Source organism: Denticeps clupeoides, chromosome 12 (assembly GCF_900700375.1).
Source record: "Denticeps clupeoides chromosome 12, fDenClu1.1, whole genome shotgun sequence".
Classification (NCBI taxonomy): domain Eukaryota; kingdom Metazoa; phylum Chordata; class Actinopteri; order Clupeiformes; family Denticipitidae; genus Denticeps; species Denticeps clupeoides.
Window position 1 is genome coordinate 9,737,490 of NC_041718.1, and position 109,327 is coordinate 9,846,816.

At 43.3% G+C, this 109,327-nt stretch overlaps 11 protein-coding genes and 1 non-coding gene across 20 annotated transcripts; 4 read left to right on the forward strand and 8 right to left on the reverse strand.

Annotated features, from left to right (window-relative positions):
* Window positions 1-307: 307 nt before the first annotated feature.
* Window positions 308-21,310, forward strand: inavab (innate immunity activator b). 3 transcript variants are annotated; one of them, XM_028999576.1, is made up of 10 exons: window positions 308-416; window positions 13,186-13,302; window positions 14,139-14,272; window positions 15,589-15,711; window positions 17,164-17,392; window positions 17,487-17,540; window positions 17,627-17,915; window positions 18,350-18,508; window positions 18,591-19,317; window positions 20,862-21,310. In XM_028999576.1, the coding sequence occupies exons 2-10, from the start codon at window positions 13,248-13,250 to the stop codon at window positions 20,952-20,954; spliced, it is 1,863 nt and encodes a 620-aa protein (XP_028855409.1). In that variant the 5' UTR covers window positions 308-416; window positions 13,186-13,247; the 3' UTR covers window positions 20,955-21,310. The 3 variants fall into 3 exon arrangements, with proteins under 3 accessions (XP_028855409.1, XP_028855408.1, XP_028855406.1); XM_028999575.1 differs by lacking the exon at window positions 308-416 and adding an exon at window positions 11,166-11,584 and having other exon boundaries at window positions 18,353-18,508; XM_028999573.1 differs by lacking the exon at window positions 308-416 and adding an exon at window positions 11,177-11,584.
* Window positions 21,311-22,205: 895 nt separating this feature from the next.
* otud5b (OTU deubiquitinase 5b) lies at window positions 22,206-26,486 on the reverse strand. The gene is made up of 9 exons (XM_028997979.1): window positions 25,724-26,486; window positions 25,389-25,482; window positions 25,233-25,297; window positions 24,997-25,153; window positions 24,513-24,661; window positions 23,898-24,083; window positions 23,171-23,378; window positions 22,770-22,874; window positions 22,206-22,645 (listed from the first exon to the last, which is right to left on the reverse strand). Exons 1-9 carry the CDS (start codon window positions 26,240-26,242, stop codon window positions 22,524-22,526), a joined length of 1,605 nt encoding a protein of 534 aa, XP_028853812.1. The 5' UTR covers window positions 26,243-26,486; the 3' UTR covers window positions 22,206-22,523.
* A 133-nt stretch (window positions 26,487-26,619) lies between these two features.
* Window positions 26,620-42,247, reverse strand: grm6b (glutamate receptor, metabotropic 6b). Its single transcript, XM_028997978.1, has 12 exons — window positions 41,753-42,247; window positions 40,152-40,759; window positions 35,618-35,834; window positions 35,265-35,400; window positions 34,895-35,049; window positions 34,666-34,806; window positions 34,384-34,584; window positions 33,302-33,441; window positions 32,036-32,659; window positions 30,403-30,714; window positions 28,168-28,403; window positions 26,620-28,062 (listed from the first exon to the last, which is right to left on the reverse strand). The coding sequence occupies exons 2-12, from the start codon at window positions 40,689-40,691 to the stop codon at window positions 28,059-28,061; spliced, it is 2,706 nt and encodes a 901-aa protein (XP_028853811.1). The 5' UTR covers window positions 40,692-40,759; window positions 41,753-42,247; the 3' UTR covers window positions 26,620-28,058.
* Window positions 42,248-44,436: 2,189 nt separating this feature from the next.
* On the reverse strand, window positions 44,437-49,772 carry comtb (catechol-O-methyltransferase b). Its single transcript, XM_028997862.1, has 6 exons — window positions 49,505-49,772; window positions 47,423-47,597; window positions 47,206-47,323; window positions 46,310-46,503; window positions 44,959-45,090; window positions 44,437-44,856 (listed from the first exon to the last, which is right to left on the reverse strand). The coding sequence occupies exons 2-6, from the start codon at window positions 47,594-47,596 to the stop codon at window positions 44,677-44,679; spliced, it is 798 nt and encodes a 265-aa protein (XP_028853695.1). The 5' UTR covers window position 47,597; window positions 49,505-49,772; the 3' UTR covers window positions 44,437-44,676.
* A 1,586-nt stretch (window positions 49,773-51,358) lies between these two features.
* On the reverse strand, window positions 51,359-58,603 carry LOC114800461 (SRSF protein kinase 2-like). Its single transcript, XM_028997861.1, has 17 exons — window positions 58,454-58,603; window positions 57,772-57,834; window positions 57,553-57,641; window positions 57,319-57,427; window positions 56,764-56,851; window positions 56,588-56,675; window positions 56,209-56,315; window positions 55,911-56,076; window positions 55,791-55,810; window positions 55,542-55,598; window positions 55,094-55,280; window positions 54,810-55,010; window positions 54,521-54,618; window positions 54,140-54,247; window positions 51,928-51,997; window positions 51,746-51,838; window positions 51,359-51,664 (listed from the first exon to the last, which is right to left on the reverse strand). The coding sequence occupies exons 1-17, from the start codon at window positions 58,462-58,464 to the stop codon at window positions 51,480-51,482; spliced, it is 1,740 nt and encodes a 579-aa protein (XP_028853694.1). The 5' UTR covers window positions 58,465-58,603; the 3' UTR covers window positions 51,359-51,479.
* On the reverse strand, window positions 53,857-54,020 carry LOC114801482 (U1 spliceosomal RNA). Its single transcript, XR_003751533.1, has one exon. It is a non-coding gene; the product is annotated as a U1 spliceosomal RNA (small nuclear RNA).
* Window positions 58,604-58,731: 128 nt separating the features above from the next.
* On the reverse strand, window positions 58,732-75,771 carry ccdc120b (coiled-coil domain containing 120b). 3 transcript variants are annotated; one of them, XM_028997857.1, is made up of 11 exons: window positions 75,374-75,771; window positions 67,400-67,480; window positions 67,065-67,167; window positions 66,849-66,982; window positions 64,631-64,747; window positions 64,325-64,445; window positions 63,438-63,494; window positions 63,185-63,341; window positions 62,931-63,032; window positions 60,776-61,837; window positions 58,732-60,699 (listed from the first exon to the last, which is right to left on the reverse strand). In XM_028997857.1, exons 3-11 carry the CDS (start codon window positions 67,111-67,113, stop codon window positions 60,594-60,596), a joined length of 1,905 nt encoding a protein of 634 aa, XP_028853690.1. In that variant the 5' UTR covers window positions 67,114-67,167; window positions 67,400-67,480; window positions 75,374-75,771; the 3' UTR covers window positions 58,732-60,593. The 3 variants fall into 3 exon arrangements, with proteins under 3 accessions (XP_028853690.1, XP_028853691.1, XP_028853692.1); XM_028997858.1 differs by lacking the exon at window positions 75,374-75,771 and adding an exon at window positions 70,036-70,222; XM_028997859.1 differs by lacking the exons at window positions 66,849-66,982; window positions 67,065-67,167; window positions 67,400-67,480; window positions 75,374-75,771 and adding an exon at window positions 65,483-66,692.
* A 1,190-nt stretch (window positions 75,772-76,961) lies between these two features.
* mbd1b (methyl-CpG binding domain protein 1b) lies at window positions 76,962-89,021 on the reverse strand. Of its 3 annotated transcripts, none has more exons than XM_028999521.1 (15): window positions 87,798-89,021; window positions 87,576-87,710; window positions 87,082-87,214; window positions 85,314-85,666; window positions 85,146-85,219; window positions 85,013-85,050; window positions 84,792-84,926; window positions 84,398-84,442; window positions 83,967-84,017; window positions 83,432-83,539; window positions 80,418-80,582; window positions 79,920-80,138; window positions 78,971-79,057; window positions 78,555-78,692; window positions 76,962-78,446 (listed from the first exon to the last, which is right to left on the reverse strand). In XM_028999521.1, the coding sequence occupies exons 1-15, from the start codon at window positions 88,262-88,264 to the stop codon at window positions 77,970-77,972; spliced, it is 2,625 nt and encodes an 874-aa protein (XP_028855354.1). In that variant the 5' UTR covers window positions 88,265-89,021; the 3' UTR covers window positions 76,962-77,969. The 3 variants fall into 3 exon arrangements, with proteins under 3 accessions (XP_028855354.1, XP_028855355.1, XP_028855353.1); XM_028999522.1 differs by having other exon boundaries at window positions 79,920-80,117; window positions 83,432-83,557; XM_028999520.1 differs by having other exon boundaries at window positions 83,432-83,557.
* Window positions 89,022-90,575: 1,554 nt separating this feature from the next.
* Window positions 90,576-96,414, forward strand: stx16 (syntaxin 16). 3 transcript variants are annotated; one of them, XM_028998328.1, is made up of 9 exons: window positions 90,576-91,074; window positions 92,742-92,753; window positions 92,883-92,990; window positions 93,118-93,258; window positions 93,376-93,538; window positions 93,823-93,911; window positions 94,049-94,192; window positions 94,578-94,658; window positions 95,020-96,414. In XM_028998328.1, the coding sequence occupies exons 1-9, from the start codon at window positions 90,943-90,945 to the stop codon at window positions 95,122-95,124; spliced, it is 975 nt and encodes a 324-aa protein (XP_028854161.1). In that variant the 5' UTR covers window positions 90,576-90,942; the 3' UTR covers window positions 95,125-96,414. The 3 variants fall into 3 exon arrangements, with proteins under 3 accessions (XP_028854161.1, XP_028854162.1, XP_028854163.1); XM_028998329.1 differs by having other exon boundaries at window positions 90,576-91,023; XM_028998330.1 differs by lacking the exon at window positions 92,742-92,753 and having other exon boundaries at window positions 90,576-91,023.
* A 150-nt stretch (window positions 96,415-96,564) lies between these two features.
* On the forward strand, window positions 96,565-101,607 carry npepl1 (aminopeptidase like 1). Its single transcript, XM_028998536.1, has 12 exons — window positions 96,565-96,749; window positions 97,403-97,588; window positions 97,739-97,909; window positions 98,200-98,289; window positions 98,410-98,491; window positions 98,577-98,719; window positions 98,831-98,908; window positions 99,048-99,148; window positions 99,365-99,488; window positions 100,074-100,250; window positions 100,636-100,746; window positions 100,827-101,607. The coding sequence occupies exons 1-12, from the start codon at window positions 96,600-96,602 to the stop codon at window positions 100,986-100,988; spliced, it is 1,575 nt and encodes a 524-aa protein (XP_028854369.1). The 5' UTR covers window positions 96,565-96,599; the 3' UTR covers window positions 100,989-101,607.
* Window positions 101,608-101,701: 94 nt separating this feature from the next.
* Window positions 101,702-104,550, forward strand: ctsz (cathepsin Z). The gene is made up of 6 exons (XM_028998537.1): window positions 101,702-101,956; window positions 102,673-102,836; window positions 103,068-103,247; window positions 103,408-103,558; window positions 103,677-103,842; window positions 103,922-104,550. Exons 1-6 carry the CDS (start codon window positions 101,823-101,825, stop codon window positions 104,045-104,047), a joined length of 921 nt encoding a protein of 306 aa, XP_028854370.1. The 5' UTR covers window positions 101,702-101,822; the 3' UTR covers window positions 104,048-104,550.
* Window positions 104,551-104,715: 165 nt separating this feature from the next.
* nelfcd (negative elongation factor complex member C/D) lies at window positions 104,716-109,026 on the reverse strand. Its single transcript, XM_028998534.1, has 15 exons — window positions 108,842-109,026; window positions 108,441-108,553; window positions 108,259-108,368; window positions 108,061-108,170; window positions 107,874-107,981; window positions 107,625-107,777; window positions 107,370-107,500; window positions 107,058-107,223; window positions 106,797-106,931; window positions 106,458-106,597; window positions 105,998-106,112; window positions 105,814-105,909; window positions 105,480-105,620; window positions 105,259-105,388; window positions 104,716-105,139 (listed from the first exon to the last, which is right to left on the reverse strand). The coding sequence occupies exons 1-15, from the start codon at window positions 108,896-108,898 to the stop codon at window positions 105,105-105,107; spliced, it is 1,740 nt and encodes a 579-aa protein (XP_028854367.1). The 5' UTR covers window positions 108,899-109,026; the 3' UTR covers window positions 104,716-105,104.
* Window positions 109,027-109,327: the final 301 nt, after the last annotated feature.

Here is a 109,327-nt window from a genome sequence, read left to right on the forward strand (position 1 = left end):
TTCCTTGGTCCTGCTCGAGGATGAGAAGAAATTCGGCGCATGTTTTTTCCTCACAGTGGGGGACAGGGCGAGACCTTCAGATTCTTAATCCGGGGTGCGCATCCTTATCACTATTGACGCTTGATGTGTTTATATGTTGTTGTTTTTTTCTACATTTTCATATGAAAGGGTTTAAATTAATTTGTAAAGTATCAATCATATATTACATCGAGACTGGGCCGGAATTTTACACGCACACGATTTCGCTTTGTACCCCCCCCCTTTCCAACGCGGCCAGATGGTCTCAACCTCGAGCCAGGCTGCTTTCGACAATTTGGAATATGGTGGCGAAGAAAACGTGGATAAAGTTGGAGGATGTGGCTTGGCCAAAGTTTTGCATACCCTGTTCGCCTTTTCACGTTTAACCACATAAACAGGTGAGGCGACGACGTTTACTTTATTTTGCACATTTACTAATGGGGTGTGTTAGTGTTCGGAATCTGAAAAGTGGCAAATGTTGAACTCGGTTAAGTACCCTGTACGCTAAAGAAAACTTTTACAGTTTAAAATGCTTTAAAATAATAACTGCCAATCAGTAACGAATAGTTTGAATATGATTAACTTGATATGTTTTATGCAATGTTAGAACATCTGTGTTACAGTTGTTGGATACAATGTATATCTGAAGTGTTTAGGCACAATATTTTCAATAAGTTTCATATGCACAATAAGTTTCATATGCATGTAAGGTAAATGCAAGGTAAATCTGCCTTGAAACGACTTAACTCTCCAACGAGGGCAGTGATCCAGTAAGGAATGCAGAGGCAGGGTATTAAATTAAATCTCCACCAACTGCTGGAGTCATGGGGTCGAGCGCAGGGCTGTGGCCCCTAACACACAATGGCTGGTGTTTTACCTGCCGACTGGAGGTGTGGGTTTACAGAATGCACTTTTTCTCCAGACCTCGTACTCCTTCTCTTCCACCCTGGCACTTTGAACACACACTTTTTACACACATGTCGCTGTTCTGCTCAGTCCTCAGCATGGGGTCCTTTTATTGTGTTTATTTGCATAAATAATGAACATAAAAGAAAAACAAGTATGTAGTTTCACTCATCTCAGAAGACACTAATGGTTTAACACCCTTGGTAAAATCTAGTGCCACCCCATGACCATGAAGGAACTGATTCCTGTGATGGCAGTATTGGGATTTAGTGGGCATTGAGGGATTCCCCAACACAATACATGCAGTTGGCAGCGGTGGGATGGCTCTTGTCAGCAGGTGTCCCATAGAAGTGCAGCAGCAAGTGAATGTGAATGGTGCTGGAATTTGTGGCCTGGGTCATGCTGAAGAGAAGCCAAGCTGTGTGAGTGTATTGAGAGCTGCTGACAGGTCTGCTGAAGTTCCTCATTATCGTCCGCAGCTATGGGACACACAATGGCAGCATCTGCAGTGAAGGTTCAGTGGCATGCAAATGTTTAGTGCAGAAGTGTAAGGAAAGATTTTTTAAAACAGGAAAGAAAATTGGTTATTTATAATATTTAACGTGAATGTGATAATAAATACATAAGGAATTAGATATTACACTGCACAGTGAAAAAAAATATATACATAAATATGGTATTGTACAGTTACAATAATATGTTTAGAGATTTTTGGTGCAGATGAAAAATCAGTTCTTATTAGTATTGTCGCCATACTGGAAATTCAAACTCCATACATATTCTAAGGATGATACTTGATACTACAGGGGGAGAAAAAACAAGGAACTTTTTAATACCTTTTAAAATAGGGCTGCACGATTTGGGGAAAAAGATATATTGCAATTATTGAGATCAATATTGCGATATACGATTGCGATATGATAAAGGGCACTTGCTTGTATATCAATGAAAAGTCTAATAGTGAAAGGTTTAATTTCAAAGTGAAACATACAAACTACTTATAACAACCTGAAATGCCCAGTGCTTTCAAAATACAATATTCTACAAAATTAAATAATCACAAAAAAGTCTTTACTTTAAAAAACATTACTGTCGAACAACAAACCCTGGTAAGGCTAAACAACTGTTTTGATTATATTTGGCCATTATAAAATCCCGTATTATAGTTCTTACGTTTAACAAAAAAGTTGTTTAGAGGCACAGGGATGTATAGCTTTGCTAGCTTAGCTTGTTAAACTGAGGTGAATTTCCTTAGGAAACCTTCAAAGTTTGAAAAAAATTAACTAAACAGCTAAGAACAGTCTAAATAATGCCTATGTTTAGCCAAACGTTGTTTGGAGGCTGACTTGAACACAGGAATGCATAGCTTCGCTAGCTTAGCCTAGCTTAGCTAAGGTTAAGACTTATAAAACGGGATTTTATAATGACCAAATATATTCAAAACAATTGTCCAGCCTTACCTATGAAATATAATCCCCCGGGATCTGGTTTGGAGCGTATTTTTGTGCACGTCTCTTCATAGACATGTATATGCTTCACTGCACAACACAGCCTATCGCAATATGGCGGCGACGTTGACGTACGTGTACCCATATGTCTATGTGAGTCACGAATCTGAGGTCTCCATTGAACCGAATCGAAAGTCATGTGACCAAACACATCACATTTAAATCGCAGCTTTTTGCGTTCATGTAATCGTACAGACTGACATCGCGATTACGATTGCGATTAGATTAATCGCGCAGCACTATTTTAAAAATAAAGAAAGAAGATTTATAATAAAGTCAGAACATCACCAAACAATACATTGAATAAAACAACATATTAAACAGACAAAGACCGTTAATATTCTAAAACAAATAAAATATCTTAAGGCTCTATTAGCTTGTGCAAATATTAAGTTATTTAATTTACGACATTTATCAGAAGGCCTCATCCCGAGCGACTTACAATCAGTAGTTACAGGGACTTTCCCCCTCTGTCTTGCTCACGGACACAATGGTAGTAAGTGGGGTTTGAACCTGGTTCTTCTGTTTCATAGGCGAGTGTGTTACCCACTGGGCTACTACCAGCATACCCTCTGAGTATGCACCAGCAACAGTCTACTGTAAGTTTAAAATATTGCAGTAGCAATGACGTATAATTTTGAAAGATGGTCTTTGAAATGCAATGCTAAATTTGTCAACCTTAAAGCAATTCTTGCAAATGGGCTTGTCCACATCTTTTAGTTTTCCCCGTTCATCTTATTGATATTTTTTTTTTTAAATTAGCATGCTTGGTGCTGCAGAATTAATACTGGAGCTGCTTTTGCTGCTGCGATCCTTAAAATGTGTCTAACGTTGTCACGTCTACGGACTTATGGGGGAAGGAGGCGCAGAGGTCTGACATACTGGGAAGGGGTTTTTATTATTAAATAAACAATAAACACAAATAAAGACTGGCGCGGTGGCCGAAAACGAATTTAACTTAAATAAAGAACATAAACAAACCCGTAGGCGTGTGGCGATTGCCAGAACTCAAAACACATAAAACTAAACAAGGTCAAGTTCGTGCATAGAGTTCACGAAAATGCCAGCGACCCCGAACGGGCGGAAACTTCCGGCATTTATGGGGCATCAGGATTGGGTTCCGGTGTGGAGCCCAGCTGCAGGCAATCCTGACAGAGCCCCCCCTCCAAGGGCTACGTCCTCGGAGCCCCAACAGTACCATCAGTGGAGGCGGCGGGGCGGACGGCGGCAACCACAGGGCTCCTGCCCTGCTGTATCCTCCCCTTGGAGGACCCGGTCCCTCGGGCTGGCTCCCCGGCGTGGTCAGGCGTGGCGGCCCCGGTCCCTCGGGCTGGCTCCCCGGCGTGGTCAGGCGTGGCGGCCCCGGTCCCTCGGGCTGGCTCCCCGGCGTGGTCAGGCGTGGCGGCCCCGGTCCCTCGGGCTGGCTCCCCGGCGTGGTCAGGCGTGGCGGCCCCGGTCCCTCGGGCTGGCTCCCCGGCGTGGTCAGGCGTGGCGGCCCCGGACCCTCGGCCTGGCTCCCCGGCGTGGTCCCGCTTGGCGGCCCCGGACCCTCGGCCTGGCTCCCCGGCGTGGTCCCGCTTGGCGGCCCCGGACCCTCGGCCTGGCTCCCCGGCGTGGTCCCGCTTGGCGGCCCCGGACCCTCGGCCTGGCTCCCCGGCGTGGTCCCGCTTGGCGGCCCCGGACCCTCGGCCTGGCTCGCCGGCGTGGTCCCGCATGGCGGCCCCGGACCCTCGGCCTGGCTCCCCGGCGTGGTCCCGCATGGCGGCCCCGGACCCTCGGCCTGGCTCCCCGGCGTGGTCCCGCATGGCGGCCCCGGACTCCCGTACCTGCACACAATAATCAGGGCCGATCCATCTGGGTACGTGTGGGCCCTGTCTCCACATGTCCCCTCTGACACGTCTTGTGTCACCCCCTGCACCGCGCAGGGAGATTGTCCCAGAGCCTCCGGCGACTGTTCCAGGCACCCCAGGCTGGTGCCTTCTGGGACTATGCAGCCCCTCTCGCTGCACGGCCCTGGTGCCAAGGGGGGGGCATTGCCAGACCATCCGGCTAGCCCCTTCTGCGTCCGTTGGGACAAGCAGGCCCTCTTCCTGCCTGTCCCAGCTGGGTCCTCATGCCTACCCGGGGGCTCTATGGCGCTCCACCCCTCTGGAGGCAGACGCAGGCCCGTGCCTGGCCCGCCCTCCTCACTGGCTACCGGAGGACCCAACTCCATCGCTTCCCCACCTCCCCTCCCCTCAGGAGGAGTCCCCAACCCGAACTGCACCCCCCCAAAAAATTCTTTGGGGGAGCACCCCCCCCGGCTGGACTTAGGGGTACCTTGGGGCTTGTCCACCTCGCCTTGGACCAGCACATTCGGGTCAGGAACCTCCTCCCTGGGGTTCGGCTCCGCGGCTGCTTTGTGGTGGACACAAAGAGGGGAAGTGGGGGCGACATACGGACACATATGCCACACAGACACACACAGACAGAGACAAACAGAAGAGAGGGTCGTCTGGCTCCCTCTCTGGGCTCTCCGGGACCTCCTCAGGGGGCACAGCCAGGATCTCGGGAGGAGCGACCTTCTCGTCGCCCACCAGTGCTGGGTCTTCTTGCCCCGGATCCTGACTGGCACTGGATGTGGTGGAGGGGCAGAGTTCGATCCCTGGCTCAGGCCGATCAAACTCCGCCCTCAGTCTCTGTTGGAAGTCCCGAAAACTCCTGTCTGTCTCTCCCTGCTGCCAGAGGGTTGTGCTCCAGCCCCATGCTGATCCAGTCAGACACGTGAGGATGGTAGTGATCTCGTCTGTGTCTGCTGCCCCACTGAAGGGTCCCGGGACAATTGGGCTGTCCCACACGGGGCTGGGCACGTCGCTGGAGAGGGTGGTAGGTGTGTGGTGTGGAGGGGGGTGGACGTCTTCTCCAGCAGGTGTGGACGCTGGTGCTGCGCTGCCATTTCGCTGGGGAACGTCCGGGCAGAGGGAAGGCGGGTCGGCGACTGGAGCAGGAATGGAGGATTCCCTGCGAGGCAGTCCCGGCAGCGCAGTTGCTGGCTGGCGACCTCCCGTCGCCCTCTTCCACCAGCTTTCCTCACACTGCTGGGAGGGACGTGGGTTTCCACGGACCTCGTGACGATCCTGGATGGGCGCGATGGGCGGAGCCATCCCGGCACCGACTGCCCAAACGGCGTCATCCTGGTCGTCGTCCGTGTCAACCTCGTACCCCCGGAAGTCACATGGGACGGACGCCGCGATGATCTCGGACGCGCACGCTGGGCGGAGCCATCCCGGCACCGACCGCCCACCGAAAATCCACGTCATCATCGCTTTCGTCATCCGTGTCCTCCCACCGGTGACTCCAAGGGTCGTCCACCCTGCGGACATCCTGGACCCATGGCGCGATAAGCTCCCATGGGCAGTACTCTGGCCATTCGGGCTGGAGGCTGCCCACCTCCTCGCTGGAGGAACGCCGCCGTTGTTGCCGCTTCTCACCCCCCTGGAAGTGACGTGGGTCCCCACGGACCTTGCGACGATCGCAGACTGGCGCGATGGGCGGAGCCCAACTCTCGTCTCCCGTGCTCTCGTCGTCGTCCGTGTCGTCCCAGTCCACGGGGAGCCTGGCCAGCAGAGCGCAGAGTTCTTGGCTCGACATGGCGAAGATCGTGGGGGTCGCATCTTCTGCGCTCGCTGCCCACGTTACTTCCTCGCTGCTGCCGACGCCAACGTCCTCGCTCCGCCCACTCACCCGCCGACGTTGTCGCTTCCGGGTTTCGCGGAGTTTCCCGGGGGTGACGTCATCACACGGCGCCGCGTACCACGGCTTCTCGGGGAGAAAACGCTCCACCAGAACGGGCGGCGCATCTCTCCCCTGGTGTCCGCGTTCGCCGCGCCGCGCTGCGTCCTTCGCGGCGTTTCTTCTCCACTGTTTTTTACCTCTGCGCTTTTGGGGGGGTCGCTGGCATTCTGTCACGTCTACGGACTTACGGGGGAAGGAGGCGCAGAGGTCTGACATACTGGGAAGGGGTTTTTATTATTAAATAAACAATAAACACAAATAAAGACTGGCGCGGTGGCCGAAAACGAATTTAACTTAAATAAAGAACATAAACAAACCCGTAGGCGTGTGGCGATTGCCAGAACTCAAAACACATAAAACTAAACAAGGTCAAGTTCGTGCATAGAGTTCACGAAAATGCCAGCGACCCCGAACGGGCGGAAACTTCCGGCATTTATGGGGCGTCAGGATTGGGTTCCGGTGTGGAGCCCAGCTGCAGGCAATCCTGACAAACGTAAACTTTGGGTCAGGGGAGGGGCTTCCCACTACAATGCCTGATGAAAATTGTCTACCGGCAGATGCGAAACTGGAATTTAAGTATGATACCAGTTACAAGTATCTGAGAATTAATATGATAACATTAGTTCTTGTACCACAACATACATTTATTTACAAAATCTAAAAATCATTTGTTAAAAGGTGCTGGATATTGTAGCTAATTCTGTACATGAAAATATCAAACTATCAAAAATATCTTTATGTAAAATATATCAAGAAAAGCATAGCCTAATATTTCATTCATTTTCATATGAATAAAGTTCTACGAGTGGGCCTGTAACTTTTCCACGGTGACGTCTAAAAAAATCCAGATTTATCAGACACCCTTATCCAGAGTTACTTAGTATCTGTAGTTACAGGGACAGTCCCCCTGGGGACCCTCAGGGTAGTAAGTGGGGTTTGAACCTGTGACTTTTGTGTTACCCACTAGGCCATTACCACCGATCATGCTTATGTGAATAGGAACTGTTCAAAATCCATCCTTCTCTGTTTTGAAAGGAACTGTGGACTTCCTGTCTGATCACCAAATAAAGGTGGAAAAAAGCTTTATCATCTTCATTAACAGGCATGGAAGTGAAATGAATCATTTCATGCCAAGGCCACATAGTGGTTCCTCAAAAGTAAAGTGTGTTCAGCTAAACAGCCTGTTTATATTTAAACTAAGACCATTGGGGAGGAAATGGTTAACCACAAGGTTTGGGTTAATTGTCTTTCTCACTTTCAGCATGTGAAAGGTTCTGAGTCAGGCTTACCGGATTACTTTGGTCTCTGCTCTATTGCAACATATTCTTTTGCTCTAAATATGGCCTGTGCAAAATGGGAAGGAGAGAGCTTCTACAAGGGGGATTTGTTTCATGAGTTCCAGCTTTACTGTTGAGGCTTTTGGACTGCGGTAATGAATATGGAACAGGGCAGCATTCCAGGGAATTGCAGAGCCAAGGAGACGGTGTGGTGTGGTGTGGGTGGAGATGTTGGTTCAGCTTGGTCCACATCTGAGACGCTGCGTCTGCGGCACGACTCATTTGAAATACGTTTCCGCCGTAGGTCTTCGTGTCTTTAAAAAGAAGCTCCAGGGCGATGCGGATACAAACCAGAGGGTGGAGTTTTTCGCAAGTCTGGGAAAGAGGCGTTTTAGCGCTTTGATTTATATGTGCTTCCCAACCCAGTAATTATTCTGTGCCTTTTAGCATAGAATAATCTATAGTAATTACAAATGACTAATTACTGAGCATGGATTTAGTAACTTTTAAACCTTGTTAAGGACCTTGCTACCTTTCCGTTCCCTATATTCCCTTTTCCGGGGGGGGGGGGTGGCTTGGAATATTAAGCCAGTTGTTGCTCCACTCGATTCCGAGCCTCTGCTGTGAGGGGGCTGAGGGTGACCCCCGTTTCAATCCCGTCTCCCGTGTGAACTCTGGATGACAGGCTGAGTGTGGCGCCGGAGCCTGCCTGTCTCCACCACCCCACAACTGGTGCGCAGGAGCTCGTTTTTCAGGGCTCCGTCATGCGCTCGCACCCGTTAGCCTGCGAAGCGGAGTTATTTTCGCGCCTGCAGTACATTCTTTTGGTGTTTGCCACCGTTGTACGTACATGTGTATTAATACATGATTTAAATGTTAGTAACTGTCAGGTCTGAATGTTTTGCTTGTGGTTTGTAGGAAAGGCACACATTGTTGCTGAATCAAACGATTTATGCGCCGACAGCGGCAGAAAAATAGCCGCTGACCAATGAATTTGTTTGGTTATGTTTACTTTTAGAAACACAGGAAATGTGCATTTGCGACTCCAGTACAGAGCGCCTTAAGGAACGGTGGTGAGAATAGGCCCGGAAAGAGAGCGGTCACGCTTCACCCACAGCATCATTGTGCACGAGTTCCCCCTCTGAATGGGCCGGGCCGCGGAGCCCGGCGGAATACACCGCCACGGAGCGTCCTGTGTGTACAGAGCCCCTGCCTGGTGCAGCCTCAGGAAGAGCGCCCCGATACAGATCTGCAGGTCGCCACAGAATGTGCGGATAACCCCCGCCATTAAAATCATCTCGGCTTTATCCTTTACAAATCCTATGGATACACAGCTAAATAAATATCCTGTGCATGTCTGCGTGTCTGTCGGCGGTGTCCCCTGTGTCCCTCGGCTTCGGCTGGAAGGAGATTTGGTCTGGATGGATTTGCTGTCTTTTGTCTGGATGACCGGATGTTGGTATTCTGTGTCTTAATGTGGATTGTGCTTAGCTGGCATATGGTACAAAAAAAAAAAAACACACTGAACTTTATTCTAATGTTGGCCTTTTGCAAAGATATTTGTGGTAAGTTATTTTTTAAATTCAGTGTTTGTGAAGACGTCCCTACTGCTTGGGCAGTGGTGGCCTAGCGGTTAAGTAAGCGGCCCCGTAATCAGAAGGTTGCCGGTTCGAATCCAGAATCGCCAAGGTGCCACTGAGGTGCCACTGAGCAAAGCACCGTCCCCACACACTGCTCCCCGGGCGCCTGTCATGGCTGCCCACTGCTCACTCAGGGTGATGGGTTAAATGCAGAGGACAAATTTCGCTGTGTGCATCGTGTGCTGTGCTGCAGTGTATCACATGTGGCAATCACTTCACTTTCTCTTCTCTTTTCCACTGAAGTGAAGTGAAGTGATTGTCATTGTGATACACAGCAGCACAGCACATGGTTCACACAGTGAAATGTGTCCTCTGCATTTAACCTCAGGCCACCACTGCCCCGTGAGGCCACCACTGCCCCGTGCCCACTGCTTGGACTGATTTGTGTCACATTATTTCAGCTCTTCCGTGGTATGGGATTCTGAGCTTCAGTCCTCAGCTGCACATTCATAACATGCTTGAGAGTCTTCACGTTTTTCCCACCGCTGTCACACCCAAGTCAGGCTGAAGACATCTACCAGAGCAAACTTCTTTTCCTTAAAATGCTGCAAGTTCACTGATCTAGACTCATGTCAAACATTCTGTCTTCATATTTTAAGTTGTTTTATGGCATGTTAAATGCATGTCCTGCAAGTGGAATCTGACAAATGACGGAGGCATCTGGAACCTTCCTTAATGCATTTAAGTGGTGTAGAGAGGATCAGCAGGGGTCCCAGCCTCTATCTGCAGACTTCAGGGCTATCAGACCCCCATTTGTGTGTGTGTGTGTGTGTGTGTGTGTGTGTGTGTGTGTGTGTGTGTGTGTGGAGGGGGGGGGTTAATGGGTGGGCTTTAAGGTCCTCCTCTATCTTGTGTACACTTGATTTTTTGCATTCTTCCCCCGTTCTCCATTCACAGCAATGACAGGGTGTGAGTATTACTGGATACAATTATAGACCTGGGAAGGCCAGCCTTTTTTTAGCCACAATATCTTGATTGAGGCATATGGAGCATTTGATACTGCTGTGCTCTGTCTACACCGATGTAAAAGAAGAGCCACTTCAAAATTCAATTTCTTTTTGTAACTGTAACAGATCAAATTTACTTAACAAATGTGGCATCTGATTTGTTTTCTTACTTATTTAAACCAGTCCTAAATGTTGAATAGTTGACAAATGTTGAATGTTGAAATGTTGACACATGTACTCTACTTGCTAGATGAAAAAGTTTTGTTATTACTATTCTTTTCATTTTTAATGGTGCAACACAAACATAACACAGGACTGCATAAGTGCTGACGGGTCTACACTGAGTACAAAAGATACAAGTGTGAAGATTTACAACAGTACGAGACGGGATCACATACAATCCAGGAAATTAGGAAAGGGTCCTAAAAATAATATGAGTACTATAAAAGTATTATGAAAGTAATATTTATATAATTACAAACAAAAAATATATAATTTAGATGATGGACTGTTTGTACGTTCAGATCAGTTCTGATTTAAGAGTCATTATGTGTCTCTTAATACCCGTATTATCCTACCTGGGGCCAAATATATATTTTATATAACTGTTACATATTATTATCATGTTATTAATCTGATATTCTGTACTCTTAAGTCACTTGTATAATTGTACCAAGGAACATCATGACGGACATTCGGACACAGTATCAATATTTAAATCCAGACTAAAATCCTACTCCTACATTCTCTTTGTTCAGTTACTGTTATTTATTGCTAACTATTTATTAATCATGACATCCACTATCTTAATCATCTTTTGGGGAGTTTCCTGGTTTATTTATATTTGCAGCATTTATCCGACGCCCTTATCCATAGCGACTTACAATCATTAGTCACAGGGACAGTCCCCCTGGGTTAAGTGTCTTGCTCAGGGACACAAAGGTAGTAAGTGGGATTTGAACACGGGTCCTCTGGTTCATAGGTGAGCGTCTAACCCACTGGCCTACGACCACTCCTGGCTCGGAGTGATCATGTGACATGCCCAACCACCATGGACTGTCGCACTTGACCCCATCTGACAGTCACCTACTGGGACTCTAACACACTACCTGGATGCTACTTCATTATAAACACAAGTGAACTGCAATGACCTTCATATGCCTTCATTTTTTGGTGTATTTAATTGTAATCCAGTGCTGACCAGAGGAGAATGGGTTCCCCCTTGGTTCGCCGTATAAATAAAGATCGATTGATTTATCTGCTTGTTGCAGAATCCCGGTGCTGGGGCGGGAGTAGCGCGCGCAGGTGTCCTGCGTCGTGGCCACGCCCCCCCTACGCCCCGCCCTCTCTCCCTCCCACACCCACCCACTCCGTGTGGCTGCGCTGTGGGTTTAAAAAAAAAAAAAAAAAACTCACTGAGAGCGCAGCTGAGATTTTTCTCTGGTTGCGGCCAGAAGGACGTGGACCCCGAGACGTTTCTCCTCCAAGCTTAGGGACTCTTATTCCGAGTAAATGTAAGTGCGTTACATTTTTGTTTCTCTACCCACGCGGTGTTTTGACTCGGTAGCGTTTAAGTAGGTAAGTGGCGTGACAGTCTAGTGTTCCCGTTTCCTGATCGGTGTTTACTGCTCGGTGGAGTAAAGTTTGCGTTGTTGTGGCGAGCCGGTCGGCGGCCGTGGTGTTAACAGGCAGTTCCCGCTGCTTTCCCGCAAACTGCCCATCGTCCCGGTTTGTCCCACCCTTCACCTCCCCGCATCATTTCCATCTTGGTCTCACGACTCGTCACGATGCCATCATCGGTTTTCTGTTAGTTGTTGCTTTTTTTTTTTTTAATGGCGCGCTTGTTCGCATAATCGCGCAGGCTTATCGGCCGCTGTTAAAAAGCTACTTTGTCGAGCATCGACCTTTATCGGTTTCGGGGTAATAACGTCTTATCGCTGACGCCCGAGGCTCGGCGATGCATCATTACGGTGACATACTCTCCGTCGGGTTAATCATTGTCTGCGTGGGAAGCCGCTGGGGCGATCTCAGACGCGTGTCGCGGGCCGGTGTGGGAACGCGGTGACGTCACGGCGTCGAGTTCCGCTTGTTACCACCTCGAGTGGAACCCCGACTCGGCTGATGGTAAGACCTCGTTGCACCTTGTTGTGGATGAGTAGGTTTGTGGAACTGTTGACGTCACTTTTTTTGCGGACCTTGTGTGCTTCACATCAGCATATGTTGTGTCGGGTGAAGTTACTAGTGTGCGGTCCCGAATGCAGATGTTTTACTCATTCATAAGTGGGATGAATAGTTGAATCTGTCTGGTCTTGGCAAGGCACACGGGGAGGGGGCAGCTGTGGCCGCACTTCATATTTAGGCCGTTAGAACAAGACCCGGACAATTATTCACTAAAACCCATTTCCCCCCGGATAATGTCCTGCAGTTAATGTAATAATAAAATCTTTATTCTTTTAACAAGCTGAATGGCTGATTTGAAGAATTCCGATGGTTAATTGTACCCTAAACACTCCCAACCTTTAATAATAATGTTATTTCTTGAATCAAACTCTAAATGAATGTTTAAATGAAATCCTTTTAATCCTGTTACCACTACAAATATCTGGGTGGATAGATTTATACTTTACGCATGTGACATGATTCACACTGTGTTTTTTAGGACATTGATAAATAAACTATTTACAGAATAATCCAATGGTTTTTTTCATCTGGAACATACAATTGTGATAATTGAAATATTTGATCTTTTGATGACTAATATTTTATTATTCGACATCTGATATCCTGGTGGGTTGGGTGGTTGATAAAAGACCTGGATTCCATTTAAGTGCCATGTAGGTTTGGGGACGACTGACAGAACATGACTGGAGGGGGGACAGGAAGAATGGAGTTTTTTTTTTTTAGAGACCCCTGCTAAGGCATTGTTCACCATGGAAGGCTTTTTGGAATCTGCCCTGACCCCCCTGTGGCCTTGGGTCAGGAGACCTTTGTTATGGTTGATAGGTTAAGTGGTTCCACAAGACGACAGCATTTCCACCCCATTCCACACCATAGATTTCGCAAGTCAATCCTCAATAAGTTTACCAGGTGACGTTTTCATTCTTTCTCTTCGAAGGGAATTGTAAAAGTTACAAATTCTTGTCACTTGCCACGAAGAACGTCACTTTGCCCAGCAGCATGGAGGTAAAAGAGGAGATCAGCGACACGGACAGCGGCATCATTCTGCATTCAGGTACTGTGCTAACATTTTATTTGATTTTGTCAAATGTCAGACATACACTTGATATTTATCATTTTTTCACACTACTTGAACCTGTTATCAGCAGAACATCAGGCACAAGTGTTTTTTTTATTTTTAAACAGTATTTAATCTGAGTATAATTTTATGATGTCTCTGGTTACTCAAAATATTGTGAGACCGTGGCCATGTACACAGGGCTCAGTCTAATCACCTTGGTGAGAACGGGTTAAATAAAAAAAATTAGAAACATTCAACAAACGAGGTTATTAACAAGCTGTGCTTTGTTGTAGAATAACAAGTTGCACTACTAACCCACATCTAGTGAAAAGATGGCGAGAAGATCAGAATAAGCAGTGTAAGATGATGTTAGGGGCAGGTTCTTTGCCGCCACATAGCTCGGGTGCCCGTATTTACGGAGAGGTTGCTTTGTGCGGTGCGTCACCTCGGAAGGCAGGATGCTGTCGCTCTATACAGGGATTCTCTAGATAATCTCTGTCGGCATTTAGCGTACAATGAGATTTTCCTGTTGACACTAGTGGCCTTCAGAATGAATTCTTGCTCTGCCGCTCAGCAGTACTGTGGTTGCCAGGGATTACTCGAGGTCATGAAGGTCATCGCCACAATTATCAGTGTATATTTCAAATGAGCAGTTCATTTGTGTAAGATCGCTTAGTAACTAATCTATGTTGGTTTTAGAATCCAGTTATTTAAGAATTGCCTTTAATGCCTTCATATTAAGAATATTTGTTTTTTGCGTTTGAGGAAGTAGTACTTTTTAAACCTGTATTTGCACCTCTCTCTGCATCTCTGGTCCCTGTGGATGTCAGGCCCCGATAGCCCCGGCACGGTCATAAAGGACGTCAGCACCCACACCCGGGCCGTCAAGCTAAAGCTGCAGTCTCTGGAGGACCGTCTGGAACTCTGCCTGCTCGAGCTGAAGAAACTCTGCATCCGAGAGGCTGTGAGTCACCTCAGCCACACCCGCTCTCCAGCACAGCACAGCACTCTGTCCTTGTCCTAATGGAACACATGCTGCCTTCGAATAGCATTTGCCTGTGTGTGTTTTTAAGTTTGTACTGGTTTGACACGTTGATAGAAGATGTTAAACGAGTTGCATTCAGCCGTTTTGGAGATTGTGAGGTTTCTTTTGTCTGATGGTTGCATTATTGGAAGTGGAACATGAGAACCATGTAGAGTAGATCTGGACCATGGGGACATACGTGTTTGTGAAAAACGTTTGCACAGACTAATTTAATTTCACATATGTGCAGTCATGTAAAATATCACATTAAATAGTAAATTTTTTATGATTGGCTATTAAATGGCATATTTTTCCCCCCACTTCTGTTTGTCCATCAGGGTCAGGAGGTTAACAGTTCAGCTATATTATCTGCTCTGTTTAGAAGTAGAGTGGAAGATATTGAACTTACCGATTCATTGTGGTTCATGAGACTTCACTGAAAACGAGGTCACCTCCCACTTGGACGAGTACTTGTTAATGAACAACTGGAATTAAACAAGTGTTAAAACATTAGTAAAATTAGTCTGTCTCTTGGTTTGCTGGCAATGGCTGGTGTTTTTGTATCGACTCTATTAGCAGATATTCATATGGAAATATTAGGTCATGGAGCTTTGGGAAAGTTTCGAGTTGACACAGGCAGGTTTTGCTTGCCAAGACTTGTCATTGTTCTGGAGAGACATGCTGATGGGACCTCTCCTGTCTGACGGGACACTTAGATCATGACCAACGAGTTTGTGTTGTTGGCGTCTGAAGGGATAGACCTCCATTATGTTATTTAACACAACTCAAGGTGTGTTTTAGAAAGAAAGGACTAGACCGTCAATTTTGGCTTAACCTCTCTTACAACCAATCAGGAATGGGGACGAATGCCAGTACTGGCTACACGGGTAATGATTCTCTAGGACTTGTTGTTGGGAAAGAGAGATATCATAGAGAAGGAACATTGCGTAAGTGTTGTCGTTGTGAGCAATAGCCGCGTCAGGACAAGTTGAAACGTGGAGTTTTACCCTGGAATGACGGGTAAAATTATGAAATAAAGGGTAACTGCTGTGCATTATACTTATTGGGTTTTACCCTTCTACCTTTTAAGGAAACAATGAATAATAATCCAGTTTCCAGGACTGGGATTAAGACTAGTTCTGGGTGTGTGGATTCCCAAATTAAGGCTCATCAAGTCTTATAGCATTATGAAATATTTAGTTTTGTGCAACGTATAACATGATCGATAAGGTTTTTGTTTATTTCTTCAAAAACAGGAACTCACTGGACACCTGTCCAATGACTACCCCCTGCTGCCAGGAGAGAAGCGTCCTCACGTCCGCAGGCGCATTGGAGCCGCTTTCAAACTAGATGAGCAGAGTCTCCTGCAGAAAACAGAGGTACTCCGTCACATAGAGAGTCGAGGCCACCATTCTCTGCAACTATGATGAATACTGATGAAGACACCAGATCTTGATGTACAGGAGTACAGTGTGGAAATGAATCGTGTGATCGATGCGAAGCGATGCAGAACAGAACATGATCGATCACATCGTAATGACGTCGCCTGGCGATTTTCTGTATAAAAAAGTATAAAAGTATAAAAAAGTAGTGCCGGTAGTGACTGTGGCGGCCTGATCTACAGAGTGCAGCGCCGCTCCGGGTCCGTCGGCCGTGAGGTATTTTCGCGCGACAGACAGAATCCAAGCGGCCGGGTTTTCCTTGTACCGCTCCGAAACACACACGAAGCGAGAATGGAGGAAAAGCCTTTATCTGAATGTCCAGAGATCTACAACACAACACGACACTATCGTCCTATGACTTCCGCGATGCGGAAAACGCGGACGGAATCGCGGAATCCAACAAATAACACGGAATCCGCTTTTAAAACATAACTCCACATGTGTTCATTCATAGTTCTGATGCCTTCAGTGAGAATCTACCAACGTAAATGTTCATGAGAATAAATAAAACACATTGAATGAGAAGGTGTGTCCAAACTTTTGGCCTGTACTGTATGTGACGACCACTTAGTAAAGTATCAGAAACAGAAAAGAAGCAAACTAGCCTGAGCCAGTCATGCAACGAATCAGCTGATTCAAAACGTGGTTTTATTATCATGGTGTCAGTTCATTATGCAAGTGGGCACAACTTTTTTTTTTTGTATTCCAGATCTCCACAATGTTTATTTATTTTATACGTTTATATGTTAAGGTCAAATGTGAAGCTAAAGGAATTTTGAAATAGTTCTTTGCATGAAATGCACATATTATTTACATGTAAATGGTTTAAATAAACAAACAGTAAATGCCCAAGCACTTTGTCGAACAGTGATTTAGGAAAAAATTATCTGCGAGCACTGTGCGTTCAGTCTGAAAGCGGCTTTTGATTTTCTCCAACAAGCAGAAAAATGGTCTGTGTTCAGTCCGCCTTCACCTGACGCAACAGACGTCGGAACCAGGTGTTTGTGGCATCAGGGGAGAGCCAACTGAGCACAGAACGTTTTTTTGCTCATTAAACCTTAACTCTTGTATTTGAAAACGTCATGTGACCATGTAGACCATGTATTCATGGCATGCATCAGTATTGAGCCATTGTTAATTGTAATCAAGTTGAATTGTGATACCAGTCAATGTTCACACCTCTAATGTACAGTATATGTAGAGATATTTTCTCAGCTTTTCTATGAAATTTGAAATGATCTGAAATGGGCTCATTTCCATGATATAATAGTCCAGGGTTGTATTTGATAAAAACAAATTGGTATTAAGGCCTGTAACTTCATAGAGTCTTATTGCAGAGGTGGCAAAGCTTTATGTTCAGTGTTGAATTTTTATTTTTGTGTTTTGCAGGACCCTGAGCTGAGATCTCTGGAGGCCGAGCTGGCCCTGCAGCAGCAGATCCATGTTGCAGCACGCCGGCTATGTCAGGAGGAGCACCTATGCAAGGCAGTGAGGAGAAGTCGGCAGCAGCAGTGCACCCGTGACGAAAAGAAACTGAAGGCCCTGCAGGAAGCTGTATTCCAGCTCCGGCTACAGCATGGACGCTCTTCACCACACCCTGCCATTATTGTGCAAAGAGGTACTTAAACCATATCAGTCAGGTAGATCTTCAAAAATGTGGACTTCAGAAAGCCCTTACACGTTCCTGATTGTTTTACCCTCCCGTTCTTTAGAACAGGGTACGTCTGATGACAGTTCTTTGTCAGATTCAGCTGTTCTGGAAGAAGGTGAGCCTCTTCGACTTGCCCATTGGTTGGATTGTTTCAAGTATCTTGCCAGTTTCTAAGACCTCTCCCTTGGAACCACTTTACAGAGGAGATGGCTAGTCAGTCATCTCAGCCATCGCAGGAGCCCCCTCCCCCTGTTTCCAACCCCCCACCACAGTCTCCCTGCCAAGCTGCTGAGCGTCGCCTCCCCCCACAGTCCCTAGAGGGGCTCCAGCCCAGCTTCAACTCAAGTTTCAACAGCAGCTTCAGCAGTACTTTAAGCATCACTCCGGAGTATGAACGCACTCCCATCCAGAACTCACCCTGGTCTGAATCCAGCCTCGACCAGCCTTATGAGAAACCCAAAAAGTCCCGCTCCAGCAGCACTAAATCCAGGTATGTGTGAGCCTCCAGTCAGCCTCCTAAACAATGGGGAGTTGATCAGATTGTGGGCACATGTAATTACATTCCCGAAACCTTACCAGCCGTTTTATTCACATCTAAACCACAACAGGCCAGCCACATGCTTTTGCAGAATGAGCTATTGCATGCTAGATATCTTAAGCTCTCCTAAATGCTCCCTTGAAGTGGCATTCTTTTAAAGTATCATTAAGGCGCACACAGTAATTTTTGGGGTGGGTGCTGCTAAGGTTCTCCCTTTGAATGCTAGACTCATTAGACTGTTTGAGATGATTTATAACCCACTAAATTACAAACCATCATTTAAAATAATGTCTTAAATTCTAATGTTATTGCATTGTGTTGTGAGTGTGTGCTTTGGAGGATTAAGTCTGTGAACTTTAACTTTCCTTTATTCTTTCATTCTTCAGCAGTCCAGCAGTAACTCCCACTTTGCTTCCACTGGAAGCTTGTCTGGGCAATGCTGGGATGTCCCTGCAGATACCTTCACAATTAGCACTACGCCACACCCAATCCAGCAGCGCCCCCTCCACCCCTGAAATGCACCTACGCCGTGGCCTTTCCCTCAGGTCTGCACTTTTGTGCTTTTCAGCATCAATATATGATGTATATTCTTTTCACTGTTGTTAATGGGCATCTACTCTTCAACAGAATTCCTAGCAGTGAACCTCAGTATGAACAGGATCTGGAACGTGGTCCTTCCCGTTTACCCCAGAGACGATTGACTGAGTTAACGGTACCCCCAGAATACTCAGTCCTGAGGCTGAACCTGGGTAATCCTCTCTGTCACTCCAGCTCAGAAGATAGCAACTCTGAACACTCGGCCTCGTCCTATGCCAGCTCCCCGTGTCGGGAGGTGCCAGTCGAACTGCCGAGGCATTGCCACTCGCCATGCACACATCAGTACCCTCCCCACAATGACCTCCAAACACCACAAACCTACAGCAACTTCTACAAGAACCCACAGCACTCGACCTCCCCCCATTTCTACAAAGGGTGCTCAGATAACAGCAGGGGTTACCCGTTAGACGCAGATTGTGGAAGACTGTACATCAGCCAGGCTCCACCCCCTTCTCCTGTTTCTCGTCATGAGTACTGGTACGACGAAATACCACCATATCATTTTCGCGTGCCCAAGCCTTTGCCTGTTCATGTTCGGCTCTCCCGGGCTCCCTCGCTGCGGGAGTACCCCCACCATCCCAGTAGGGGCCTTCCTCGCCATGTGGTTTCAGAGGAGCTGAAGTCATGGCACCAGCGGAACCAGTTTCAGAGCCCCCGACCACGCTCTCTGGACCGGCAGAGGCAGGGTATCGTGCGGGTGAGGTCCGTGGCCAACAGGGATTCCCCGCTTTCCCAACAGTACTGGCACCAGGAGGAGGTAAAGAGCCTAAGAAACCCCATTTCCCAGCTGGTGGGAGATGAATATTAGCTCTTTATGGGCATAAGCAATTTATGGGTTTTTTCCCCTTTCAACAGAGAAATGTGGTCTCAGCTTACATTCATGTTAAAATCTGTTGGTTCATAAAGGTATGTACAGTGCCTAGACCTGCCTATGAAGGTTCTTCGAAGTTGAAAAGAAACTGATTCTCAATTTATTCTGAAAAATAATAAAACATAATAAACATGTTATTACATAGCAAATTACTATACATACATTTTTTTTATTCAATTTATCACAGTGCACACCACAGAACCAAGGAGTCTTGGTGTGCCCTTAGTTGCTGAAGGACTGCCTACAATGGCTGGCATTGACTGAATGAAACTGATCATATCTCTTCACATTACCTTGCTACTGTAGGTGCCTAAGAGCCCAGATAAGTTTCTTTGGCCGGAGTTTCACTGCACTCCCTGCACTGCCTTTCACCCGAAGCTGCATTTTTCCTAAGGCTACCATTTCACCCTGCTCTAGTATAGGCAGAGGTTTTTCACAAAACCCTTCTGTGAAATATAACCCATAGGAAACGACTGAACTGCATATAGGCCCCTTGGGTTAAGTTCTAACAATGTTTGTGTAACTATATATTGTCTGTTTACAAGGAGGGGCATTTTCTTTGTATTCTTAAAGTTTTTTGTTAGTATAAAGTTAGATACTGCCCCATTGCAGTGTACATGTGAGAAACGTGTTCCATTGTTCATTGTTTTTTTCTTTATTATTTTGACCCTAATTTCTCTGCAAAGTGTATTTGGATTTGTTAAATCATATCACAATCAGTTTATCAGACGTTTCATGCACTCCTGATTAAAGTAAGAGTGGCTGGTGGGAGTTCACGTGGGGCAGGATGTGGGAACAAGTCATGCTGAGTGTACGTGCGATACGCATTTGCTGCATTCCTGTATCAAGTTTCAGCTCTTGCTAATGATTTACACAGTCATGTGTTACAACAAGAGCAGCAGCTGTGCGGACCTGAAGGTGTTATCTTCACTTTATCCGGGCGGGAGAAATGCACATAATTTGGATGCCTTACTCTGTTCCGTCTGACTCTTTTGATGGCAGTCTGTACGCTTGAAAGACAAGCATGAATGTGGCTGATTGGCTGTTGGGCACACTTGGTGAGGAGGAGAAATCATACGATAACTCCTACAGATCACACAGGACGCACCCTAAACCCTGAGCCTGAACTGTGTTTAGTCAGTGTATGAGTGTGTGTGTGTGTGTGTGTGTGTGTGTGTGTGTGTGTGTGTGTGTGTGTGTGTGAAACAAATGAAAGAAATGGCCTCTCCCACTGTGCTTCAAACACTTCCTCCCAGCTCAACCCACCTGCTGGTTGCACCAAATTGTTCTCTCTCATAATGAGCTCAGCTATGTCTTGAGATGAGTCAAATGTGCTTCATTTGTTACCAGTTGAAACCCAGAGAAACCCAACTTGTTTTGACTGCTCTCTCTCTCTCTCTCTCTCTCTCTCTCTCTCTCTCACCTACCAGGCTTCCCATGGCCGGGTCATTCAGGTGGCAGTGGATGGGAAGCCAGTGAAGTGGTTGACAGAGGAGGACTCTGAGATTGTTAGTCAAGTCTAGCCGCAGGGATTTGTCTGGAATGAATGGGATCTTCTGGCAACCCTATTTATTTAATTTATTGAGCCACTGGAGTCCCCAGAGCTTAGCAGGGTAAACTATGGACATGTCCTTAGGGAACAAAGACACAGGGTCTGGAACCCTTAGGTTATCTCACTCACGTTTTCTGAAAAGTGACCATTTCCTGCAAGTGTCAAATTTTGTATGTGTACTGTGAATAACAAAGTTTTGGGGGAATTTTAATATTAGTATAGATTTTCTATAGAATGAAATATTTTGTATGCTGTTAAAAAATAACTTTTTTACTAAAACAGTTGCTTTGTTACAATAGAAGTAAATAAAGATATGATTATAAACAACTTTCTTCTTTTGTGTCCACCTGTTGAAGCTGTTTGTGTGTTTTTACTTCAAGTCTTGTTAGACTGTGAGTTTGGGCTGTTGTATGTGTGTTTATAATGTATAGGTGTTGGTGTTGCCCTTGACACTATTGTAGTTCAAGGACTGTGAGGTAAGGTGTTGAGCAGCGCCACCTTGTGTTTGTATGTGTCACATTCACCTCAAAAGTGAATGTGACACGTGTGGTGCAGGACCAATGAAGTCAGATTAACTTTTGGTTGGCATTTATAGATCCTGCTCACCTACAGATAACTAATTAAGTTTTGAGGGTGCATGGCCTAGTGGCTAAGGAAGCGGAACGTTATTGGAAGGTTGCTGGTTTGAATCCCGAACCGCCAAGGTGCCACTGAACAAAGCACCGTCCCCACACACTGCTCCCTGGGCACCTGTCATGACTGCCCACTGTTCACCAAGGGTGATTGTTAAAAGCAGAGGACACATTTCATTGTGTCTCCGTGTGCTGTGTATCACAATGACTTCATCTGAAATGTTGTCAGCTTTTGGTCTTTCCCCATCAGGGTTCACCACAGTGGATCAACCGCTCTGGTTTTCCGTACAAGCAAAGGATTTATGCCAGAAGCCCTTCTTGTCGCAGCCCTTCCCATTTACCCAGACTTGGGACCAGCACCAAGAACATGTCATACATATTTTTCCACTGGTAATGCTGTTCTGATGCGGCTGTAACTTATGATCCAAGATGACTAGTTTATGAGCTAAAAATACAAAAATGTTGTAAGTTAAATAATTCATGTTCAGTGTGAAGGGTTCAGACTGGGCAAGTCTGACACGGTAAAACCACTTTGGGGATATTACATAAATGAGATGCTGGGGAGAAATGTTTTATTCCAAGAAATATTCAGTCTTCCCAACAAGAAAAATTTAATACAACATGATCAATAATTAAGGATGAGTATAATGTTAATTTTTTTTCTATATTTATTAGAACATGCACCTAAATAAGGTCCATGAATGTCAACAGGAAGGGAGGGGGCTTGTGACAAAAAATAATGACATCACAGTATGCCTTATAAAGAGAAATCAACTTATGGAGGAGAAAATGAAAGAAAAAAATGAACAGCATCAAAATAAGTGTACAAAGCTTGGCAACAGACTCTTCCTTTTTTCTTTTTTGTTAACATGTTAGTGCTACTGTTGCCACCTCCTCGCTCCTATACATCAACTGCTGTCTGGGGAGGTCTCTCTGTGCATTGCATTTTTCTTCATGCTGTCGAGGTATTCCTGTTGTGAAACTGCCAGTACAGAGGCCAAGATTTCATCATCCTCCCAGTCTGACACACCTGAAGAAAAGAAGAAAAAAAATACAACAACAAAGCTTAACATCTGGATTATGATAATATTGTTCCATAACATTATATGATGCATCACAGAGTCATCTTTTTTCCTGCTGGCTTGGAGGCTTACCAAAGGCAGTGGGTGACATTTCCTGCATGATGGCACGGTAGTCCAGCGTCCAGCGCGAGGAAGAAGCAGGCCGATCCTGGCCCATGTAAGACTGGCTACTGGGGCCTGCCACACAGCAAGATGACTAAACTCCAAATTACTGTATATAAAACAGTACACCAAATACAACCATCCAGTACTACAAAAGTAATAACCATGTAATCTGCTTTCATGTCATTTAATTAAGATATCCTTTTCATCGACAGGCACCCATCATATACCCAATGCCATACGAAAAGGTATTTCTTCCTGTCTAACAATTTGCTCGGTGGTGATGTACTGTTACCATGGTCACTAAGCTGTTTTTGTCCTAGTGACAAAATATTTGCCTCATATTTCCTGTCCTGGTTCGAGATGCTGACCTGGAGCACATGGTGAGGGAGGTTTGGGGATTGTTAGTGTGGCTCCGGCTGGAGAGGCGGGTTTGGAGGGGGCTTCGGAGTGTGCTGGGCCTGGATGCTCTGGAGACGGCGCTGAGCTGCGCTGGCGGGGAGAGCGGCAGCTCCAATCCTCAAAGCAGCTGGAAGATGCTGCAGTGGCAGAGCTGCAGGTAGCAGTGGCTTTACGTGGCTGTGGGTCAGGAAAAAAAAAAAAAAAAAAAGGAGAACTACAATTTTACAGGTAATCCATTTAATAAAGTACATTATACTACCTCGCCATACTTTCTTCTAACTAGGCAAACGCAGGTTTTGATCACTTAATTGGCATGTAATTCATATGTATAACTAACGAGAAGTTAACCTTGAACACTGATGTAAATATTAGACATTCAATGACTGTATTTCATCTGCCTGAATCTGATGCACCTCTAAATAAACGAGGACAACAAGCAGACCTGATCTTACATAACATGCTTCCATAAATTTGGCAGAGATCCTACCCCTCTATTCATATTAATTCTACCTATCTGCATCCTACTGTAGGTCAATTAAAATATTTATAAAACTGGCACTTGCCACACTTTGGTTCCTATTTAAATAAGTTGTTTATGAAAAAAAATCTTATTTTCCCTGCCTAAGATTAGTAAATAATAAATGGATACTATACAACACCACAAAAAAAGGTATACAGCAAAAATAGATAAAATACCTGTCGCCCTTGTTTCTCCTGGTCCTGGAGCCACTGAAGGTAGGACTCCCGGGCCACCTGCTCCTCTATGGCCTCATTAGTGGCTTCCCAGTCCGTCGCCCTTTTCTTATCCTCCAGCATCTGCTGCTCAATCCATGACTCTTCAGAGGTTTTGATGGCATGCTTCATCAGAGACTGATCAGCATACTGTTTAAAAGGAGAGAGTAATCCTCATTATTCCAACAATAACCATAACTACATCTAGTTAGGCTAGCAGATCTGATCACATTCCAGTCAGACTGCTATATGGTGTGTGAGACTTGGCTAGTGCCTCATTAAATAGAATTAAAATGTACATTTCACAACCTGTATAAAAGTGTAAAGATTTTTGGTGTATATTAATGACGTAACTAAACTCATCAACCAAATATGAAGGAATAACATGTATAAATGCTAACCAGTAATCAGGCTCTGTAATAGAGTGCATCACTGCAGTTCCATCTTACACATCGCATTCCCAGGGGACAAACTGAGCAACAATTTCCTGAGTTCAACTAAAAGCTTGTGTGATACCAGTACATCAATCAGATTAGAATCATATTTGAAAAAAACAAGAAATCAAATTGTTGCACTCACTCCTGGCTTGAAAGAGGGAAGACCAAGGCCCACGCCAATGGTGGCTTTGTTGGGATTCACCACAGAGTTGTAGTGGATGTTGCGGTGGTAGCTAACTCTGATTGGTTCATCGTTGTTCTGATGAATTCCATGGAACGTGTTGATTGGCTCTGAAATGTTGATGGAAAATATTATAACAGGGATTAATGTAATTAGGCTATTAAGGGAATAACTTTATATGATAATAGTGTTCTATAAAAATTAACATACTGTTTGATTACAAATATGTTTCTAGTTATGATGTGTGCAATTTTGTTCTTTACAGAAAAATCCCACCATTGTTCAAAGCAAGATTTATGAATATTTTAACCATCAATATGATGACAGTTAGATCCTTTGTTTGGCAATAACTTTTATCCATGCATCATAACTCATTATAGATAAATATATGTCTGCTGGAAAATACTGCATATCATATAAAAATAAATAGCTAATGAAGCATTACCTGTGCTATACTGGTAGACCTCAACTGGTCTGTTGTACATTTCTGCCATGGCCTGCATTTCAATGTGGTTCCCGTGGCAATTATTCTTCCTCTTTCTATTGATGTACGTGGTGAAGTCTTCAGTCACATAACTGGAAAAGTAATCCGCATTTTTTACCTGAAATTGAAGCAGATTGTGAATTCACGTATACTGTCTATCCACTGCATAGTTAATCATCTTTTAGTGGCAGACCTACCAAGTAATCCATACAGTGCTTTCGTACCACATCGTGCATGTCTTGGTCCCCATACACTTGGTCAGCTTAAAAGAGCACCACAATATTCAGGTGATTAAAATGTCCGTGTGTGCGATTTCAACTTCAGCCTGGGTGGCGGGCAACTTGTAGTCTTACCAACAGCTCTGAAGAGGCAAGCTCCATCCTCTTTCATCTTCTTGATGACAAATCCTTTCTTCTCCCCCAGAGCTTTCTCAAACCACTCCTCCTGCTGCAGTAAACAGAGCAGCTCATCATTTGATTTACTGTGTCATGTTCGACCAATTAACACCTAACCTCAGTCTAGATTATACAAGGAACCCTACATACAATAACCTATTTCCTCATTTTATGTCACGTGAAAAGACTGAGAGGACTACAAAATACTGTCGGACAATACGAGAAGCCCAGTAGGTCCCAGTGGGTGTGGATCTTTCCCACATGCATTCTGATCAACAGGACCAGGACGTTACCTGCTCGACCGTGGCCGGGTCATCGATCAGCTGTCGTGCCGCGTTCTCGTACTCGTCCTCGCTGTTGTTGCCGCCCGCCCCTTCTTCGGTCTCGGCGACAGGGACCCCTCCGCCGCCACCTGCCATGCCGCTGCAGCACACCGTCTGTCGCCGCCGCTTGCTGAGGCCCGGCCCCGGGCAGCAGCTCCCGACGCCGGCTCCGCATGGCAGCTCCCCGCGGTTGCCCACCACGCAGGACACGGCGGCGTTCGCGCTGCCCTCGCACGGACCCGCCGGCGAACCCGCGACCACGGGCTGCGGGGAGGCCTGCTGCGAGCGGGAGGTCGCCTCGATTCGCCGATCGTCCCTGGACGTGTGCGGCGCGGCCTGGTAAGGCCAGGGCGGCGGGGACGCCCGTGTTCTAGACCCTGTTCTCCCACCGAGCTGGTGAGGATCGGAGCTGCTCCTCCGGTCAGGGTCGTCAGGATGATCCGTTATCCCGACGGCGGAACTCGGCTTCTTCTTCGGAAGAATAGTCATAGCGCGCTAGCTGTGGTTAGCAGGCTAGTTCATAGACGGACGCGAGAAAAAAAAACACAACCCGCGAATAGCTTTCTAAAAATACCACGCCCGGCGAGGCACATGTAGTTCTAACCCCGAAAAGCGCACGTTTCCTCGCTACCGGCTGACAGCAGGAAAGACGCATCGAACGAACGGCGCCCGTTCACGCTCGGCTCTCCCCTCACAGAACGTCCGAGAGTTTGACACAAACATCAACAAACCACTCGCGACGCTTTATGCGTCACTTCCGTCAGAAAATTCTCCCCTTTTCTTCATTGACCTCTGGAGCCGGACTGACCTTTTACTGACCCCTGCCGGACGGGATGCGCACGCCAGTAACATATTAAAACACGGAATAATAAATATTATTTATTCCATACATGCAAGACCTTGATACATTTTGTTCACACTTATCTCAAGGGGGAAAGAAGATCGCAGTGGTGAATACTTGACAACACACACACACACACACACATGTATATATGTATATATATATATTACCCCCCCATTTACACATAATACACTTGACACCTGAGTTTTCCTTCATTTCACTGGAACTTCAGCCAAAGCAGAATATCCATTCTATAAATATGCAACCTTTCAGTATGACCTTTCAAACTTAATGGAGAAAAAAGCTGCCTTCAACGAAATAGTTCCATCAAAAACAAACTATGTACACTACCATACAAAGGTTGAATCATTTAGATATGTCCTTGTTTTTATATAAAAAAGGAAATTACTTTTAATGGAAAAAAAGTTACACAAACAAAAAAAAGTCTTTGACACGGTTTGAAACAGTGATGTAGTTGAACCCACATCTGCTGATGCGCTAGATACTGCACTAGCGTGAAGGACAGTTTTATTGCTTCTTTAATCAGTGCAAATGATTAATAATTGAAAAGGGTTTTCTAATAATCAATGAAGCTTTTAAAGTGACAGTACAAAGGGTTAACAAACACAGCATTCGACAGGAACTTTAGACTAATGCTTGCTGACTAATAGTTCCTCTGTACATGTAGGGAGATAATCCATCAATAGCAGCTATTTCCAGCAACCAGAGTCACTTACATGTTGAACATCTGGACTGGTTTTGACCCATTGGATGTCTGTTTAATGGTCCAAATAATTTGTTTCTCATGCAAAAAAAGACCTTTCTAAAAGACCCTAAACGTTTAATGGTAGTGTACATGCTTAATGGCGACAGTCTGGTTAATTTAATTATAAATTACCATGTATGTTGAGACATTGAGACATTCTGACATTGGTACTGTTCAAATATGTCTCCAAAACAGTGGCAGTGGCGCTTACGTACAGTGGCTGGAACAATTTAATAAATCTTCATCTCATACCATCTCATTCAATTAGTCAAATACTGTCAACACAAACACATAAACCATGCCGAAGGCTTTTATGTTCTTGGGTCAAGGGTAAAATCAGCTATCTCATTGGGTGTACAGTATCAAAGGGGACACATTCAAGTTCATGATCAGTCTGTGAAAATTAAACAGTTTCAAGGTCTGGACAAATCCAGATATTTCCTAAGTTTAAATGTCTACACAATCCTCGGGTCAGTGATGATCTTTCGATTGTCCCACACACTGATTCCCAGGTGTTTAGAACCATTCCAGTATAAAGTATATCAGTCTTTATATTATGAAAGATATTTCCATCCAGTTTTCCTTCGGTTTTGTCCATTTGTCAGTCTCCATGAGGACGGAATGCCAGTCTCCACATCTGTCCTTTCACACGTGCTTTATTATGCATACACTGGCATTCGTTGTGAATCCCTGGCTCCTTACCTAACAAATGAAGAAAAATTAAAACAGAATTCACTCCACCATGTCATGACCTGACAGCCATCTGTACATAAAGGGGGGAAATAAAACACTATTTGCAAAACTTACTGGCTCCGGTCAGGCTCTATTTTAGTCTCTCCATTTTGCTTATCGTTGGACTTCTGGGAGAGATGAGAGGACGCAGTGGCGGCCTGTGCCACAGATTTGAAGCTGCGCTTGCGTTTCTGCACGTTCTGCTCAGGGTGGAAGATGATGACGTACACTTTAGGAATGTACAACATCCCCAACGACACTGTAGCACTGAGGCTCATGGACACCGTCAGAGTGGTGGTCTGGATGAACATCTGGCACAGACAACGGTGGGTTAGATCAGCATGCACGGTTACACATAGGCATAGAAACATAGATACTGATGCAATTCAATACTTCTGTACATAATTATCTTAAGAACAGAATATCATCTCTTCAGTAATCCCTGCCAAAATAGAACACATTTCTAATGATTTCCAAGCATACGTTTTTTTTTTGTTTTTTATTATTTTGATGGGTTTCAGTTTATGTGCTATTTACTTCTGGAAAAACAAATCTTTGCTGAGGATAACAATTCTTCTACAGCAGAAATCATATAAATATTCACAGGCTTTCATACTTTATGAGGATTTAAAGGAGCCGACTGTACCCTCTTCCTTGTGAATGATTTATTGCCAGTTGAATGTGACCAGTGGGGAGCGCACGCCTATTTGTGGACCAACTCCTGTATCCCCGTCTTGCTGATCCTGTCATTTTCTGTTGATATATGTAATGAGGACACTGGTTGTCCAAATCCAGCATACTAATAATTTCTAAAAATATACATTTCAACAATTGCCCCGCGGACAAATCCGGCATGTGCCGATTTTTCATCACTCTTATTACTCATCTCTTTTGATTCATTCAATCCCTAAATCTATGCTGCAGTGCAAAACAGATGCAAGGCTGACCAGGTCACCCAAGTTTTCACTGACGCTGACCTTCAGAGGTAGGGGTGAGGTTGTAGCCTGTAACAGATTATAGCTTTATCGTGAGCCCAAGGCAAAAATCCTGCCAGGGCGTTTTTGGAACGTATGCATCAAGTGAATCAGCCTGTGAGTCATCCCTCCGTGGCAAAATATTGGATGCACACATGCACGCTGCACATATCTTCTATGCAACCTACATACAAAGATGTAAGCAGTAGGTGGGAGTATAAGAACCTGGGTAAATCCTTCAATTTGCAAATATGTTTTTCCTTAAAAAGGCCAATAGATGGTAGAACATGGTGAACTTAACATCTGCTCATGCCGATTGTATTAAATTTATGATATTTTGCTAAACAATGCACATCTCTCACTTATTCAGCTCTTTTCTACTGTACACAGTAGTGATTGGTTGATGTTTCCATTTTTAGCATTTTACAAATAAAAGAGTCCTTGGACATATCTGACCTCTTTTTTCAGGGCGTTTCTTTTAGGCCGTCATTGGCTTGTGGAAAGACTAAAAGCACCAGAGGGGTAGATATTCTTCAGCTCACTGGCTACAAATGCTACTCTCCATTACGCACTCTCGACATTCTCATTTCATGTTCCCTCCATAATTCTGGTGCCCTGCAAGTCTAAAAATGAGCCATGGGCAAAACTGACCTGTCAATCTGAGGAGCCATAGAACACAATTCTGAGAGAAACTAACTACAGCACTGGTTTAATTCAAAGCTAATTATTTGTGGCTAGTCAACAAGGAATCCCATACAAGGAAATACAAAAAAAGAAGGTTGCGGGTTCAAATCCTGAACCGCCAAGGTTCCCTTGAGCAAAATACTGCCCCCACACACTGATCCCTGAGCGCATGTCATCGCTGCCCACTGCTCACAAGGTGATGGGTTAAATGCAGAGGGCACATTTCGTTGTGTCACTGTGTGTTGCGCTGTGTGTATCACAATGACAAAAACAATCACTTTCACTTAAATGGATTACGCAGCTATGGAGTGAGTATGAGTATAATTAATATCAAAACAAAATATGATAATCCATTAATGTGGTAGGATTAAAGCAGAACCAGTACTGAAGAAAACACTTTACCGGAACAAAAATAACCAGAAAAAATTGTGTTCACATAAAACTTGCATTTGATTAGACAAAAAGAATCACAGGAGTGACAACATCTCCTGCCTCATGCATAGCTGGTGTTGCAATGCCATTCAGGAAGCAGATGTTCATATTTGGTGGAGACAATCAATATAGTAAGGCAGAAAAGCATTTGACCACAAACCTGGTGAAGCTCATAGCAATGCAGTGGAGTCTCAGGAGGATATTTAACATAGAAATTTACCTTTTGAGCAGATTGTGCAGTTCCAAAGAAAATGGGAACAAATGCCAGCCAAATGATGCAGGTGGTGTACATGGTGAAACCGATCGGTTTGGCCTCATTGAAGGTCTCTGGCACACCTCGGCTCTTGATGGCGTAGACAGTACAGGTGACCATGAGGAACATGCTGTAGCTCAGGCAACTGATGAGAGACAGGTCAGACATGTCACACTTCAGAATCCCCCGTGCATCCTCTGGGTTGGGAGGCCGCAGCTCCTCGTAGTCGATGTACGAATGAGGGGGAACAACCCCAAACCAGATGAAAATGGCTAAGAGCTGAAAAAGAAAAATACATCAGTTATCAAAAACACATTGAATACATGTGAGGTTCTTGCAGACTGATTTTAAATTATATATATTATTATATATGATATTATATGGTTTTCCATATAAATGTATAGCATTTGGCAGACACCCTTATCCAGAGCAACTTCTATCAGTGAATACATTCTGCTGAAGGTCTGCTATGAATGTCATTATTCTAAAAACTCAGTTGGACAGGTAAGGTAAGCCCTATGGGTGGATCAGCTCCCCAGAGAAGGACCAAAGCTCCCTTCAAAGCCTCCCTGAGATGATTGGTTTTGTCTTTTATATTTAATTTTCCATGCATTCATACAGATGGAAAAATTACTATTACAATGTTGTGTTACATTCAATTTTCCAAACATTCAGTAATTAACTAATTTCTTGTCTGCCTTGATTTGTTTGTTGAACTGTATGATTGTTGTTGTGCCTATGTGAAATGTTACTGAGCAGATTTTCCATCTTGCTCTGATATGCCTCCCCTCATTGTGTGCACATGCTTGTATTTGTGATATTAATATAAAATACACATACACACAAGGCTACTGTACTGTGTTTTGTCTCTGTAAAGCAACTACTACACTCTTTCTACACATTTGCCCATGCAAAACATGAAACCAGACAGCTGGAGTTGAGCATTATTATTCCACACTGATAGGTAACCCCTGGGTCATGCTATAGCTGAAAAGCTGCTTTTAAGTATGCCAGCCAGTGCTTTGACAGAATGCACACTCTACCGTGTGTTTATTCAGGGCTACCTTGATTAAAAATTGAAGGACTAAAAAAATCTTGGTTAGAAAGTCTGTGAGTAGGGTATGCAGCTAAAAAATTCACAGTAAAAAAACACTGCTGCAGCCAGACACTCTCAAGAAATCCCAAAGGCCAGTTCCTCGTTCAGCAGACCAAAAACCAGATGCAGATGTGTCCGTGCATGGAGAGTGGAAATCAGGGTCAAGCAGATGAAAATATTTAAAAACACACAGAATTACGTGACACAATTCACAGCTTTTTTTAATCAGTCCTTGGGTTTCTTTCCATTTTAGTTACTGTCAGAGTCTACAACTGACCAGATCATCTCCCCATCACTCCCCACTGAGCCTCTTTCCCAATCTTGCCTGATGATGGGTTAAATGCATAGGATACATTTTGTTGTGTGCACTGTGAGCAGTGTTTGCTGTCTATCACAATGACAATCACTTCAGTTTCACTTTCACTATATTTTTGGGCACCAAAGTGTCTCAACAAGGATTGCAGTTTTTCTGAACCCTGTGGGATCACGCTTGTAGAAACTAACCTGGACAGAGATGAGGATGAATGTAATGATGAGCTGAGAGGTGGGACTGATAAATTTGGGTGGCGTCACAGACTTCTTGCCCTGCTCAAAGATGCGGTAGATGCGGTTGGTCTTGGTGAGCATGGCCGAGTAGCTGATGCACATGCCCAGGCCAAGCAGGAGCCGCCGGAAGGCACACACCACCGTGCCGGGCTCGGCGATCATGAGAAAGGTGATGAGGTAGATGAGAAAAATGCCTGTCAGCAGCACGTAGCTCAGCTCTCGGCCCGATGCCCGCACAATGGGCGTGTCATTGAAGCGGATAAAAGTGACAATGACTCCGGTGGTGGCCAAGATGCCCAGAACGGCGATGAAAACAGGGATAATGGCCCAGGGTGAGCTCCACTCCAGCTTGATGATGGGCGTCGGCCGGCAGTCTGTGCGGTTTTTATTGGGGCGCATGTTGTACGGGCAAATGTCGCAGTTGAACTCGTCGGCCAGATACTGGTACCCGTCACAGAGCTCGCAATGCCAGCAGCAGGGCACTCCCTTCACCATCCTCTTCCTCTCTCCTGATTCACATGGGAAGCTGCAGACGGAGTCAGGGACCTGATGTTCACCTCCAGGCCACAGCATGTCTTCCATCTAAAAAGGGAGTGATTGAAAAATATATGCAATAAGACACAAGATGTTCTGTCACAATTAAAAGGGATTAATAGCATTGTCTTATATGCCTGATATAGCTTTTATTTTAATGAAGCATCTTTGAAGTATGATTAGATTAAAAATGAACAAATATTAAACTCAAAATGATGCATTGATTAACTCTAAATGTATAATTAAATGAAACCAAATGATTTAGTTCATTAAGAGGCTACAGTTGCCTAGTAGCAAGTCATGACATGCAACATAAAAGCATCACTTGGGGCATTTCATGTATAATTTAAATTATATGTAGTCATAGGTGTGAGCTTACTGAGTATTTTATGTAACTTTGAATCTTTTAGAATGTGAATAAATAATTTTAGAATTAATTCTATGATAGGACCTTCAGATTAGAAAACAAAACTGTTCTATCATTCTATCATCATTTACAACACTATTTCAATTCTATCATCAATATTTACATAAATCCGGAAGACACCTGATTTTACACTTGCAAACAAGACCAATGCTTAGTGCCGTCATATTCATGGAATAGTTTCAGAAATATCAACTATATTTATTGTGTTTGTAATGTTATTAAAATGTTTCTGAAATACAAATATAAAAAAGAACCATATTTACATTGAGTCGCAAGTGGTTGTTCCATTGTCCAATGAGTTTGTAACCTGGGTTCGTTGTGTTTGACAGCTGGTACTGGAAGATATCATAGCGACCCGGTGCATCTCCATTCTCATTAAACATCACGCCGGTCCCTGCGCTGCCTGAGGCATAAAGGACATGCATAAGGACAGACTTCCACACAGAAGCAGCGGTCATAAAAAAACGACCTGTATTAACATCTGGGAACACCTGTTCAATCTGCCCAGTAAAGTCAAGAGCAGTGAGTCTCGAAACCTGTCCCCATACTCGATGTCACCATGTTAAATCCAGCCCTGAAAGTAAGCGGTGACAGAAGGGACTCTCCATCTATAAGGGTCGCACCCCAATGTTTATAGGACTGTCGCCTCGATGTGATTGCTTGCTAAGCCAGGTCCCTTTAGGCACACATCAGAGAGGGTATGAGAAAGTGAGGGAATGAAAGAGGGGAGAACAAGAGTGAGACAGAGATAGGGAGGGAGGGAGGGAGGGAGGGAGGGAGAGGGGTTCACGCAGCCATGCCTTTTCATAGAAAGCTGCTTGGGATCAGGCCAAACAGCAGAGAGAAAGGGGTTCTGAATGATGGACGCAGCTGAAAAGAGAGACGTCTTGTGTTTGCGGAGCAGCTGCCCTCGGGAGGTGGCAGGTCTGAAAGGACGTCTCTCCTATGCTGTACATTAACAGGTACCTCCAGGCGGAGAGTTGAGTGCTATACTTTGCAGACCTCCTTACTGCATTGTCAACACAGGATCCTAACAACAGCTAAGAAAAGAGTAGTTGTTGTCAAATTTTATCTTGCATCCAAGACATTATTTTTCATCTCACTTATAGACCTACCAAACTAGGGAAAATAATAAATTATATTTCTCATATTCAACCAGGAAAAAAGTTGCTAAAAAATAAATGGAATTGATCACTTCAAAGAAAGAACAAAGAAAAAATTATTCAAACCCCACTCTAGGTTTCAAATACTGCAAATCTCCTGTGGACCGTTCAATAAATAATCCCCACTCACATTTATTCAGCACTAATCTGACGGTGGTGAAATGAGCCGCCGGCCAACTCACCATTAAAGTTCACAGCACGGATGTATCTGAGCAGCATGGCCCCTTCCACCGGGTCCATTTTGTCACACACCCCCATGAAGCCAGGGCACAGGTCAATATGCATGGTGTGTAAGGCATGGGCCATGGCGTACACCGCATCGATCACAAACTGCACCTTCCCCTCCTGTTCATATGCCGAGTCCCGGCCAATGCGCTCCTCACCTGCCGCAGGAAGGAAATGTTCCCGGTTCACTATGAACTAAAGTGATAAGCAGGCATCACAGCAACAACCAACGCCTTTACCTGTACATTTCCTCAGTCCGTTCTCCACCTTTATGCCAGTCCTTGTAATTCTACACTTAAAATCATCCTCCCAGAATTCAGCAAACCAGAGGTTTCTGCGATTGTTCTCCAAGGATCTAGTGGTGAAGTACTGGTCGAATCCTACAAAATTTCATTAGTAATGAGCCTTGAATTATATATTGCTTTGAAGTCAATCTGTAATTAAGAATCTATACTTATTGTGAAATACCTTCAACAGAAGCTCTTTTTGGCAAAATGGTAACAGCACCTTCAGCCACATCCTCTTGGTTTAAGATGGGTGAACTCTTAGCACCCCAACTGTCAGATCCCACAAATAGGAAATGGCCAGTGAGGTTTGCCCTCTTCGCAGCTTCCAGCACACGTCTGAGAGACAAAACGCACACATTGGCAGTGTGAACTTCCTCAGCCAAATAGGAAAATTAAGCACCATGGGATAGTGTCTGTGACTCAGTAATAATAAGAATTTCACCCAGTGCCATCATACTTAGACTTATGCTTACACAGTTATAAATTGTGTTCGGGAGGGGAAGGTATTTTCTCTGAAAGGACAAATGAAAAGTTTCAGAGAAAAGGCTTACTTGATGTCATCCTCATTAGCAAAGATGATAACCCCTCGGGCATTGGAGGTCTCCATTAGTCTTTTAATGATCTTGTCAAACTCCCCTTTCCTGGGCTCTCTAGGAATCCTAATGGACTGGGCAATACACAGCCCCCCTAAATGGAAAAAAACACACACACTTTGTTTGGCTGGAATTTATCCATATGGACCAAACACGGAAAATAGATGTGGCCTTATGGTCAGAAATGATTAATATATATATATATTAAAAATTATACTACAATTATTTTATATGGTCAAATAATATCTATCAAAGCTAGGGTCACACGAAAGGTGGAAACTTAAAACACAATAAAAAACACAAGTAGAGACCTGCTTCCCTGGAGATCTGCATGAACGCATCAACTCCACTTTCTCCATAGTTGCCCTCTGATGCCAGTGTAGAAACATAGTTCCAACCCATGGCCTTCACTATGTCTACCATGGCTTGGGCCTGCATGGAGTCTGGGGGTACCACTCTGGAGAAGAAGTTGTAGCGGTTGCTGTCACTCAGCTCTGGTGCAGTGGAGGCATAGCTGATCTGAGGGATCTGAGGAACACACAAACAATCCACTCATTCTTGAATTACAGCAAATCCTCTCTAAATGTACATGCTGAAAGAAAGTTTGTTTTTTTGTTAATGTTTCATGAGTACACTACAGCATGGTGGTAGTAGCCTAGTGCAAATGAACCAGAAGACCAGAAGTCACAGGTTCAAACCCCACTCATTACGATTGTAGTAGACATTTAACCCTGAGTGTCCCCAGGGGGACTATCCCTGTAACTACTGATTGAATCTGATTAATGATGTAAATGTACATATAATAATATACTGAAGTTAATTGATACCAACCACAATTCACTTTCAACTAGTTCATCTACAGTTGCATGCAAAAGGCATAGAGTTAAAGGTGACACATTTTGCCAGATTACTTATTAAAAAATATTTTTACAAGGAACAAAATAAAAAAAATAAAAATAGAGAAAAATGTATATCTGACATTTGCCAAAAGAGGTGTTAATAAGTACTTCCCATTTCATAGCTTGTGAACATTTTTGTAGGATTTTCCTCCATTTTCTCCTATTCTGTCCTTATTCTGAATCCTGCAATTCTTGCCTGCAATGCTTTTTTTGTATCCACAGATTTCCAACAATGTTCAGGTCAAGGGACTGTAAGGAACATTTTTCCACAATGCATCAGACTTGATTAGATGTTTATTTGCAAACTTCAGACAATTCATATTTATTCACTATCATACCATAGTCTGCGAAATATTCCTGAAGGCCAGGGTATGTGGAGAAATAGATTAAAAACTATAACATTTAAAAGTATAAGAAAATGTATTTTGCCTAATACTGGTGCTGTCATGATCCGGTCCGGAAGGGGTTACTCCGGACCGAAGTTTCACGGTAGTCCTGTGTAATGTTTCCTAATCGTGTTCACCTGTGTCTAGATGTATAAAGGTTTCCTTGTTTGTGTCTGTTCACTGTCGGGTCTTTGTTATGTAACATGTTCACCTGTTACCGGATGTCTCCCCTGTCCTGTTTATCACAAGTTTAAACTCCTGTATCGTGACGTCGTGCGAATGCATCCTTCTTCTTTGTCTAGTTTTGTTATCATCTCAGTTCACCTGCCTGAACATTCCAAGCGGCCATGATAGGTGCCAATCACGCACAATTTTTTTTTTTTTTTACTCAAATACATTCAATATATAAGTCATATATTAAAATAAGTGATGTGTGGCATTGGGACTGGATTTATGCTTGGAATAATGATATGTCACAATACTCTCACTCTTCCAATAATAACTTCATTTTGCTTTAGGTGACAAGCCTTCAAAAATGGCTTTTTGAAGTGGCTACCTTCAAAAACTGCCAAAAGCTAAGCAACCATAATAACAAGTTGGAAAAAAGAGAGAACAGAATCTTTCATAACAGAAACTAAATCCAAGGCTGTTGTCACAACATTCATTACCTAGTCATTTCCCATGAGGGAAATGAGAAATTATGTGTTCTTTTTATGTTTTTTTAGAATAAATATATATAAGAATCTTTCTATTCGTTGTTGCTGCAGAATGTTGTGGTTTTTCATTTTAGTACCCAACCTTAATTAGGCTCAGATTTTAGCTAATGGAGCCATAATGGAGCAATAAATAACATGTCAGGCTGTAAACAGCGTGGTTCAGGAAAAAAAACTTTCCATCTCACACCTGTAGCCGTTTGAGGAACGGCTGGCGGAGCTCAGAAGGTGGACTCCTGTACGTGATTGTCACTTTGGATGTGAGGAAGCAGTGACATCAAAAAATAACTGTCACCCTGAGCCCAAACGAGTGAACGAGTGAACATTCATTGTCTCCTGCAGCTCGTACCACTCTCTGTGTGCAGCGGTAGCTGAAACTGTGGCGAAGTACAGATGGCATAAGCTTCAGGGGCTAAAGCATTTGTTTGGGGGGAAAAATAGATGAGAAGATTAATTTACTGCAGTGCTAGTTTCTTAATGACCCAGTTGATGTCAGTGGCACTGGCTTTATGCCGACTAATGTCTGCTGGCCAGACGCTTAATGAGCAGTTCTTCAAAGAAAGGAGGGAGACAGACAGAAAGATGAGGGGGGTGAGCAAGGGAGAGAGCGTGATGGAGGGACAAAGTTAGACAAACACCAAGAGATGTGTTAGGGAGAAGGAGAGAAAAGGGAGAAAAAGCATTTCACAGATTATCTGGAAGGATTAGAGGGGTTTTAGTCAAATTACGTTAAGTACAGTGGGAGAGAGACAGATATAACGAGACAAGGTTGCCCTTTCTCAGCTGTAAGCTATACAACAATATATTTAATTCTGCACGTGCTGCAGATGGTTTAACCCATCCTGTACCCCCTTTCAGTGTTTAGAAAAAAAAAAAAAAAGAGCATGAAATTTTATGACATTTGTTGTGGCATCAGGATCTTCTTAGGCAGAGTGCTTAGTCATGTGAGCACTTGTAATACCTTCACCATGCGTCTGTTGGAAATATGTAATTCTTCTCTACAATACAGTATGTTCATATGTTATTGTAATGCTGCTTCATTTTTCATTTTATATAATAGAAGAATAGCAAATACTATAGTGTTGACTGCTCCTATTTAAATCAGTACAAATACATATGTGTATACAACATCAATGATCATGCAATATTCCATGTCTGTATAGGACCATTAATCTAGATTCAAAGCCTACCCAAGGGATCAATAAAAGATTTACTAATGATACAAGAGAACACCAATGTAATGGTCACTATGGTTTCAGTTCTATATTTAAATATATTTGTTTGAGTGTTTCATCCTTTTTATGGTTGATCATGGCTGTTCACATCAGGTTCGCTCATACATGTTCACATAATGCCAGCCAAGGCAAGTCATATGTGGCGGATATTTCTGAACCCATGGCGTCTCTGATGCTCCACTTTCAGACTGGAGTCTGAGCTGCTGAGAGGAGCTTAATGGAACTGGCGCTGCATAATTCTGTAGTTAACATCTGCGCCTGGTGCAAACGCCTGACTCCTTATTTTCCATTTAGGAGCCGTCTGCAAAGAAGGTATCTGTTGACCAGGGGCCTAGTGCACTATGAGCGTCCATCTGAGCAAACCTAATGCAATACTGGGCAATCATAAATGCTTGCTAGCCTCATTTTTGCACTACACCTAGGACTCAAATGTGTTCAGTGCTAAGTCACTGAACACATTTGATAGCCTCACCCAATTATGGGATTTGAAGGGGGTATAATTCTGTTAGCCATCTCAGCATTACAGTAAGCCCAATGATCAATCATGCATTCAGGTTGCCGTACAGAAACATTAACTAATTAAATCATGATGCTGCTTGCAAACCTACTAGACTTTTGTTGTTTTTTTCATTTGCTTTTTTTTGCAGAAGATGATGACTGGCAGCACTACTCATATTACAGTTTAACTACAGCGCTGACGTGAGCAATGCTTTTTTGGCTTGGTTTTAATCAGAGTAATTGCAGATGACGGTCACAGATGGAGTTCCATCGTTCTCTAGTTCGCTTTGTGAAGCGACAGGGACACAAAGGAATCTGTTTGTGAATTTGGGGCATAGAAATAGCAAGGGGAGGTGGAAAGAGGGGGGCTGCCAGGAAAAATAGAGGGGAAAAAAACACAAATCATTTAAATAAAACCCAAAACGAATGGGATTCAATATGTATTTGTAGATTGGAATACTGTAAACAAATGAATTGAAGATGAAAGGGAACACAGTCATTGTCAAGATGCAGTCTCCATGCAAAGCAACATACAAATACGTGCACATTTTAAATCACTATATCACTATATATATGCCACATTTGTCATCTCTAATTGTTGCTTCTGTTTTTCTTGTGTGTGTGTGTGTGTGTGTGTGTGTGTGTGTGGTGAAAAGCCTTCAGTGCTTCTCGTTGGCAGCTCGAACGAACCCAGCCACAGCCGGCAGCTGAAACACTACCCCCCAGCCCTTTTAACAGCTCAGGAGAGAATTAGTTCCACTTCCCACCAACCTCTGATATCTGCCGCGCCGCAGACGCATTTTATCAGGTGCCCCTACAACTAAATCAGGCTGCAGCAGCCCGCAGCAAATCAAATCGCTGTCTTCAGCGCAGCGCCCTGGAAAAACGTCCTTGGCTTAGCGTGCGTTCGTGCGTACATGAACACGGGCATGTTTCTGGAAGCGCAAAGTCCACCTGACAGGCTGAAATGGGCTTCATTTGCATGGCTCGTTTAGGGGCCGATTCCATGCAGCGCCACTTCCGTTCGCTAATAAAGCGCAGGGTTAAGCGTCCTGCGTCTACTGTCACCGCCCACTACAGGGGGACCACTGTAATAATGAGAAGAAGGACTCACGTCAAAGAGCCTCAGGACGTTGGCCACCATGATGGACACAGAACTGGCAGATGCGCCGATCACGCCCACCACCTGCTCAGGCTTGGGGATGATGGGTGGCTCGCCATTGGAGCAGCGCACGTCCGAGTTGTCCCTCTGAATCAGGGCCTGGACGAAGCTGAGCGACTGTTCCAGGGCGTATGTGTCTCTGGAGCACGTGTCCAGTATCCTGGCCCCCAGCGTGATGTTGGGGAGTAGGTCTGGGTCGCTGTTTATCTGGTCCAGGGCGTAGAGCATGGCCTCCATGCGGTGGATGCCTTTCTCCTTTTTGATCTCCCCACACACCACCCCAGCGGGTCCTTTGGAGTGAACCGGGAACAGGCCTCCCAGTGTGATGTCCCCCTCGATTTTGATGGAGTGTGAGACGGTGCGCTGGTGGGCTGACGAGTGCGGGCTGAAGCCCAGCAGAAGCATCCATAGGAGCGGTGACCAGGTACTGGAGTGTGAGAGGGCTATGCACGATGGTCCACAGTGGCGTGGCAGCTGAGATGCCATGGTCATGGCTGGCAGGGCTGCTGGGTCCCGGATCCTCTACTACACCACAAGGACGCTTCTTCTACCTGCAATTCCTGTAAATCAAAGATAAAAAAAATGCATAAAGCCCATTCAACACAGAAATATGAGGCTCACAGTGAAATCCCATATCCATCACAAAATCACTCCACTACACCCTGCGTGACCCCAAACACACACTCCCCTCTCATGCTTGAAACTACCTGTACTTAACTAAATTACATCCAACTCTTACATCAGCCAGGGCAATTATGTTGCATAATAATTCATGAAAAAAAATGATATTGAAACAATCTGGGACAAAATGTCTCTAAATGCACATTTTATGTGGATGTTAACATCAGTGTCTTATATGTCCAGAAAGTGCTACTGACCTCTGGCCTCCAAGGAAAATCCAGAATTTTCAGCTGGGATTCATCGCAAGGTGTTCGCAGAAAATTAGTACTAAAATATCCGCTTTATGCATTTTTCGATATGACTTGATAAAATGTGATGGGATTAGGTGAGATTACGCAAGATTACGACGAGTTTTCCGCAAATATGAATGTAGCCCAATGGAAAAACACTGTATAGCATACGCAAATTATTTTGTGGCATGAAATTCATATTCCAGTATTCATACTGCAGCTAAAGTCATTTTGTGCTGCTCAGTTTTCTACTACTCTGTAATGTAAGTATGAATAAACTCTTCTGATGGACAGAAGAAGGAAGATGGATATTCAGCAAGAGGTGCATCATAAAAACCACCTCAATTTATAGCTCTTAATTGGGAAACGGGTCACGTGACTCACGAGAGACGCCCTTTCTGCGGTCATGTTGGGAATCTCGGGAAGAATACAGGGTCCCTGTTCCTGGGGGTCCCTCTAGACAGAAGGTCTTCGTTCCAAACCCCTGGACCTCCAAACCTGCTACAGGCTTCATTAAGCTTTTAATGAGCTCATCAACCTAATTACGGGAGGGCTGAGGATGAGGGAGCTGGAAGTAATAAGTGGCAAGTCTCTGGCTCGCTTGGTAACACGCACAACTCCGCGCAGAGTGGGAGAACTTGCCTGAGATCCCATCCCGGTCCCGTGGAGAAGTCGTCGTCCTGCGCCGGACGGGGCGCGTCGTGGAGGCGGACGGACCGCGCTTCTCGTCGTGGTCGCGGAAAGGCATCCTTCACCTTAAATAATCCATGCCGCTCCCGCAGGCGCGCCGACGGGGAACGCGTCCGACTTTCAGGGGACGGGGCGAAGACGGTGGCTTTCGAGGCTTCGGGTCGGCGTCATGGTGGGACGTGGGGAAAAGTGATAAAAGCACGACATTCCACAACTGTGATTCCACAAATCACCACGAAATCCCTTAAAAGCTCCCCCCCCCTCTCTCTCTCTCTCCCTCTCGCTCTCCCACTCCGCGCCCCTCGCGCGCGCACTAATGGACGCAGATTGGGATTAGAGCGCGTGTGCGCGCATCTGAGAAGATCCCGTTCCGGGGGACCGCTATGTATTTTTAATGTGGACTCCACTCCGTCTCCATCCCTTTACTCATCTCCCGCCGGTGGTCTTCGTGGGATGCGGCCGTATTATTATTTATGGTGTGGTTGTTTCTGGTGTGCAGGTGGTGTTAGTAGGTGTATTGCCTTTCTCATATATATATATATATATATATATGTGTGTGTGTGTGTGTGTGTGTGTGTGTGTGTGTGTGTGTGTGTATATATATATATATATATATATATATATATATATATATGAGAAAGGCAATACACCTACTAACACCACCTGCACACCAGAAACAACCACACCATAAATCCACACACACACACACACACACACACACACACACACACACACACACATATATATATATATATATATATATATATATATATATATATATGAGAAAGGCAATACATCTCACAGCAGATAATGCAGCTCGTCACGGCAAGATGCGTTTTTTTTTACAGCCATTAAACCCACTCAGACGGCATGAACAACCATCAAACTGTAGATGCAGAAAAAACATCGACAATCTTGCACACTGTATTCTTCTTTCATTTATTTTTACGGGAGCTTCGTACAGGATGTTCGTGTGTGTATATATATGTACAGTACAGGCCAAAAGTTTGTACACACCTCACATCAATGTGTTTTCTTTATTTTCATGACCATTGGTAGATTCTATGAATGAACACATGTGGAGTTATGTACTTAACAAAAAGTGGAGACCTCAACAGTCACTGGACCTGAACCCAATCGAGATGGTTTGGGGTTGAGCTGGACCGCAGAGTGAAGGCAAAGGGGCCAACAAGTGCTAAACACCTCTGGGAACTCCTTCAAGACTGTTGGAAAAGCATTTCAGGTGACGACCTCTTGAAGCTCATTGAGAGAATGCCAAGAGTGTGCAAAGCAGTAATCAGAGCGAAGAAACTAGAATATAAAACATGTTTTCAGTTATTTCACCTTTTTTTGTTAAGTACATAACTCCACATGTGTTCATTCAGTTTTGATGCCTTCAGTGAAAATCTACCAAAGTAAATGGTCATGAAAATAAAAAACACATTGAATGAGAAGGTGTGTCCAAACTTTTGGCCTGTACTGTGTGTGTGTGTGTGTGTATATATTTACACACACACAAAATGATTTTTGCTGAATAAATATTTCATATTCATTAAAATATATTTGTGTGTGTGTGTATATATAGAGCCAAATCCAGACATTTTACCATTTATGCCAAATATAAATAAAGGATTAAATTAATATATAGATCTTCATGATGTGATCTCTGATCCCTCAGATGTCATGGTCTTAAAACCAGTGATGATATCAGACCACAGCGCTGCATGGATTCAGCCACAGTGAACAGTAACATGTTTTCAACGTTTGATGGATTTTTTACTATATGCCACAGTTCTCGGAGTTGTTATCATCGTCAGGCCCAAAGACTGTATAGGTTATGGAATGGGGGTTTGTTAGTGACTATGGCATTGGATGCCATTAAAACTAGTTTTCTAGTGTCTTATTATGCCTTAAAGACACCAGGATAGTACCAACTAGGTAAAAGGTAAAAAGGAAGGTAAAAGGAAGACATTCATCTAGACTCTTCTCCGTCTTGGCCCCTCGGTAGTTGACTGATATCTCCTGCATTACCTTTGTAAACATTTTTATTTAAAGTTTTTTTTTTAATTGGTTGAAATTGGTTGAAAGTTAATTCAGTCATTGTAAGGTCCTGTCATAGTAAACATCTGAAACATATGAAAAATGTGAAGATAACATTATTAACTGAGAGACTAAATTTGTCTGTTGCAATGTGCTGCCAGTGCGCCCTCTAGTGAACATTTGCATAAATTACAACAGAAATGCCAAGAAAATTACAATTTAATCTAAATATTCTTTAAAGAGGAAGGTCTTGAGCTGTCGTTTGAAGGTGCTCAGTGACTGAGCTGTTCTGACCTCGAGGGGAAGTTCATTCCACCACAGAGGGGCCAAGACGGAGAAGAGTCTAGATGAATGTCTTCCTTTTACCTTCAGAGATGGAGGGACCAGGCGAGCAGTACTGGAGGCTCGGAGTATACGAGGTGCAGTGCGAGGTGTAATAAGGGCTGTGAGGTAGGATGGTGCTACTCCATGTTTGGCTTTGTAGGCCAGTGGAGGGAACGTAGCAGAGGGGTGGTGTGGGACAATTTGGGAAGGTTGAAGATTAGTCGTGCTGCTGCATTTTGTATTAGTTGTAGAGGTCAGATGGTACATAGTGGTAGACCAGCTAGAAGGTAGTTGCAGTAATCCAGTCGTGAGATTACTAAGGACTGAACCAGTAGTTGGGTTGACAGATAAGGGCGGATTCATCTGATATTGTAGAGAAGGAATCTACATGAGCGGGAATGTTTTGGTCCTCAATCTTTAAAAATCCGCTCTGACATTGTCTTTAGGTGCCGTAATAGTGAATAAGATGTTTGAATGAACGGGACAACCCACATTTAACTGAAATACGAACTCTATCCCACATACACAGATTTCTCCAGCCCATCCTCTGCCTTGGTGTACTCCAGGTGGGATCTGAAGTAGTTGCTCTCATAGGATGGACTGTTGCGAATGTATTCCAGGTAATCTGGGGTTCCAGGACAAATTACATTGTCTGCCAGTACTACTGTCCCCTTACGCAGCAGTCCACACTCCTTTAGGGTAAAAAAAGAGAGTTAAACAAAGTTAAAAAAGATAAGCACAGCCAGAACACAGATTAAAACCTTGGAATGTATAACATGCAAAAGTGTTCAAACCTCCAGTAATTTAATATCTGGTAGGTAGCGATCCTTCCAGTGATCCAGGAAAATAAAATCAAATGTTTTGACTCCAAAATGCTCCTTCATCCGTGGGATCCAGTCTCCTGAGGCTCCTTCAACCAGCTGGACCTGTGCAGTATAATAACAGCCTTCTGTGAGTAAATCTCCTGAATCTTCAACAATGTGCAATGGATTTGGTCCCCAGATTTCCTAAACTGTCTTCATTACAGCTAGGTATATTTTGTTTTAAGGGCCTTTGTCGGGTGCCAGTTTCTGACCACATTGGATGTCAACATCCAAACACTTGAGAATTATCCATACAGTAGGCATAAAAAACAAATTCCTAATAGGGAATCAAACACACAAACCCATTCCTCCAGAATACAGTAGGACAACCAGAGTTGAAAATGAAGACTCACAACTGGGGTGGTAATAGCCTAGTGGACTAGAAGACCACAAAGTCAAACCCCACTCACTATCATTGTGTCTCTGAGCAAGACAATTAACCCTGAGTGTCTCCAGGGGGACTGTCCCTGTCACTACTGGTTGTAAGTCGCTCTGAATAAGGGCGTCTGATAAATGATCTGGATTAAAATATAACCCATCAATACTACATATAACACAAAAGGCCACCAGGGGACGCCATGGGACAGGCAGCAAAATGTACCAAAAGTACTAGCTGCTTTTCGGGCTGCCTCCTGATAATTCAGTATGAAAACGTCTTTATAAGACAACCAGGAGTGTAGCACAAAACTGTATATAAGCAATCTCTGGGAGACCCGTACATTTCTTTCCAAGTTTTATTTTAGGCTTTGAGGGCCCAGTTGGGACCTGGGTAACCATTCCTCATTATCCCCCAAATATGACACCCAGTACTGTGAATATGCCGTAAAGTTTTGAGAGAGCATGTGTAAGCAGATACACACAATCAACATGTTAAACATGATGGTACTTATGGAAGGCCTGTTCAGGCAAAAATAAGATCGTGTAAAACATCTGCAAGAATTACCCACTGCACACAATAAAAAGAGAATAGGGTCTCGTTTCCTGACTCAGTTTTCAAAAGGTAATTGATTTTTGTGAGAACGGAGCGACCTGATATCCTGTCCAGTGTCTCAAAATGAAAACTGGATGTTCTACATGACCATTCCATATGTCTGAACAGGCACATTCTAAGAGAAATGTGTATGTAGAGAAATGTGTATGAAAACCCTCTTATTCAAAAGGTATTTCAGACATATATATATATATATATATATTGGTGTCTTCCTCCTGTAAGTCGCTTTGGATAAAAGCGTCTGCAAAATAAAGTAACGTAAAGTAAAGTAAAGTATTTATGATCCTGTACCATGTCCTCCAGGCCTGCCCATTCAATGACCTGGCGTGCGATGGCTGCATAGTCCCCATTAAATTCCAGAGTAACAAGACGAGCACCCGGGGGCAGCAGGCGGGCGATGCGCACAGTGGAGTATCCACAATAGGTACCCAACTCCAGAGCCATCGCTGGGTTTACTTCACTGACCACAGAGTCCAGAATTGTACCTGAATTCACATGCATGCAAATACAGAAGAAATGCAAGACACTTAATTTTACATATACTTTCTATTATTTCTGTGTTACCTATTGTTGTACAATTTGTGAGGAGTTATTGTGAGGAGTCCAGTGGATTTAATAATATGGAGCTTTTTGCCTTCAACTAGATGGAACAACCTCATGATGAAAGGATTGTAAACCGTTCAGAGACTACTAACGCGTGACCACTTTTCTCAGCAGGGAGAGTTACACAGTAAGGTAGAGGTACATGTTGATTTAGTGGGGCAGTGGTGGCCTAGCGGTTAAGGAAGTGGCACAGCACCGTGCCCACACACTGCTCCCCGGGCGCCTGTCATGTCTGCTCACTGCTCACCAAGGGACATTTTATTGTGTCACCGTGTGCTGAAAAAAACACGAGCGACCCCAACCATCCCAGGCATAGACTGTTCGGGCTGCTTCCATCAGGCAGGCAGTGCAGCAGTATTCTGTCGCAGACCAGCAGACGGGACAGTTTTTTCCACCAGTGAATTCCAAACGTGACCACTGACCAGCAACCTTTGCACATTTTCATTTAAACTAAAACTGTGAGATCAAGATAACAAAACAAAAAAACAACAACCTGAAATTGCATTTTCTCTGCAGAATTCCGTACGTTAGCATTAATGAAAGTGGTTTTATTTAGACCCCTCCACCGTATGTCATTCTCATACCTTTCTCATCTCCAACATTCATGGCCCATTCACTGTGCCTACAGAAGCGGTCGATGGCTGAGATGACGCTCAGGGGGTCTCCTCGCGTTGCATTCTTCTGTACGGCTTTCAGCATCCTCTGAGCACCAGAAAACAGACAGTAAGTAACCAGCGGTATCCCAGATGCAGGCAGGTGAATGAGAGTTCACGGAGACATGCGTTTATTGACTGGGGTCACCTGGGGTCGCGTCGATCGGGTGAACGTGTCCAGCATTCTCTCTACAAACACATCATGCCACAGTAGGGCGACTGTGCCATTGTACTGCACCAGTGCAGGGATGATCCAGCAGTAGAGGGCATAGAGAACCGCAGCTAAAGCAGCACAGCCGCCGCAGAGCACAGGCAGAAGCATACTGTAGAGCATCAGGAGAGAAAACATTGTCAATCACTCCATGGTTATAGGAAATGCCTTAAATGTACGATGACAACGTAATTCATCTAATGTTGTCGATCAGAACTGTAACGACAAAGACGCTGCAAGAGCTTCTTCCCACAAGCAGTCAGAGCTCTCAATGCACTGCCATCACCAGAACACTGTTAAACTCAACAACAATACACTTCCAGCCTTATGCACCTGATTTTTGCACATCTCAACTCATTTTGCGAACCTCTGCTCTTTTTGCACATTCCTGCACATTTTGCACATGTTTGTCTTGTCTTGTGTCCTGTTTGAAATATCCAACATGTCCACTTACAAGCATCCTACATGATGTCCTCTTCGACCTGTTCATTGTACAGAAATGTTCTACTTTTCTCCTATAAAGATAACCTGTACAGTATTTAAGCTTTAGTTTTAGTTAGTATAGTTTAGATTAGTGTGTATATACATATTTATTTTTCTTTTATGATCGCACTATGTGTGAAACATTATTTCAGTACACAGTATACTGTGTATATTGTTGTACTGACAATACACCAATCTTGTTGTGTGTTGTGTGGTTCAACCAAGCTTAGAGAGAAATATGACCAGCTGTTACATTCATGGTAGGTATAGTAATGACATTCATAATTATGGAAATGTATGCTCACAGCTAGGTACTCCTTTCTCTGGTCCTCTCACAAACCCTTTGTTGAGATTTAATGAAATGGGTATTTACTATTCACCAAAAAAAGTCCCTCTATTAACATTAGCGCTTATGTCACCATGGCCATTTCTGATCTGAATACTATATATCATATTTAGTTATGTATTCAAAAAGTGCATTAAATGTGCCGGTCATAAATATACAAAATGTCAGGAAGAAAGGGAAATACAGAGTATTACACTGAGTCTTTGTAAGAAATGGTGAATATGGCTCAGAGAATCTGAGGTAGCAGCTCTTGAGTCAGGTTTAGAGTTGCATGGCAACAAGCCCAGGGTTAAGAGCAGTAAGAAAAAGGCTCAGAACCCCAGGAAAAGGTCCGCGACTGGCCTTTTCTCAGAAGCTGGGCTGCTAATTCAGGCGGAATGCAGCGCTTCAACAGGCCGCCATTGTGGGGGCGTAAAAAAATCAGCAGGAGTGAGCGTGTTTATTCTCTGATGCTCATCACAGGATTACAATCATGTGACCACTGGCAGGAAAACCTGTGTCAGAAACTTCCTGATACTTGCACTTTAGTTATCTTCAAATGGCACCAGTAATTAGATACAGAAGGTTTTTCCAAATCATTTTCAAAAACACAAAATACATGTGAAGTAATGACAGTAAGCACACAGTAGTGTAGAACACTGCTGATCTTCTTCAAAATATGATCATGTGACTGCAGGCCATATTAAAGATGCTATCGTTAATAAAAAAGAATGACAGATGGAGGGGTGAACACATGCAGGATATTAAAACCATGTGGTCATTGCATTGCAAAAACAATGCAGATGTGCATCCAAAATTAGATAACCATAACACATACTGCACATATTTTCGTAACCAGGTTTTCAAATCAGATTTGGTCTGTTTGAAGCAACTGCTCTGTAGCCTTGTGACAATTTAATCACCGGAATTAGAGCAATGAAAACGAAAAGCCAGGCAATCACAAGGAAAAAAGAAACGGTTTGTATGGTTATGCACCGTCAAGGTCTGGGTTATGCAATGTCTCTTTGAAGCCGTTTACATTTTACTGCTGACATCAACGTAACATAAAATAAATATGAAATATTATACGAAAACACACAGTAGAATAACAAACTATGCTAATGAAAAGAGTGCAAATGCAAATTTCTAGCTGTGGCAGAAAGTTCCTTTACATTTGTGGGGTGAACTCAGTGTGCACAGCATGTACTTACTTGGTTCGGAAGGCTGTCCACGTCTTCAGGTAGTTACACAATGGCCCCTGTTTTCCTTTGCCCCTGATGTTCCCTCCTTTTCTCTCTGCCGGCTAAAAATTAAACTCGGTGCTCCTGCCTGCTGCACACCAGCTCCAGGTTTGCTACGAGCTGGGAGGAATGTAGCCCTGTATGACCAACAGGAGGACTACCCGCACCCTCAGGCACTGACACACACACACACACACACACACACTACAACAAGCAGAGCTGAAGAGAGAGCACGAGGGAAGGAGAGGGACTGAGGAGAGGGAGGGGTAAGTGGGAAGGGTCTAAAAATGAGCGCCGCCTGACTCCAGATGTAATATTAATCTGTCTTCAGCCAATTGTATAATAAGCCTCCTCTCATGGAGCCCCTCCCCCTGGCATTCCACACTGCCGCCTCTGTTCTTACAAGAGAAGGAGAGGATTCAGACCATCAGTTAACACTGCAGAACTATAGTGACATGGACACCGCCGGCCACACACTCACTCTGTGCAAGGCCATCCTTACTGGTGGATGAAGTGACCCTAAAATCGAGAGGAATTACACTAAATTGAATTTCAATGTAACATACATCATCTTGTGAACAGTAAATGATTTGTGCAGGGGTTAATATATTGGAAACTAAATACAATTTCAGTGAAAACAATCTAGAGCACACATTATCTGCAGATAACAGATGGGAGACTTGAGGCTGACCTGATCAACTTTAACAGGATTACCATGACCTATTATCAGGTTTTACAATAATGTAAGCAAAGCTGGGAGAATCTATCTCACCTGTTATGTCTTATCAGGCTCATGGGCTAAGGTCCGTCCCAGTAGCTGAAATTGCTTCACATTTGCACAGCTGCAGGGACAGATCCCAGACCCCGACGGATAACGGGGAGATAGACAGAGAGCGGAATGACACGCATGCAGACTAGCAGCTTCAAACCGGGGACATTTGATTAGTAAACCAGCGGTGTCCTTGAAAGCGTGTCTGGCAGTTTCCTGTGTTCAACCAAGTATTTCGATGAGGTAATATAATCCAAGCATATATACAACTAGAACCTGCAAATTCATTATTTACAATTATAAACACTTAAATACCGCTATCCATCCAAAACACATGATGTAAAGGTGGGATATGAACATGAATGAAGAGACGTTTCATTCTGCATCCACAGAACTTTGTCAATCTGAGGGAAGTTATGGGGGGGGCGGGGGTGGATGTGACAGCCCCGCCCTGGGGCTTAATGGGGGCAGGAGGAGCTGCCAGGGCGGGGCTGTCACATCCACCCCCTGCCTTTGTTTCACTTAATGAGCCTATTCAAGGTGGGAGTGTAGTAAAACCAACCCGGAGGATAAATTTGTCGTTGAGTAAAACATTGTTATTGAGTAAAATATAAAAATAGGAACAAGTTTAGCTAGAATGTGGATCAAATGCTGCCCTTAAAAATTATGACTTTAGAACGGACCAAAATGTGACCAGAGAAATTAAGGCAGACTAAACAGCATCACACACTGGCATAAACGGAATGCCTGAATGTGCAAATAAATATTAGTGAAAGTGAAATGATTGTCATTGTGAAACACTGCAGCACAGCACACAGTGCACACAACGAAACGTGCCCTCTGAATTTAACCATCATCCTTGGAGAGCAGTGGGCAGCCATGACAGGCACCCAGCGAGCAGTGTGTGGGGACGGTGCTTTGCTCAGCGGTGCTTTTGCTTCTGATTACTAGTACATTTTCTTACCCACTATGCCCCCACTGCCCCGTGGCAACATTTTAACCAGTTTTAGATAAAAAAAACAGCAATGTGTAATATAAAATATAAAGCAGGACAATAAATGAAAAAAAGCGTTTATTGCACTTTTACAGCTATTTAAATCGTTCATGACTGCATGATATTTTATTACATGTGACGCATTAAAACATGTCCAGCTGGACGCAGTGTACGTTGCGAGCCTACGAGTTGATCCAGCGGTGGTGCAGGCACTGGGCAGCAGTCGCCCTGTCCTCTGGGTTCAGCTCCAGCATGGACTGCAGGAACTCGCTGAACTGTGCAGCCTGCTCAGTTGGCCAGCCGTACTTGTCCTGCAGCACCTCAAACAAGCCCCATGGCCTGAGCTTGGAGATGTGCCTGAGATTTCCTGCATGGAGAGAAGCAGATAAGGAGCTAAATGAGGGAGCTTAATTTAAGGAGCTTAATAGGTTATGGAACTAAAACACACCTTTCCGGTTGAAGTACTTCCGTGACAACCTCCCTGACCATGCAAACTCTAGTGGAATGGGTCCTAGAAGCTCGATAATGTGAGCAATGTGGTCTGAAAGAAACAGAACAACAAATTGACAATCAGGAACACAAAACAGAAACGGGAATAAAATTAAATGAATAAATAATAAGCGAGCCGACCTTCTTCACGACTGTAGTTCTCTCCTGCATGAGGTTCAAAGAGGTAGTCTCCTGTTGCCAACTCAAAAGCCTGTAAAACAAAATATATTGTATTGTTGCATTCAGATATAGTTCCATCAATTGAATTTACAACATACAGTGCATCTGGAAAGCATTTCACAGTGCATCACTTTTTTTTTTTCACTTTTTCTTATGTCACGGATGAATTTTTTTTCTCCGAATTCTACACATTTACATTTACAGCATTTAACAGACGCCCTTATCCAGAGCGACTTACAGTCAGTAGTTAGAGGGACAGTCCCCTGGAGCAACTTAGGGTTAAGTGTCTTGCTCAGGGACACAATGGTAGTAAGTGGGATTTGAACCTGGGTCTTCTGGTTCATAGGCAAGTGTGTTACCCACTAGGCTACTACCACCCTACACAAAACACCTCATAATGACAACGTGAAAAAACGTTACCTGAGGTTTTGGCAAATTTATCCAAAATAAAAAATTTCTGAAATCACATGTACATAAGTATTCACAGCCTTTGCTCATTACTTTGGCAGCAATTACAGCCTCAAGTCTTTTTGAATATGATGCCACAAGCTTGGCACACCAATCCTTGGCCAGTTTGGCCCATTCCTCTTTGCAACACCTCTCAAGCTCTATCAGGTTGGATGAGGAGCCATTTTATGGTCTCTCACAGATGCAGAGATGTTTAGTCGGATTCGAGACTTGGCTCTGGCTGGGCTCTTGTTCTCGGTCACATCTCTAAGGCCCTTCTCCCCTGATTGCTCAGTTTAGGTGGCCAGCCAAGTCCTGTTGGTTTTGAACTCTCTTTCTTAAGCTGCAGAAACATCTCAAGGAGTAAAGGTAACCAGGATACCCCTGAGCTCAATTTTGAGTTTCATGGCAAATGCTGTGAGGACTTATTTACATGTGATTTTTCTTTTCTTTTTAATAAATTTGCCAAAAACATTTAGTCATTATGGGGTGTTGTGTGTAGTATTATGAGGAAAAATTAAAATCCATTTTGGAATAAGCTATTACATAACAAAATGTAGAAAAAGCTGTGAATACATTCTGGATGCAGTGTAAGCAGGTGAATTAAAGCTAATAAACCTGTGTCAGACCTAACCATTGAGGACTCATGTTCAAGACCACTTTTAAAAGCTGTACACTATACACTGACCAATCACAGCATAGGACTACACTTGGTACAAATATGTTGATCTATTAAGCAGCAAACAAACAGTATTTGGTGTTTTGAAGGAAGTTGATGTGTTGGAAGTTGGTAAAAAGTATAATTGACAAGACAAGCAACTTCAGCAGGTCCTACAGAGAGCTCATGGTACATAAAAAAGAGAGCTCATGGTACATGAGCATAAAACCTTTAGAACCACGGAGCATTTGGTGAATCACGTTTGCTCTTAGTTCCTGTATATGTTGTTTATCTAGGAATGAGACAGCAGTATGACACACTATGGGAAAAATCGTGTAAGCACTTGTGATGCTTTGGACAAGGTTTATATGGTACCTTTGGTCCTGCATTCATGTGGATGTTACTTTGGTATTTACCACATGCACATGCACATCCCTTCAGGACAAGATCATTTCCTGACTGCAGTGGCCGCATTCTACAGAATAATGTCAGATTTGGCAGACCAATCAAGCATCACATTGCCATTTTAAAAAGTGAAGTGATTGTCACATGTGATACACAGCAGCACAGCACACGGTGCACACAGTGAAATTTGTCCTCTGCATTTAACCCATCACCCTGAGTGAGCAGTGGGCAGCCATGACCAGCGCCCGGGGAGCAGTGTGTGGGGACGGTGCTTTGCTAAGTGGCACCTCAGTGGCACCTTGGCGGATCGGGATTCGAACCGGCAACCTTCTGATTACGAGGCCGCTTCCTTAACCGCTAGGCCACCACTGCCCCTGAATCAGGGGAGAGCGTGAACGCAGTCCCCCACTACCAGAAATTATGCAGTCGAGATTCCCACATTTGGGGAATTCGCAGGGGTCAGCACAGCCGGAGTGCAATGGCTGAGCCTCGCCCTGGGTGAACCGCCTTCTTGATCACGGTATCTCCCCTGCCAGGTAAGTAAGTAACCTAAAAGAACTGCTTACTAAAGATACCATATGTGCCTGCACAAGGGGAAGACACACAATATTGGGCAGGTTGTGGCTGCTTGGTTTGTGTGTGTAAATGTGTAAATTTCCTCACCATACAAGCAGTACTCCAGATATCAGAAGGTGTGTCATACTGAGCGCCAATCAGCACCTCAATAGATCGATACTGACAGGTCTGGATAGCGTCTGTAAAGTGCTTGTGCTTCAGGAGAACAAAATGGTAAAATCAGATAAGGATTAAATTAAACGTCTAACACCGAATTCTTGTTAACATTGACTCCCAGACAAGTTTCTAAAAGCAACTGTATTTTTTCACATTAACAATTATCAGAATTAGCTTGGGCTACTCTAAAATATTAAAATCTCTGTAGCTGCAAAGGTCCTTCTTAGAACACTTTGTGTATATTATTATATGTCCATTTTAACAATGTGGAAATATGCACTTTTTCTCATTTAACATTTTTTCCCCACATACCACCCAGCAGGAATTCCCCAAGTCTGCAATCTTGATGCAAATTCTTTCTGCCTCCTGGGGATTCAGAAGATCAATAGACTGGTTTGCCATACTCAGCTCTAGGAAAATACCACAACAGAGCATTAGAACTGCAACAGGCAAAAATAATATTAGTGTCATAAACACACAAAAAAAATGTTAATTTCCTGAGATGAAGTATTGCAATAACCCTAATCTTACATTTTATTAACCTTAAAATTCAGTTAAATTAAAAGTCTGATACATTTTAAGAAAACAGTCAGAGACTAACTGTTCGAGGGGGCTGGTGTGGACGGTGCCGTCCTCCCCAAGTGATGACCCGCTGGTGAGGAGCATCTGGAGTCAGAGTTTGGTGACTTTAGTGATGACAGCATTGCTGCATAGGGGGTACTGACATAAGGCTGTACAGACACTGGAGCTGAACGAGTATTCAGTAAAAAGTCGTCCTCCAGCCCTGACGATGAAGTTGAATCTATAAAAGGCATAAAAAAGGACTAAAATTGTGACTGATGTACTTATTTATTTAAGATTGAAATTCAGACATTGTTCACTGACCATACACGTCTATGTGTTCATCATCTCCATTGTCCTGGAGAACAGTCTGCCTCAGTGTAGTCCCTAAAGGCCCTGAACCGTGTTGAGGTCTCCTATGTGTCTCATCTTTGAGAAAATCTTCTTTGATCAAATGATTCCCCTCTTTCCTGCTCAACCTCCTCTTCTGGTTCCTGGAGATCTTCTCAGTCTGAGACCACAGTGAATATCATTTATTGTTTGAGAGCACTGATATCAGACCATTTAACTATGCAGTCATTTACTGACACCCGAGTCCTAATGATTTCCATGCAGTCAAACTTAATAAGATGCTAAAGGTGATTAGCTTTCCTGCTCAGCTTCCTTTATCTGCTAAATGAATAAAACTGGCTACAACACACTACCGTACTAATTGGAATATATGTGAGGTAGCACAAAAATCAGACAACAAAAACTTACAACAAGTCCTTACCCAGCCCCCAAAATTCCGGAATACACCAGTCAACTTTCCAAGCCACTGTGGAAAACTCTTTAACAACACGTTCACAAGTTTAAGGGATAATGGCGGGCATGAAATAAGCACAGAAAATGCAGAAATAGCCCCCCCAAAATAAGAATGATACAACTATGACATAAAACATTTGAATTGATTTGAATGGAATTTAACATATTAAATATGGAAAACAGTTTATTCCTACTTTGATAATCCTACATTGCATACCTGTTTCTCTCTTATGTCCTCTGAAATGTCAGAGGAACAAACAGGATTCAGCAGCAGTTCAGCAAACAAGTCACTCAACAAACAACTATTAAAATGAGCAACAATTGAATTTCTGCTCGCCTGGGGGCATACGGGGATCTGGAGACCTTGTCACATGCCACAGCCTGGTTGCAGCTGCCATCTGTTGAATGTAGGCATCGTCCACACTCACAAGGATGTTCTCCGGTTTGATGTCGGTGTGGATAATCTTGCATTTTCTGTGCAAATAGTCTAAGCCCTGCAGAACCTAAAAGGCAGCACAAATAAACAGATGTCCATCTGGGGGGGGGGGGGGGGGGGGGGGGGGGGGGGGGGGGGGTAGGGGGGGCAGCCCAAAGGTAGTGAGCGGAATCAAAGTTGCAGCACATAAAAACCACACCTGTCTTATTATGCTCTTAACGCACAGCAAGGGAAGGCCCTGATAGTTCGATTTAATAATCCACTTCAGCAGTTGATGGCCCAGTACTTCCATCACCATACAGACATCTGAACCCCGGAAGAATCAAGGACAGATATGCGCCCTAAGCATGAGTGTCCATATTGTGTAAATTCTTTTCAAGCACATACATCGTTCGCAATCCTGATGAATACAGCTGTTCTGGTCGGAAATGATTAAAGATTAAGAAATGTCCTGTTCCTTCCCTTTGTGGATACCCTTTCTTTAGAATCTTCACAAAACAATCTCTTCAAACATCCATCATAGGGAGGGAGGGGGAAATTTTCCCTTCGAACGTGAAGTAAACTATTTCAAAGGATACGCTCTCCGTAAATGCCAGACACTTTGAAATCCTCAATAAGCTGCACGATTTTCTCCCGTTTTCGGTCAGCAGGATCGCCATCTCGCACCTAAGAAAACATACCAAACTCACATTTTACAGAAGTATTCAACCATCAGATTCCTGTCTTTATATGGAAGAAAGTGATTTGGACTAACACATTTAAGAAGTTCAATTTCGTCCAGAGCTGTCTCTGTGAAGGTCGGGGCACTTTTCACCACCTTCAGAGCCACAAAGCATCTTCTCCTGTAAAGACAGCATAGTCATAGACAACTGGTATAGTTCTATTTAGATAACACAGTCTTAGGAACAAACACAAACCACTGAAAACCAAACCACTGTTTTTCTAAGTTGCAAGCAATTTTGTAAATGTAGCAAAAAATATATATATATATTAAACATTGATCAGATATTGATTTACTTTAACTGTTTATTGCAGAATTTCCATATTTTCATTAGACATTTCCATTACAGAGAAAATTATTATCCAATTATTCTATGAGCAGCAATACAATATTGTTCTCCATCTGTAGCTCATTCATTGCTTTACAGAGTTGGGAGAGACCGACCCCCAGTTCTTTTAGAAGATCTCAACATATCCATTCCTGAACAATTTCAAAGTTACTGCTGAGAAGGTAATAAACATTTATTTAGTTTCGCTACTGCCTAAAACATTTGCACAGTGGTGAGTATGAATATTTGGAACTTCTCACTCATGGTCTTTGCACAGCCAGACTGTAGAGAAATGCCCCCAGCCAAGTTTCCTCACTACCTGGTAATGTCCACTGAATATCTCTCCGATTTGAACCGGATAGTAGCCGCCTAGAGCAAAGTAAACAAAACAAACACACCACACCACGGACCCGCAACAGAAACAGAACAATAAGTCTGTGGAGGGAGACAGGAAGAGGAACGACAAGTGGCACGACCTCTGGACCTGGATATACCTGGACAGTACTGTGAGGGATCCTCCTGCTCCTCCTCATCTGATCCCAGCAGCTCGCCGCGGCCACCGTTGGATCCTGAAGTGGGAGCACTTCATGCGGCAGAACAAGTTGCGTGTTAGAAATGCGCTGCTGATGTAGAATGCCCATGAGCGTAAACGTAAAAGCAAATGGCGAAGGGGAGGGGACAGAGAGGGTGACATCTTCAACGCTCCAAAGTACCTGGGAGTCATTGGAGTAATGAGGGTGGCTGAAAAACCTGAAGATTCTGGAAGCATGAAATCACTGCAGAAATAAAGATCCTTTAACAACAAATAAATAAAAAAATGGATGAATTAATAAATGAACACACACACACACACACACACATATGCATGTATGAATGTATATTAAATTTTTAAGTGACATGATATCAGGTGTAAAAACGGGACACCGGGGTGCGGCCTGCTCCAGTGTACATTTCTACTTTTATAGAAAGGAATGTGACCGAAATAGTGCGCGCAGGGCCCACGCACCATAATACACGACAGAAAGTTACTACTGTTACTTCTAATGACTTGGAATACTCGAACTTGTAATGACTTTAAAAGCATAACTTTTTAAAAAATTATTGAGCTGTTTAGAAAGTTATCATTAACTGCAAAGTGGATGGATTTTAAGCGTATTTCACAACAATATGTGAAGTCTCACAAAAAACATACTGAGTGTGTGTAAAGTGACAGTTTGTTAGATAATATTTATATATTACTAATATTACTTGTGCCTCGGTAGCTCCTTTCTACTGAAGAACCAACGTGGGCGCTCTGCTGCCAGATAGCCGGTTAGCAGGTTAGCATGTGTCCGGGTCGGCGCCGGAACTCCACTCAGTGATGAACGTTAATAACGCTTCTACGAACTCTCTCACCGTGAGCGCATTACGCGTGAAAAAGAAGCAGAAAGCAGGTGTCAATGGCCGCCTTTCCTCCCGCACCGTGCCGCTCCCCTGCCGCGGCGCAGACCGCCACCACGGTGGTCTCACGGCCACCAGCAGGTCCTGCTTTACAGAACACAAGTGGGGCAGGAGAGGAGAGATTTGACTGTATATAATAACAATAATAATACATTTTATTTTGTTGTTTGTATTGTTTGCAATTATGTCGACGTAACTGCGTAATAAAAGCATCAAAAAATATTTAGACACACTCTGGATTAAAAACTTTATTAGAAATGAAATGAAGCTCAAGTACATGAACAGTAGTTACTTTTGAAAATATGTTATTTTTGCATGTATGAAAACGGTTTTCTTTTACCATTCAGTCGCATTTTGGACTCTACTATCTTCTGTCCAACAAGCTACGATGTATTAAGAATGCAGAGGTTTGAAATCAGCATCTAATGCATACGATGTGGACATTTCTTCTTACTGCTGGTGCTAACTGATCATGATGGTCGTCAAGAGGAAAGGGATGTCATTTGCAAATACATATGCATATAAAATCTAATCAATACATAAATATACAGTATATATTTATTAAGAGATCTAGATTTGTAGATATAGCTATACAGTATATATTTATTTAGAGATCTAGATTTGTAGATATAGCTATACAGTATATATTTATTTAGATATATATATTTGTATTTTTTTTTAAATCAAGCATTAAATTCATTTAATTATACATAAATGTCACTGAAATACACAATTAAGACTTCTAATGCACAGCTGTTTGGTCATCAGTTTTGAGGTTTTACCAGCTGGAAGCACTTCACAAACTGCCAAAACAAAAGAATAATCATATAAAACACGAACATCTGAAACTAAATAACAACTTTCAATGTAAGACTATAATCAAATACCCAACAACAAATCCTGCGTGTTTGGGAGGACTTCCGATGTCTTCCGATGTAAACATCTCTGATGTCTTAATACATTATCTTGAATGATTTAACTTTCCTTTCATTGGTTTAAAATCCAAATAAGGAATTTGGAGGAAATTTGAATTCAACTGAAGTCAGGAATTGCATTAAATTTCCAGTGGTGGTAAGTCATAGAGTAGAGATTATAAAACCTAATACAATCAGCCTTTTGATGCCATTGAAAGCTAAGAAAACAACAAAGGTAATAAACACAAAAATGTGAGCTGGCATAAGACCAGCTCATGCCATTCCTCAATGTGCAAAACAGAAGAAAACAGACATTAATTATCCCTGAATGCTCACAAATAACTTACTAACTGGAAATCTAAAATAAAGGATAAGAAAATCTCAATGTCTGTTATCAATATTTTGTCATATATTTATGCAGTTTCCCTCTCAAATCAGTATAGCGAAGTCACGCTAAACATTCTGACTGCTATAAAAGACCATTGCAATATCACAGTGGCTCCAATATTCTACATCTAGGTAAAGTAAAAATGAACTGCAAACATGCAGGGCCTTTTAGTTACCTTTACTTAGAGCAGGTTTTAAATGACTATTGTGTTTTTTTTAAAGCATCATGTCAGTAAACTAAAAGCAGGAGGTAATATTTCTAACCTTCATTCAGCATCATTCAGTTTCTCCCCGTTAAAATAACATATCTGACAGCTGATACAGTTTTAGTACATACAGTATAGATAACAATCAGGCACATTACACATTCACTAGTGACTTTTAGTACATTTAGATGAAGATGGTCTTTTAAAGTACTGCGTGGAGCACAATGTTTTCAATGATTTTTGCTCGCCTACAGCACAAAAGCTACAAAAAAGCCTGAATGTATATTATTTATGGGGGTTCTGAGTACAATACTGTCTGGAAGTGAGTTTATTCATTACCCAATACCAACCATGATATCAGCATTGGCTATGCAATTGCATTATATGCCTGCATGGTTGTATGACTGGAGACAAAATACAAAGAATCAGCTACATCCATATTCTCATTGGTGTTTAGGATCCTGATACCTGTTTGTTTTTGCATTACTTTCATCCTGTATGCATGAAAGTGTTTTGCTCAGCTAGAATCTAATGTATATACTGCTACATTACTCTTTTTTTTAGCACGTCATTAGGCAGTTACGGAATTTAGACCAGGGTTCCTGGTGTAGGAGGTTCAGAGGTTGATTCCTGCGGCGCACCCTCTGGCATCTGAGATGGGAAGGGTTCCTGGTACAGAGAGAGCTCCACTGACCTGTAACAAAACAGTTAATCAATTCAGTTGTCTGAAATGATGAGTACAGAAAAATAGCTGCTTTCATTCATCTCACCGGCCATGCAGGGGATGTCCGTGGAAGGAGGCTGACTGAGGTATCTGAGAGCCATGGTGAGAGTAGAGCTGGTCTCCTGGCATGGATAGAGGCTGGTGGACCAGGTGATGTTGGTGCCCATGCCGTGGGAGAACACTGTCATGGCCCTTGAAGGAGGTGCTGGTGTAGCCCAGGGCGTTCCTCAAGTACCAGTCTCGCAGTCCCTCCAGAGCCAGGGCCTTGTGCAGGCTGCGGGTGGAATCTTCCGGTGTTGGCAGGGAGAAGTGCGGGGCCCTGCGACCAAATGGAGCTGTGGACAGCTCAGCTGGATGGGGGTGCAGGTTGGGAATGGAGGACGTGTTGGAGGCAGAGATGGGGTGTGGGGAGTCGTAGGCAGACAGCAAGATGGTATCCTGCTGGAGAGGTATGAAAGGGCCGCAGGACTTGGTCCGAGTCACCTTGACCCGACGCGGCTCCACCTGCTGGCCTCTCAGCAGCATGGGGCTGTACGGAGGAGGGGCGGTGGCAAGATGCACCTGGGAGTGGGAGAAACCATTGAAGTGGGGAGGGTTTGAGGAGGATGAGGAAGTGGAGGATGCTGGGGGGGAGTAGATGTCTGGCCAAACGCGGCCTGTGGACTGGTGTTGCTGGGGCTGAGGCAGCTGCATTGGCCTCATCTGTTGTTTTCCCCAAATGTAATCCAGTAGTATCTCATTATACCCCCCTACTCCTCCCGCAGGTCTCCCGCCCAGCGATGAGCGCATCCTTCCCTGCTCTTTGGAGCCATTCAGCTCCCTCTCAGGGCTGCCTCTGTAGATCTGACGTAGCTTTCCGTCAGTGAGCGTCTCTGAGCTTTTATAGGGCCCACCTCTGGGTGGCATGCCATTTCGTGGGGGTCCAGACTTCGGCAGACTGGAGCGGTCCAGCAGGGCTTCAGAGCTGTTGCTGCGCCGGGCTCTTGAGCTGTAAGGGCAGCCCCTGCGCTCAGAGGAAGTTCCTTCCATAGCCGCCAACGGAACAAACTGGGGTACATCTGGACTTCCACACCACTGCTTTAGTGCAATTCCACCAGAAACCTCTGGCCTGCAAAAAAAAATAAAAAATCTAGTCTTGTTATCTATGTTACTTATCTGCACAAGAAACACATAGAAGAAATTGGTAAAACAATACACTTTAAAACAACAAGAATCAACAAGAATACTATTTAATAATCACATTAGTTTTATCCTAGAACCATAGTTTACAAAGGTACCACCTGTGAAAATACTACCGTTATGACTGGCATTACAAAATTGTATTCCTGTTATGAATATTATTTATTACTATCATCCACTGATGGACTATCATCCACTGTGAATACTGCAAACACACAGCAAGTGAGGATATTAACTGTAACACAATGAAGGTGCTTATAATATCTAAACTGAATTCAAATAGAAAGCAATTAATAGCATATTAACAGAGTCCCAGCGTACCACTAGGTCCGCTGGCCTGAGTATCACTGATACTTTGAACCATGGTTCTAGGCCAAATTACCTTGACACAATAGTCTTAATCCATATTGTATCCAGGTATCCAGTGTAATAATTATGTCTGCTGACATCAGCTCCTAGTAGATTTTATTTATATTATTTCTTCTTGCTCGTTTCTTGGGCACTTATTTATATGGCTGATGCACATGGTTTGGTCCCAGATGTGTGAGAAATTTCCTTCTGTACCTTAAACTATTTTGTATCTTCTACAAAATGCCTTGTAATATGTAGATCACAACAAATATTTAAATAGTTCCTGAAATTATTGTGTCAATGTTTGATAGAAAAAAAAAGAACAAATGATATACATATAAAAAGGTTCACATACATCAGTTTTAAAATACCCATTTCATACTCATGCAGGTAATATGCACTCTGTATGCGTTAATATCATTTTTACTTGTTAGGTATATTCCGCTTATCAGTCATCTCCAAAGATAAAACTTGATGAAGGTAATTTTACCCCAATGGAAAGGCAAATTGCTTAATTGATTATTGTTCCCCTGAGGCTAGTTGTTAATCAGCAAACTCAACGTGCCTGTCTGGCTGCATAATATCACATAGCATTAATCAGTCACTCTCACAGGCACCCTATCATTACAGAGAGTGGACGTCTGTCAGCATGTCCGCCTGAGAGCAGCTACCTGACATGAATGCTGACTGGAGCCGTTCGGGACAGCAGAGGTGTGGCTGGAACACTTCTTCCTTCCACATTGGACGCACTTCTTGGAAGAGAGTGGCTCGGGCTGAGGCAATCACATTAGAGTGCAGAAAAAAAAGAAAATGGAATATACAGAAAAAGCAAGCATATTTACATGTTTACATGACAATAAGTCTTTATGCTCAATATATGTGCTCGTGTTAATAACCTCATATTAATAACCTATATTGTCAGTACCTGGTGGAACTGGAGGCAGAATTCCGGCGAGTTCTCATCTCATAGTAAATATCCACTGGGGAGAGTTTCCTACACAGCCTGCTGTCAGGGCTCCCCGGGGCCAGCCGGGGGTGAGACAAGGACCGGTGCTCTGGGGCAACACTGGGAGAAGACTCTTCTGCAAATGGAGGCATTGTTGGTCTCTGTTCAGACACCCTAAAACTGTGCTGGTAGCTAAACCAAGGCTGCGTGAAAGGTAAGTTCACTTGCTCACCATTGTCTTGTGATGTTGAGTCAGACATGGAACTGCTCTCTGATTTCACAGTTTCTTCTGGAACAGAAGAATCACAAAGCTTCTACTGTCATTGGCAAGGAAAAGGTACAATATGTCACAAGTGGCACTGTCTTCACTAAGTCCATTCAGTGAAAGGAACAAACAAGTAAGTGAGTTACCTATACACACTCACACACACACACACACACACACACACACACACACACACACACACACACATATAATTAAGTAATTAATTAAAACTATCCTAACTATTAATGTGTGAAATAAAATATTTTTGCTGGCCAGATATCTCATACATGACTAGCACCAGCTTAGCAACCAGTTGTTATCAAAGGTAAACAAGGATGATGATGACCTTGCTTTACAACTAAAGTAGTATATGTTCAGAGTTCATATGTGTAGCAGTCTGTCAGCAAGCTTAAATTATACTTTTCCAGCGAACAGCATGAGGCTTGAGTGATGAACAGGAAATGCTCTTCCTGTGCATCGTTGCTGCTTTCTGTATCCAGATGCTGCCTTTTTTTAGAACAAGGGAGCAGTTTTCATTAAGAATATGGCAGACCTGGTGCATGTTCACAATGAAAACTATAATAAATAAATGAAAAGCGTGCCGGAGAGAGTGTGTGCAGGCACAAAGACGCTCAATGCCGGCAATAACACTCTCTCTCTCACACATAAAAACACTCTTCCATTCTTTGGATTACCATTCTTTGCTGTACAATCAGAAGACCTCCTCACTCTGTCTCAACACACACACTAACACTACCACGCTTGCTAGTTCCTGTATGCTTGACTTGATTGTACAGCAACCATTTATTTACAACAAACTCAAGCTGGCTGTACACTGCGCAGCGCCGCATCACCTGTGTGGCAGCCGCGGTGAACGGTCCTCTTCTCCTGTAAAGCATTCTTCTCCGACTCTGTGTTCCTGCGCAAGGCACCGCTGAAGAGCGTTTTCATCTGTCTCCTCTGACAGGGGTCGTCCTACACACAGCATTAACGTAATCAGTTACCACGCAATTAAGCATGCACACACACACACACACACACACACACACACACACACACACACACACACACATACATATATATGTATATATAGAGAGAGAGAGCATAAAGGCACATCCTCCAAACCTCTCCCTCTTTAATAGAGCTAGGCCGCACCTCACCTCTCCCTTCATGCTGTTTGAGGTAACATGGTGGGGGAGTCCTGTCCTTCGTTGGACAAATGGAGGCCTTTCGCCTGCCTCCAAGGGAAAGTCACAAGGTAGCTTCCCAGTCAATTCCTGGAATACACAGAGAGAAACAAACATTTTTATTTTTAATTAATAGTTTTTTTTATTGTGTGCACTCTATTGACATATTGTCGTGGACTGACTCCAGGGCACTCCGGTATCAGACTCATTTTTTTTATGTCAGTAAGATAAAAGTAAGATAAGTAAGATAAAAAACATTTTTACAGCAGTAAAACCAATTACATTTATAATGCAATCCCTTCTCCCAAATATTGCAGTATCCTTTTATGACCTCTGACTTAAGACCAAAGCTTCCAGATATAACCAACCTTATCCAGCAACCAGTGTAGACACGATAGCTCAGTGACATAATAGCTCTGTTGAGTCACAACTTCTTCACATGCGTTCATATATCTGACCGACATATTTCCCTGCTTTCAGGGTCAGTCCCCCCAGAAATAGGATTTGTAACAGTGGGGTTCACACTATTAGCATTCTAGATCAGCTGGGTGGTGGCCAAGTCCACTGACAACCAGCCTACCACCATCCCATTTTTACTGCAATGCTCTGCGCTTTGACCATCTGCAATAGCTGAAACTGGGACTGATCATTAAAATGAAGAGAATATGGCCAACTATATATTTAATTAAGAAATGGTGCACATTCACTAATTTGGCCATCAGAAATGCTTAGATTAACACAATCAAAACAGTCATGTTTTTGGGCAAGATGAGGAGGGTTGCAGGTGTAGAGAAGAGAAGGAAGAAACGTGTGACGGTCTACAACACCTGGGCGTGTGATGTATTGACATTGGGTCCTCTGTATTTGTTAATTCCTCCTGTCCATGATATACATAAACAACACATTTTCTGTCTTATATGTTCATGTCTCTTGTTAATCCAGAAAATATAACTGATGTGACGTTAGTAAAAATCACCTGCAAAGTAAAGATAGAAAAATACAAACCTTAGTCTTGTCCTACGTATGCACATTTTTCCAAAACAGTGGCAGTTGTCAAACCAAGATATCTGATCACGTGTCTATGAGCATCCCACAAAACTCAATCTACCAATGTAAATGGTCATGAAAATAAAGAAAACACATTGAATGAGAAGGTGTGTCCAAACCTTTGGCCTGTATTGTGCATCTTCATCAGGTGAACAAGGGCAGTCTATTTATTTACGAAGCCCACTCTGTACTAAGTGCTTCTGTTAGGCTGAAGGCAGTTGTAGATAACGGGTGGATGGAGGAGGGTGGACATAAAACAGCTGTCAGCAGTGGGTTTTTTTATGCTGGAGAAAACTGTCTTGCTGCAGCAGCAGCACATTTCTTCATCTGACAGGTTTCTTTTCTTTTCTCTCACTCACTCTCTTTTAACAGCAGCTACACAGACCACGAAGGAAGGAGCATCCATCTGTTTCTTTTTGAGAATCTTTATTTCTTTTCTTTCCTACAAAGCTAAACATGGGGTAGCACCATCCTACCTCAGAGCCCTTATTATACCTCGCACTGCACCTCACACTCCTCGACCGTCCAGTACTGCTCGCCTGGTCCCTCCACTGCTGAAGGTACGAGGAAGACACCCATCTATTTTGAATTCGTATTTATAGTTGGGGCCCTAGTGAACCAGAACTGACTACTTAATTGATGGTAACATGAAAACACATTGTAAGTCGCTCTGGTAAGGGCATCTGCAAAATGCCATAAATGTAAATGTAACATAATGAGAAAAGTAAAACCAAACCGTTTGCTGCACTAGTAGATCAGAAAAACTTTATTAATCCCGAAGGAAAATGCTTATGCACAGAGAGACAGACATACAACAAGTGCACAGAGAGACAGACATATATTTATGAGTGTAAATAGAACTAAATAATAAGTATGCAGTAATGGCTCAAGCAGCATTGCATATTATGTAAGAGTTAAAAGTTAAGAGTCATAACTTATAAGAGACTTATTGCACAGTAGAACAGCAACAGAAGAATATTGCACAGTAGAACAGTAGAACAGTGTGTGTGAGTGTGTGATGTGAGTGTAACTCAGCTGTGTGTGTTTTAAATTCTCATCAAGTAACTCCTTTTACCTGCGTTTGTTTGAGCTGTGGTAATCGGGACTGCGTGGTGAAGAGAGTGAAGTACCAGTGTTGACCTACCGCTTCCCGCAGACAGACCTGGCGCAGCTCCCCCAGACGGCTGTTGAGCAAGGCCTGCAGACTCTGCTTCCTCTCCTGGAGCTCAGAAACTCTTTCCACCTGCAGCTTGCCATCCTGACCACCACTCTGGAAATCTGCACGCATATGCAGCAGTGTCAACATTTAGATGATTCATATCCAAAAGTGAGACTTTACAATAACACCTCTCGCATTTACCTGGAGCACCTAACCCCATGGCAGTGGTCAGGTGTCCTCTGACCTCCATGCAAGACGTGAGAAGCCGCCCTGCTGCTTAAGTTGCCAGTCAGTGCCTCACCTCCTTAAAAAAAAGGTTGTGTATTACAGCATTTATTAAACACCCTTATCCAGAGCAACTAACGATCAGTAGTTACAGGGACAGTCCCCCAGGACACACTCAGGGTTAAGTGTCTTGCTCAGGGACACAATGGAAGTAAGTGGGGTTTGAACCCGTGACTTTATTGTCTTCTGGTTCAGTGGTAAGTGTCTAACCGCCTAAGCTATTAGAACCCTCTATGAGGAGACCCTCTCACCTTGAAGGTTCAGTCATGAGCCTGGCGTTATTCTGCATCTCTGTGTCACTGTGCACCTATCCAGTGGGGAGCCACCTAAAACTGAAACACACACACACAGTAAAATACACATTTTTTCAGAGCCATCTGATATGTGAACAGTGCATCTGCTTATTTGTGAGCTCAGCAGTCTGTCAGCACAGTCTGTGACAAATCAACAATTAGGAGAAGCACAAACAGTGCATTGCACTGGGTATCGATTCCCTTGACGTGGCCACGGTGACTGATGTGATGCAACAGCATCTGGTTGGGAGAGCAGAGCAATGAGAGCATAAATAATAAATAACCGGGTATGACAGGTGGCCAGGAACCCAACCCACTGTTTGCTCTGGCAACCAACTTTGTGTAAAATAACTTACAAATGAAAGAAGCGATCTCAGTTTACAATGCACTTTTCCTCCATTTTTACCATGTTCATCCTGCTATACGGCACTTTTTTATGATAAATGAGCCATCACTTGACTTTTCTTAGACCCTGCCAAAAATGTGGCTTCTATTTTTAACTTTCCTGGAGCTATAATATTTAATCTGGCTTTCAACACATTATTAAAATTACCAAGACCATTTGAACACAAAGCATTACCGTCTGACATTAACACCCCTTAACATCTCTAGGACCCATCAGTGGGTTCATGTAACTGTTCCATGTCTTTGTTTCTCATAAATATTGCATTAATAAAAAATTAGTTATTGAATAATAAATAGGATCATATAAATGTGCAGTGATGATCAGACGAGCCAGTCAAGGCTTCTGCAGACTGCACTAACTGCTGAGCCACCACTCCTCCAGCATGACAGCGCACAGCCTCCTCCACCCCCAGGAAAACAAGCATGGCACCTTGTCACTGGCAATTAATCCAGAAAGAGCCAATGGAGGCCTGGCCCACTACAGCTGCGTTGCCACATTTCAACTCGCTCCGCGGCAAGGTGTGACACCATCGCAGTCAAAAGGCAGAAGAGCCGCAACAATACAATGATCGATTATAATAATGATCGATTCTCTCCGACAACCGTTAAACCGTAAAAAAAAAATTACATAGAAATAAAAGGCCATGTTTATTAAAACATAAAACCTCAATAATTAACCATGTATTTTTATTTAATTCTTATTTCCTCAATCATTCTCCTGCTTGAAAGAGACAAGACTAGAAGTGACAATGTGAGTGACAATGATGGAAATGTACCATGTTTTTTTTTTGCAAGGACCAGACAGGAACGTGACTCAACCATTCAAGACAGTAAAGCATTGTACGCACAAAAAAAGCCAACAAAAGTGAAGGGGCTGCTGTTCCTCGCACCCCAGCTGTCAGAAATGAACAAGCCGCTTGGAGGCTGTTGAGGCAACCGCTGCCAGCGCCACATCTTCTGGGCACATGGTAGCGCACGCGACCCAGCCCGCCTCGGCAATGCGGACTCTGCAAAGCAGGCAACTGGCAAGGAAGGTTAGGGGGGAGGTGGGCGTAAGAGAAGAAGCACAACCGCGTTGAAACGATACAAAAGGAGGACAAGATAAAGGGAAGAGAGGAAGGAGATAGGGGCGTCGGGGAGCAGCGGGAGAGGAGTGATGGGGTAAAGATAGCGACGGCGCATGGGAGAAATGTGCTGATTAAAACATGAGCGGTGCTGTATGCTGCAGGCAGCATCACACAAATGCAAATCAATGGTGGGGTTTAATATTCCGGCACCACATGCAGAACGGGCCCGGCTGCGAAACCTTTCCATGCAACATCACAACTGGCAAGATTGTGATCTCACAATTTTGCGTCCGGCTCCCTTTAATCAGCACAGTGAACAGCGCCGTGTTGTGACTGCGGAGCAACAAGCACGGCTTTGCAAGACAACTAATGAATGCAAAACAAATGGCATTTAGATGCAGCAATTAGCCCCTTTCCCTGTATATTATTCCTGTGTGGTTCGCACGGAGCGCCATTTAACAAAATGCCGCAATACTGCCCATTTGGTCTGCTTCAACACAGCACACTACCAGACATCTGTCATCTGTCCCAATTGCTGCTGAAACACACACACACAGCCTAATGCCACATACAGATTTTTGCCAAAATTTACGATTGCAGAGGGCACCAAACCCAGTAGCCCCATTGGCTCCAAAACACATTCGGTGAAATCGACCCTTAACTCAGCCCCTCCAAACCCAAGCTGTCGCCTGGACACCATTCACGTACGCACCAAATTCTGCATATTGTGCATGAACATTTCCTACCAAAAGTTAAGGGTAGCTTTTTTGTTGGTGGTACTAGCCTATTGGGTTAGACACTCGCATCGGAACCAGAAGACCACGAAGTTCGAGGGTCAAACCCCACCTACTACCTTTGTGTCCCTGAGCAAGACACTCCAAGGGGACTGTCCTTGTAACTACTGATTGTATGTCACTCTGGATAAGGCTGAATTAGACATGCCATAAATGTAAATGTGCCAGTAATTAACTGTGTACAATAATCTAATAAAAGTGCAGGAATGGTCCTGAGTTCTCCACAGTTTCTGATTTTCTACCAAATCTTGAGTCATTCACTCTGGCTTTTAACCTTTTATCGGACAAATAAAAGTAGTGCCCAAAGGTAGAAATAAGGAAAGCCTACCTGGTTATAAGGTACATAGACAGGAGGTGAAGGAACTGCTTATTTTCCACCAGTGTCTCGCTATCCGTGAACCCCCTCCTGTAACCGCTCGCTAAATTACCACGAACAAAAAGGTAAAGAAGTTCATCAGTGGAACGAGTGGAAATTCCACGCATGTCCGCACGCGCTCACTTTACACACGCACAAGTTTAATTCCCAGCAGAATTCCAGCAGGATTCCTCTGACGGAAGGGGCGAAACCAACTACCTGGTTTTTAGAGGGGAGTGCCTTGAGCAACCAAGAACACAATCTCCTTTTTTAAGATGCACACAAGTCCAGAAGCGTAGCAAAACAGGCTTTGTATTAAGAAAAAAATTTAAATAATAAAAAAAACCTTATCGACCCCGTGCATTTTTACAATATAATCACAAATTTTTGTATGGCAGTGGTGCCATCTCAGCATGTCCTGTTGGTATGGCCCTCTGAGGTGATTATACACGAAGAACAATTAAACTCACAGTCCCTACACGCCGCGAAACACTGACCCCTATTTTACTGCATTTAGACCATCCGTGCAAGAAATGAAGGAGTTCCCGTGTAACATCTTATTCACCTGCGCGTAAGTCTTTATACGACAGCAAGGACGGTAAATTTATTCATATATTCGTGCGAAAGAGAGAAAGATCAAAGGCATGAGAGAAGATGAAAGGGTTTTGGAGAATGTGATGCTACTTTTACTTTCACGGGCCGTCAACGTCACAGGTGAACAGTGCGAAAGATGAGCTGAAGTTTACATGTAGGAATTGCTGTACTTTTCATGCCAGAATGCCATTCCCAAACTTTAAGCAGATATTCCAAAAGACGCTTAGACTTAACAATGTGGATGAGAAAATGAAAGTGTAATTTAAAAAATGTCCAATACATTAAGTGTGCAACCGAGACAATTTATGAGAAGAAGAAAATATTTTCACTTTAAAATCAAACTAAATAGTAAAGGTACTCTAAGTCTCAAAAGAACATGGAACTGAACAGATTTCTCCTGTGATATTTTTTGGCAAAATAACCATTAACCTAAAACACCGACCCAAACCTGTCCTTCAAACACAAAGATCTCTCCAAGGAGCCAATGAATGCACCCGAAAGGAAGATTGGGAGGTCGCGGTACCACTTGGATTTCTTTTTAATTACACCATGTGCCCTTATTATACTGTTGGTTAACTACTGTTACAGGGAAACAGCAAATTATGCACAATTTTAGGAATCCTTCGGCTGGGTAATTGTTGCTCTCACAAGCAATGCCTGTTTTTTAAGCCCCAGATGTAATTACTAAAGAGGCTTTTAAATGACACACCCAGTGCTTGAGGTCATAGGCTAAAGCCAAACATCTCCTCAAATGACAGCTTTTCTATTTCTTTGGCTAAAAGTGAAGCCACAGCGTTATCTCAGTCAGCTGAGGGTGAGTAATGCCAGCACAGGAGCATGACAGGCTCCCGGCACCAGTCGCTCACATACGCCACCTCCAGCTGTGACTCTGCTGGTGATGGGGTGTGACCTCTGTTAACCTGTGTAGGCTTACATGACATCTGGTTTGACGTGGAACGGCCAACCGTCCTCACACTAAGCCCTGCGCTCCCTTGGCTTTGATCTTCACACAGGGTCAACCTACGTTCAGGAGCATATCGAATCAACATCAGGCTTACAGCGCCATCCTCCAGTCCCATTCCACATGCTACACGCAGACAAAAAATCACTGACGGGTGTGCAGTCTGGTGGTGTCAAGCTTCCAAGCCTTGAAGAAAAAAGAATTTTGTGAATGGGTGCCAGATTCTGCTCAGGAAATTGTGGTCTGATCTTAAAACTGATCTTCCAGATCTGTTCAGTAGCACACTGGACCAAAAACTGCACTAATGCATTCATTTGGCGCAAGTAAATTGCAAGACCATAATTTTTGGTGGCATAATAAATTTGGTTCCGCCCTTCTTCAGAAAAATACAACAGCGTGAAAAGAAAGCAATCTGCCTGATTTAATATATACTATTCTCTATTGCCCTTAACCTTTCAAAGTAAAAATATGTTAAACCTGTAATATTTTATATCTATGCGACAAGAGGCATAGATTAAAACAAGAATGCTATGTGGTATGTTTTGGGACGTTTTATGACAAAGTACTTTAAGAACCATAATCAGCTCAGTGCTGAAGTAATCTTTTGGTTTCATGCGGGTGTGAGTGCCTCCATGTTGTATGCTTTGCCTTGCTGGCGCTTATCTATGCCCCGGTTCTCACTCTTTCTCACTTCAAGCCCAGCTATGGGAAGGAGCTTTCCCCTGACATCATCGACTGCACATCTGTCAGCTTCAAACAAATAAAAACAGACAAGCTGAAACGCAAACAGCTGTTTGTAAGTTGGTCGTCGAGTTCAAGACTAGGTTGATAACTTAATAATCTTCCTCTAAATACTGTTGACAATAGGGGTGTTAGAAAATATCCATACAGCAGTATTGGGGAAATTTTAGGAGGCGATACTGTAACGATACAGGGACACCAAATATCAATTTCTGTGTTATGCTAAATTAATATAATGTGATCCACAGAGATCATACACAGCATCTTGTATGTCATCTCTGTTTTTTTACGTTTTCAATATATCGTGATATAATCGTATCGTGACCCGTGTTTGGGATGTGTATCGTGAGATCCTTGCCAAAACACACCCCTAGTTGTTAATGTAGATTCATTTATTTTGAGCCAAAAACAATGATAAGCTGCTAATGTAAAAATAATATTGACTGGACAGAAAAATATTGCAGCCAGTGGTGTGACATGAAATATCAAGCTGGTATTGGCCTAGGTGAGTGACACACTCACCTTTGAACAACGACAAAGTACAGATTCAAACCCCACTTCCAACCATTAAGTCCCTAAGTATGACCTTTAACCCTGAGTGTCTCCAGGGGGACTGTCCCTGTCACTACTGATTGTAAATCGCTCTAGAAAAGGGCGTCTGATAAATGCCGTAAATGTAAGAAGGCTGTAAATGTAAAAATGATCCTCAAGTGGGAAGCAGTGGGCTTCCTGAAGATCCCCTCATTTTGTACTTCTAAAACTGCTTGTGTCATTCACTGCATTTTCTATTTTCAACAGTCTGTGACACTCAGCTGTTTTTGGATTGTGTGGTACAAAACACACAAGGACAAAGTAGAGTCAGCAGCAGAGGCGGCAGCTGCCTGGCAACAAGGTGGTAAATTCCACTCTGATACCAGTGGCATTTCACAGCCAGGCTGAATGAGGCTCCTTGGGCCTTGTCCAGGAACACTCTAGCTTTTGGGCTAACCGCAATAAAACGTCTTCCTCCCTGGGGGGCATGGTTCACATGCTAAAACGAAATGGTCTTCTCCGGTTCTGGTTGTGTGTTCCTGGTTCTAGACAAGCTATTACACCTTTATGTCAAAACCAATGAATTATGTTGAGCACTGCCAAAAAGCCTCAGTGCCAAAAGCCTTATTCCATAGGGAACATTCACAGTGTTTATATACATTTACATTTACAGCATTTATCAGACACCCTTATCCAGAACGACTTACAATCAGTGGCTACAGGGACAGTCCCCCTGGAGGAAATTTGGGTTAAGTGTCTTGCTCGGGGACACAATGGTAGAAAGTGTGATTTGAACCTGGGTCTTCTGGTTCATAGGCGAGTGTGTTACCCACTAGGCCATTACCACCCTTTACCATACATTTATATCATCTTCTGGTTTGAATACAAGATTAAATCCTAAGATTATATTCCTACAAGAAAGAAAACGAAAATCTATCTGCTCACAACCCCCAAATACATGAAAGGCTGGCTGTTGAATGTGATGAAAGTTTTAGCGGGTCCGTTTTTACAAACAGACCAAAGCTTTGGTATTACAGGACCCAGGGGACCAGCCGTGCTGTTCTGTTTTCAACCGTTTGAAGTTTCCACACAAGAATTCAGTCTCCGTGAGGCCTTAAATTCCCAAACTGAGCCTTTTGTGTTGGCTTGTGTGCACAAAACAAGAACATTAAGCACAATTGACTTAGTACGAGTCCTTTATTGCCCCATGCCCCGGCGTGCGGACTGAAAACACACTGGCTGAGACCACTGGTGCCAGAGGTTTGTGCCTCGGTGGTTTGCACTAACTCACAGTCTAGACACACAAAATAATTAAATGAAAGCCCACATGAACACCACACACACCCACATTCCACCCCTGCCAAGAATTTTATGTTGCTCCCGAGAGTGACAAAGAGGTCAACTCAACCACTTTATTTAAAGTTTCATGGTTTAAATGTGAACCAGATGATGGCTGTGGAAACCAATGTTCAACTCCTTATCAACTATAAGTATGCTACCATAAATTGAACTCTCAAAAGAATAAATGATATAGATGGTTTCATTATGGATTCTGCTTAAAATTATAAACAGTTCCTTCCATAAAGTATTTTTTGTCCAAGTCACAGGTGATTAAAAATCTTTTTTTTTTGCCATTTCAAGCTACACATTAGGATGTAAAGGTTAATAAAAATGTTTATGGAATACTCATATCTAGTCACTGACATGGATTTATCAGCATTGTCAATGAAATCCAAAAAGGAACATGTCCATGGTACACTATGTACTCCAGGTTGCAGTGAACATGCAACCGGCATCAACACCGCAACCTAATCTGGTTAATGAAGACCAACCATTTTCAGGACAAATCGAAGCGTGTAATCATGTTCTCCAGCGCAGGACATGAGAAAAAGACACCAACAGTTCACACGTTGGCAAGCTGCATGGCCCACATCCATCGCCAGCCAGTCTACTGTACGGAAGCCCCTGTTACACTGACAGATGCCAGGCAACCGACGCAGTTCCACTGGCCAATGTGGAGCCAGGGCACCATGCCACCCCCCCCACCCCGTCCTCAAGTCCAGGATTTAGTATATGAATGCAAACACTGCTTTTGGACTAATAAGAGCCATGCTGTATTATTCATGAAGACAAATGACCTCTTAGATCATTTTAGATCGCACGAACACAGCTGCATGCATTATGCATTTGATCTCCGTGGGAGGAGAAATCTCACATGCACGAGTGCTGCGTGTGTTGCAGAAATGAAATGCAACCCTTAACATCTGCGTAATGATGCAAATATAGACAAACACGCGTCAGTCAGGTAACCATCACCACCAACTTGAATGCCTGCAGGATTTGCAACATCCTCAACATTTGTCCTTAACTAAATGCTTGGTAAAAAAAAATACCTCTTGTGGTTTGCATGTTCTGAAGCGGGCCCGGCATATTTTGAGCATATATATATAAACATCCACCACATGCAAAAGAAAAAAAACTCACCAGAAACGCAGCGCTAAACGACTAAAGCGAACATCTGCAATGACAATCCGCGGAAACCAGTCGCACCAATTAGCGGATCTTGGAAGACACCATTTTTTAAGTCATCTGTAAAAACCTCCAGCGGCTGTTCACAGCCCCACGCGTGTCCGGGCAGGGGGATCGCGCCCCGCAAGGCGCACGGCTCCCGGCATCTTGCGCGATTAAAATTCAGGAGCCGGCGCCGCTCGGTCACGGAGACTCCGGCGGCCACGAACACGGGTGGGTGGGAGGTTGTGTGGGGAGGGGGTTGACAGGTTCGCCCTCCCTCGACGTAAAAAAAATAAAATAAAATAACATTAAAAAAACGTGCGCTGTATCTCCAGCAGGCAGCGCGCACCCGGATACGGAGAGACGCAGCGACGCGGGGACGGTCGGGGGAACACGGAGCACCGGGCACGCCGAACCGGCGCCGCTGGTTAACCGTTTCGTCGCTGCCAGAGGGGAGGACATTTACATTTACAGCATTTATCAGACGCCCTTATCCAGAGCGACTTACAATCAGTAGTTACAGGGACAGTCTCCCTGGAGCAACCTAGGGTTAAGTGTCTTGCTCAGGGACACAATGGTAGTAAGTGGGATTCGAACCTGGGTCTTCTGGTTCATAGGCGAGTGTGTTACCCACTAGGCTACTACCACTCAGGAAACGTGCGAGCTGACAGTGTAATATTCGGATGCCGATGCGACGCTTGGCGGCCATGAGATCGGGGGTTCGTTGTACGTTTCGTGCGTTGTAAGGCATGCTGCACATGGCCCCTAACACGGGGAACCGGCACCGGTGGAAAAGAAGGCCCTGCCGGGGTGAAGTGCGTTTACAGCAGTGGTCCAGCTTGAGGTCGATCGTCTAGTTACATTGGCACCTGTGGGTGGGCCGCCGTTGGAAGTTGATGCACCCTGAGAAGCAGGGAAAAATGACTACATTTATCAGACGCCCTTATTCAGAGCGACTTACAGTCAGTAGTTACAGGGACAGACCCCCCCCCCCGAGCAACTTAGGGTTAAGTGTCTTGCTCAGGGACACAATGGTAGTAAGTGGGATTTGAACCTGGGTCTTTCAATTTTTTTTTGTCAAGTACACAGTCATACACGGTATGATATGCGGTGGAATGCTTTTGCGACTCCTATAGACCTCAGTAATGCAAATATTGCAAGTATTCAAGTGAACCAATATGCAAATATTGCAAACATAACCAAATATTACAATTTAATGTTTTTAAACATAAAATATTTATAGACGGCCACAAAACTGCAGATCTCGTGGGATGTTTCTGCGCTGCAGTGTTTCCCAATATGCTTTACTCTCCTCAGCTTGAGAAATGTGAGGTCACGGCGCAAGAACGGTTCTATTTCAGATTTAGCATTTAGTCAAATCCAGATGGAACATCCCGATGTTGAATTGATCCACGAGTTTTGGGGTGTTGACTTGTGTTTGCTTGAAAAGTGACGGGTTAAATGCAGGGAAGAGTATAGAGCCAAACAAACTCAAGCATATTCCTTACAAAAACAAAGAAAAATCACAAAGAATTTTAAAGAAATTCACAAGACAAGAACATCAGAGATGTTAGAATAATATTTATTAAATAATGACCATTTGGTTTGCGTGGTACACACAAATCTGTGCACAGCATTCTCTGAACAACATTAATAAAAGAAAGTCGCATTTATTTCCTCACATTATATTTTCCAGAAAAAAGTGCCACAACATACAAAAGAACATCTGGTACAGAAGTAGTCATATCTAGGATTTGAGGTGTCAGGTCAATGCCATTTATTTCTGCATAGGATTCATTCACGAGCCCTACTGCTTCTGTACAATGCACCCTGAGAAAGTAAAACATACGTACTCTGACAGTGACATGAAACCACAGAAAGATGATCACATGAACATGTCCAATTGACTTTTTAAAATCAAGATTAAATAAAATATATATGAACAGTAAGAAAAAAAAAAGTCAAGGTTTCCACCCTCTGGAATTGAATTTACACCAATCTGCATGGGAAAGTGTCCAGCAAAACGCCTCCAAAAGTCTTTTCCAGTATAACAATGAATTTGTGTGCTAAACTGGTGCTAAACTCCTGCCCTGGTGAGATTAAGGCTTCCCAACTCAACCCCTCAGCTAATTAACAAGACATTTGGGAATTCAATAATGTGTTTGTGCAAGAAAGGGCTCACTGTGGCATGGGAGTATTCATACATATTTCAAGTTAAGATTTGATCCTTTTAAATTATCAGCCAACTATAATTGATTCAGCTAATTCACACGTTAATGGCCACCTACACAGTTTGATTGTGAAAACATAATCAAATAGACCCAGAAAGGATGACATTTTTTGTAATTTGTTCAAGTACTTACCGCAGAAACTACACCTCATCTGTTCATGACCATACACCAAGTGGGTGAACAACAAGGGACCCTTGAGCAATAATCTACAAGCGGACCACTAAAGACTGAAAGAAAGCAGCATGTAATATTTTAAGACTTGAATGAATGTGCGCTCACAGACGTACCATGCCCCATCCCTGTACAAACCACATTATGGCCCCGAAGTCCTCCGATGCTTACTTCTCAGTGGGATTACAACACTTGGCGCAGCGCTCCTTGCTCCTTGGCACCAGGAAATCACAGGTGGCGGCCCGCTCGTGAACAAGGGGCTCGTTTAAGTGGTGAGTTGCCTGGGATTTCAGACCTTGACACACAGAGTATTTCTCCAGATCCTGGAGCAGTGTCACCACCTCGGCCACAGAGGCCAGGTGTGTCGGGTGGTCCACGTATAAAGGATGTGTGGGAATGAGAGGCTGTCCCTGCACGGTGATCTGATAGGTGTAGCTGGGCTCAATATGCACCACTGTGTCGGCCATGGTGGAAAGCTTGGAGCACTGCAGAAGCTGCAGCCGCGGTCCCCGCGCCATCAGCGCGAACCAGAGCACAGGCAGCATGGCCGTCCGTAATGACTCCAGCAACCGCAAAAGGTCATGGTCGAGGTCGATCCCCTTCATAGTCTCCTCATCGTCAGCCAGACTGTATATCTGCGTGATCTGTGGAAGAGAAAAGCAAATCTGAGGACTACAAGGGGAATAAATAGGAAAGACAGATGAGATTCGTGAGGTTACAGACCTGACAGCCACAGGGGCAGATTAACTCACCATGGGGATGCTGTCTTCTTCCTCTCCATTATGGGGCTGCACATTAGTCAGTTGTGGTTTCTTTTCTTCCCTCAAACCCAGCCTCTTCTCCACATCTCCAGCGATAGGTCCAAAATTACTGAGCCTGTTTTTTGCTTCCTATGGAAGAATTTAATAAATATTTCATTTATTACAAAAATGGCAACATTTATTCCACTTTTGTACTAGATAAACCATAAATCATAAACTGAATTAGATGCAAAAAAAAAAAAATTAATCTAGGACAAGTACATATGCCCACAAGAAGCCCTGTCATTTTATGAGAAAATCCAGAAACCAAAAGAAATCCAGAAATTGCACCGCCCATCATGTTAGAATCCTATTCACCAAAAAACAATCAGTCTAGGCAAGAAGGTTCTGCGCAATTTAATACTCACCAAAGAAGTGGCACTGATGGCTTCAGAATGCTTTTCAGAAAGCATGTTCTCTTTGATCATATTTATCCTTCCACTGTTGGATGTAGTCTGTGTGGGGAACAAAAATCTTCACATCGGTTACAGACAAAGCCAATGGTTCGTTTATTTACTAAAATAAGAGCAGAAACAAGAACTACTTCTCAGACCACTTAAAACAAAAGTGTCCTTACTGCTATTAGAATAATCAGGCTATTCCAGATTTATTTGTCGTGCATGGTAGAGAAAAAGCATCAGAAGAACAGAGAAAATGGAATTACACAAGGAGAGAGCAGGAGAATAGAATATTCCAGGCCAAACCCCACCAATGTATTAAGCCAAAAATGCGTGTGAAGATGCCTTTTTTCTGGATAAAATATCCTTGTAAGTATACCAAAAATAGGGTCGAGAAAACCAAAATTGTTCACAAGGGAAAATCTGGTGCTCCAGAATTACAGAAAAACTTAAATATAAATTAAATGTATTACTTAAAATCTAATTTATCTAGTCTCTGAAGACAGAATAAGTTCATGATTGAGATGGAAAGAAATAATGCTCAAATTAACCAATGAATGAACAAGAAATATTCTAACATGATTTGTTGGTCCATAAGTGTTGAAACTAAGGGGTATATTATTAGAAAGTACTGAATTTGCAGGAGTTGCGCACTGTCGCTGATCCGACAAAAGACATTCTTATTAAATAAAAGGTTGCTTACACAATTTTCTCTTGAAATAGGGCATGAACTGTGGTATCACAGTTCTAATGAATACAATTTTGCATCAAACCAAATGCAATGAAACAGTTTTATATTGTTGTAACGTGTTTAATACTGGAAATTAAATGTAAAAATTCTGTTCTGAAAGATAATAAACAATTTTAAAAACATGACATTTTGAATCGCTGTATAAGAGCAAAAATTATTTGGACTCACATATCGGGCAGGACTATGCAACTCCCCTGGTTGTCTAGCTGCTCCCTTGGTTCTTACGCTCTCCTCGTTCTCAGCATCTGAGAACTCAAAGTCCAATTTTTCCTGGCTTCTGAACTGACTCCTTCCGGCGATCCTCTTGCGACCGTAAGTGAAGATGTGTCTGGGTCTGATCCTGCCCTCCTGTGTCAGGATCTCAGACTGAAAGGGCAACAAGTGTCTCTGTCAAACACATACATAAACACAGGGTTGCCATTGGAAATTTTATGGGTGTGTTTGGATGCTACCACCACAATCACCACCTAATAAAAGTGAAATATCAAATCTATTTAGCAAACGACTAACAGTATAAAAGCAAATTAAATGAATCAAGAATATACTATTAATATACTTCCCTTCATATGGAGCAACTGGTGATTGCATCCTATATGCTGTGTTTCCTAATGCACGTTTAAATATTAAAATATTAACCAGCAGATGACAGTATGAGGAGATCCTCACCATTGCCTGTCTCTGACACTGACGAAGACGGCATTTCTGTCTCTTCTTGTTACTGCCTCCAAACTTGGGCTTGTCAATGCAGAAATCACAAGTGCCACAGTCTCTCATCATATTGCAGCCTTCACACTTCCCACAGGAGCGACGCTTGCGTTTCATTATCCCACCCTGGGGAAAAAAAAACAGGAAAATTTTGAATCTTAAGATGCTGCCACGCACTGTCAAAGAGCTTCAGCTGACAACTTCAGTCATGCTGGAGCATTCCTTGAAACACCCATTGTCCAGACAAAATGTAGTGGTTGTTCAGTAATTTAGTGTTGTTCAGTGTTAGAATTATTGGACGTGTGTGTACTTAAACTTCTACTGAGACTGAAGGTGCCTGGCAGAAGCTGTAAACCAGAACAATACAGCTTCTGCTACAGGCTCAATTGGTGTAAGGCAGGGGTGTCCAAACTGCTGCCCGTCATCCATTTTTAATTGGCCCTCAGCAAATAGTAAAAATATAATTAAATATATCCAAAACATAAAATTGGTTCTCAACCGCACTGATTTCAGATTTCCATCAACTGAGCAACTGAAGTCCTCCAGTGCTGCACTGTGTTCTGAATCCTCGCAGAATATTTTTGAACACTGACCCCTGCCGTGACGCAATATCGAGCAATAGAAAATAAGTGGCGACGTGCTTTAATCCTTTAATGCCGTGCATGTCCATAGTCCACAACACAGTTTTTTCATTAATCAATTACACAATTAATGGATTGAAATTTAAAAAAATATTGTAATTCATAATATCTATGCAATGGCAAATTTATAGATGGCAAAAAGAAAGTTCACTTGATTGACGGCAATTTGAGTGACAGATGATGAAGTGGAAGATGGGAATTGGACTCTCAATGCAGAGTATGATTATGTTTGTTATTGCCTGAAGTATCAAATACAATAAAAAAAAAAAAAAAAGTGTGTGTGTATATAAAATGTGTTATTCCAAAGTATCAACATGTTTTTGGTTTGTTTAGGAGAGGTAGATTTATAGCGATCTAATGGAAAAAAAATCATCTTCTCACAAATCTGTGAGGAAGGACAAAAAGTTGGATGCTGTAGGTTTGCCAGGTGTGTTTTGACAGTCAATGTTCTAAAAATATATTACACATTATACATGTGTTAATAAACCAAATTATATAAATTAGCCAATATAAAGTGCATTTTCCAGCAAGCATTATTAGATTTTTCTTTTCTTAAAGCTTTTTCAATTATAAACATAATTTACCAATTTTTTCCAAACAATACACTAGATGTGAGCCAATATCCCTCACCTCTAGTGGGTGGCCCAGCCATTCATATATTTTTCTACATGTGGCCATCATTGAAAAAAGTTTGGACACCCCTGGTGTAAGGAATATGCATAAAATATGTTAAATAAGCATTTCCATTCGTTTAAATCTCTTAATTAATAGATTCTTCAGCAAGTTACAGTTATCGTTATCAAAATCAGAACAGGACATTATTGATTATTTACAGTTGGAACCTAAAGTTTACATACATTTTCTTACTGTCTGATATTAAATCATACAAAACCCTTTCCGTTTTAGGCCCATTCGGATTCTCAAAATAATTCATATTTGCTAAATCTCAAAATAATGTGTGAGAGAATATTTTAGAGATTTTTTTAATTACTTTCTTCAAAGTCCAAGGTTTACACACTAAGTTTACTATGCCTTTTAACTATTTGGGAAAGCCCAGATGATGATGTCATGGCTTTGGAAGCATCTGATAGGTTAACTGACACCACTGGAGTTGATTGGAGGACCACCAGTGGATGTATTTAAAGGCACACCTCAACACACTGCTTCCTTTTGTGACACCATGGGAAAGTTTTGAGAATTGTGGACCTCCACCAGACTTGTTCATCCTTGGGAGCAATTGCCAGATGCCTGAAGGTGACACGTTCATCTGTTCAAACAATTATACGCAAGTATAAACAACATGGGAATGTCCAGCCATTATACCGCTCAGAAAGGAAAAGGCTCCTTAGTCCTGGTAAGAGTTTATCACAGTGAAACGAGTCTGGTACCGACATGTGCTGAAAGGCTACTTAGCGAGGAAAAAGCCATTACTGCAAAAGCGACGTAAAACAGACAGATTACACTTTGCACAGGGACAAAGACCCTAATGTCCTGTGGTCTTACTAAACAAAAATTGAACTGTTTGGCCATAATAACCATAGTCATATTTGGAGGAAAAAGGGGGTAGCCTTTAAGCCTGAGAACACCATCCCAACTGTGACATACTGAGGTGGCAGCATCATGTTGTGGGGGTGTTTTGCTGCAGGAGGGACTGGAGCACTTCACAAAATAGATGGCATCATGAAGAAAGAACAGTATGTTGAAATATTGAAGCAGAATCTCAAGACATCAGCCAGGAAGTTAAAGCTTGGGTGCAAATGGGTCTTCCAAATGGACAATGACCCTAAGCATATTGCAAAAGTCAATGTTTTGGAGAGGTCATCACAAAGCCCTGATCTCAATCCCACAGAAAATTTGTGGTCAGAGCTGAAAAGATGTGCGAGAGCATACAAACCTGACTAAATTACAGCAGTTCTGTCAGGAGGAATGGGACAAAATTCCATTAAACTGTTGTTAGAAGCTTGTGGAAGGATACCCAAAGCGTTTGCGTCAAGTCATTCAGTTTACTGAAAAATACTACAAAATACTAACTGTATGTAAACTTTTGACTTTGAAGAAAGTAATAAAAGAAATTTTCAAAAAATCTCAAAATCTCTCACACATTATTTTGACATTTAGCAAATAGAAATGATTTTGGGCATCCGAAAATAATTTATACAGTGTATGTAAACTTTTTTTCAACTGTAACATTTCTGGATAAATTTATTTTTGGTCCAATTGACTTCTCACATCTTTACTGATAATAAAGAAAAAACAACAGCAAAAATACTAAATGGACAGTGCCAGGTTAATAGGGGTAGAACACGTTAAAAATGTAACCAAGAGAACACCCACCTCAAAGTCAAAGTCAAAGTCATCCTCATCGAAACCATCATAAGAATCATCAGAATCATCACCACAATCATCCTCCAGAGGAGCTTGAACATCTTCTGAGTCACTGCACTGAGATAATGAATTACGCTGTGGAGAACAAGAGATGTATCTGTATTCTATGAAGTGTATTCTAAAATGTTTACCATTTATTTAGCGAAAGTGAAGTGATTGTCATTGTGAAACACTGCAGCACAGCACACACAACATAATGTGCCCTCTGCTTTTAACCATCACCCTTCTGATTACGGAGCCACTTCCTTAACCGCTAGGTCACCACTGCCTAGCGGGGAACAGTAACAGGTTCAAACCCCACTTACTACCATTGTGTCCCTGAGCAAGACACTGAGTGTCCCCAGGGGGGAGTGTTGCTCTAACTACTGATTGTAATTTGCTCTGGAAAAGGGCATCTGATAAATGCCATTAATGAAATTGTAAGGGTTTAAATCTATATTAATCTGTCCAAAAACAACAGAAATGTTGACTATAGATCTCTCACCTTAACATTATTTGCAGCTGACTGCATCTCTGGTAAACGGGTCTCCAGCCCCTGTAATCAAATAGTATTATATTTACATTTACAGCATTTATTACAGTGTATTACATGCAAATCTCCAGCTCTGACTATTTTCTTGGACTTAACCTCTACTGTTAATAATCTCAAGTTTACACTCCTTCAAGACATTTCGAATTAACGTCTGTTGTAAAACAGTGCACTGTGTTTAGACAGTTCAATTGTCAATGCAACCTGACTATACCTGGATATTCCTCATTTCAGACTTAAATATGAGTTCATGTACTGTAAGGTATTTTCTTTGGCAGATGCCAACTTAAGTGGCAGATGCCAACTTAAATGGTTTCCTGAATAGACTAAATAGTAAATAAATCTAACTGGATGCTGACTCGCATGTCTCAGATGGCTTGGCCTACCGTGTACGATGTTGGTGGCAATGCATACGCCTCAGAAGGTCTGGTCTGAAAGACAGATGTAGACATTATGGTGCAGAGAACACACAGTGTTTGGAACAGATACTACATCATTTTGCTGAATAACATGCTGAATAACAATAATAATAAAATATATGAGACTACAAACTCCACTCCTGGCGATGTACAGCTGGGTACTTTGAATTACTACAATTTTTGGTATTTCAGTGAAATCACAAAACGTAATAAGCTGATCACAGCATCTTGTATTTCAGCTCTGTTTTTAGATTTTCTGTAGAATATCGCAATATGTACCGTATAACAAAAAAAAACATGATATAATCATGTTGTGACACATGTATCATAAATAAAATAATTTTAAAAAATACCTTCATACCTTACGAATTGGACAAAGACACTTTCGCTTGCGACAACGGACTGGTTTTTGGGATATCTGGCTATTTCTGCAGCTGGCACATGATTTACAGTCTTCTGTGATCAAGCAGGCTTTGCACTGACCACACGGTATCCACTACAGGAAAACATATATTTACAATGGATCCAAAATTACAAATTGGAAAAAAATTAAAATAAATTCAGAGATACTGTCGCACTCACCTTTCTGAACACAATATTTCGGTTATCAAGTCTTGTAGCTAGAAATGGGGGGAAATTAAGCTACTACTTTATTATTATTTTTTTTAAGTAGAAAAGTCTATAAAGACATTTTAAAATATCTTCTCTCACATACCCCTGCATGTACGGCATACTGTATTGTCCTCCAAGTTAGTAGCTGTAAAAACTTGGCCACATTTAGTGCAGGTGCTGGAAAGTGTAAACATGGTAAAAAAAAAAAATGAGTTCAAAATCTCACTTACACAAACTAATAAACTGAAAAAAGCAAACAGGTGCACCTTACCAGCCAATGGTGGTACCTGCTTTCTGCCTGACAGTAGGCAGAATTGGACGTTGCCTGGCAGCTTCAGCATGGTGGACAACAGGGACACTTTGGTCAGGACCAGGGGTTGGGCTCAGAGGGGCAAGCAAGGGATGTATCTGGGGTCCTGTGAGGAGTGTGAAATTGCTATGTATCCCAGGAGTACTTGCACCACTCCGTACTGAAGAGGACAAGAGGTGCTCAAAGTTCTTGTGATTTTGGGCAGACGTCAGTTTATGATGGCCTTCTGGACTGTACGATCTGTCGTCATGGGGAAGACTTGATTCGTCCGACAACCCGTGGTCTGTGGATGGAGACCAGTCCATTTTCGGATGCTACAATGACAAACGAGACAAAGATTTGAACATATTAAAGAAACACAACTAAAATGGCATGAGACATGCTAGGGAGAACTTTCCTCTCAAATCATTTATCTGCCTGTTTGGATGACTATTAAATAATGAAATACACAATATTTAGTTTTGGTTAAATCAAAATGCTTTATTTGCATATCAAATACCAACATCCATACAAGAAACATGTACTTGTGTTCTGAAACATTAACATGATTCTAATACATTTGCATTTAGATTCCTCAGCTACAATAAAACACAGGCAAAAAAGTATACACAAAAACAAGAAAAAAAGAAAACGGGAATACACAGATCTACTGTAAAAGCTGGTATAAAGTTGCTAGAAAACATTCCAAACAATTCCTTGAGTTATTTTTCAATTAACTCTAAAAGGTCTAAAACATAAAAGGAAGTTGCAAAAGACTGTTTCTGGAATGGTTGCTTTAACAGGGCAAGGTGAAAACCAATTATTTCTGTTTAAAAAAAGTAATAATAAAATTGAAAAAAATCTGTATGCAGGCATCACATTGTGTCATCACTATTGACAGCATCTGGACAGGACGAAGAGGAAAGCCGGGGTCACCACATCATTGTAACGCTTTTGTGCATTTGCACTTTTGTGCAAATCTTCATTTTTAATTTTGTGCTCTTCTATCAAGAACCCACGCCTTTCTCAATGGAGAGTGATGGTTAGCTTTTACCGAGATATCCTTTTGTTGCAACACTTCTTTCGTTTCAGACACACGGTTCTATGCTGAGGCACTGTTGCATGTCACACTTTCTTCACACAGAGTCCGTCCTCATTATCATTTAACAATCATCATCACGATCAGGCACAATCAGACTCTGAAAGACAGACATGTGGTCAGATTATCATCACTGGTTTACGACTAATGTATCTGTACTGAAGATAATGCAGAAATGAAAATTATATTCATATTTACCTCTCTGTCTGGCGGAAACTTTAACTTTTTGAGCGGTTGCGTTTCGTCCTTACAGCTGCCGTCAGGAGACTGAGGAACATCCATGGATCCAATCAATTGTTAGGGATTTTTTGGTAAAATGCATTTAGGCTAGATTGATGCAAGCTGATGAAAGCAATTTAGCCATAAAAAAACTTAAATGCGCTTATTTATTATGGCAACCAGTACAAAAAAAATATAAATTAAACAAAAACTCAGCACAGGGTGTTTTTATTTGAGTTAATCAATAAACTGTCCGATCAATACTTCAATTCCGATCAATAATTCAAGACAAACAGACTCTTGAAAGAGATTGTACATTAGAACCCCACAGACATCAACACTCAGTAACCCACACAGCAGCAACAGATCCAGTTTTGCAGCAAGCGATTGCTTATTACACACTCCACAATATGGGTTTCACATTTCAGTTACCTTTGATCTTTTCCTTCTCTGCCAGAGCTGCGTGGTGAAAATCCCAGTTTTAAAGTCAAATGTTCCCAGGTCAAGTGATCCTGCCAAATATTTCACAAGCTCGATCCGGCTTCTTACTCGTGCACCAGAGGGACTGCCGACGACAGATGAAACAGCAAATGTTCAAATAAATAGAACACGAAGCATGCTAATAACATAATACTTAATAATACATTAAAATTTCCCCAGATGGCAGGGGAAACTGTTGTGTAACGCTGTGTAAAAATGGCTGTGGCAGTTCATGGGGACGGAAAGGGAGGTAGCAACATGAACAAGTTGGAAAGTTCCTACATGGAATTGTGCACTAAGGTCACTCCATGGGTGACAAGAACGGCCTTGTCAAACATTGAGGTCATTTCTCAGTGCATAATGTGTACAAAAGTGCATGACAAACAGATAATTCTAATAATTATTTTTTTATTTTTTTAATCTATGAAAGAACAGAGCTGGTTTACCTCATGTAGTAAGTGTCACTTTGGCCAACACTGTTACCAGAGCGCCGCAACACCTCCTTGCGTTTCCAGCCTTTCCCCAGCACGGGCCATTCTTCCCACTCTTCGTCTGCCATTTGACTTTTCCGGCCTCTGCGGCTGCAAGAGAAGGTGAGCTCTGTGACATGCTGTATTAAAAATGACGTGGCCAGATCCACATCAGGTGAGAACACGTTGTGAACGTACCACCTTCCCCTGCCGCCTCTCCTTGCGTAGTTCCTCTCGCTGCCTGCTACACTCCCGCTCCTTTCGCTTTCTCCTGCCAAACTCTCCATTTCCTCCTTGTTGCCGTTAGTATGCCAATCTCCCGAGGGAAGATCCAGGTCCCAGCTTTTAGTGTCATTGGTATCATCGATATCGTCGTAGTCATCCTCTAAAGGCTCCAGCCAGTCCTCAGGGGGTTCATCCGCTTTCTTTTCGGCCCGATCGGGTCCAGAAGCGGGCTCCGGGTCTTCTTCTGGGGCATTGCTGGAGTCAATCAGAGAGTCCGAGCTTCCCGGGACTTCCTTGCCACAACCCTCAGCTCCTGTGGTGCTGCCAGCAGCGCTTTCGACACGCTTGTCCACCAAGGGCTCCACAGTCCCTTTCTCTGTATCATTCCGCCCGGGACGGTCGCCCACAGACCCGCCGTCGTTCTGCAGTCCTCCATTCATGTTTGCGTTGTGAGCTTTGCACACGTTTGTTGCTCTTGATGTACACTACTGTCAGCCTCCGCTCTGCTGCTAAACCACGAAGACCTACCAACTCCAAAGAGCTCCTGCCCATGTTACATAAAAACCAATAAGGAACGTATTGTCCATGTTTGCGTTGCGTTTACATTAACAAGGCTTCCTTCGGTCTTCAGCTCTTGCATTGGAAGTGATGCTGAGCCATGTTCTGCAACGCCAACATCACAGAACGACGTGCGACATTACCTCAAGCACCGAGAACCGGCCAGAAGATCTAAAAACGCGGGGGAAAAACAAACCAGCCCTTTGGTGACAAACTGCCACAGTTCGAAAAATGAATTTGGCGCAAACAAAACCGCGGGCACCTAGCACAAATGCTACCGGATTCCGATCTCTGCACGCCGCGCGGTTCTACCGGCAGCGTTGGCATCCCGAACCGCGTCCGGGACGTGAACAGCAGGCTCCGGCCGATACGCGTTACCAGACGAGACGAACGGGTAACGCGCAAGCCGTAACCCGGAAGAGCTGCTGAGGTTCCCCCAGCGACGTAGCCACCTCGATACAGCCAGGCGACCGACGCGTCTCGGAACAAACCGGAAAATGTACCGCGTTAAGGTTCCGTCTGCTCGCACCTCGACGACGCGCAGGCGGTCCGGCCCCTGCGGCGACGTTCTCTGGGCGAGCGACGCACACGAAGGACGCGAACTTGCTCGCGGACCGCGAACCGGAAAGCCTCACCAAGAGGAACTCGACACAAAGAACAGAGCAGCCCCGGCGGACCGGGGTTCTACAGCGCCCCCACAGGACGGGGCTGGAAAACGCAAAATTGCGTTTTTTTTTATCAAACGTCTGCAAGACTTCAACAAAGGCACGTTTACATGTAAAAAAAAAAAAAAGAGCAAATTGTTGTTTTTTTTTCTAGTGGAGCAGCCGGAGCGCGACAATTTATGATGGAATGCAACAATTTGATGGCTAAATATTTCCCCAGATTGCGTATGGTGCATGTGTTTACAAAAAAAATGCCACACTGGTATAAAACCAGCACAGATGTTTTGTTTTGGCCAACCAAAACATTTTAACCAACAACCGAGGATTCAAATATACCCTGCTGGGTAGTAAACGCTCTACAACACAGTAAATTGATCCAGATGTTCACTCACACACTTTCCATCCTGGTACACTGGGCACATGGCAAGGACTCACCCAGCAGTGTTAAATGAATCTTTTAAAGCAACATACGGAACCGGATCACTTCCACAGGTGATTCGCAGGGCATTCAGTTTGTCAGCCAAGCACGCACTGCATTATGGGATCTATAGATCATGTGTTATCAGCTTCATGTTGCCGGGCCTTAATAATACATCTATATAAAGTGATATCTTGCGGATGTGGCCCACAGGCCTAGAGTTTGACACGTGCTATAATGCAAGCAAATATTTATGTTCAAAGAGAACATAAGAGACAGTCATCACTGGGTATTGGCTTTGGATGCATTGTGCATAGATTGTGCAATGACCAGTGTAGCAGTAACACATTGCTGGGTAGTGATTAAATGAGCATTCAACAACAGTGAATATTCAGATGGTCAGGTGGTGGTCATGTCCTTCTGTGTTGCGTTTACATGTACATCATTTATCAGACGCCCTTATCCAGACTGACTTACAAGTTACAGGGACAGTCACCCTGGAGACACTCAGGGTTAAGTGTCAAAATTGCCACAGCAGCAACTCATGTACAGTAGGACACAGCATGTAGTGTATAAATCCCACATGACTCTCATTGCGATAATTTGCATCTTCAGTGTGAATCCTTCCCTGAAAGTATTATTATGAAGAATACGTTCAGTGAACGGATCACTTGCTGGTCCTCTGGCGTTTAGCCAGTCAATGTAGTCAGTTCACCAAGTATAAATGACTTTGGATTGTGAGAGGAAACTGGAGAACCCAGAGGAAACCCACACCAACATGGAGAGCATGCAAATTCAAGATCCAAGCCAGAATTCTTGGTTTTGAAGAACAATATATAAAATCAGAACAATATATAAAATTGTCTGATAAATGCATTAAATTTAATGTAAATGTAAATCACCCACAGTTGTGACACTCTTAAACTTTTAAGTGTGTGGAATTTAATTATCCAGAAACCTTGATTTTATTGTTACACTTGACGTCAAATAAAACCGCGATGCTCCATTCTGTTAATGCATTTTGGGTGCTTTGACTTCATTTTGTGGAGCATGACGTGTTATCATCAAAATATCTATCACCGGGTTCGTGGGCGCGATGACTGCGCGTCGCTTCCGAAACGCCTGAACCTGCGTCGCCCGAACGCGTCCAGCGTCTCTGGCCAGAGGAAGTCGACGCTCCCCACGTAGAGGAGGCCGCGCGATGCTGCTCCGAACACAAACGACCGCCGGCGGCTTTTAGCGTCGCGTCCCCCCCCCCCTCCTCCGTGTGCTTTTCGCGGAACGGGACCACGCGACGCCGCGTTTTGCGAACCCTGCCGGCGCCGGGGATCACTGGGTTCCCGGGGACCATCGGCCGGACGCAGGCTAGCTCGCCGGCTAAGCGCCTAGCGTCGCCTCGGCCCGCGGCTGTCTGGCGTTATCTCGACAGCGTTAACTAGCCGGCCAGGCCACTTGTTTTTGGGGGAGGAAAGTAGTCATGGCAACTAGGCGCCTGACCGATGCTTTCCTATTAATGCGGAACAATGCGATCCAAAACCGGCAGATTTTGGCCGAGCAAGTGAGTACATACGAACCCCGTCGTACCCTGAGCACACGTAGCAATGCTGCGGTGAGTCTAACGTTAATCGTCCGAGTCGTTTTTATTTGATTTTGTGGTGTGTGTGTGTGTGTGTGTGGTGTTAGCTCGCTAGCTGCTCTGCCAACTAGCACGCCAATAGTTTGTTGCGTTTGAGCCCAGACGCTCTCGGGTAACAAATATTGGTCGTGCTGCCTGAGACCTTGGTTAGCTCGCTGGTTGATTGTGGGTCTTGGTGTGGTTTGGTAAGCGAGCACCAGTTTCTCTGGCGAAACGAGTTGCCCTCGGCGTGGGAAGACCCAGGCAGTCGGGTGGTTGTTGGTGTAGAATAAGCGCCGTGGTGATTCCATAACCAATGACTGCACGAATCAAGACGTGGACTGTCTGCAAGGTTGTGGGCACTGGTTCCGAGACCCACTGATCTGGGCCTAACACAGAATAAACCTGGTGTAGGATTATTGCCCCAAAATGGGAGGCATGGAGAACGTAGTTTGTACATTTTGGTTGTACCCAGTCTGGCCCTCCATCAATCAGGTTGACTTTTTTTTTTTTTTTTTTTTTTTAATAGATTTATTTTATTACATTGACAACAAAATTATGGCACCAGCACAATGAGAACAGCTATTTACAAAATTAACCAATCCTTGAAAACCCTAACAGTCTAATTAAAGTATACAATACTAATTAGTAACAATACTAATAGTTAGTGAAAGAAAGGATGAAAAGATGATTGTCACTTGTTGTAAAGTTTTACTGCTCATCGACTATTTAACTTTCTCAAGCTCTAGAAAGGACACGGTGTCCTCTAACCACCTAGTTGTAGAAGAAGCTTTAGAGGATTTTGAAAAGGACCAGAAAAGAAGGCGGCGTCTCACCAGTGAAGAAGTAAAAGCCAGACTTTAAAGAGGATGCTATCCTATCTTGTATTTACGTTATATCCAAGTCTCCGTAGATTTTTACTCTGATAAAGAATTGACCACTCTGCTTTCTGAAGTACCATACACCTGAACCATGCAGCATGGTTTGAAGAACCCTGGACAGTCATTATTTACTCTGCATTAAAATCCACTAATGAATCTGTTTGTTCTGGTTTGGCTCCAATCACCCGGTTTCTGTGTCAGCCTTTGCTGTTTCTGCATGCATGTGCTGCCTGCCGTGTCTTTGCTTTCAAACCGACCATATCTTTTGCTGATTCTGTCTAATTTTTTTTTTTGTTGCAGCAATATGTAGGTACAGTCCTATACCAGGGGCTGCTGTTGCCTGACACCAGTAATGATAAATGCCCCCAACTCTGATCATCCTTTTAAAATACTGACAATGAATGAAATGCAGTGAAGGTGTAATGCATCTTGCTGTTGTGAGATGGTGATTTCATAATGTCACACTCAGACAAGTCATGTTTGTCTTTGTGTGTAATGTAAGATGCACCAAGGTTTAAATGATAACAACCAATACACTCTTTCTGTCTTTTTTTTTTTTTTTTTTAACAATTAACTGTAGTAGTAATATATATTTCTTTTTGATACAAGTTTTTCTAATGAAAATATAGACTATAGATATGTGTGTGTGTGTGTGTAGTATTTCCTGTTGCTGTCTCTAATCAATCACTGCTTATTCTCTGGGGATCACATGCTCTCTCATTCCTGCCTCTTACACACGCTCACTGGATGGGACTGTGCTGGGTCGTCCAATCACATTAGGAATTTGATGAGGTACTGCCTTCATGCTTGCCACCATGGGGTTGAATTAATCATCATGGTTTTATTCACGGTAAGATCTTCTATTAATTAATATATTTGGTTTCATGTCCTCCTTTGTCCCCTCTCTTTTTCTACTGGTAGCTGGCAGATGATCGCATGGCTCTGGTGTCTGGCATTAGTCTGGACCCAGAAGCTGCCATCGGAGTCACTAAGAGACTGTCCCCAAAGTGGGTAGAAGGGGTAGATGAGGTAAGGATTTGACTTTTGTCCAGAGATTTACGACATGTTGTGTCCAAGCCTGACCAACTTTTTTGCCTAAACATAAGGATGGGTATAAGTGTTTTTTTTTTTTTTTTTTTTTTTTTTTTTTTTAAAGATCCAATATGAGATCACACGGATCCGTCAGAAAATGAAAGACCTTGCCAGTCTTCATGATAAACACATGAACCGGCCCACACTGGATGACAGCAGTGAAGAAGAGCATGCCATTGAAATCACTACGCAGGAAATCACGCAGGTCAGAGGGAATAATGGGACCATTGGACTTGACGTCAAAGAAAAACTGCCTCATGTCATATTTATTAAAAAATTCACATTGTCTGAAGAATGACTGACTGTTGTACGGTGTTTGCAGATGTTCCACAGGTGTCAGCGCTCTGTGACGGGGCTCCAATCACGTTGCGCCCGCTGCACGGCACAGGAAGAGCGGTTGCTACGCAATGTGGTCTCCTCTCTGGCCCAGAGCCTGCAGGAGCTCTCCACCAACTTCAGGCACACACAATCCAATTACCTGAAACGTGAGTTGGTCAGCAGCTCATGGGGCAGTTCTCAGTAATATTTAGTAAAATGTATTTTCCTTGACGTAATGACTCTGGCATATAGGCATTTATTTATTTAAACCCATATCTAATCATTAGAAAAGGGTTTTTCGTTTCTTATATGTTGAGCTGTTGTGAAAAATTAATTTGTTCTACATCAAGTTGCTTAATTTGTAAAATAAGAGGTGCCACTCCAGACGAAGAGATACAATCCCAGGCAAAACAGTCAGACTGTAGACGACACTTATTACTGTCTCCTTCAGGTATGAAGAACCGGGAAGAAAGATCAAAGCACTTTTTTGACTCTGGTCCTCTTATGGAGGAGGATGAAGATATTGCACTGTATGACCGGGTGAGATGATACTAGATCAAGATCAATTATAAATCTTTGATGTACTGTGACTGAGTCAGCACAAATGATGAACATTATGCAAAGTGCCTCATCTTTCAAAATATAATTTTACTAATAGAAACTTTTTTTTTTTATAGGGTTTTACCGAAGACCAGCTTGTCATGGTTGAGCAAAACACTGTGATGGTGGAGCAGCGAGAGAAGGAAATCCGCCAGATTGTTCAGTCCATCTCTGACTTGAATGAGATTTTTCGTGACCTTGCAGGAATGGTTGTGGAACAGGTAGAGAAGAGCCTAATTTTGTCCAGCTATTGATTTTGACTTATTTACAACAAGCCACTTTAAAATGTGGGCCAGTGGTGGCCTAGTGGGTATGGAAGCGTACCCATAATAATAAGGTTGTCTGTTCGAATTCCGAACTGCCAAGGTGCCACTAAGCAAAAGTACCGACTCCACACACTGCTCCATGGACGCCTGTCATGGCTGCGCACTGCTCCCTTAGTTGATGGGTTAAATGCAGAGGACACATTTCACTCTGTGCCCTGGGTGCTGTGCATGGTGTGTCACATGTGACAACTAATCACTTTCACTATTTGACTCTTTTACCTGTACACATTGCTAAATGAGAAGTGATCTGACATATCTGGGATATTTACACTTTCTGCAGGGCACAGTGCTAGACAGAATTGACTTCAATGTGGAGCAAGCATGTGTCAAAACAGAGGATGGACTAAAACAACTACAAAAGGTGAGGATCTTCCCTGCTGTATTATTTTTGGAATCTACCATGGTCTGGCTGAATATTTGATCGTTATTATTTTTTTTAACTTTTGAATAAGATAGGTAGATCTATTGGCAGACATGTAATGTAAAATTCATGCCTACATCTAAAATTTTGTCTAATTTCCTGCAAGTATGAAACATGAAGCATATAATGAAGACTTTATATCTTATGAAGGGAACGGGTCTTCTGCTGTAGATCATATTGGACAAACCAAACACCTCTTCTAGAGCCCACCTTTCATCTTCTTCTGCAGGATGTCATCTCATGCATATGCCCTTCCTCCTAGCAATTGTTCTGACCCCTTTGTGTTGTCTTTATGTTACAGGCGGAACAGTATCAGAAGAAAAACCGAAAGATGCTGGTCATTTTAATCCTGTTTGTGATAGTTGTTGTTCTAATTCTAATATTGTTCGCGACAAAGTTTAAGTGACATTCCAAGTTCCTGTGCGTGTGCGCACACATTGTTTGTTCTTTTCATCGTTGTGTGCACAGACAACAATCTAATCTTTGTTTTTCAATCAGAGCTGCCTGTCTGTACAACACATCTCATTGAAATATGACCTAAATTTGACAACATTTCAAAAAAACATTAAATGCATGATTCCAAAGAGAGGGCTGTCTGTAACAGTGGCCTTAAATACTGACTGGGTCAGAATACACCCCTTTGATGGGTGTCCTGCATTACAAAAAGATTAGTTAGTTTATTATAAAATAAATAAAACACTCTTATGTATTATTCCAATCAGTAAGATCAATGCAGTCTTATAAAGTGATCATGTAGATTTAGACTAAAGTGTTACCTGTCTTTCTTTCTCCTCAAACGGCCATTTTTCTTTCAGTGTTTAATATAATTACTTCTTAAGATTTCATGCAAGGAAGCCATGCGACACATGGCAGAAGAGCATCTTGTGATTTTTTTTTTTCTCTTGTGGTTTATCAAAGGGTTTTTACCTTTCCACTTCTTTCCTTTGAGGGTGAATGTTGATATAGACAAGATCTGCTTTTTGAAATATCAACCACCTTGTTCTGCTGCACTTTACCACCATGTCTTGTTTGCTTTCTGTCTTCAAGCTCATTGTGTCCTCAGCTGAAATGGATTCTTATAATCTGGCCAACCACAAGTCACAGAAAAGACTGATTGTGTTTAACAAAATGTAATAAGTTTGTTGTTCATCAGATTTTCTAGCTGATGCACAAATGTCTCATAGCACCAGCAGAGTGCAGTGTTTTGTCTTATGGTGTCTGAAACTGCTGTTTTACTGTATAATATGAAACAATTATTTATTTGTAATGTAAAAGTATATAAAGAATATTGGGTTTCATTGTTGCCTTGTTTCAACAGTGTTGATTTATGAATTCATGAGGCCTAAAGCATAATGGAAAGTAAATTTTAATTTCATCTATATTTTTAACTGCAAGTCCACAACATATATTTTATCCTGCCTTTAACTTGTCTGAATTTACAGATATGTGGCTCAATCACTACTGTTTTTTTACCAGGTTAAATTTTCCTTCAGAAACGTTATTTTTAGTCCTGAGCAGTGTTTTGTTTTACATTGCTGTGTAAGAACTTTTTTTTTCTTTGTTTAGCTTGTGATGTTCTGTGTGAAGAACGACATTGCTGCATAACCGTGGTACTGTAAGGCTAACACTTTTTTTTTTTTAAAGGATTGCGGACGTCAGCGGGGTTTTGAAATAAAAATGACAAAGAAAACGTTAAGCATTCACGTTTTATTCGGAAACGTGTATTTAAGCCAACATAGACATAACAACATAACATGAGCAAATACACCATCCAATGGAATGAAATCTAATGGAAACGACCAACATCCAAGGCAATCAGCGCGCCAGGGGTCAAAGGGCGCCGCTCTCTGTCAAAGCGCGCCTCGCTCGTTCCGCGCAAAGATGGCGAACGTGGTGCTCGAGTTCAGGGCTTCTGCCGGGGACTCGGAGCCCCAAAATCGCCCCGTGCTCCTGGTGGGGAAACTGGGGAGCCTGCAGCAGCTGAACTGGAGCCAAGTGAAGGGGAAACTGCAGCCGGTTGTCAGTAAGGAGGTAAAAATGAAAGTTCGCCCTTTCGTAGCCCGGCCCGACTAGCAGAATGCTAGGACGGACCGCGCTCCCCGTCTCCGCATGAACACGTTTGGCGCTTTTCGTTTCGACGTTTAACCCGTCGCCGAACAGCAGCTACGGGGCTTAATCTTAATCTTAGACGCCGCGCAGGTAGCTAACCGGGATAGTGGGCTAATTTCCTGAAATTACACTGGTACGCTCGTTAGCCGGCAGTAAATGCCTCTTTAATTCGTCTGCTCCGTAATTGGCAGATGGTTCGTTGTCGGGCAGTTTTATCTTGCTTTTAAAGTTACATAGTTCCCCGCCTAATGTAAAAGAACGAGACATAATGTGATAATTATACTGTACTGTTTTTCTTATTTGCATTCCACAATATACTGACTAAATATACAAAGCAATGTACATAAAACACTGCAAACACTGACACTGTGCATAGTGTATGGAATGTATGAGTTAGGCCCAATGCTGTAACACAAACAATGGAATAAGTGGCAATTCCATCTGTTGAAAATCTAGCCAGACTTTGGTCCTTGACATTTTAAGTGTGCGAATCCTGTAGTTTAAGACACTTGGTTTCGCTGCTCGTATTCGTGCGAATGTGGTTCGGCTTGACTCGAGGTCCGTTTGGGTTTTAGGTCTGGCAGTCAGCACTTGGAACGCTTAACCCCAACCCCACGGATAACTGCCCGCTGTACCTGAACCATGCCACGGTGGCTGCCCTGCCTTCCCGTGTCAGCCGACACAACAGCCCTTCCTCTGCTCACTTCCTGACCCGCCTTGTGCGCACCTGCCTGCCCGGGGGCTCCAACCGCTGCATTGTGGTTTGTACAGGGTTCTTCCTAAATCCGTGCCACTGCACATTCTGTATTCCCTCTGTCTTTAAAAGTCACCATTTATGGCCCAAATTGTTTTTAAAATTTTTCCCCAACAGAAGAATTTAACTCTCATGTTAATCTGTCTGGATGTTTTAGGTGGTGTGCGAGCGCTCTGATGTGTTTGCCTCTGCCTGTGCCATTGCTCGAGCCTTTCCCCTCTTCTCGCGCCGCTCCGCCTCCTCCCGCCGAACTGAGAAGAAGCATGTCACCGTGGAGTTTGTAACCATTGGTCAGGATAATGGGCCTCTGGAGATCAGTACTTTGGAAGTATGCCACTTCTCATAAAGATGTCTAATCTTTTTGGGTTATTGTCTGGTAATGAGCATCAGTACTAAAATATTTTGTTTTTAGTTGTGAGAAATGCAGTTTTGGCCTGTAAGTCTATTCATGGACATTTTTTTCCAAAAGTAAAAGCAGAACTGAAAATTCTGGAACCATTGGCCAACACCTGCAGTCCTGTTCTATCAATAAAACATGACTAACTTGGTTCCATTTCAACATTTATTTCCCTAACAATAAGAGAAAAGTCTTCTTAACTGTTTTTAAATCTCCTCTAGTGCTTGACCAATGCAGCGGATGGTGTGAGGCTGGCTGCACGGATTGTGGACACTCCCTGTAGTGAGATGAACACTGATCACTTCCTGGAGGTGAGTACAATCCAGCATATGTGTGTACCAATGACACTGATCTGGTAGTTGGATGCTTTGTTTTGAATTTGTTGGGAATGACACAATCGTTATAACTGCTGGAAAATGTTTTGACCAAAGGAGATCAATGCAGTGGGGAACGAACTGGGCATCACTCCCACAATTATCCGTGGGGAGGAGCTGAAGCAGAAGGGCTTTGGAGGTATGTGTGCTTTAAAATAAGCTTTTTCTCACAGCATATCTAATGAACCCTTGCCAACACAGTCTCAAAAACTGTGTGTGTACAGGAATCTATGGTGTGGGAAAGGCTGCTGAGCACCCACCGGCTCTGGCTGTGCTCAGTCACACACCCAGTGGAGCCACTCAGACCATTGCGTGGGTGGGTAAAGGCATTGTGTATGACACAGGAGGCCTCAGCATTAAGGGCAAGGTAAATATGGTCTACATGCATGAGTGGCATTTGGTAAAAATGTACTAAATATTTTTAATACCCTTCAGAAAAATGGTATTTGGTTTTGTAACATGCTTTTGCTGCTTTTAGACCACCATGCCTGGAATGAAGAGAGACTGTGGTGGTGCAGCAGCTGTCTTGGGTGCTTTTAAAGCTACTGTGAAACAGGTAGGCTTTGTTGTGTCTCAGTACTTAAGAACATGACTTCTGTCGCTGATTTAAGTCTCGTACTTTCAAGATGGCGTGACATTGATTTCAAGAGCTCATATGTACTTAAAAGCGCTTGCCTAATTGTTTTGTGCCTCAGGGCTTCAAGGACAACCTCCATGCTGTGTTCTGCTTGGCTGAAAATGCTGTTGGACCCACAGCTACAAGACCAGATGACATCCATACCCTTTATTCTGGAAAGTAAGCCACTCATTTGATTGGACACTTGGCCAGTTTGATTGGGGGGGACGGGACTGGACATGTTTTTCAATGAGTCCACCATATAAATTATTCCAACAATATACTTTTGTCATATGTTGCTAATGAACAAAAACTGAACACAAAATTTCTTTGTGTAAATGCTGTATTTAAATGTAATAGTATTTCTGATTGATTTTTACGTCCCTTCTACCAAAGAACTGTGGAAATCAACAATACTGATGCAGAAGGGAGGCTTGTTCTCTCAGATGGTGTGGTGTATGCCAGCAAAGACCTTTCAGCAGACATCATTCTGGACATGGCCACACTGACTGGGGCTCAGGCATGTAAAGTTCACATGGTGTGGTGGTTTTATACCCCATTAATATTTTGTCTTAATGGTTCTGTATTATTAAGGTACTGGAATCAACACAGTTTGATTTCTTAATGCAGCTGCTGCTTAGAGGTGCATTTGAGGTGCACCGTTGCACTTTGGAGCCTTTGCCTTGATTACAAAGATTAACACGAGCAAAGATCACTTTAGGTTATACCAACTATCAACTCAAACACCTGATCCAGTCAGCAGTTAAAAGTGCCCTAGTGCTGAGAAGGGAAGCTGGCTTGTGATAATCATGTGATCTTATGCTTTTATGAGTTAGCACATGCTGCTTAATGCTTTTATTTTTCCCTTCCTATGTTAGTCCATTTAGCAGCAAGATATGACTATTAAATAAACTGGTTCTCATTTAAGCACGAAAAGGATGACAATTTTAAAGTTTTTGAATTTCAAGCTACTCCCCAGACTGGCATCATTTGATTTCTATGAATAAAGTTCTGGAACAATATGAACACTGTTCTCGTTTAATTAGGGTGTGCAAATTTCAGCGTTGTGGGTTCTGAATGTTGGATTATTTTTTTCCCAACATAGGGGATATCCACTGGAAAATACCATGCAGCTGTAATGACCAACAGTGAGCAGTGGGAGGTGGCTTGTCTACGTGCTGGCCGCAGCAGTGGTGATCTTGCCCACCCTCTGGTGTACTGCCCGGAACTGCACTTCAGTGAGTTCACCTCAGCCGTGGCTGACATGAAGAACTCTGTAGCGGTGAGTTGGCATAAAAAAAAAAAAAAAAAAACTAATTGCCAATTGCTCAAATCTTTAAATCTGCCACTTTTCTTTTTAAGCATATTTTTTGAATATATCCCAGCCACTGCAGTGTTCCATTAAAAACTATTGTTATTCACTTCATAATGTTATGGCTAATCAGTGGTTCTTAAATTTCATGTGTATTAGACCAACATGAAGTTAATCAGAGGTCAGAGACTGCTGGTTGGATATTTATGGCAGTAGTACTTGACAGTTCTGTCAATGGCTGCAATCTGCACTCCCATTAACTTTCAGTGCCACAAGTAATCTGCCTGGTAGTGCTAATGTGGGTTGGGAGCCACCGACGTGTTGACATGCTGTGTCCTGTCATCATTTTTGACAGGACCGTGAGAACGCCCAGAGCTCCTGTGCTGGCCTCTTTATTGGTTCTCACCTCGGCTTTGACTGGCCTGGTGTGTGGGTGCATGTGGACATTGCCTCGCCTGTTCATGCTGTAAGTGCATTTGACACAAATGACTTGGACACATTAAAGCAGGATCAGTATTTATGAATAAACTGTTTCTTTATGCACAGGGGGAGCGTGCCACTGGATTTGGTGTGGCCTTGTTAATGGCTCTGTTTGGGCAGGCTTCAGACGACCCTATGCTAAACATGGTGTCCCCATTAGGCCCTGTTTCTGATTCGTCTTCAGGAGACCAGAGGGAACGAGACTGCAAGAGGCGGAAACTAGTTTAAAAAAAAAAAAAAAAGCTTGAAGTTCAACCCCACACTGCCACCAACACACGTATGATGTCACCTGACTTGCCGGTTGTATAAATTTATACTGACCCTTCAAGAGCTCTTCCCTGCAATTCTGACTTTGGTATAAAAGGGGAAAAAACTGACCCTTAGTGAGTGGCTTTAGTTAGTGTTGTGAAATCCAATCGCCAATCTGTTTGTGAAAGAAGTAAAAGCAGGGTTGATGTTTTTGCCTTGCAGGGCCTTTACCATTTTTAGGTTTACTTAAGCACTCACTGCACTCCATAGCAAACATTTAGTCATGATGGGGCAGACTTGACTGGTACTGTCTGTGTAATGCAATGCTTAATGAGATCTGTTATGTATGCACTGTTTGTTTAGAATGCCGTTTGTTTCCTGATTCAAAATTCAGCAAATGTTATACAATTTGAATGAAAGCTGTGGCTATTCTGTGCATTTTAAGAGACATGTCAATGTTGTAACAGGCTCGATGGTGTCAATGAATGCGCTGTGTCCCTCAAAGTGGAGTAACTTCTGCTCCCTTTTTATCTTGTTCTAAAGCAAGACCCTTGTACTTTTAATGGTATAAAAAAATAAATCCAACAGGCAAAAATTATAGAAGATTGACTCTTTTGTGGTTAAGCAAATGTGCATAAAATAAAACAGACGTTGGAATTTCTTTGGCCTCTAACTTAGTTAATTAATACGTTTATTCAGTTTTTTTTCCGCTCTCGTCAAATTATATCGCAGTGACGTATTTGTAGCCCCGCCTCCTTTGCCGTCCTCTATATAAGGCGCAGACCGGGCGGCTGCAGCCAGTCACATGACCTGATGGCGCTCAACATGGAGCGGGGGCTGCTGCTGTTATTTTTGTGTTTGTGTTCCGGCGTTTTGGGCGCTCGGTACTACAACGATAAGCAGCCGTGCTACCGACCCCTCCTGAGGAGAGACCAGCTTGGAGTGAAGTATGACCGCGACCTACCTAATTATTTTTCTATTATTTGGTGTTCATTTAGCATACTATTTGGACATAAAGCTTTTTGTGTACAACCACAATGTCTAGAGCCATTTAAATTATTACTATTAGCAAAACATTTACTTCGCTGGGCACTGGATCACATCGGTGTGAAGCTGCATGACCGGCCGTTCAAATCTGGGTTATTCCAGCCTTTCAAAATTTCGCACCAGCTGAAACTTGCTTATCTCGACGGGCCGCGTAATGAAAATTCCCTGAAAATTTCCGCCGTTCCTGAGCGAGCCGCCGCTCGTTTGTAAAGGCGACTGACCCGAGGATCTTATCCAGTCTATTGCAGGCCAGTCACGCCGTGGCGATTCGGCGCGTGAAATCGTTAAGGGAAAAGGCCCGGTTGGCGACCAGGTAGCAGCATTCCGTGGGGGAGTTGAGGAGTGCTGTATGGCCAGTGGCATGGTGTTAGATCGAGAGCAGGCTGACGCTAAAACTGAACGTACCTAGTTTGTTTTCTATGCACAAAGCATGACGCTGCTTTTGAAATTTGGGTTGTGGATTGGTTGCATTCACTCATCAGTACTGTATATAACTTGCCCCTTGGAGTTTGTTTCATTGTGACCCGAAAGTGTCATTCCATGCTTGCTTGAAATGGGCCTTGCACGTGCTGTCCGACCGACGCCTGTGATGTTAATGAACTGTTTAATTGTTCAGGACCGTACCCCGGCCACATGAGTACTTGAATGTTGCGGATCTGCCCAAAGCCTGGGACTGGAGGAACATCGACGGGACGAACTACGTCAGCACCACCCGCAATCAGCATATCCCCCAGTACTGTGGGTCCTGCTGGGCCCATGGCAGCACCAGTGCACTGGCAGGTTTGCCATAATCCCTATATCAAGGCCATATTTTTATATTAGCACTTTTTTTATATTTGGATTTTTTTTTCTTTCTTTAATGTTAGATTTTACTACATGTGACATTTGTTCCTCATCTTTGAGGTTACAGTTGAAACCATGTGAACTACAAGCTTCCCATAAATGAAAGTGTTCAGGCCCAGTTTTTCCACTGTGTCGTGTGTGTGTGTGTGTGTGTGTGTGTATGTTTAGATCGAATCAACATCAAACGAAAAGCAGCCTGGCCCTCAGCTTACCTCTCCGTGCAGAACGTGATCGATTGTGGTCAGGCTGGTTCCTGCCATGGCGGCGACCATTCTGGCGTGTGGGAATATGCCAACAGACATGGCATCCCGGATGAGACCTGCAACAACTATCAGGCCAAGGACCAGAGTGAGTTACGATCCTGCCGTTCTTGAGTTCCCAAGCTGGTGCCCTTCAGACTTTGTCATGGGACCTTTTTATATACTTGTTGCTTAAATGTCATTGAAGATGTGCTGTGAGGTTTTGAAATTGGGAACATTGACCTTATTAAAAAAATTCAATCATTTAGAGTGCAAACCATTCAACGAGTGTGGAACCTGCACCACTTTTGACGTCTGCAATGTTGTAAAGAACTACACTTTGTGGAAGGTGGGAGACTTTGGACAAGTCAGCGGTCTGGATAAGATGAAAGCAGAGATTTATGCTGGAGGACCAGTCAGGTAAGGCAGAAACTTTGATCTGGGACTAGCAGTGTGAGACTGCATTTACAACACATCACTGCTGTCCATACAGTGTTGAGGTATGATGGTGGTGGTAATTTTTTTTTTTTTAATGCAGCTGTGGCATCATGGCCACTGAAAAGCTGGATGCCTACACCGGTGGTGTGTACTCAGAGTACGTGGAGCAGCCATTCATTAACCACATAGTGTCAGTGGCTGGCTGGGGAGTGGATGCGACTGGTGTGGAATACTGGATTGTCAGGAATTCGTGGGGAGAACCTTGGGTACGACACTTAATGTGTACACGTATGTGCATGTTGGAACTACTTAATATGACTGATCATCCTCTTTCTCTACTTTCAGGGTGAGAGGGGCTGGCTCAGGATTGTCACCAGTGCCTACAAGGGGGGGAGTGGCAGTCAGTACAACCTGGCACTTGAAGAAGACTGCATGTACGGCGACCCCATCCTCCCAAAAGAGTACATGTAAGAGTACCTGGCATTAGGTCTAATAGCTCCGAACAGAGGCCGGCGTGTTCTGCAGAAACCAAAAAGGAACCAATTCTTCCCTGTATTATGATCCAATCCTCTCAGGAAGGGGCTGCCATTTTGAATGAAAATGAGCTCCCACACATTGGGCTAATGCAGCGCAGAGGCTGTGGGTTTTTTTTTTTTTTTTTTTTAAATTGCACATTTATCCATGGCATTTGGTAATTTTATGCATCTTTATGTGCCTAACACTGCAAAGGGAATCCTTCACTTTTTAAATGTATTGTAATATATATGTATTGTAACATTTATAATGTTTTACAGTCTGAAAACAACATATGGAATTGTGCTTGATGAAAATGCGTGGATTTACTTATCTCTAATCAGCCAAAGAAATAAAATGCCAGTCATAAGGTCTGGTTTTGCTGTCATGGAAATATGATGTACTATCAGTTTTAATGTTTGAAGTGTTACTAACACTGTCTGAATGAAACTTAATATGAATTCTTTTTCTTTGCTTTCATTGTACCAGGATTTAGTTTTTGAACATAAATGACTTGTGAATGACACTCAGACAGAGAATTAGTGGAGAAGGTACCTGAACGCATGATGAAGAAAATTCATATCCTTCATTTTTGTTTGTCAAGAAAAATGACATGCACATCACAGTTTGGTCCAATCAACTATGTGACCATATTTATTAAAAGAAGAACGAGAGGGGAAAAAAAAATGAAATACAAAACAGGAACATGAAAAATAATTCAGTCGCCATTTTTTGTCCACCTCTACCAACAGCTACAAACCCAGTTTGTTTGCGTCAAAGCACCCTGAAGGCACCTTAGATGCACTTCTAAAATAGCTGATGCCTCTGTGAAAGACTGCAGGTGTTTGGAAAAAGTTCATCATATGTACATTAGAAGCAGACTGCCTCATAACCGGCAGGATTGTTTTCCTTCTCATAGTCCAGCTCTGATTGGCCCACTGCAGGGAAGCCCCTCCCTCTGCATGTGACCCTGACTTCCCGAAACTCCTTCTGGCAGATTGCTGACTCACAAGTTTCAGTTCATCATGATAAAGTTTGATTTGCAGTGAGCTGAAATAGCATAAAAAAAACATATATAAATACCTAATATGTTTGCACCTTGTAAATATTATCACTACAGAAGTGCCTAATAATGTATTTCAGACATGATTAAATAACAGGTAACTCACCAATGAACTCAGCCACGGGGTCATGCTCTCCCTCTGTGCGGATGGTTCCAGCGATGCTGTCATTCTCTAGGATGGGCAGGAAGAGCTGCACAAAGTCTGATGTGTAGGGAGGCGCGATCACATCCAGAACCTGCAGCAAATCACAATGAGCGTACCCAGTCTCTCCGGAATCAAAAAAATCAGAGGCGATTTACTAAAACTGCAACTGGCATGGCATTTACCTCTGTAACAAAGTACCGTATGAGGGAGATGTCCGTGTTGAGCTTCTCCAGGCACTTGCGTATGTAACCGACCACTGGCAGCACATAACCACGACTCAGCAGGTGAACCATTCTGTCCAGCAACGTCTTCTTCAGCTCCAGCTATAATCATCATATCATCATCATCATCACCACAAAGAACAAACCACAATCAGAACAAAAAAAAAATCCCCCGTCCTCATCTTATTGGCAACACTGACTGCACTGAGCACAAGGTGGATAGAAACATTTTAGGAAGTTCCCTAACTGAAGGTTATCAGACATTGAGCATGAAAGAAGGGGTGGGGGAGCTCACCTGCTCCATAACATCAAGCTGTGAGTGCTCAGTTTCAAACAGCTTAATAAGAAGCTGCAGGACCTGTGGGTGCAGGAGCTGGTGGCACGTGCTGATCTGACGGAACAGGGAGGGAGGGCTCAAAGTCAAAAAACCAGGCTACATATTGGATTGTAGATCTTTTTAAAAGGAAGAAGTGCTGCACCTCGTCCAGAAGTGCCAGATGAACTGGGGTGTGGTCAGTCTGCAGCTGGAAGTAACGTGGCTCTGACACAGTCCAGTCAACCCACTTCAGCACACCCATGGCTACTACCGGAAACCTGGGAATATCACAAGGCCGAGTTATCAGTTAGAACTGTGTAGGCCTTCCACTGGGCTGGTTTACACGTTCAAACCCAGTTACACTTCGACAAACACAATCCGATTTATGTTAAATGTATTAATGGTTGTCAACAAATTTGGTATTGCCAACATCTACACAATGCGTAAAATAAAATTGTCGCATGACTATGTTGGTGCACACATTTTGAAATCAGAGCATTTTACGATTTGTAACTATGGATTATAATCAGCAGATAATGCAGAACAATGATCAGGAGGCCGCCAGTGTGGTTAGAATTTCATTCACACCACTGTGCAGTGCTCGGTGCTGGCTGTCCACTCACCGGATGCACTGATACAGCGTGCCCAGCTCGGCCACCAGCTCGGTGGCTCCTTTGTTCTCATTACAGCACAGATTGTGCACGGTCTCAATAGCTTTGGAGGTGGACTTGAGCTCGTCTTTGTTAATGTTGACTCGCTTGTTCTGTTTATTGGGAACAAATGGAACAAAACAATGTTGGCTTGATCTTTCTATTAAGTATTAAACTATATCATGCTTGTACACCTTGGCACCTAAAGCATAATACAACCTGTCTATGAATATGCAATAATTAAAACAAAAAAGGAATGATTTAATGCAAATAATACTTGAATATTTGAGAAGACTAAGAGGTGTCTCTTACTTTTCTCCATGTCTCCACCACACTGGCAGCATAGGCCAAAATATGTATGTACTTATGCTTGTGGTCCTGGTTTATTTTTGCTCCTGGCTTGAACAAAGACTGCATGAAGAGGTCCAGAAAGGCAGGAACACGGATCTACAGAAATTAATGGAGTAATTATTTGGCTAAATCAATTTCATAATGCAAGCACACTATATGGTTAAGAAACATAATTTCTTGAAGTAGAGCATATAATTGTGTATTTATTATAACATAACTCACCAGTTCCACCGGAGGGGGGTCCATACTGCTGAACATTTTGAAAAGTACTGTGATGTCTGCAGGGTTCAGCGCACCCTTTGACAGCATGGCTCCCAGAGCCTGGCAAGCTCGTGGGTACGCTGCTGCCGTACCCAGTGCCAGTGTGATTTGACTGGCATCATGACCTCTGCAGAGCAATAAGAGTTCATTCAACTCAACTTTCAGCCATTTATTTACACAATATAAAGGTAGAGAAGAAACAATGAATTCATGATCTCGCCCATCTACAGTGCAAAAAGTACAAATTAGTAAATACAAAGTCAAGCATGGTACCTTTGATGAGCTGCCTTCTGCACTTCCTGTGCTATCCTGCGTACAGCAGAGCCCCCCTGCTCCTCCTGGGACAGGATGGACATCATGGACTGGGCAAACAGGTAGGTGTGTTCGCCATGACACACCATCTTCTGTACCATGCAATTCAACAGTGAACATATAACCAATCTGATGTCCAGAGAGCTATGCAAATTTTTAATAATCTTTTTCATTTTAGAACAAAAAAACATTAGAACGAAGAGACATGAGACTGACAGCAAATTCTGGAAGGTTCTTTTCCAAATTGTCCTCCCCTCCATCCATTAAAGTGGCAAGAGATGTGCGCAGGACCCTGGAGAACACCTCCAGCTGCTGGCATGCTGTGGACACACTGGTGATCTCACCCTGGTATCCTGCATCAGAAATGAGCTTAACACAAACAGGAGAACATTTCAACATCTGGATTACAGTTCTTCTAACAAGTTGGAACATAACAAAAAAAAAAAAAAAAAAAACGACATGTACCTTCACTGTGAAATTGAGCATCAGACAGTCTGGATGGGCCTCAGCAAGCTTGTAGAAGAGGTCTCTCCAGGTCGTGTGAGCAATCATCTGCTCAAGCCATGCAGGGGTCTACACATTTAATGACATTCAGGGGTATTTCACATGCACATACAAAACATAAACCTGTAATCTGAGAAAAACACAATACCTCCCCCTCCACGGTAAAAATGGAGTCTGCTTTCTGAGGGTCAAAGTGCTTGATTAGGAGACTCTTTAGATGGTTCTCGACGCGCTCTTGAACTTGGGCCGGCTCTACACCTAGAGGGCCCAGCACACAACATAGTATTGCGCAAAATTGTGAATGTGAGACGGCACAGCACCGAATCCGACAGGAATCCCACTTTACCCATCTGAATGAGCCATTCTGCCAGCAGGTTCACCGTCTGGGCCACAGCAGAGTAGTTCTCGGACAATAACTGGATGACGTGCTCCGGGGAGCCTCCCGCCTGGAAATATCTACAGGGAAAGGATGCCTTCCTTAAAGCTTTTTATTCGGAAGTGTCAGCACGCCGCACCTCGGACACTCACGTCTTTAAGGTGTTGAAGACGGTGGGCTCCATGATGTAGTCCTTACTCGAGAACTTCTGCAGGCACTCCTCCTGCACCTTACCATCATTCTCTCCTTCTCCATAGCCGTCCTCCTAAAAGCAACACCAGACCCGATCATCATTTCTGACGCAACACACCGAAGACGTCATGCGGAACAACGCGGACGAATGTTTCCTGTGTCTAGACAGAAGGTCCGGCTGTGTTGCTCGTCTGAGAAACGCGTGGAGCAGAAAACACGAGGAGAAATGTCCAAACGTGCGACAACGCCATTCTGACGTCCGACGCATGCAAACGTCGCACACCGGGCCAGGGAAACACTGTCGCCGCGGTCGCGACAGAGCGAGTTCTCCCATTCATGGCCCGCGCAGCAACATCCTCACCACGTTGTTGTCCTGACTGTCCCAGTCCCCCACGGTGCCGTAATATTCTTCGTCCATGTCCGGATCCCGGCAAACGTCGAATTATTGAATGCTTCTTTTTTTAAATGTATTTTATCTAAAGCGGCTCTGTATTCAAAACACTCACAATAATAAACAGGTCGTCGCACACATTGTGCGTCACGAAGTGCGCTCCAGCGCAGAGAGTGTCGCCCCCTTGCGTCCGGGAGGCACGTCGTTCACAATTCAAGTGCCTGATCGTTGATTTTAATTTCCACATAAATGTGACCGCGTGGAAACACAACGGTGACATTTTCAGCTACACGTTATATTTACAGAAATCGATTCACTGCCGGACAATTCAACGAGCGATTTCCGCAGTAAAATACCTGCCAGTCGGTGTCCTTTTATAAACAAATACAAAGGGTTTTACGGTCAATTGAAAAGATAATTTTAGAAGTCACCGTTGTTCTGTTCAGAACATTTAAA

Bases quoted from the DNA above. Each gene is read 5' to 3' on its own strand.
- nelfcd (XM_028998534.1), bottom strand. From the start codon at position 108,898: ATGGACGAAGAATATTACGGCACCGTGGGGGACTGGGACAGTCAGGAC. The intron at 107,778-107,873 runs GTACATGTCGTT...GTTTGTGTTAAG, and splicing joins TGCTCAATTTCACAGTGAAG to CTCATTTCTGATGCAGGATA. The intron at 105,140-105,258 runs GTGAGTTACCTG...ATGCTATTTCAG, and splicing joins CCCCGTGGCTGAGTTCATTG to CTCACTGCAAATCAAACTTT.
- npepl1 (XM_028998536.1), top strand. From the start codon at position 96,600: ATGGCGAACGTGGTGCTCGAGTTCAGGGCTTCTGCCGGGGACTCGGAG. The intron at 96,750-97,402 runs GTAAAAATGAAA...TTTGGGTTTTAG, and splicing joins AGCCGGTTGTCAGTAAGGAG to GTCTGGCAGTCAGCACTTGG. The intron at 98,290-98,409 runs GTGAGTACAATC...TTTTGACCAAAG, and splicing joins ACACTGATCACTTCCTGGAG to GAGATCAATGCAGTGGGGAA.
- ctsz (XM_028998537.1), top strand. From the start codon at position 101,823: ATGGCGCTCAACATGGAGCGGGGGCTGCTGCTGTTATTTTTGTGTTTG. The intron at 101,957-102,672 runs GTATGACCGCGA...TTAATTGTTCAG, and splicing joins AGAGACCAGCTTGGAGTGAA to GACCGTACCCCGGCCACATG. The intron at 103,248-103,407 runs GTGAGTTACGAT...TCAATCATTTAG, and splicing joins CTATCAGGCCAAGGACCAGA to AGTGCAAACCATTCAACGAG.
- inavab (XM_028999573.1), top strand. From the start codon at position 11,281: ATGGGTTCCCCCTTGGTTCGCCGTATAAATAAAGATCGATTGATTTAT. The intron at 14,273-15,588 runs GTGAGTCACCTC...CTTCAAAAACAG, and splicing joins AACTCTGCATCCGAGAGGCT to GAACTCACTGGACACCTGTC. The intron at 17,393-17,486 runs GTACTTAAACCA...CCCGTTCTTTAG, and splicing joins TGCCATTATTGTGCAAAGAG to AACAGGGTACGTCTGATGAC.
- comtb (XM_028997862.1), bottom strand. From the start codon at position 47,596: ATGCTTCTGCCTGTGCTCTGCGGCGGCTGTGCTGCTTTAGCTGCGGTT. The intron at 47,324-47,422 runs GTGACCCCAGTC...TCTGGTGCTCAG, and splicing joins CCCGATCGACGCGACCCCAG to AGGATGCTGAAAGCCGTACA. The intron at 44,857-44,958 runs GTTTGAACACTT...TTTACCCTAAAG, and splicing joins CAGATATTAAATTACTGGAG to GAGTGTGGACTGCTGCGTAA.
- otud5b (XM_028997979.1), bottom strand. From the start codon at position 26,242: ATGACTATTCTTCCGAAGAAGAAGCCGAGTTCCGCCGTCGGGATAACG. The intron at 25,154-25,232 runs GTAGGTCTGCCA...CTTCAATTTCAG, and splicing joins AGCACTGTATGGATTACTTG to GTAAAAAATGCGGATTACTT. The intron at 24,662-24,996 runs GTAATGCTTCAT...TCAACATTTCAG, and splicing joins GGTCTACCAGTATAGCACAG to AGCCAATCAACACGTTCCAT.
- grm6b (XM_028997978.1), bottom strand. From the start codon at position 40,691: ATGACCATGGCATCTCAGCTGCCACGCCACTGTGGACCATCGTGCATA. The intron at 32,660-33,301 runs GTAAATATGGTT...CTCCCTTTTTAG, and splicing joins ACAACCACTTGCGACTCAAT to ATGGAAGACATGCTGTGGCC. The intron at 30,715-32,035 runs GTTAGTTTCTAC...TTTCTTTTTCAG, and splicing joins TCATCCTCATCTCTGTCCAG to CTCTTAGCCATTTTCATCTG.
- stx16 (XM_028998328.1), top strand. From the start codon at position 90,943: ATGGCAACTAGGCGCCTGACCGATGCTTTCCTATTAATGCGGAACAAT. The intron at 92,991-93,117 runs GTAAGGATTTGA...TTTTTTTTAAAG, and splicing joins GGGTAGAAGGGGTAGATGAG to ATCCAATATGAGATCACACG. The intron at 93,539-93,822 runs GTGAGTTGGTCA...TGTCTCCTTCAG, and splicing joins ACAATCCAATTACCTGAAAC to GTATGAAGAACCGGGAAGAA.
- mbd1b (XM_028999520.1), bottom strand. From the start codon at position 88,264: ATGAATGGAGGACTGCAGAACGACGGCGGGTCTGTGGGCGACCGTCCC. The intron at 85,220-85,313 runs GTAAGGTGCACC...TACACTTTCCAG, and splicing joins GCAGGTACCACCATTGGCTG to CACCTGCACTAAATGTGGCC. The intron at 79,058-79,919 runs GTGAGTCCAAAT...TTCCCCACACAG, and splicing joins TGCATAGTCCTGCCCGATAT to ACTACATCCAACAGTGGAAG.
- LOC114800461 (XM_028997861.1), bottom strand. The intron at 57,428-57,552 runs GTATATCCAGGT...ACTTTGCTCTAG, and splicing joins TCCCTCACAGTACTGTCCAG to GCGGCTACTATCCGGTTCAA. The intron at 51,665-51,745 runs GTGTGTTTTAGT...CTCTCCATGCAG, and splicing joins GAAGTACTTCAACCGGAAAG to GAAATCTCAGGCACATCTCC.
- ccdc120b (XM_028997857.1), bottom strand. From the start codon at position 67,113: ATGGAGGTCAGAGGACACCTGACCACTGCCATGGGGTTAGGTGCTCCA. The intron at 63,495-64,324 runs GTGATGCGGCGC...CTTCTGTTCCAG, and splicing joins TCACCGCGGCTGCCACACAG to AAGAAACTGTGAAATCAGAG. The intron at 60,700-60,775 runs GTGAGATGAATG...GTTTTGTTACAG, and splicing joins GGACATCCCCTGCATGGCCG to GTCAGTGGAGCTCTCTCTGT.